General features: G+C 43.7%; 1 protein-coding gene and 1 non-coding gene across 2 annotated transcripts; both read right to left on the bottom strand.

Moving 5' to 3' along the window:
- Positions 1-5,576: 5,576 nt before the first annotated feature.
- LOC124006932 (A disintegrin and metalloproteinase with thrombospondin motifs 2-like) lies at positions 5,577-86,182 on the bottom strand. The gene is made up of 22 exons (XM_046317119.1): positions 86,026-86,182; positions 84,489-84,913; positions 72,876-73,044; positions 40,467-40,687; positions 25,033-25,116; positions 23,972-24,128; positions 23,151-23,256; positions 22,645-22,791; positions 20,335-20,467; positions 18,300-18,413; positions 18,029-18,174; positions 17,728-17,903; positions 15,525-15,658; positions 14,180-14,303; positions 13,662-13,742; positions 13,012-13,175; positions 12,036-12,192; positions 11,157-11,289; positions 10,668-10,875; positions 10,378-10,507; positions 10,208-10,282; positions 5,577-7,566 (listed from the first exon to the last, which is right to left on the bottom strand). The coding sequence occupies exons 1-22, from the start codon at positions 86,108-86,110 to the stop codon at positions 6,620-6,622; spliced, it is 4,116 nt and encodes a 1,371-aa protein (XP_046173075.1). The 5' UTR covers positions 86,111-86,182; the 3' UTR covers positions 5,577-6,619.
- trnat-ugu lies at positions 39,343-39,417 on the bottom strand. The gene has a single exon. It is a non-coding gene; the product is annotated as a tRNA-Thr (tRNA).
- Positions 86,183-121,896: the final 35,714 nt, after the last annotated feature.

Raw genomic sequence — 121,896 nt, 5'->3', positions numbered from 1 at the left:
AACAGAACATGGCCAAGATGTTCAAATGTTCATAGATGACCAGCAGGGTCAAATAATAATAATCACAGTGGATGTCGAGGGTGCAACAGGTCAGCACCTCAGGAGTAAATGTCAGTTGGCTTTCATAGCTGATCATGCAGAGTATCTCTACCATTCCTGCTGTCTCTAGAGAGTTGAAAACAGCAGGTCTGGGACAGGTAGCACATCCGGTGACAGGTCAGGGTTCCATAGCCGCAGGCAGAACAGTTGAAACTGGAGCAGCAGCACGGCCAGGTGGACTAGGGACAGCAAGGAGTCATCAGGCCAGGGAGTCCTGAGGCATGATCCTAGGGCTCAGGTGCCCCGAGAGAGTGAAAGAAAGAAAGAAAGAAAGAAAGAACGAGAGAATTAGAGAGAGAAAGAAAGAACGAGAGAATTAGAGAGAGCATACTGAAGCCCCCCGACACATAAACTACTGCAGCATAAATACTGGAGGCTGAGACAGGAGGGGTCGGGAGACACTGTGGCTCCATCCGATGATACCCCCTGACAGGGCCAAACAGGCAGGATATAACCCCACCCACTTTGCCAAAGCACAGCCCCCACACCACTAGAAGGATATCTTCAACCACCAACTTACTAAGACAAGGCCGATATAGCCCACAAACATCTCCGCCACGGCACAGCCCAAGGGGGTGCGCCAACCCAGACAGGAAGATCACGTCAGTGACTCAATCCACTCAAGTGATGCACCCCTCCTAGGGACGGCATGAAAGAGCACCAGTAAGCCAGTGACTCAACCCCTGTAATAGGGTTAGAGGCAGAGAATCAAAGTAGAGAGAGGGGAACTGGCCAGGCAGAGACAGCAATGGAGGTTCGTTGCTCCAGAGCCTTTCCATTCACCTCCACACTCCTGGGCCAGACTACACTCAATCATAGGACCTACTGAAGAGATGAGTCTTCAGTAAAGACTTAAAGGTTGAGACAGAGTCTGCGTCTCTCACATGGGTAGGCAGACCATTCCATAAAAATTGAGCTCTATAGGAGAAAGCCCTGCCTCCAGCTGTTTGCTCACAAACAACAACACAAACATCAATACAAACAACAACCAACACAAACACATGGCTGGACCCGTCTGAAACACAAAACAATCCACATAGTTACACATAATAAAATATTTTAAACAAATTCTTCACATTCTCTTCAGAAATGGAAAAGTGAATGCAAAGTTCAAAATAATTATAATGACAGGGGGTTCATGTTCATCTGTTGAGAGTAAGGCTATAATAAAGAACTTACACTTTCCATGTGTAGCCTATATTATTATTATTATATATACTACTATTATTATTATTAGATGTATTATTATTATATTCATTATTATTATTATTAGATTTATTACTATTATTATTATTATTATATGTCAAAATCAAATCATCAAATCAAATCAAATTTTATTTGTCACATACTTCCGGGGCCGACTGAGATGGCCGCCTCGCTTCGCGTTCCTAGGAAACTATGCAGTTTTTTTTTTTTTACGTGTTATTTCTAACATTAGTACCCCACGTCATCTTAGGTTTCATTACATACAGTCGAGAAGAACTACTGAATATAAGATCAGCGTCAACTCACCACCAGTACAACCAAGAATATGTTTTCCGCGACGCGGATCCTGTGTTCTGCCTTACAAACAGGACAACGGAATGGATCGCATGCAGCGACCCAAGGAAACGACTCCGAAAAAGAGGGAAATGAGGCGGTCTTCTGGTCAGACTCCGGAGACGGGCACACCGTGCACCACTCCCTAGCATTCTTCTTGCCAATGTCCAGTCTCTAGACAACAAGGTTGATGAAATCCGAGCAAGGGTAGCATTCCAGAGGGACATCAGAGACTGTAACGTTCTGTGCTTCACGGAAACATGGCACACTGGAGAGACGCTAACCGAAGCGGTGCAGCCAACGGGTTTCTCCACGCATCGCCCGACAGAAACAAACACCTTTCTGGTAAGAAGAGGGGCGGGGGCGTATGCCTTATGGCTAACGAGACATGGTGTGATGAAAGAAACATACAGGAACTCAAATCCTTCTGTTCACCTGATTTAGAATTCCTCACAATCAAATGTAGACCGCATTATCTACCAAGGGAATTCTCTTCGATTATAATCACAGCCGTATATATCCCCCCAAGCAGACACATCGATGGCTCTGAACGAACTTTATTTAACTCTTTGCAAACTGGAAACCATTTATCCGGAGGCTGCATTCATTGTAGCTGGGGATTTTAACAAAGCTAATCTGAAAACAAGACTCCCTAAATTTTATCAGCATATCGATTGCGCAACCAGGGGTGGAAAAACCTTGGATCATTGTTACTCTAACTTCCGCGACGCATATAAGGCCCTGCCCCGCCCCCCTTTCGGAAAAGCTGACCACGACTCCATTTTGCTGATCCCTGCCTACAGACAGAAACTAAAACTAGAGGCTCCCACGCTGAGGTCTGTCCAACGCTGGTCTGACCAAGCTGACTCCACACTCCAAGACTGCTTCCATCACGTGGACTGGGATATGTTTCGTATTGCGTCAGATAACAACATTGACGAATACGCTGATTCGGTGTGCGAGTTCATTAGAACGTGCTTTGAAGATGTCATTCCCATAGCAATGATTAAAACATTCCCTAACCAGAAACCGTGGATTGATGGCAGCATTCGTGTGAAACTGAAAGCGCAAACCACTGCTTTTAATCAGGGCAAGGTGTCTGGTAACATGACCGAATACAAACAGTGCAGCTATTCCCTCCGCAAGGCTATCAAACAAGCTAAGCGTCAGTACAGAGACAAAGTGGAATCTCAATTCAACGGCTCAGACACAAGAGGCATGTGGCAGGGTCTACAGTCAATCACAAACTACAAGAAGAAACCCAGCCCAGTCACGGACCAGGATGTCTTGCTCCCAGGCAGACTAAATAACTTTTTTGCCCGCTTTGAGGACAATACAGTGCCACTGACACGGCCTGCAAGGAAAACATGCGGTCTCTCCTTCACTGCAGCCGAGGTGAGTAAGACATTTAAACGTGTTAACCCTCGCAAGGCTGCAGGCCCAGACGGCATCCCCAGCCGCGCCCTCAGAGCATGCGCAGATCAGCTGGCCGGTGTGTTTACGGACATATTCAATCAATCCCTATACCAGTCTGCTGTTCCCACATGCTTCAGGAGGGCCACCTGTTCGCAAGAAAGCTAAGGTAACTGAGCTAAACGACTACCGCCCCGTAGCACTCACTTCCGTCATCATGAAGTGCTTTGAGAGACTAGTCAAGGACCATATCACCTCCACCCTACCTGACACCCTAGACCCACTCCAATTTGCTTACCGCCCAAATAGGTCCACAGACGATGCAATCTCAACCACACTGCACACTGCCCTAACCCATCTGGACAAGAGGAATACCTATGTGAGAATGCTGTTCATCGACTACAGCTCGGCATTCAACACCATAGTACCCTCCAAGCTCGTCATCAAGCTCGAGACCCTGGGTCTCGGCCCCGCCCTGTGCAACTGGGTACTGGACTTCCTGACGGGCCGCCCCCAGGTGGTGAGGGTAGGTAACAACATCTCCTCCCCTCTGATCCTCAACACTGGGGCCCCACAAGGGTGCGTTCTGAGCCCTCTCCTGTACTCCCTGTTCACCCACGACTGCGTGGCCACGCACGCCTCCAACTCAATCATCAAAGTTTGCGGACGACACAACAGTGGTAGGCTTGATTACCAACAACAACGAGACGGCCTACAGGGAGGAGGTGAGGGCCCTCGGAGTGTGGTGTCAGGAAAATAACCTCACACTCAACGTCAACAAAACTAAGGAGATGATTGTGGACTTCAGGAAACAGCAGAGGGAACACCCCCCTATCCACATCGATGGAACAGTAGTGGAGAGGGTAGCAAGTTTTAAGTTCCTCGGCATACACATCACAGACAAACTGAATTGGTCTACTCACACAGACAGCATCGTGAAGAAGGCACAGCAGCGCCTCTTCAACCTCAGGAGGCTGAAGAAATTCGGCTTGTCACCAAAAGCACTCACAAACTTCTACAGATGCACAATCGAGAGCATCCTGGCGGGCTGTATCACCGCCTGGTACGGCAACTGCTCCGCCCTCAACCGTAAGGCTCTCCAGAGGGTAGCGAGGTCTGCACAATGCATCACCGGGGGCAAACTACCTGCCCTCCAGGACACCTACACCACCCGATGTTACAGGAAGGCCACAAAGATCATCAAGGACATCAACCACCCGAGCCACTGCCTGTTCACCCTGCTATCATCTGAGAAGGCGAGGTCAGTACAGGTGCGTCAAAGCTGGGACCGAGAGACTGAAAAACAGCTTCTATCTCAAGGCCATCAGACTGTTAAACAGCCACCACTAACATTGAGTGGCCGCTGCCAACACACTGACAATGACTCAACTCCAGCCACTTTAATAATGGGAATTGATGGGAATGATGTAAATATATCACTAGCTACTTTAAACAATGCTACCTTATATAATGTTACTTACCCTACATTATTCATCTCATATGAATACGTATATACTGTACTCTATATCATCGACTGCATCCTTATGTAATACATGTATCACTAGCCACTTTAACTATGCCACTTTGTTTACATACTCATCTTATATGTATATACTGTACTTGATACCATCTACTGTATCTTGCCTATGCTGCTCTGTACCATCACTCATTCATATATCCGTATGTACATATTCTTTATCCCCTTACACTGTGTATAAGACAGTAGTTTAGGAATTGTTAGTTAGATTACTTGTTGGTTATTACTGCATTGTCGGAACTAGAAGCACAAGCATTTCGCTACACTCACATTAACATCTGCTAACCATGTGTATGTGACAAATAAAATGTGATTTGATTTGATTTGATTTGAATGAAGGAAGAGCGATACTTGAAATAACTATACAAATGCAAAACAACAAAACGGAACGTGAAACCTAATTACAGCCTATCTGGTGAAACTACACAGAGACAGGAACAATCACCCACGAAATACACAATGAAACCCAGGCTACCTAAATACGGTTCCCAATCAGAGACAACGAGAATCACCTGACTCTGATTGAGAACCGCCTCAGGCAGTCAAGCCTAAACAACACCCCTACTCAGCCGCAATCCCAAATACTACAAACCCCAATACGAAAATACAATATATAAACCCATGTCACACCCTGGCCTGACCAAATATATCACGAAAACACAAAATACAATGACCAAGGCGTGACATATTGTTATTATTATCCTATACCATATATTACCTACATCATGACATATCTACTACTAGATGAACATCAGTCATTTAGTGCCACCCTGTGGACACCATGTTGTTCATCATCATAGACAGTCTAGTTCTCGACTGCACATCATTACCACTGAGGAAGCTAGAGATGGTTTGCTGTTGCAGGCCTACCCTACATTACTGAAAATACATTTCATTTCATTCATATTGCAATCTTCATTATGTGTATTAAACTTTTTTTTAACATTCTCAACACAGTTCAAAAGTCAAAGGAGGACAACAGTATTATTTTTCAATTGCAGTTTTATTAAATGATCAGATTATCAGGTATGAAAACGTACAGCTTATGTTGTTTCCATTTACCAATGTGTTAGAATACTTCATAGTGATTGTATGGCTGCTGGTCCTATGAGCACATGCCTTATGCACCTGCGTGTGAAAAGCATAAATCATTTATTTAACAGACAGTTCAATAAATATTACAAATAAAATTGGAGTCATATTTACATTTTGCCTTGGACATCATGTGCTGTGTGTTGGTATTGAAAGGGTGGAATGTACAGATAGTGTAAGCTAGCCTTATACAGTTTGGATATGATTATGGTTTCAATAGGGTGTATACCATTACTATAATAATATTAAAAGTTACTACTACTATAAACTATTAAAAACAAATATACAAAAATGTATTCACAAACCATTTTTGAACCTGCTACTGACAACAGTGACTTCCTTCCTTATCACAAGTGCTGTTAAATAAGTCATGTATTAATTGTTTACAATCTAAAATAATAAACAATATGTATTGACATCAAAGCATAAAAAACTATTCAATTTATCTTTATTACCAAGCAGCGAGTACAAATGTGCAATTAACGCTCAAGAGAGTGGATTTACAGAAAATTAGTTAGTATTCATTTCTCAATTGTGTCAGTTTTGTACATTTTCTTTCATTTCTATCCCCTTTCCTCATTGGATAAAAAAGCAAAGCAGGCCCAATTCCCATCTTTAAGATAACCAATACATTTTTACATGACCGACAGGCTCTGAACTGGAATGAGTGGTTTCATTATAGCAGGATTATGTCACACATTGGTTGCAGGTAGTCTAGCGGTTAAGAGCGTTGTGCCAGTAACCGAAAGGTTGCTGGTTTGAATCCCCGGGCCGACTAGGTGAAAAATCTGTTGATGTGTCCTTGAGCAAGGCACTTAACCCTAATTGCTCTGGATAAGAGTGTCTGTAAAATGTCTAATGCAACATTCAACAGGAAAATCTCCGTAGCATAGCTTTGGGATGTGCTAAAGACTAAGGGAATCAAAGGTCGCCTGACTATCAAGGTCCCGGTTCTCTTTTTGCTCGTTTGAGGAGTAAGTCTTGCCTCCTTTTCTCAGCTAGGAGCTCTTGTATTCTTTTGTTCCGTGTCATTTCCCGAAATGGAGGCCGTCTTCTAGGAACGAAGTGGTTTTGAGAGACATCATTGTCTACACCAACGATCCTGTACGGCACCTCCAGCCAGTCGTTCTCTCTCTTGTCCTCTGTCCTGTGGGGGGGTATGGTGGAGAGCATGCTTATCACACTGACCCTACGCTGCGTTGGAATGGTTTTCCATCTCTTGTCTACTTTAGGTCTGGAAGTGGATGGAGCTAGGGTTGTCCAGGACTTCCTCTCAATAACATCAACCCAAGCTGTGGTGGACGTGATGGATTGGGGAACATTTGTAGTTCTGAGAGTCGATGGGCCCTGACTGGTGGGGACTGTGGTGGGTTCTGTGGTGGGGTGAATGGTGGTGCTGGGATCTGTGGTCTCCTCAGTGGTGGTGGGGAGAGATGTAGGACTCCTGGAGGTAACCAAAGGGGTGGTTGTTCTTCTGGGGCGTCTGGTGGTTAATACAGGGATGGTGGTAGGGCTATATTTTTTCGCTGTGTTGTGCTCGTTGGTTTTGGTTGTATACTCCTCATAATCGTCATAGTCGACATAAGCAAAGTCAGTGGTATAAAGCTTGGTGGAGGGTTTGGGTGTGAGGGTTGTTGTGGGGGTTGTTGAGAAGGAGCGATTGGTGGGGGTGGGAGCAGGTAGTGTGGTGTACCTCCAGGGCCCAGTGGTGAAGGTCTGGCTCGTACTGGTGAAGGTCTGGCCCGTACTGGTGAAGGTCTGGCCCGTACTGGTGAAGTTTCCCTCGCTGCAGGACTTGCAGCACATCTGTCTGTACCCACGGTTGGAGCAATACCTGTTCAGCACCTCCATACGACAGAACGCTGACCTATCCCCCTTACACTGCCCTGAAACACAAAGCAACACACATCTCAGAAACAAAACACAACCTCTTACGATAAACAAATCAACCATAAATCTATCCCAAAGACAGGGACAGCGAGAAAGTCACAGCTAAGTCTACTGTGACTGAGAGAAAGCAGAAAGGGCCAAGATGCTTTGTTTAACATGCTGAATCAGATGCAAAGATATGAACGGTAAGATAGAGTCGCTCAACATCGTACTATTCATCACTCGACATTGTAACAATGTGAGCTGAGAGTCGGGAAGTAAGATCAGGGAGTGAGTGTTTTAATAAATAAACAACATAACACAAAATAAGAAACACCAACAACGCACAGACGTAACACTGGAACAGAAACAATAACGCCTGGGGAAGGAACCAAAGGGAGTGACAGATATAGGGAAGGTAATCAGGGAGGTGATGGAGTGCAGGCGAGTCTGATGACGCGCAGGTGCGCGTTTGCGCCATAACGAGCAGCCTGGTGACCTAGAGGCCGGAGAGGGAGCACATGTGACAAACATCATACTATTCATCACTCAACATCAGACTATTCATCACTCTAGGTGTATAATCTGTCAGACATAAAGTTGAATAATCATATATTGACAGTTTTATTTGTTGGGTTTGGACTGTACTGCTGAAATGAATGAGAAACCCAAGTCCTACGATACACACTCCCTGTCATATACCTGAACACTGTCTATTCAGTGGAGACAGTTAACAGTTTGGTCAACAACTACATAACATCAGTGCGCCAAAACAGATTAACAATAACTGATATACTGTACACAATGGTGATCAAGTGAAACAATAAAGATGTCCTATTTGTGTAAAAGGAACAGCACATTTAGTGTCTCTTGATATGCTTAAAATTACTTCATCCAGTACCTCTGATAAAAATCATTTTAGCCCAATATATAGTAAGGAACACATCTGTTCAGGCCTTAGCTACAAGTTGGCTGGTAAAAGCATACAATTCATTGTGGTCCACCAAGTTTTTATTTTTTATTTTTATTTTTTTACCTTTATTTAACCAGGCAAGTCAGTTAAGAAAATATTCTTATTTTCAATGACGGCCTGGGAACAGTGGGTTAACTGCCTGTTCAGGGGCAGAATGACAGATTTGTACCTTGTCAGCTCGGGGGTTTAAACTCACAACCTTCCGGTTACTAGTCCAACGCTCTAACCACTAGGCTACGCTGCCGCCCTTTGGGAAACTAAAAGTCATAAATGCTACTGAATATAGGCAAAAATAATTGTATATATTGTAAATACTCCCAAGTCGCAGTTTAAATCTGGTTGAGACATTGTTTTCCCCACAGCTGCCAGAATTGAGCTACATTGATACAATCATGATACAATTACAATCAATGACCATCACTGCTTTGTACATGAAGGTGCTGAGAATCCATTTTGTGGTAAACATCAAGTTATCTTTTCTTCTTCAGGAAGCTTCTCCTTTTATCACTCTGATAAACAAGAAAAAATCCATTATGTCTTCATTTCTCCCAAAAGGCAAAGCTATTTCCCAGATGTTTATGACAAAATGACTGCATGAGGTATCAGAACATCTTTTTCACTAACTAACGCCTTACAATGCTACACAAACACACAAGCATATTTAGATAAATAAGGACACATTTTAGTGTCCACTGTCTACTGCACAAAATGCATTGAGAGGAAATTCACATTCCTTTGTGAAAGTGAGAATAACTCACCTTCGCATAAACATTCTGCTCTGGTTACTTATATTAATGTCCATATAATTCTTTTTTTGCTCATTAGATGTTTCACTTAAATATGTAGGTAGAATGGATACAAAAACACACATACGCTAACCGTCAGTAATAGAGAGGCATATAGCAACTCACACCTTATTTCTGTGGAACTATTTACATTGATAATTGTGTATGCATACTGTATGACAATACAACTTTATTGTCCATTTTACAGCGAACAATGGACATGTGTCTTCTGCTCCGTTCTCAATGCCCCTCAGACACCAGTTACTGAGTCAGCTTCACCTTTGTGTTAACAGCCACGGAAGAAAGGTTTCTCCCAAAACAAATCCCCTGCTTCTTGTTATCAAATCCACTGCGTATCTCCATATTCACTTCCCTTGAGTGTCCCAGGTTCAAACCCAATAACACGCAGTCAGTGAGCAACTCCGTATACGGAGGCTAGGCCATGACTATAGTCCCAGGTTCAAACCCAATAACACGCAGTCAGTGAGCAACTCCGTATACAGAGGCTAGGCCATGACTATAGTCTCAGAGGCTCACAGCCAGGACTTAATAAAGCCTTATCAGGGATAGAACTTCCATTTCTCTCTTCAGTGAGGATTTCAAGGCCAGCTCTACAGCCTACAGTACAGTCAAACCCCTGAAGGAGAGAGTGTGCGCTGTGCATGTGAGAGAAAGAGCCAGAGAGACAGAGACCACAGGAAGTCTCCCGTTGTCAGCCAGGCAGAGAAGCCACAGACAGGCAGGCATCCTCCAGTGTAGAGGAGTAGAGGAGAAGAGGAGGAGAGAGACACTATCAGGGCATTCTTCCCTGCAGAGAGAGGCAGAGAGAGAAGGGTAGAGCCCAGGTGAGCAGAGGCATGCAGCGGACTCCTCGCTCCGAGCTATAGAGGGGATGTTTACTTGAGGAGATCTTGGGAGCAGGGAGTTCTGGGTTGGCCCGCGACAGCCACTGGATCAAAGTGTTTCTTCCGTCCCCTGAGAACAAAACAAACAGTGGGATGATGTGAAAATCCATTTATATTGTTATGTACTTGAGTTCAATAAGTTAGGCTTTCTGATTGGACAGTCACCTGTGCAGGGGACTAGCTGGCAGGTTCTGAGTGTGATGGGTTTGGTCTCCACGCAGAGTCCCACTGAGTTATCAGAACTGTTGCACAGAACCTGCCGCTCCTGGGTCCCGTTGCCACACGTCACCGAACACTAAATAAAACACACACACACACGCACACACACACGCACACACACACACACACACACACACCTCTGAGTTGTTCAAGATTTCATGGAAACAGGTGTTTGCATGGAATGCTGTCAGTAATGGTGGAGAAATATTCACATTTGGCTTTCAACGTCGACCTACCTGGGACCAGGGTCCTACTTCCCACTTGGCAAAGCAGAGCTGGCGATTGCAGGGTCGCCGTCCCTCTGGCCTGTCATCATTACAGTACTTGCTGTGGATGGTACGTTGGTCACCGCCGGTGATGGGCTGCAGACAGAGGACAGAGCGGGTCTGGTAGCCAGTCTTCCCACAGGGTGAACTACACTCCTGCCAGTCCCCAGTGATCCAACTGGAGATTAGAGAAGACAGACACATCACCATACAGGAGGAGTGGGAATAGAATGACTTACTGAGAAACAACAGGAATATTAACAGTTTATATACAGAATTAGTAATACAATAGACACATAGAACACACACACACACACACACACACACACACACACACACACACACACACACACACACACACACACACACACACACACACACACACACACACACACACACACACACACACACACACACACACACACACACACACACACACACACACACACATTTACATACACTGGCTGGGAGCACTCTTTCTGGCTACAGTTCCTGCTGATAGCTCTGGGCTTGTGGATGTTCACACAGAGGGTGCGGTGGACCATCTTCCCATCTGACTTTCTCCTGCAGCCAAACCTTGTGTACTGCTTACCTAAAGAGGGAACAGAGTGTATACCACTCACATCAACAAATCAATCAATCAAATGTATTTTATAAAGCTCTTTTCTACATCGGCAGTTTAAAAAAAATGCTTTACATAAACCCAGCCTGAAAACTCTATAAGCAAGAAATGCTTTACATAAACCCAGCCTGAAACCTCTATAAGCAAGAAATGCTTTACATAAACCCAGCCTGAAACCTCTATAAGCAAGAAATGCTTTACATAAACCCAGACTGAAACCTCTATAAGCAAGAAATGCAGAGGCAGAAGTACCAACACCGTTGGTCAACAAGGTTATTTGACAGTTGAATACAGGAGGATGTTATATTGTTACCTCTACAGGAGGACGTTATATTGTTACCTCTACAGGAGGACGTTATATTGTTACCTCTACAGGAGGACGTTATATTGTTACCTCTACAGGAGGACGTTATATTGTTACCTCTACAGGAGGACGTTATATTGTTACCTCTACAGGAGGATGTTATATTGTTACCTCTACAGGAGGACGTTATATTGTTACCTCTACAGGAGGAGGTTATATTGTTACCTCTACAGGAGGACGTTATATTGTTACCTCTACAGGAGGACGTTATATTGTTACCTCTACAGGAGGACGTTATATTGTTACCTCTACAGGAGGACGTTATTGTTACCTCTACAGGAGGACGTTATATTGTTACCTCTACAGGAGGACGTTATATTGTTACCTCTACAGGAGGACGTTATATTGTTACCTCCACAGGGCCTAGAGCAGTGAGACCACTTCTTTAGAGCCCACTCAAAGTAGGCTGTGTCCTCCTGCACCAGGTTATTTTCTATGGACGACTGTTGCTCTTCGTGGAGAAAGTACTTGTAGGAGAGAGTAACCTTTGAGTCACCGTGGAAACGCATCTGTGGAATAGAAAGGATACTGTCAATTCCAAATGACTTAAATGTAATGTAAATGTAAATGTTCACAGCTGAACTCTGATACAAAGGAGAAAGATGAACTATAATACCTAGTGATTTCTGACAACAACATGCAAACAAAAGAGACAAATCATGGATGCTACAATAACCAGTCAGTCAGTGCTGAACAACACAACAGACATTCATGACTAATAGTAAGTTACAGAGCAACTTGAGACGTGGCTAACATGACAGAAACAAATGATATGGTACATTTCTGTAACTACTGTGGATTTTCTGGAAGTAACTTCACGCGATGTAAACTGAAGCTCTAAGGTTTTAGCCAACAATATGGCTGGATAGTGGATACTCGTTACACAGAGAACATTTCAGGGTGAATTATTTCCTGAAGCTTCCACTATATTTCCATTGGTGAGGTGGTTTTAACTTAGAGTGGATAAAGACTAAACCATTATACCAAAAACATTACTGTGGCACACACACACACACACACACACACACACACACACACACACACACACACACACACACACACACACACACACACACACACACACACACACACACACACACACACACACACACACACACACACACACACACACACACACACACACACCGTTAGACCAAGAGGAAATTCCCTCTTGGGTTGATGGCGACAATTATTTTGAAGTCGCAGGAATGGCTACCTCATCCCGAGACCATGAGCCTGACTCATGTCCGCTACACATGTGCACATCAATTCAGGTAATGTCAGTCATTTGTACTGGCCAGGGACCTGAGTGTATACAAATGACTCACCATGACCAGAACAGTGTATCTGAGAGGTCCTGTGGTCTGGATGGTCTCCATGTCATCATTGTTGTGGTACTCCCACTCCACCCCCTTCTCTATCACTGTACGGGACTCTGGAAACTCGTTCTCATCGTTCAGGAACAGATGACCTGTGGCCTGGTTCTTTACAGCTGACAACAAGGAGAACAGGATGACATCAGTTTGGCTGAGCTCTGCTTTTCTCAACTTGGTCATCATGGCAGGGATAAGCCAGAGATATTTGTCAGGATTATGATAATGAGCATTAGGGCCTGGATTTACTAAACCTAATCAAGAAGAAAGTTGTAGTTGGTATTCCTCAAAAATGTTTTGGGAAATGTTCTTATGTTATTTCTTAATTTTCTCCTTAACAAAAAAATTGCGAAGAAATTAGATTTTTGAGCCAGTATAAATGAGCATCCAAGCTGGATCTCTTCCCAGCAGTCCAGATGCACTATGGGTAGTCGACTAAAGTATTCTGTACTCTCAAACCCAACACAGCCAAAACTTGACTGAAGCAGCAATTAATAACAAACTTCCTTAACCAAAAGCCAAAGACTACTGATTTATAGAGGCCAACATCCTGGATATTAAGCGAGCCACTCTGATATTCACAGAAGCAACATAAATAAACCTACCAAGAATGTGAGGGGTTGCCTTGAACTCCTGAATCAACAGATGTCTGGCCCCTTGAGGGATTTCAAGTATCTTGAGGAAACCTGAAACAAACCACAAACAAAATACAATAGATGAACAACAGTCTGGTCGAGGTATAAAAGCAGCTTCATACTGAGAAAAGCATCCCTGTGGATGTTGACACAATGTTTCTGATGAACAACAGTCTGGTCGAGGTATAAAAGCAGCTTCATACTGAGAAAAGCATCCCTGTGGATGTTGACACAATGTTTCTGATGAACAACAGTCTGGTCGAGGTATAAAAGCAGCTTCATACTGAGAAAAGCATCCCTGTGGATGTTGACACAATGTTTCTGATGAACAACAGTCTGGTCGAGGTATAAAAACAGCTTCATACTGAGAAAAGCATCCCTGTGGATGTTGACACAATGTTTCCTATCTGAGATTGTACATGTGTGTGTTGGCGGTGGGGGGTCATGTTACTGGACATGAGGGTAGAAGAAGTTGAGGAGGGGCTCACCTTCTTTTTTAGCGCTCCTAGTGAAGTTCCCCTTGATGATCTTACAGCTGGAGTTGTCTCCACCACAGATGCCGCACTTGTCCTCCTGCATGTCTGAGGCAATCTGGTTGTCACAGCCCACGTGCTGTTGAGAGATACGAGTCAGTGTATGGGACCAGGGAGAGGAGTGAACCTGGATGGGTCAGTGTATGGGATCAGGGAGAGGAGTGGACCTGGATGGGTCAGTGTATGGGATCAGGGAGAGGAGTGGACCTGGATGGATCAGTGTATGGGATCAGGGAGAGGAGTGGACCTGGATGGATCAGTGTATGGGATCAGGGAGAGGAGTGGACCTGGATGGATCAGTGTATGGGAGTATGGGATCAGGGAGAGGAGTGGACCTGGATGGATCAGTGTATGGGATCAGGGAGAGGAGTGGACCTGGATGGATCATTGTATGGGATCAGGGAGAGGAGTGGACCTGGATGGGTCAGTGTATGGGATCAGGGAGAGGAGTGGACCTGGATGGGTCAGTGTATGGGATCAGGGAGAGGAGTGGACCTGGATGGATCAGTGTATGGGAGTATGGGATCAGGGAGAGGAGTGGACCTGGATGGATCATTGTATGGGAGTAGAGGATCAGGGAGAGGAGTGGACCTGGATGGGTCAGTGTATGGGAGTAGAGGATCAGGGGGAGGAGTGGACCTGGATGGGTCAGTGTATGGGATCAGGGAGAGGAGTGGACCTGGATGGGTCAGTGTATGGGAGTAGAGGATCAGGGAGAGGAGTGGACCTGGATGGATCATTGTATGGGATCAGGGAGAGGAGTGGACCTGGATGGGTCAGTGTATGGGATCAGGGAGAGGAGTGGACCTGGATAGGTCAGTGTATGGGAGTAGAGGATCAGGGAGAGGAGTGGACCTGGATGGGTCATTGTATGGGAGTATGGGATCAGGGAGAGGAGTTGACCTGGATGGATCATTGTATGGGAGTATGGGATCAGGGAGAGGAGTGGACCTGGATGGATCATTCAGGACAAAGAGAGTGTGTGCGTGACTGAATATGCATGTGGGTGCAGTGGTTTTCATCAGTATGGATAACAGTTTATCAAACCTATATGAAAAACAGTCCTAACTTCATATGATCCCTACCAGAGGAACTAGCCAGTAGCAGCAGATTGTATAAGACAACTTAATATTTACGGTAATATTTAATGAGGAGGATAATGTTCCTTTATGCACCCTACCAGAGGAACTAGCCAGTAGCAGCAGATTGTATAATGTTTACGGTAATATTTAATGAGGAGGATAATGTTCCTTCATGCATGACTTGTGGAAAAAGGCCACAAGACCGGGGCGATGCCTACCTCACAGTCTCCCCGCACACAGATACTGTAGGAGTCTTTGTAGGAGCAGCGTGTGCCATCGTGCACCATCCTGTTCATGGCCACCACATCTCCTGTCTCCTTAGACTGGCAGTAGAGCTCGCATCTCTCATCAACTACAGTACAGAGAGCAGAAGAGAGGGGAACAGGATACAGGGGTTAATGAAGGAATTATCGTCATACAGAAGTCTTCAGCTTTCTTTGACTACTGTGTTAACCTTTTGAACAGGCTTTCATTAAGGTAGTAACAATATATGTTTTCCTAGAGACATGCATGACTTCTGAGTCACTGGCATGGTAAACTGTAGAAATCTGAACAAACAGTATTTAGAATTCTAAATTATAAACTGGGTGGTTCGAACCCTGAAAGCTGATTGACTGACAGCCGTGGTATATCAGACCGTATACCACGGGTATGACAAAACATTGGCAACCAGTTTATAATAGCATTAAGGCACCTCAGAGGTTTGTGGTATATGGCCAATATACCACAGCTAAGGGCTGTATGCCGGCACTCTAGTCATGATGATACACATGTAAGACTATAACAACACAAGCATGGAAGAGGCAGTTTCAGGGAGTAAAGAGACCCTTCATTTATAAAGCTAATCAAAAAAAGCACTAACAATCTTCCACCGTGGAGGAAAGCAGGAGATTTCTCAGTAATGACCTTTCCATGTGTCCTTATTCAAACACTGGCCTGACCAATGTTCCCTCGACATGTGGAGTGGCGTGGCCTGCTTATGTGTGTGTGTGTGTGTGTGTGTGTGTGTGTGTGTGTGTGTGTGTGTGTGTGTGTGTGTGTGTGTGTGTGTGTGTGTGTGTGTGTGTGTGTGTGTGTGTGTGTGTGTGTGTGTGTGTGTGTGTGTGTGTGTGTGTGTGTGTGTGTGTGTGTGTGTGTGTGTGTGTGTGTGTGTCAGCAGTGCTGTCTGTCTATTTGTTTGAACCGGGGCCTCTCAGATTCCTCAGTAAACCAATCAGTCCTCAAAACCCAGGTTTACTCTTCTGATCCCACTCAATCATTATGATTGTCTAGAGACTTGAGCTACTGGGTAATACACTGTGAAGCCCTGTGAAGTAATGTGGATGTCAGTGCAGCCAGATGCCTATCCTCCTCCTCCTCTTCCTCCTCTTCCCTCTCCTCCTCTTCCCCCTCCTCCTCTTCCCCCTCCTTGTCCTCCTCCTCCTCTTCCCCCTCCTTGTCCTCCTTCTCACCCCCCCCTAATCTCCTCCTCCTTCTCCTCCCTTCTCTCCACCTAAAGCTAAGCTGTCTGTTTTGCTATGGGCCACGTTATGTAACTTCAGAGTTTTATAAAGTCCTGGCCTCACAATGGGAAAATGAGAGCAGTGGTCTATACTTTTTCCTCTCTCTGCTTCAACAGAACCTCCAAGCCAACTTCTGAGTAAAAAACACATCTGGCCTGAGTGGTAACAGCTGCTGTGAGGGCATTATAAACCTCCTATGCTTACTGGTCCAATCTCTGGACAGTACAGAGGGAAAGGCATGCGCAGAAAGTACTAATCAAAAAGGAGAGGTGATAGGATGGACAATTCTTATATTCAGCTTCTATTCTAAGTGTAAAAATATGGCAAATAGTTGGGTCTTGTTTTTTGCATGTCAAACCTATTGTGTGCATTTATGTGAGTGTACTTGCTTCAATGTATTTATGTGAGTGTACTTGCTTCAATGTATTTATGTGAGTGTACTTGCTTCAATGTATTTATGTGAGTGTACTTGCTTCAATGTATTTATGTGAGTGTACTTGCTTCAATGTATTTATGTGAGTATACTTGCTTCAATGTATTTATGTGAGTGTACTTGCTTCAATGTATTTATGTGAGTGTACTTGCTTCAATGTATTTATGTGAGTGTACTTGCTTCAATGTATTTATGTGAGTGTACTTGCTTCAATGTATTTATGTGAGTATACTTGCTTCAATGTATTTATGTGAGTGTACTTGCTTCAATGTATTTATGTGAGTATACTTGCTTCAATGTATTTATGTGAGTGTACTTGCTTCAATGTATTTAACGTATGGGTAAATAACTCATTGTCAAGACAGTGGTAGTTATGCTATGACACAGTCCCCATTTTTAAGAATAGGGCTAAATGAACGCTTCACTGGTCCCTCTGTCTTTTTCAAAGGCTTTTAGACTCCCAGCCAGGCATCAGTGTGGACTTACTGTCAGGATGCTCATAGGGCAGCCAGTGGTGCTTGGTGTTGTCATACTCAAAGTAGGGCTCCCACATCTTGCACTGCTCCTCCCTGAAGTCAACAAAGGGCTTGGAGCACTCCTCTAGGTTACACAGCTGGAACTCATAGCTGTTGCCATAGCAGGTGCGTCCTCCATTGGCAGGGCTGAGTTAGGGCAAAGGAGAGAGACAGCGGGAGTTCCTTTACATTTGAGACATTATAGACACTTTCCTATCGTTAACAAAGAGTTAAAGCACACCTATCAGCTTGTCGTCTTGTGCTGTACTCACATTGGGTTGTCACACTGACGGGTCCGGAAGCGCACACCACCCCCACAGGTACGGGAGCAGGAGCCAAAGTTACTCCACTGGCCCCAGGCACCATCCTGTCTCAGAATGTCTGGGGTCAACTTCATGCAGTAACCCTTGAAGCAGTGCTGAAAGAGAGGGAAAGAGAGGAAGAGAGAGAGAGAGAGAGCGAGAGACGAAGAGAGTTGTCACTGCATATGTTGACAGAAACATTGAAGCAAAGCACGAGTATGTAAAGAGGAACCTTTCGTACCTTCCCTGCTGCACACATAGTGCCGTCGATGGGCGGACCCTTCTTGGTTTTGCAGAAGAATGGGTTGTCTGGGTGACTGCACCAGAGCTGCGTGCAGGGGTCGTAGGTGCTGTACTAAAAGAAACAGATTCATGCTCTCTCTCAGATGCTGATCAAGAAAGCTTCCCTCAGCCTTAACATGTCAACCAAGAAAACATAAACTGTAGTGTATGTACACAACCGTCCAAAATTGGCGCTGGTGACATTCACTGAATACTATATCTGCCCAATGCAGCTCTAATATTGTGAATAGTTGTAAGCTTACACACGGTAGGGTCTAGTCAGAACAACAATTAATACTGTCATTAAGGATGTCTATGTTAATATTTACATGTTGTGAAGCACAAACATTACCATGGTCATTCAACAAGACATTGAACATGTCAAATCTGATGCAACAAGACATTGAACATGTCAAATCTGATGCAACAAGACATTGAACATGTCAAATCTGATGCAACAAGACATTGAACATGTCAAATCTGATGCAACAAGACATTGAACATGTCAAATCTGATGCAACAAGACATTGAACATGTCAAATCTGATGCAACAAGACATTGAACATGTCAAATCTGATGCAACAAGACATTGAACACGTGAAGTACATACAGTAGAACGAAGAAACCATTCTATGAATCTATATCAAAACATGTTGTCACTCACAGCATAATCTTGCTTAACCCAGAACTAAAATCTGCCGTGATTTGGTCAGATGCACTAGTTATGTTTAAATAGTGTGTCTTACTCCCAGCACAGTACAGTCAGACACATTCGCAGGAGTGTGTTTCACGAGTCACGACTTAACGACAGTGATTTAGACTACATTGAAATCACCCCATCTTTGCTTATTCCATCAACATCGATCAAAATAACAACCTGTGTGAGAACATACATGTAACCTGAACCTAAAGACATGGAAAACATCATGGAGGCATGTTTACGTGTGGGTGTGTGTACACACGAAGACAGGTCAGTAACATACATGTAACCTGAACCTAAAGACATGGAAAACATCATGGAGGCATGTTTACGTGTGGGTGTGTGTACACACGAAGACAGGTCAGTAACATACATGTAACCTGAACCTAAAGACATGGAAAACATCATGGAGGCATGTTTATGTGTGGGTGTGTGTACACACGAAGACAGGTCAGTAACATACGTCACCTTACAGTGCACCAGATTCATAATATACTAGCTCTGAACGACACAAACGTTCATCAATGTCACAAAGAATAAACACCCTGGCAGACACCTGGTTTGTGGACAACATTAGACAAAGAAGCTATGGACACACTTCTCTGACCTAGGCTGATGCCTTACCTGCTTTGCTGAACGGGCCACCCTTTGCAGCTAAGGAAATAGTTTGACAAGAAATTGAAGCAAAGCATCCAAAAGACACTCCCTCCAATTTACTCCAGAATGTGATCCAGAAACCCGCTGTTACAGCTGTTTTCATTTTCTTCTTTCCACATCAAACAAAAACCATCTCGCCCAAATAGGTTCAGCCTTTTTGAAACAAAACAATGAAACACATTTAAATATAACTGACATGCAGCTTTCCTCTTTAAAGAGGGACAATTAAACTTGTTCGGCATTGTTCTGTGTTTTTTCATCTAAAGAGGTCATACTGCACCAACAGATGAAGTCAGCCTGCTTTTAACTCATGAGTTCATAAAAAAATCATATTTGCTTCCCTGGATGCCTTAAAAGCTAAGATGGTATACAGTTTTATGGTCACGCCCTGACCTTGACCTAGTTAAAGGGGTCAAGGAGGAAGTCAAGGAATGAAGTCAAGGACGATGGTCATAAGAGAGATGCTGGTGTGAAGCTCAGGCTCCGTCAGATTTGAGCATCATTGGGGCCCAGATGGTGACCTTTCTAAGAGATGGCTATTCAATTAAATTGGTAGCAGCGCTAGACACGGCTGGTGTGGCGACAGCTTGTTTGGGCATACGGGTACATATGGCTGTGAGGTTGATGAAGGACTCACCGCCGTGCACATGGTGTAGCCGGCGCCAAAGTCAAAGCGACACTGCTCGTCCATAGAGTAGTGGATCCCTGGTAACTGTGGCAACGCCGGCCAGTCATGGTCGAAGGGGTCGTCACGGAGACAGTCATACGAGCTGTGGGAGGAAAACATATTCATTGGAGTTGAATTGTTTGGTTAAGATCTATCAGTTTAATTAATTATCTCAAAATGGAATATTCATTGTGTTTTACACTGTAATCTCATAAGGCAAGGGCGTCAAAAATGTTTACATTTGCAAAGTTCTCTATCAATCGTTTTTTGGAATTTTCGATGCTCCTTGACTGTTGAACAACTGAATGCCATCAACTGAAATGTGTCTTCCGCATTTAACCCCTCTGAATCAGAGAGGTGCGGGGGTCAATTGATGGTGCACATTGATTATTAGTGAGTTGAACAGTCAAGAAACTGTATGAATGTAGGTCCATTATCATTTCTACACAGTTTCCATTTGGTTTTAGTCATTTTAAACTATATGAATTACAGTGGGGAGAACAAGTATTTGATACACTGCCGATTTTGCAGGTTTTCCTACTTACAAAGCATGTAGAGGTCTGTCATTTTTATCATAGGTACACTTCAACTGTGAGAGACGGAATCTAAAACAAAAATGCAGAAAATCACATCGTATGATTTTTAAGTAATTAACTTGCATTTTATTGCACGACATAAGTATTTGATCACCTACCAACCAGTAAGAATTCCGGCTCTCACAGACCTGTTAGTTTTTCTTTAAGAAGCCCTCCTGTTCTCCACTCATTACCTGTATTAACTGCACCTGTTTGAACTCGTTACCTGTATAAAAGACACCTGTCCACACACTCAATCAAACAGACTCCAACCTCTCCACACTGGCCAAGACCAGAGAGCTGTGTAAGGACATCAGGGATAGAATTGTAGACCTGCACAAGGCTGGGATGGGCTACAGGACAATAGGCAAACAGCTTGGTGAGAAGGCAACAACTGTTGACGCAATTATTAGAAAATGGATGAAGTTCAAGATGACGGTCAATCACCCTCGGTCTGGTGCTCCATGCAAGATCTCAACTCGTGGGGCATCAATGAGGAAGGTGAGGGATCAGCCCAGAACTACACGGCAGGACCTGGTCAATGACCTGAAGAGAGCTGGGACCACAGTCTCAAAGAAAACTACACTACGCCGTCATGGATTAAAATCCTGCAGCGCACACAAGATCCCCCTGCTCAAGCCAGCGCATGTCCAGGCCCGTCTGATGTTTGCCAATGACCATCTGGATGATCCAGAGGAGGAATGGGAGAAGGTCATGTGGTCTGATGAGACAAAAATAGAGCTTTTTGGTCTAAACTCCACTCGCCGTGTTTGGAGGTAAAAGAAGGATGAGTACAACCCCAAGAACATCATCCCAACTGTGAAGCATGGAGGTGGAAACATCATTCTTTGGGGATGCTTTTCTGCAAAGGGGACAGGACGACTGCACCATATTGAGGGGAGGATGGATGGGGCTATGTATCGCGAGATCTTGGCCAACAACCTCCTTCCCTCAGTAAGAGCATTGAAGATGGGTCGTGGCTGGGTCTTCCAGCATGACAACGACCCGAAACACACAGCCAGGGCAACTAATGAGTGTCTCCGTAAGTAGCATCTCAAGGTCCTGAACCCAATCGAAAATCTTTGGAGGGAGCTGAAAGTCCGTATTGCCCAGCGACAGCCTCGAAACCTGAAGTATTTGGAGAAGGTCTGTATGGAGGAGTGGGCCAAAATCCCTGCTGCAGTGTGTGCAAACCTGGTCAAGAACTACAGGAAACGTATGATCTCTGTAATTGCAAATAAAGGTTTCTGTACCAAATATTAAGTTCTGCTTTTCTGATGTATCAAATACTTATGCCATGCAATAAAATGCAAATAAATTACTTAAAAATCATACAATGTGATTTTCTGGATTTTTTGTTTTAGATTCCGTCTCTCACAGTTGAAGTGAACCTATGATAAGAATTACAGACCTCTACATGTTTTGTAAGTTGGAAAACCTGCAAAATCGGCAGTATATCAAATACTTGTTCTCCCCACTGTATATTTTCCTCAAACCACCAAGCCATTTGTTTGGAACCCTGCCATAAGGGATGAGCCACATGGCTGCAATACACACACAGAGATCTCCCTCCCTCCATAATGAATAACCTAATCTGTACAAGACCATAAGACAACATAAAGCCATGTTATCCTGGGGTAGAGATGTGTATGTCCTGACTGTGGCACCAGAGAGAGGTCAGAGGTCAGGGTTGACCTGGACTCACTTCAGGTACTTGTTGAGCTCCTCCTGGCTGCATCGGGACCAGTGGAATCGATGGAAGGCAGCCTGCACCAGAGGGGCCATGATGCTTCCCATGGGCACCTCATCACCACATTCATTACCAGGGGGCCCATCGTGCTCCATACCCAGCCTGTCAGGGGGGCGTCACATAAACAGCAGGCACTAATTACACGTCTGGGAGTATGCATGCAGGTGTGCTGTATTCATTTTCAATAGAGTTAACCTACAAAATGTAAATGCCTCTAACTGTAGTAATACATGTGTTTGTGTATACTGTGTGTTGAATGGTGTGTGTATACTGTGTGTTGAATGGTGTGTGTATACTGTGTGTTGAATGGTGTGTGTATACTGTGTGTTGAATGGTGTGTGTATACTGTGTGTTCAATGGTGTGTGTATACTGTGTGTTGAATGGTGTTTGTGTATACTGTGTGTTGAATGGTGTTTGTATACTGTGTGTTGAATGGTGTGTGTGTATAAGTGTGTCTCACACGTGTCCAGTCTCGTGTGCCACAACGAAGGCAGAGGAGAAGCCATCCTCGTGGTTGAGAGTGCAGCTCCGCACTGGGTGGCACATACCCGTCACAGGAGCGTAACCTAAGCAACGAGAGAAAGAGAGGTAAAGAGAGAGAGAGAGAGAGAGAGAGAGAGAGAGAGAGAGAGAGAGAGAGAGAGAGGGGAGAGGAGAGGAGAGGAGAGGAGAGGAGAGGAGAGGAGAGGAGAGGAGAGGAGAGGAGAGGAGAGGAGAGGAGAGGAGAGGAGAGGAGAGAAAAAGTGTGTGAGAGAGAGAGAGAGACAACCTGTCCTCTATGCTTATTGTAATTGTTATTGTTCAATGTGTTGGTTATTTTGACCCTTGATTATTGTTGTTACTGTTGTCCCTTTGACCATATTGATTATTATTATTTAATGATGTTAATATTGTAAATCTCCAAAGTAAGCTTGGCAATATGTACATTGTTACGTCATGCAAATAAAGCTAATTTAATTTAATTGAAAGCGAGAGAGAGAGAGAGAAAGGGAGAGAAAGAGAGAGAGAGAGAGAGAGAGAGAGAGAGAGAGAGAGAGAGAGAGAGAGAGAGAGAGAGAGAGAGAGAGAGAGAGAGAGAGAGAGAGAGAGAGAGAGAGAGAGAGAGAGAGAGAGAGAGAGAGAGAGAGAGAGAGAGAGAGAGAGAGAGAGAGAGAGAGAGAGAGAGAGAGAGAGAGAGAGAAAGGAGTGTGTATACTGTATGCACACAACTGATGTGTATATTGTACGAGAGCACCTGATGTGTATATTGTATGAGAGCACATTAATAAGTATGTCCAGTACCTTGCATGCCGGAGGGGCCAAACTCCTGTCTGGTGAGGAAGATGGCATGGTCATGGTACTCTGCATCACCCCTGTCTTCCTTCTGCTGCAGGAAGGCCCAGCGACATACATTCTCCAGACTCTGAGACGGGTTCCCCAGCTCTATCAGACTCAAAGACTGGAGCCGATACAGGAAAGGACTGTCACCACATGTACTCAGTCTCTTCTTTACAAACTCTGTAAGAGGATGTTGTATATTTCCCAGAATGTCTGCAGTGCATTGAAATGACTTTTTTTCTCCAAAGTATTCGTGGCATATCCTGCTAGCCAGTAGGTGGTACTCTTGAAGTTCCAAATGCCTTAGAGGTGACACACCGATGCCATGACAGCAAATTAGGAATTCTCTCATATAAACTGGCAATCACAGGCAATCCATAATACAATCCATGTAACACCTAACACACCAAATGAGAAAAAGCCTTATTCTGTAGCTATGGTAATGGGGTTTTACTATTAAATACACTGTTTCCAAAAGTAGATACAGTACAGGTGGATTATTTTCTTTAAATCTTAAAAAAAATAATTGGGGGGGCATTTTAAACATTATACAGACAGACAGGGAGAGGGCAAAACACAAACTGATCTCCTACCGCATCAACCCCCCACCAACCCCCACCAACCCCCACCAACCCCCACCAACCCCCATCAACCCCCATCAACCCCACACCAACCCCCATCAACCCCACACCAACCCCCATCAACCCCACACCAACCCCCATCAACCCCACACCAACCCCCATCAACCCCACACCAACCCCCATCAACCCCACACCAACCCCACACCAACCCCCCATCAACCCCACACCAACCCCCATCAACCCCACACCAACCCCCACCAACCCCCCATCAACCCCCACCAACCCCCATCAACCCCACACCAACCCCCACCAAACCCCAAGCTCCAACAGAGTTCCACCCTAATACCAGAGTACAGATGTATTTCAACATGGGGATCGGTCTACCTCCTACAGGTTACATCCGCTGACCATGTTAGTGAATGACTGAGACCTACTGTGTCTTACCTTTGCAGGACACAACATGATGATTCGGACCAGAACCACGTTGATGTGGGCACCCAGGGTACCATCCTGGTAAATCTCATTCACCTGCAGAGACAGACAAACCAGACATGGGCATGTGGCCTGACAATACAGCACATGATCTTATACCACAGCATTGTTGAATACTAGTTTTTCATTGGCTAGATTTGAGCTGTGGTACCAGTATGTCCTGGTAGGAGCTGTAGTACCAGTATGTTCAGGTAGGAGCTGTGGTACCAGTATGTTCAGGTAGGAGCTGTGGTACCAGTATGTTCAGGTAGGAGCTGTGGAACCAGTATGTTCAGGTAGGAGCTGCGGTACCAGTATCTCCAGGTAAACCATTGGTGTGCACATGGTATATTGTACAGGGAGTTCTACTGTACTTCACTGATGCCTGTATGGACTTCTTGAATTTGTAGATAGCCATAAGAACAGAAAACATTTCAACTTTACTAAATTGTCTGATTCTAGAATAGGCTATGTAAAGCTAACATTACATTTAGTTTCTGTGTTACTATATAGAGAACAGGGGAGCTGGAAGGACATGAAATGATCCACATTCTTGTTTCTGTGTTACTATATAGAGAACAGGGGAGCTGGAAGGACATGAAATGATCCACATTCTTGTTTTTGTGGACGAGGCTGGGTTCAATCAAATATTACAATGTGTGCTGCCATTTCTGAGAATGGTGTGAGCACACATGTTCAACACATTGGGCCCTATAACATCCAACTTCTCCTGGCCTTTCTAAATACTTTACAGAGACCTAATATCAGAACACCAAAGAGGTTAAGTTAGACCAGATTTGACAAATTAAGTAATTGTATGGGATAATGTCAGCTTCCACCGAACCAACATTGTAAGGAATGGTTTGCTGCACGTGAAAGGATAACAATGGCGTTCCTTCCACCATACTCCCCATTCCTGAATCTGATAGAAGAGTTTTTTTAAAGCATAGAGGTGGAAAGTATATGACTATCAGGCACGAGATCAGATGTCTCTGTTAGATGCCATGAATGCTGCTTGTGGGGACATCACAGGCGATCATTACAGGGGATGGTTGCAGGGGATCATCACAGGCGATCATTGCAGGGGATGGTTGCAGGGGATCATCACAGGGGATCATCACAGGCGATCATTGCAGGGGATGGTTGCAGCGGATCATCACAGGGGATCATCACAGGCGATCATCACAGGGGATCATCACAGGCGATCATTACAGGGGATGGTTGCAGGGGATCATCACAGGCGATCATTACAGGGGATGGTTGCAGGGGATCATCACAGGGGATCATCACAGGCGATCATTACAGGGGATGGTTGCAGGGGATCATCACAGGGGATCATCACAGGCGATCATCACAGGGGATCATCACAGGCGATCATTACAGGGGATGGTTGCAGGGGATCATCACAGGGGATCATCACAGGGGATCATCACAGGCGATCATTACAGGGGATGGTTGCAGGGGATCATCACAGGCGATCATTACAGGGGATGGTTGCAGGGGATCATCACAGGCAATCATTACAGGGGATGGTTGCAGGGGATCATCACAGGGGATCATCACAGGCGATCATTACAGGGGATGGTTGCAGGGGATCATCACAGGGGATCATCACAGGCGATCTTTGCAGGGGATGGTTGCAGGGGATCATCACAGGGGATCATCACAGGCGATCATTGCAGGGGATGGTTGCAGGGGATCATCACAGGGGATCATCACAGGCGATCATTACAGGGGATGGTTGCAGGGGATCATCACAGGCGATCATCACAGGCGATCATTGCAGGGGATGGTTGCAGGGGATCATCACAGGCGATCATTGCAGGGGATGGTTGCAGGGGATCATCACAGGCGATCATTGCAGGGGATCATCACAGGCGATCATTGCAGGGGATGGTTGCAGGGGATCATCACAGGCGATCATTGCAGGGGATGGTTACAGTGGATGGTTACAGGGGATGGTTGTGCCACGCAAGAGTTTTCCTTTCGGTGGATCGCAAGGGAAAATATCAGATGCAATATTGACGAAAAGCAGATCAACAAGAGCGACAGGATGTCCACCAAGAAGATGGGGACTTGTAGTGTTACGTACTGTGAGGAGGCACAATGTATTGTTTTTTACAGAACTACCACAGTTTTTTCATTGTTGCAGTTTTTCATTTCTTTGCATGGATGTACTTTTCTGGCAAATTTTCTGTTCACTATATATGACTTTATATGTAAAAATGGACATGAAAATGTGAATTTTCTGTTTACATGTAACACATTGCTACAAAAATAAATGTACTGTACACATACAAATGTGCATCGGTATCTAAAAAGCTCAGTGTGATACACAATATCGTTCAGCTAGACAAAACTGACCTTCTGGTACAGTAAGCAGTCAGTGTCAAAGAAAAGTAGAACAAAACTGACATTTGTATAACAAACATTTCCAGCGTTGACTGGCATGGTGAATAATATAATAATAATATATGCCATTTAGCAGACGCTTTTATCCAAAGCGACTTACAGTCATGTGTGCATACATTCTACATATGGGTGGTCCCGGGGATCGAACCCACTACCCTGGCGTTACAAGCGCCATGCTCTACCAACTGAGCTACAAGATGTGAAAAAACATCTAAACATCTTGACCAGCACGGCTCACACGATGACAAAAAAAAAGTTTAATTTTGGTGGCATTGGCCAATTTACTGACACAATAACTAGGGTTTGAAGCATTAATTTAAATGTTTTGGGTGAGTTACTACATTTTGCAGACAATGCAATCAGCTGTGACAATTGCACTTACAGTTTAGAGAATGTTAACCCTTGTGTGGTCTTTTCATTCTGTATACTCCCCTTGTCCTAAGGGTAAAAATGACCTGCCTTCACTAAACCCCTAAAATAAAGAAACGTAATTGAATTTCAAACCCCAAATGTATTTTGCACGAGGAAACAACCTGTCATTCATCACAAACTTTGTTCATATCTGTGTTTTCCCTCTTCACAATGCAGACAGACTGCATTTAATCAGTGGACACCACTTGTTTTTATTACAACACACCTGTCATTCTTTACTAAAGTAGAGGTTTATTATTATTGCTAAAAGGTAATGCATAGGTGTAAACATTACTTTTTTAGCAAGAGGAGCGCTTGTATAACTTAAGAAAGTAGTAGAAATGTGCAAAAAATTGCCTTGAATGCATTTTATTGAAGGGGAAACAGTCTTGAACTTTTTTGGCAACATAATGATATATTCTTATATATTGTACCAATGAGGAATTCAACTACAAAATACTGGTCTTCTCCCGCTTTTTTAACCATTGCCCGACCCACAAGGTGTGTAAACAACAACAATAAATAAGAATAAAATAAGATAATAACAAAACAAAAACGTGATGAACATAAATCAATCAACTCTAATTAGCACATATAGGACAGTGTGCAAGTGTGTGCATGAACTTTGCAGATGTATTTATCACATGGGGGGGCCCCCCATGGGGGGGGGCTGAATTGGAATCTCCTCCTCTTTCCTGCCCCAGCTGCAGCCTCAGGTGGATCAGGACAAGATTCAGCCCCCTGAACAGCTTTCACAAGTGCTGCAGAGGCTGCCGTGCGGGAGAGCTGCTGTGTGGGGCTACAAGTGCCTTTCCCAGCTGCCCCGGGAACACACTCCTCTTGTTCCGCTTATCAGGCATCCTGATAGGGTTGATCTGGTTCCATATCACAAAGGCATTGTATGAGGACACATCAATGATGTTATGGAAGATGACCAGGGGCCAGCGGGCAGTCATCCTCCTACAGCTGTAAGTTCCAATCACCTTGTCCAGGTTGTCCACGCCTCCTTTGTTGCAGTTGTAGTCCAGGATGATTGCTGATCTCAGCCATTTTGTGCAGTGCTCAGGAGGACCACATACTTGTTGTGAGGAGTGCAGGGGAGCTCAGGCTTCTTCTTTCTAACTGTGCCAACCATGATGATCTTCCTCTTGAGGAGCTGCTGGCTAAGTTCAACCAGTAGCACACATAATCTCAATTTCTCATTGTGTGTGAGTCTGTGGTTTACGCGGTGGGTAAATTATTTTATAACTGCCAGGTCAAAGATGACCCTAAGACAGTCTTTGTACCCTGGTGGTGTACAGCTTTCATGGAAAAATGAACAAAGGCGATGTTTCACTTTTTCTAATGTTTGGGTCACTCTACGAAAAGTCATCAAATTTCAAGTTGAAAAAATATAATTTAGGGGTTTTTGTCTGCTGTTAAACATCGTGGCGGGCCATTTTTTTATGCTTAAGACAACACAAGGGTTAAGACTGTTCCAATTTTTGGGGGAGAAGCGATTGAGAAACTGTAATACAACCACACAATGTGGCCGATGCGACAGATCCGAACGTTTAGCTTAAAATGTTGATAAACTATTAGGCTATTTCTTCACATTATAAGCTCAGCAATGCGCACACGGAAGGCTATAAGCGCAAAAAACATAACCAAAAGTGACTGCAAATACAATTATGCATGTAATGCTTTTATTATAAAGGTGCATTTTTATGGTGAAAATTATTGTCACGCCCTGACCTGAGATATCTCTGTTTTGTTTATATTTTGGTTAGGCCAGGGTGTGACTAGGGTGAGTACGTTATTTTTTGTATGTCTAGAGTTTTGTAAGTATAGGTGATTTGTATGTTTATGGTGGCCTGATATGGTTCCCAATCAGAGGCAGCTGTTTATCGTTGTCTCTGATTGGGGATCATATTTAGGTAGCCATTTCCCTTTGGTATTTGTGGGATCTTGTTCTATGTTTAGTTGCCTGTCTGCACTATCCATATAGCTTCATGGTTCATTTTGTTATTTTGTTAGTTTGTTCAGTGTTCATTCGTTAAATAAATAAGAATGTACGCATACCATGCTGCACCTTGGTCTCCTTCATACGACGAGCGTGACAATTATCTTCCCCAAACTTGAAACTCACGCACTGCTAAAATATTCCAGTTAGGCTCCACACCCCTTGTAAAGCAGATTAATGTGCTTAATTTTAAGAAGTTATTTGGCCACTTCAGTTGTGATCCAAGCCTTATGACAACATATAGGTTTATGGGCTAGGCTACATGAGATGTGCGACTACGATTCGAAAAAGTCGCAAAAAAAGGTATTTCTTATGTTGTGCGTCATTCACAAGTGATCATTTAGAATTTACAAGGTATAGGATAATATTGTCACCCATCAGGCTATTATTGATTTAATCTTGTCTTTATATATATATATTAAATAATATATGTGTGACATTATTTTGATTTATAATGGACCATTATCATGCACCTGTCTTGAAACAGGGGTAGTGGGACAAAATGCATGTCAAAATACATGTCATCACATTTATGTAATCTATCTATAGCCAGGTCGGCTATACTCCTGTTGTAAAGACAATACATGTGCTTAAAAGATCTAGCCTATAGAAAGCTGATGGGATCCTCTTCTTTTTAGTAGAGGCCATCACTCGGTTTTCTCCCGTAATTACATAGCCTATAGAAATGTTGAGCAATATGAGCTTATGGGCTTTCATGAAGTGTTTTATTAGATTTTCGATTACATTTGCTTTGATGTCAGAGTGATTAGAGGGACAATATAGTGCTAAGTACCAGGCAGTTAGCAAGTTTGGTAGGCTACTAATGACCATCAGCAGTATCAGAGCTTGGAGAAGCCTAATTACCGTGACTAAACGGTCACGTGAAATTTGACTGCCGTCATGACTCGTGACCGTCAGTGTGGTGACCGTCAGCACAACAGCCCTAATTGCACCCCCCTTCCCCCCTCAGAACATCCTCATATCATCAGGAATGGACTCTACAAGGTGTCGAAAGCTTTCCACATGGATGCTGGCCCACAGTTGTGTCAAGTTGGCTGGATGTCCTTTGGGTGGTGGACCATTGATAGACACGGGAAACTGAGAGGAGAGAGAGAGAGAGAGAGAGAGAGAGAGAGAGAGAGAGAGAGAGAGAGAGAGAGAGAGAGAGAGAGAGAGAGAGAGAGAGAGAGAGAGAGAGAGGCAGAGAGGCAGAGAGCAGAGAAAGAGAGAGAGAGAGAGAGGAGAGAGAGGGAGAGAGAGAGAGAGAGAGAGAGAGAGAGAGAGAGAGAGAGAGAGAGAGAGAGAGAGAGAGAGAGAGAGGAGAGAGAGAGAGAGAGAGAGAGAAAGAGAGAGAGAGAGAGAGGCAGAGAGAGGGGAGAGAGAGAGAGAGAGAGAGAGAGAGGCAGAGAGGGGGAGAGAGAGAGAGAGAGAGAGAGCGAGAGAGAGAGGCAGAGAGGCAGAGAGGCAGAGAAAGAGAAAGCATAAGAGAGATCGGGTGAGAGAGGGAGGGAGGAGAGAGAGAAAGAAAGAGAGAGAGAGAGAGAGAGAGAGAGAGAGAGAGAGAGGCAGAGAAAGAGAAAGCATAAGAGAGATCGGGTGAGAGAGGGAGGGAGGAGAGGAAAAATAGGATAATGCAAAAACCAACTCTGATAGAAAATCTTTAGCTGTATTATTATCTATTACACATCTTATCATTTTACAATAGGCCATTACAGGGTTTCTTGACAAAGACTAAAATGACAATATTATAGAACTTACGTTGGAGTTCAGATACCTGATTCCTTTATGCAATTGAATGCAGTTGAAATGGCACCAATACACAATACTCCAAAGCGAGTCTATCAGATCCGTTAAGGACCAGTCACCAGTCAGGTGAACACTGCCTTTCTCCCTCATGCTCTCTAGCTCTCTCTCCTCTTCTTCTACATAAGAGTTGCTAAGCAACCTTCAGAAGATGTCCTTGGTCGAAACCCCCTGGGATCCTGGGGCTTGGGCAACTCACTCCTGATGGGCGGGGCCAGCTGCACCTGAGCCCTGAGCTTGTCTGTCTGTCTGTCTGTCTGTCTGTCTGTCTGTCTGTCTGTCTGTCTGTCTGTCTGTCTGTCTGTCTGTCTGTCTGTCTGTCTGTCTGTCTGTCTGTCTGTCTGTCTGTCTGTCTGTCTGTCTGTCTGTCTGTCTGTCTGTCTGTCTGTCTGTCTGTCTGTCTGTCTGTCTGTCTGTCTGTCTGTCTGTCTGTCTGTCTGTCTGTCTGAATGCCTGCAAATCAGACTTAATTTATAAAGCAAATTCCCTCACATAGGATGCATTTCCCAACAAATAAAATAATATAAGTTAAGAAAGATAAAAATATATTTTCTTTCTCTAAAATGAGACAAATAAAATATTCAAACAATAATAAAATAACAATGGACATGAGAGACTAATGCATTAAAATGTTCTACTGGATGTCATAAGGTGAATGCACCAATTTGTAAGTCGCTCTGGATAAGAGCGTCTGCTAAATGACTTAAATGTAAATGTAAAATAAATACGGTAAATAGAGAAAGACTAATGCATTAAAATAAATACGGTAAATAGAGAGAGACTAATGCATTAAAATAAATACGGTAAATAGAGAGAGACTAATGCATTAAAATAAATACGGTAAATAGAGAAAGACTAATGCATTAAAATAAATACGGTAAATAGAGAGAGACTAATGCATTAAAATAAATACGGTAAATAGAGAGAGACTAATGCATTAAAATAAATACGGTAAATAGAGAGAGACTAATGCATTAAAATAAATACGGTAAATAGAGAGAGACTAATGCATTAAAATAAATACGGTAAATAGAGAGAGACTAATGCATTAAAATGTTCTACTGGATGTCATAAGGTGAATGCATTAAAATAAATACAGTCTGGATAAGAGACTAATGCATTAAAATGACTTAAATGTAAATGCATTAAAATAAATACGGTAAATAGAGAAAGACTAATGCATTAAAATAAATACGGTAAATAGAGAGAGACTAATGCATTAAAATAAATACGGTAAATAGAGAGAGACTAATGCATTAAAATAAATACGGTAAATAGAGAGAGACTAATGCATTAAAATAAATACGGTAAATAGAGAGAGACTAATGCATTAAAATAAATACAGTAAATAGAGAGAGACTAATGCATTAAAATAAATACGGTAAATAGAGAGAGACTAATGCATTAAAATAAATACGGTAAATAGAGAGAGACTAATGCATTAAAATAAATACGGTAAATAGAGAGAGACTAATGCATTAAAATAAATACGGTAAATAGAGAGAGACTAATGCATTAAAATAAATACGGTAAATAGAGAGAGACTAATGCATTAAAATAAATACGGTAAATAGAGAGAGACTAATGCATTAAAATAAATACGGTAAATAGAGAGAGACTAATGCATTAAAATAAATACGGTAAATAGAGAGAGACTAATGCATTAAAATAAATACGGTAAATAGAGAGAGACTAATGCATTAAAATAAATACGGTAAATAGAGAGAGACTAATGCATTAAAATAAATACGGTAAATAGAGAGAGACTAATGCATTAAAATAAATACGGTAAATAGAGAGAGACTAATGCATTAAAATAAATACAGTAAATAGAGAGAGACTAATGCATTAAAATAAATACGGTAAATAGAGAGAGACTAATGCATTAAAATAAATACGGTAAATAGAGAGAGACTAATGCATTAAAATAAATACGGTAAATAGAGAGAGACTAATGCATTAAAATAAATACGGTAAATAGAGAGAGACTAATGCATTAAAATAAATACGGTAAATAGAGAGAGACTAATGCATTAAAATAAATACGGTAAATAGAGAGAGACTAATGCATTAAAATAAATACGGTAAATAGAGAGAGACTAATGCATTAAAATAAATACGGTAAATAGAGAGAGACTAATGCATTAAAATAAATACGGTAAATAGAGAGAGACTAATGCATTAAAATAAATACGGTAAATAGAGAGAGACTAATGCATTAAAATAAATACGGTAAATAGAGAGAGACTAATGCATTAAAATAAATACGGTAAATAGAGAGAGACTAATGCATTAAAATAAATACGGTAAATAGAGAGAGACTAATGCATTAAAATAAATACGGTAAATAGAGAGAGACTAATGCATTAAAATAAATACGGTAAATAGAGAGAGACTAATGCATTAAAATAAATACGGTAAATAGAATGGGATAAAATAAATCAAATAGATAGTATGACTAAGAGCACCTTACGTAAAAGCATGGTAAAGTAAAGACTCTGACTACTTTGGTGACTGAGAAAGTATTTTTTAAACCTCTCGCTTTGTGCTGGATTTGTCAATGTGTAGTTAATACATGCATAGACTATGAGTAGGATTACAGTCTTACCCCAACTAGCAAAGAAATCTCTAGTTTGAAAGAGATGTTTTTTTTGAAGCTATGCCGTGCCATTTTCCCTACTTTTCCCCCCCTTGTGGGCCAGCCCCCTAGTCAATGAGCTTCAGACCCTAGCATTTGAGTGACAGCTAGCAAGCGGCTAGGCCCAATGGCTCAGTGGACACAGCAGAGAGAGAGAGAGAGAGAGAGAGAGAGAGAGAGAGAGAGAGAGAGAGAGAGAGAGAGAGAGAGAGAGAGAGAGAGAGAGAGAGAGAGAGAGAGAGGACAAGGACGTTGTGCACATATCTGCACATATGTGACGTAGTAAGCATTTTTCGGGGACGACTTTTGGCTCCTGAGTGCTACTTTCAGAACTACTAGCTAAAACGTATACAAAAGTACCAGTGGATCTCTTTAAGATATTTAAAATCTCAACAGTTTATGAGGCCCTAAGATCTTCTGACAGGCTGTTCCAAAGGCCAGGACCATAGTGACTGAAAGCAAACTCACCAAAGGTTTTGGTTCTGAACTTCGGAACGAGTAAAAGACCAGCGCCAGAAGATCTGAGGGACCGACCAGACACGTTTGTTAAAAGAATATCAGACATGTATTCCGGTTCAAGGCCATTTAATGCCTTGAACATTGACGCAGGAGGGGTGGGTCACTTGAGTGGGTTGAGTCACTGACGTGATCTTCCTTTCCAGGTTGGCGCCCCCCCTTGGGTTGTGCCGTGGCGGAGATCTTTGTGGGCTTTCCTCGTCCTTGTCTCAGGATGGTAAATTGGTGGTTGAAGATATCCCTCTAGTGGTGTGGGGGCTGTGCTTTGGCAAAGTGGGTGGAGTTATATCCTGCCTGCTTGGCCCTGCCCGGGGGTATTATCGGACGGGGCCACAGTGTCTCCTGACCCCTCCTGTCTCAGCCTCCAGTATTTATGCTGCAGTAGTTTATGTGTCGGGGGGCTAGGGTCAGTCTGTTATATCTGGAGTATTTCTCCTGTCTTATCCAGTGTCCTGTGTGAATTTAAGTATGCTCTCTAATTCTCTCTCTCTTTTTCTCTCTTTCTCTCTGTCTCTCTTTTTTCCTCTCTTTCGGAGGATCTGAGCCCTAGGACCATGCCTCAGGACTACCTGCCCTGATGACTCCTTGCTGTCCCCAGTCCACCTGACCGTGCTGCTGCTCCAGTTTCAACTATTCTGCCTGCGGCTATGGAACCCTGACCTGTTCACCGGATGTGCTACCTGTCCCAGACCTGCTGTTTTCAACTCTCTAGAGACAGCAGAGATACTCTGAATGATCGGCTATGAAAAGCCAACTGACATTTACTCCTGAGGTGCTGACCTGTTTCACCCTCGACAACCACTATGATTATTATTATTTGACCATGCTGGTCATTTATGAACATTTGAACATCTTGGCCATGTTCTGTTATAATCTCCACCCGGCACAGCCAGAAGAGGATTGGCCACCCCTCATAGTCTGGTTCCTCTCTAGGTTTCTTCCTAGGTTCTGGCCTTTCTAGGAAGTTTTTCCTAGCCACCGCGCTTCTACACCTGCATTGCTTGCTGTTTGGGGTTTAAGGCTGGGTTTCTATACAGCACTTTGTGACATCAGCTGATGTAAGAAGGGCTTTATAAATGCATTTGATTTAATGCTTTAAAAAAATAATTAAAGCAATTTTACAACTATAGAAACTAACAGGCAACCAATGCAGGGACTTTAAAATGGGTGGAATGGGTGCTCTCCTCTGGTCTTAGCTAGCACAGCATTCAGAATTAATTGAAGTTGGCTAATTCTTTAAGTAACACTTCTATGAAGAACATGTATATAATGCTTTATAACACCCTTTATAATGATCTATAACACTGACTATAAGGCATCTACAATAACTCTGTCTGTCTGTCTTGTAATATTTCTGTTGACCTGAGTGGGGGCCACTGAATGGCAACACAATTTCTGGGTGCACCGGTTTAAGTGAGAATTGATTTAGTTGGATTCAACCTATTCCTCTGCTTCAGTGGATCATATTACAGCTAAATGACTCCTCTCAATGAGGAATGACAAAACTGTCCTACAGTGTGTTTCTGGGTCGTGCAATTGATCTTGTTTTTCCATCAAATATTTCACAGCTGATATTTCTAGAAGCTGTCACGAAGCTTTCCAATTCATGCAGAGTGAATAGTACTCAACTGAATCAAGTGAAACAGTAAAGGCCTGCTGTTACAGATACAGCTGTGAAGCTGTTTCCTGCCTTGGCTGAATCAAATAATCATATGATCAGTATTTACAAGACACCCATCGCACCCATCTCTCCATGCTCACACAAACTCTTTAGCCCTCTCTCTTATACGAATCTCCAGTCCCCCGTTTCATTCCTGCCCTCCTCTCTCTATATCTCTTCCTGGATCTGCCCCCTGCCTGTGTCCCCTACCCCATCCCAAACCTTGTGTTAATAACCTCATTTGCACTGGCCCTTGTCCTGACCCACCAGAGGACACGGGCTGGATTCTGTTAGCTCGTATTTACTAACTAGGTAGCTGGCTGATTCTGTTAGCTCGTATTCACTAACTAGGTAGCTGGCTGATTCTGTTAGCTCGTATTCACTAACTAGGTAGCTGGCTGATTCTGTTCACTCGTATTTACTAATTACGTGCTGGCTGATTCTGTTAGCTCGTATTCACTAATTACGTGCTGGCTGATTCTGTTAGCTCGTATTCACTAATTACATGCTGGTTGATTCTGTTAGCTCGTATTCACTAATTACGTGCTGGCTGATTCTGTTAGCTCATATTCACTAATTACGTGCTGGCTGATTCTGTTAGCTTGTATTCACTAATTACGTGCTGGCTGATTCTGTTAGCTCGTATTCACTAATTACGTGCTGGCTGATTCTGTTAGCTCGTATTCACTAATTACGTGCTGGCTGATTCTGTTAGCTCGTATTCACTGGCCAGGTAACTGGCTGATTCTGTTAGCCAGGTAACTGGCTGATTCTGTTAGCTTGTATTCACTGGCCAGGTAACTGGCTGATTCTGTTAGCTTGTATTCACTGGCCAGGTAACTGGCTGATAGAAGCCAGAGAGGCCAGACTGCCAGAAAATCATTATAATCAAATGAATAATGCTACAAGGTCTCACACAGAATCCACTGAACATTCATCTGAGGAGAAATGGGTGGTGGAACAGACAAATATTGAAAAGGAAAAAACGAACGAAACAGATTGAAACGTGAAAGGGAAGCACATAACACAGGTTAGAGAATGATTTTGTGGTAGAAAGGTGGAAATGGCTGAATGTGTGAACAGGGTGAAGTGTAGTGTTGTGTAGTGTTATGGATTGTGGTTTAGTGTTATGGAGTGTAGTGTTATGTATGGTAGTTTAGTGTTATTAGTATAGTAAATTGTTATCTAGTGTAATATATTGTCATGGAGTGTAGTGTTATGTAGTGTAGTGGAGTTAGTGGTACGTAGTGTAGTATAGTGTTATGTAGTGTAGTTTAGTGGTATGTAGTGTAGTTTAGTGTTATGTAGTGTAGTGGAGTTAGTGGTATGTAGTGTAGTATAGTGGTATGTAGTGTAGCATTATGTAGTCTAGTGTAGTATAGTATAGTGGTATGTAGTGTAGTATAGTATAGTGGTATGTAGTGTAGTGGAGTTAGTGGTATGTAGTGTAGTGGAGTTAGTGGTATGTAGTGTAGTTTAGTGGTATGTAGTGTAGTGGAGTTAGTGGTATGTAGTGTAGTATAGTGTTATGTAGTGTAGTGGAGTTAGTGGTATGTAGTGTAGCATTATGTAGTCTAGTGTAGTGTAGTATAGTGGTATGCAGTGTAGTGTAGTATAGTGGTATGTAGTGTAATTTAGTGGTATGTAGTGTAGTGGAGTTAGTGGTATGTAGTGTAGTTTAGTGGTATGTAGTGTAGTGTAGTTTAGTGGTATGTAGTGTAGCATTATGTAGTCTAGTGTAGTGTAGTATAGTGGTATGTAGTGTAGTATAGTGGTATGTAGTGTAGTATAGTGGTATGTAGTGTAGCATTATGTAGTCTAGTGTAGTGTAGTATAGTGGTATGTAGTGTAGTATAGTGGTATGTAGTGTAGTATAGTGGTATGTAGTGTAGTATAGTGGTATGTAGTGTAGCATTATGTAGTCTAGTGTAGTGTAGTATAGTGGTATGCAGTGTAGTGTAGTATAGTGGTATGTAGTGTAGTATAGTGGTATGTAGTGTAGTGGAGTTAGTGGTATGTAGTGTAGTGGAGTTAGTGGTATGTAGTGTAGCATTATGTAGTCTAGTGTAGTATAGTATAGTGGTATGTAGTGTAGTATAGTATAGTGGTATGTAGTGTAGTATAGTGGTATGTAGTGTAGTTTAGTGGTATGTAGTGTAGTGGAGTTAGTGGTATGTAGTGTAGCATTATGTAGTCTAGTGTAGTGTAGTATAGTGGTATGTAGTGTAGTATAGTATAGTGGTATGTAGTGTAGTATAGTGGTATGTAGTGTAGTTTAGTGGTATGTAGTGTAGTGGAGTTAGTGGTATGTAGTGTAGCATTATGTAGAGTCTAGTGTAGTGTAGTATAGTGGTATGTAGTGTAGTGTAGTGTAGTATAGTGGTATGTAGTATAGTTTAGTGGTATGTAGTGTAGTGGAGTTAGTGGTATGTAGTGTAGTTTAGTGGTATGTAGTGTAGTGTAGTATAGTGGTATGTAGTGTCGTGGAGTTAGTGGTATGTAGTGTAGTGTAGTATAGTGGTATGTAGTGTAGTGGAGTTAGTGGTATGTAGTGTAGTGTAGTATATTGGTATGTAGTGTAGTGGAGTTAGTGGTATGTAGTGTAGTTTAGTGGTATGTAGTGTAGTATAGTATAGTGGTATGTAGTGTAGCATTATGTAGTCTAGTGTAGTGTAGTATAGTGGTATGCAGTGTAGTGTAGTATAGTGGTATGTAGTGTAATTTAGTGGTATGTAGTGTAGTGGAGTTAGTGGTATGTAATAATAATAATAATATATGCCATTTAGCAGACGCTTTTATCCAAAGCGACTTACAGTCATGTGTGCATACATTCTACGTATGGGTGGTCCCTGGGGATCGAACCCACTACCCTGGCGTTACAAGCGCCATGCTCTACCAACTGAGCTACAGAACCACTGTAGTGTAGTTTAGTGGTATGTAGTGTAGTGTAGTTTAGTGGTATGTAGTGTAGCATTATGTAGTCTAGTGTAGTGTAGTATAGTGGTATGTAGTGTAGTATAGTGGTATGTAGTGTAGTATAGTGGTATGTAGTGTAGTATAGTGGTATGTAGTGTAGCATTATGTAGGCTAGTGTAGTGTAGTATAGTGGTATGTAGTGTAGTATAGTGGTATGTAGTGTAGTATAGTGGTATGTAGTGTAGTATAGTGGTATGTAGTGTAGCATTATGTAGTCTAGTGTAGTGTAGTATAGTGGTATGCAGTGTAGTGTAGTATAGTGGTATGTAGTGTAGTATAGTGGTATGTAGTGTAGTGGAGTTAGTGGTATGTAGTGTAGTGGAGTTAGTGGTATGTAGTGTAGCACTATGTAGTCTAGTGTAGTATAGTATAGTGGTATGCAGTGTAGTGTTGCGTAGTGCAGTGTAGTGTAGTATAGTGCTATATAGTGTAGTGTAGTGTTTATGTAGTGTAGTGTCGTGTTGTGTAGTGTTATGTAGTGTTGTGTTATGTAGTGTAGTTTAGTGGTATGGAGTGTAGTGTTATGGAGTGCAGTTTAGTGTTACTTAGTGTAGTGGCATGTAGTATTATGTAGTGTAATATAGTATAGTATAATGTAGTGTTGTGTAGCGTTATAAAGCATAGAGTAGTATAGTGTTATGTAGTACAGTGTAGTGTAATGTAGTGTAGCGTAGTGTTATATAGTATAGTGTAGTGTTATATAGTATATTGTTATGTAGTTTAGTGTAGTGTTTTGTAGTGTAATTTAGTATCATGTTGTGTAGTGTTATGTAGTGTAGTGTAGTGTTATGTAGTGTAGTGTAGTGTTATGTTATGTAGTGTAGTATAGGTTAGGTGTAGTATAGGTTTGTGTAGTGTACTGTTATGTAGTGTAGTTTTATGTAGTGTAGTTTTATGTAGTTTAGTGTTATGTAGTGTAGTTTTATGTAGTGTAGTTTTATGTAGTGTAGTGTTATGTAGTGTATTGTTATGTAGTATATGTTACTTACTATGTTCATGAGGGTGAGCAGGTACTTCTGGATGTTCTCTCTGCCATGGAAGTGGACCACGGAGTAGTCTACCCCCAGTAGAACCTCCATGTTGAACAGCTCAGGTTCCTCGTGGGCCTGGCGTCGGGCCCGGGCCCTCCTGGTCTGGTTCAGTTTGTGATGCTGTTGCTGCACTCCTCTGGACAGTGCCTGCAGGTCCATCAGACCACCCAGAACTGACCCTGAACAACATAACATACAAACAGATATATGGGGAAGAAGGCCTTAGAGACGATTCACGGTATCTAATGGCACTGTACCAGACTTTAATTTAAACTGGATGATATTAGCCAATATTATTATTATTTTTAAACAAAGTACTGACTCAAATAGGATTATTTTCCAAAAATGGTTTGGTGCTGTATCCTTGTAAGTAATCCAGCGTGTGAATGGTATAAAATCACTTTAGATTTGTATGTATAATTTGGAGTGCTAATTTGATATATTAGTCAATAGCCATTCTGGGAACGTACAGACATATGAATGTGTCTAATTCACGGTGCATAACCTTTTCTATGCTGTTTGGAAGTCTTGTGGTAAAACAGGTTGATCTTGACAGCTTGTTAAAAAAGTTTAATCCTCCCAACAGTTTTTTCTTTACACACACACACACACACACACACACACACACACACACACACACACACACACACACACACACACACACACACACACACACACACACACACACACACACACACACACACACACACACACACACACGCTTCTACACCGTGCTTCTACACCTGCATTGCTTGCTGTTTGGGGTTTTAGGCTGGGTTTCTGTACAGCACTTTGAGATATCAGCTGATGTACGAAGGGCTATATAAATAAATCAATTTGATTTGATTTGATTTGATACACACATCCTGTCAGAGTACATTATTCCAACGCTGGCTCACATTTGTTGTATGAGTGCGACCAAGGCGCAGCATGAGTAGAGTTCCACACATTTTTAATAAACTGAAAACTCTCCAAAACAATAAAGCACAAACGAACCATGAAGCTATACAAAATATTGCTGACAGGCAACTAAACATAGTCAGGATCCCACAAACACAAAAGAGAAATGGCTACCTAAATATGATCCCCAATCAGAGACAACGATAAACAGCTGTTTCTGATTGGGAACCATATCAGGCCAACATAGACATACAAAAACCCTAGATGACCCACCCTAGACACTATCACGCCCCAACCAACACAGAGAAAAACAGCTTACTGTGGTCAGGGCGTGACAAACGCTGTGTGAACCTTGGCTGAGCATAGCTTTTCTCCCCAGCCGGGTTTGAAAGAGACAGATTAGTTAAAGGCCCAATGCAGCAGTTTTTATCTCAATACCAAATCATTTCTGGGTAACAATTACGTACCTTACTAGCTAGGTTTACATCCAATTGGCGACAGATTTCCATGCAAATATTCTAAAATATGCATAAAGAAAATGTTTGTTTCCAGTAAACTGGCTTGTTGGGATAAAAATCAGTGAATGATGACCTAGTGAACATTTTCATGTACCGATTAAAAATCTAAGGTTCAATGTGTTTCCATCGCATTTTCAACTCTACCGAAAACTGTTGTGTTAAAAAGCAAACGTGCCTACTCTGGTCCGGGCACTTGCGTTCTAGCCAACAGTTTGCAGATACAGTGCAGGTAGGTTGTGCAGGTAGGTTAGTCTACATGATGAGATTTGTATGGATAAGTCCAGCATTGATCATCATGTCACAAGAATAAGACCCTCGATATTAATTGGAAAGGCGCATCAAGCTCATCACCGTGCACTTTCACCACTCTGTGAAGTTCATCATAACTTATTTTAATTGTAGCCTAATATATTGCATGGTTTTCATTGCATGGAAATTGCATGGTGTCTTAGTGGGAGGACCACACACCATATCATCACGTGACTCCATATTTAAAGTAGTTTCTTGCATAATTAATAATATAATATAATAATATATGCCATTTAGCAGACGCTTTTATCCAAAGCGACTTACAGTCATGTGTGCATACATTCTACGTATGGGTGGTCCCGGGAATCGAACCCACTACCCTGGCGTTACAAGCGCCATGCTCTACCAACTGAGCTACTAATTAAAGCTGCCATATGTACGTTTTTGGGTAACCGGACCAAAATCACACAGAAATGTGAGTTATAGATCTGTCACTGAAAGCAAGTCTAAAAAGCGGTAGATATGTTCTATGTCCATTATTTCTAAGCTTCCTGTTCTTAAGTTTAGCTTTTGCGTCTTTTACTTTTGGTTGTGTACACCAGCTTCAAACACTATATTTTTTGATATGGAAAATATATTTTAAAGTGGTTTAGATGGTACAGTGATTCTCTACACACGATACTTGCTTGTTTTGTTATACTGAACTATTAGAATTTTTGCAACCAGGAAATAGTGGAGCGATTCCTGCATATTGCAGCTTTAATTTTACCAATACAAAAAGATCCCATCAGGTCGAATGAACAAATGATCTGTAAGCATTTATAAACTTCCTGTTTCCATCATAGCTGTTGTGATATTCTTTTATACGGTATGACTTTACTCGCATAAAAAAATAGCTTCTTAGCAATTTCTCAAGCAAGAATTTTGCAAGGACTGTATGGGAGTGGTCTGAGCGGAAAACTGGCAGGCCAAAACTTCATCCTACCAAAACAGGCTGAAATTTCAGGCATTCTTTTTTTTTTCTTACACTAAACGGGCATTATCATAATTTTCACAATTTTACAGTACTATTCCAACCTCATAGCATGTAAATATAAATATAACAACACAATAAAATATTTTTTTGGAGGACTGCACTGGGGCTTTAAGACAATAGCAAAATCTTGGGTTTGCTCCAAAGAATACACATTCCTTCATTGGTGAAGTGAAAATCATTCTGACATCCTCCCCTGCACATCTGTCTGTAACACAGTTCTCTTTGCCTCGGATGAATTCACACTCAGGTATGTAAACCAAGGAGCCATGCCACTCAACCTCTCTCTACACATGCAATATCTCAATGTCTCAACGAGGGTGGGAGGATATGGGTTAGAGAAACACACAGAGACTGAGAGACAGATTGATAGAGACGGTCCAACAACACAGTTCAGCCACAACTATTGGCATCCTTGATTGTGAACCAGACCAACAACAACCCATTCATAATATTATGCAAACTCTTACTGTAGAGATTATTTGTAGCTGTGATAAATGACCTAAACTGCATAATGGGAATACTATGCCATACTTAGCATAAGGATCAAGCAGGGCATCTTTATAGTATGATAATTGTCTTTACAGTGGAGTACACAAATATTGACACCCTTGATAAAGATTAGCAATAATGACTGTATAAAATCAATACATCAATTATTGAGGTATATTGTGTGCTCAAAAAAATTGGGACTTTTTATACTAATACAATTATTTTAATACTAATACAATTGCTCAGAGAAAGTGATTTTGTTTAACAAGTAATACTTTTTTAATAAAAAAAGGAAGGGGTCAAAGTGTCACGCCCTGACCTGAGATATTTCTGTTTTCTTTATATTTTGGTTAGGTCAGGGTGTGACTAGGGTGGATACGCTAGTTTTTATATTGTCTAGGGGTTTGTATTGTCTAGGGATTTTGTAGGTCTAGGTATTTGTATGTTTATGGTGGTCTGATATTGTTCCCAATCAGAGGCAGCTGTTTATCGTTGTCTCTGACTGGGGATCATATTTGGGTAGCCATTTCCCTTTGGTGTTTGTGGGTTCTTGTCTATGTGTAGTTGCCTGTCAGCACTCATTTGCATAGCTTCACGTGTTGTTTTGTTATTTTGGTTAGTTTGTTCAGTGTTCATTCTTATAATAATAAAGAATGTACGCATGCCACGCTGCGCCTTGGTCCGATTCATACGACGAATGTGACAGAAGAACCCACCACAAAAGGACCAAGCAGCGTGTTCAGGAGGAGCAGATATCATGGACATGGGACGAGATTTTGGACGGTAAAGGATCCTGGACGTGGGAGGAAATATTGGCAGGAAAGGATCGCCTGCCATGGAAGCAGGGGGAGATAGCGCAGGAGGAACGGTGACGATACGAGGGGACACGGTTAGCACGGAAGCACAAGAGGCAGCCCCAAGAATGTTTTTTTTTGGGGGGGCACACGTGGTTGGCTGAGTCAGGATTGGAGATCTGAGCCAACTCCTCGTGCTTACCGTGGGGAGCGTGTGACTGGTCAGACACAGTGTTATGCAGTGATGCGCTCCAGTTCGCATTCATAGCCTGGTGCGCTCTATTCCAGCTCCTCGCATTTGCCGGGTTAGAATGGACATCCAGCCAGGACGGATGGTGCCGGCTCAGCGCTCCTGGTCTCCAGTACACCTCCTTGGACCAGGATATCCTGTGCCGGCTCTGCGTACTGTGTCTCCGGTGCGTCTGCACAGCCCAGTGCGTCCTGTGCTTGCGCCCCGCACTTGTCGGGCTCAAGTGAGCATCCAGCCAGGACGCATTGTGCCAGCTCTATGCTCCAGATCTCCAGTGCGCCTCCATAGTCCAGTGCGTCCTGTGCCTGCTTCCCGCACTCGCCCTGAGGTGCGTGTCACCAGCCCGGTACCACCAGTGCCGGCACCACACACCAGACCTCCAGTGCGCCCCCACAGTCCAGTAAGTCCTATGCCTCCTCCCCGCACTCGCCCTGAGATGCGTGTCTTCAGCCCGGTACCACCAGTGCCGGCACCACGCATCAGGTATCCATTGCGCCTCCACAGTCCAGAGCTTCCGGGGTCTCCAGCGACGGTCCCCAGTCCGGGGTCTCCAGTGACGGTCCTCAGTCCGGAGCCTCCAGCGACGATCACCAGTCCGGAGCCTCCAGTGACGGCCCTCAGTCCGGAGCCTCCAGCGACGATCACCAGTCCGGAGCCTCCAGCAACGATCCCCAGTCCGGAGCCTCCAGCGACGATCACCAGTCCGGAGACTCCAGCGACGTCCAATGAATTCATCAAACTTATGACTCTACAAACTTGTTACTTCAGATGCATTTGCGGTTCGTTTTGGATCTGTTTCAGATTATATTGTGCCCAATAGAAATGAATGGTAAATCATGTATTTAGTCATTTTGGAGTCACTTTTATTATAAATAAGAATAGAATATGTTTCTAAACACTTCTACATTAATGTGGATGCTACCATGATTACAGATAATCGTGAATAATGATAAGTGAGAAAGTTACATAGGATCATACCCCCAGATATGCTAACCTCTCACCATTACCAATAACAGGGGAGGTTAGCATGTCTTGGGGGTATGATTTTGATATTTTATTCATTAGAATCTTTAGAGGTGTTAACCCTTTAGAGAAAAAAATGATTACTTGTTAAACAAAGTCTCTTTCTTTGAGCAATTGTATTATTATAAAATAACATAATGTCCCTTTTTTTACACAATATAGCTCAGTATTTGAATTATTTATTTTATACAGTCATTATTGCTAATTTTTTATCAAGAGTGTCAACAATTTTGGACCCCAATGTACATTGCTAAGTCCAAAATGGGCTATACTGTATCACAGAAAGGTGGAAAACTTCATACCATCCTGTACTGCAACTGCCAAGCTTTAAAAAAGCTTTAAAAAAGTTATCCTTTTTAGATAAAACTATACTAAATATATTCATGTCACCAAATAATTGAATAAAACACACTGTTTTGCAATTAATGTCTACAGTAGCCTCAGCAGCACTCTGTAGCGTAGCACCATAGTGTAGCCGGAGGACAGCTAGCTTCTGTCCTCCTCTAGGTACATTGACATCAATAAGGAGAAGCAAGAGACAGAAAGAGAGACAGAGAGAAAGGGAAAGAGTAAAGATATTTGGTTGTACTTCTTTTTACTTTCACTTTCAGTTAGCTAGTGAATGCAGCTACTAGCCTACTCAAACACTTGGCTCAAACAGAGAGGGTTGCTATGTTACCTAGCTGGCTATGGCTATCCAACACTGGAACTCTTTCAAGTCAAGATAAGCTTTTGATTTGATAAATGTATTGCCACGGGAGCCCACCGGTATAACTGCTAATCTGATTTCTGACTACACTGCACTGCATGACAGTAGCGATTTAACTAACACGTTAGTTCTAGTAGCTATGTTGGCTATGACATGATAACAATGGTAGGCTGTGTGTAGAGAGGTTAGCGCTCATGTTATGAAGGTTTAGCTAGGAAAGTTTTTTTTCGCCTGGTCACATACAGCTGATGTGTTGTGCACTGAAGTCCATAAGCAAAGGAAAAATGTGAGAGGATTAGAACACACATTTACAGTGCGATCGGGAAAGTATTCAGATCCCTTGACTTTTTCCAAATGTTGCTTGATGACAGCATTATTCTAAAATGGATTACATTGTTCCCTCATCAATCTACACACAATACCCCATAATGACAAAGCAAAAATGTTTTTTTTTATAATTAGCACATTTACATAAGGATTCAGACCCTTTACTCAGTACTTTCTTGAAGCACCTTTCACTGCGATTACAGCCTTGAGTCTTTGTGGGTATGACGCTACAAACTTGGCACACCTGTATTTTGGGAGTTTCTCTCATTATTCTCTGCAGATCCTCTCAAGCTCTGTCAGGTTGGATAGGGAGCGTTGCTGCACAGCTATTTTCAGGTCTCTCCAGAGATGTTTGATCGTGTTGAAGTCTGGGCTCTGGCTGGGCCACTCGAGGACATTCAGAGACATGTTCCAAAGCCAGTCCTGCGTTGTCTTGGCTGTGTGCTTAGGGTCGTTGTCCTGTTGGAAGGTGAACCTTCGCCCCAGTCTGAGGTCCTGAGCGCTCTGGAGCAGGTTTTCATCAAAGATCTCTCTGTACTTTGCTCCATTAATCTTTGCCTCGATCCTGACTAGTCTCCCAGTCCCTTCCGCGGGAATAACATCCCCACAGCATGATGCTGCCACCACCATGCTTCACCGTAGGGATGGTGATAGGTTTCCTCCAGATGTGACGCTTGGCATTCAAGCTAAAGAGTTTAATCTTGGTTTTATCAGACCAGAGAATGTTGTTTCTCATGGTCTTAAGAGTATTTTAGCAAACACCAAGCGGGCAGTCATGTGCCTTTTACTGAGGAGTGGCTTCCGTCTGGCCACTCTACCATAAATGCCTGATTGGTGGAGTGCTGCAGAGATGGTTGTCCTTCTGGAAGGTACTCCCATCTCCCCACAGGAAGTCTAGAGCTCTGTCAGAGTGAACATCGGGTTCTTGGTCACCTTACCATGGCCCTTCTCCCCCGATTGCTCAGTTTGGCCATTGTGGTTAGCACTAGGAAGAGTCTTGGTGGTTCCAAACTTCCATTTAAGAATGATGGAGGCCACTATGTTCAATGCTGCAGAAATGTTTTGGTACCTTTCCCCAGATATGTGCCTCGACACAATCCGGTCTCTGAGCTGTACGGACAATTCCTTCAAGCTCACGGCTTGGTTTTTTCTCTGATATGCATTGTCAACTGTGGGACCTTATAGAGACAGGCGTGTGCCTTCCCAAATCATGTCCAATCAATTGAATTTACCACAGGTGGATTCCAATCAAATTGTAGAAACATCTCAAGGACAATCAATGGAAAGCAACCTCATAATGTGTACAGGGAAAATTTGAGTATCATGTAGTAGCCTAAACCTATCGAGGTAACATTGAGCTTGGGGAATGGAATATGAATGGCAGTCATCCAATATGCTGTTATAAGACCACACTCATTTAAAAAAAAGTTATCCTCCCTCATCTTAGATTTCACCAATCGCCACTTTTGCCAATATCATTTCAATGACACAAAAAGCATTAACGGTATATATCCACCACATTTAAATATAGCTTGGATGATGACTGGGGAGCTCCTGCCTTTTCTATCAGGACAAAGTCAAGCCTATTGGCCCAGTAGTGATAAAACTCAGACTAATAACAAAGCAATAGGGTTCACATAAGGCCAGTCATATTTTTGAGAAAAACCTCCTCAACATACATCTATTAGTTCATTAAGTCTCTGTCCTGCACAATAAACAATCTCCTCAGGTTCATTAAAGGAGCATATTTATGGCGGATTCATAGACAGACAGAGTGGTTCGACTAGAGGACAGAGTGCTTGGGCAGCCCTGCTGCTGCCTGGCCACTGCACAGGAACTCATATACTGCAGGCATTAAATCTCATTATTAAATGGGAGATTGGTTATATTAGCAGATTACTGTAAAACATTTTTTTATATATCTCTGGCAAAACATATGTAGAGAATCTAGATGTATGAAAGATGAAAGATAATATCATGGAAGGGTGAAGACAAAGGTCATAAATTACACGATAAAAATATTTTCATAGTTCTCTTTAAAACTGGAATCCTTAACGGTGAAACTGCCACATCCATTTGGGATATTACACCAACAAAGAAGTCACTGTAAAATACAAACATGGCAACAAAACCAAAACAATAACAGAGGTGCTGGGGCGGACAGTGATGCAGTTTCCCCTAATGTGGATTCCATCTTTAAAAGTACATTATTACTCCTCAATATATCCAGGCTGTATCACATCTGGCCGTGATTGGGAGTCCCATAGGGCGGCGCCCAATTGGCTCAGCGTCGTCCGGGTTTGGCCGGGATAAGCCGTCATCATTCTTAACTGACTTGCCTAGTTAAATAAAGGTTAAATAAAAAATGTTAAAATAAATCTTGAAGCGTTGTCTTTGTATGTACTTCTGTCCTGCTATTAAACATTGATATGAGGTAACAATGGCGCCGGAGAAAAAGGCTGACGTTTTACGTGTCCCCAACTGATTGTGATTTTTTGTTTGTTTATTTGCGTTGTTTGTAACTTATTTTTTACTTATGTTGTACATAATGTTGCCGCTACCGTCTCTTATGACCGAAAATGATTTCCGATTACAATTACGTTTACTCACCACGGACTGACATAATCCTTTTTTTCCTTTTAAGAGACTGAGGAGCCGGACGCAACTGATATACTGCTTTCTCGGGAACAGGCCCAGATCCCCGTGCCTGAAGAGAAGGCGGAGAAAAAGGGTCCAAAGAGCGGGCTGCCTTCTGAGAATTCGTAGGCGATCGAATAAACCCCCATTTCCTTCCAATCTGCTAGCAAACGTGCAATCTTTTGAGAATAAAATCTATGATCTACGTAAAATTAAACTACCAACAGGATATTAAAAACTGTAATATCTTATGCTTCATAGAGTTGTGGCTGAACGACGACACTCAACATACAGCTGGCTGGTTATATGCTGTACCGGCAGGATAGAAGAGTGGCGTCTGGTAAGACAAGGGGCGTTGGACTATGTATTTTTTGTAAATAACAGCTGTTGCACAATATCTAAGGGAGTCTCGAGCTATTGCTTGCCTGAGGTAGAGTATCTCATGATAAGCTGAAGACCACACTATCTACCTAGAGAGTTTTCATCTGTATTTTTCATAGCTGTTTGCATACCACCACAGACTGAGGCTGGCACTAAGACAGCATTGAATGAGCTGTATTCCGCCATAAGCAAACAAGAAAACGCTAACCCAGAGGTGGCGCTCCTAGTAGCTGAGGACTTTAATGAATGTAAACTTAATCCGTTTTACCAAATTTCTATCTCGATGTTAAATGTGCAACCAGAGAGGGAAAAACACAAAGCTCTCCCTTGCCCTCCATTTAGCAAATCTGACCATAATTCTATCCTCCTGATTCCTGCTTACAAGAAAAAATTAAAGCAGGAAGCACCAGTGACTAGGTCAATAAAAACGTGGGTAGATGAAGCAGATGCTAAGCTACAGGACTGTTTTGTTAGCACAGACTTGAATATGTTCTGGGATTCCTCCGATGGTATTGAGGAGTACACCACATCAGTCATTGGCTTTATCAATAAGTGCATCGATGACGTCGTCCCCACAGTGACCGTACGGACATACCCCAACCAGAAGCCATGGATTACAGGCAACATCCGCACTGAGCTAAAGGAGCGGCACTAACCCTGGCGCTTATAATAAATCCCGTTATGCCCTCTAACGAACCATCAAACAGGCAAAGCATCAATACAGGACTAAGATTGAATTGTACTACACCGGCTCTGACGCTCGTCGGATGTGGCAGGGCTTGCAAACCATTACAGACTACAAAGGGAAGCACAGCTGAGAGCTGCCCTGTGACACAAGCCTACCAGACGAGCTAAACTACTTCTACGCTCGCTTCGAGGCAAATAACACTGAAACATGCATGAGAGCACCAGTTGTTCTGGAAGACTGTGTGATCACGCTCTCCTCAGCTGATGTGAGTAAGACCTTTAAACAGGTCAACATTCAGACATTCACAAGGCCGCAGGGCCAGACGGATTACCAGGACATTTACTGTGAGCATGGGCTGACCAACTGGCAAGTGTCTTCACTGACATTTTCAACCTCTCCCTGTCCGAGTCTGTAATATCAACATGTTTCAAGCAGACCACCATAGTGCCTGTGCCCAAGAACACTAAGGTAACCTGCCTAAACTACTACCGACCCGTAGCACTCACGTCTGTAGCCATGAAGTGCTTCAAAAGGCTGGTCATGGCTCACATCAACATCATTATCCCATAAACCCTAGAGCCACTCCAATTTGCATACCGCCCCAAAAGATACACAGATGATGCAATTTCTATTGCACTCCACACTTTCTTTCCCCACCTGGACAAAGGGAACACCTATGTGAGAATGCTATTCATTAACTACAGCTTAGGGTTCAACACCATCGTGCCATCAAAGCTCATCAATAAGCTAAGGACCCTGGGACTAAACACCTCCCTCTGCAACTGGTCCTGGACTTCCTGACAGGCCACCCCCAGGTGGTAAGGGTAGTTAACAACACATCCGACATGCTGACCCTCAACACAGGGGCCTCTCAGGGGTGCGTGCTCAGTCCCCTCCTGTACTCCCTGTTCACTCATGACTGCACGGCCAGGCACGACTCCAACACCATCATTCATTTTACCGATGACACAACAGTGGTATGCATGATCACTAGCAACAACGAGACAGCCTATAGGGAGGAGGTCAGAGACCTGGCTGTGTGGTACCAGCACAACAACCTCTCTCTCAACGTGATCAAGACGAAAGGAGATGATTGTGGAGTACAGGAAAAAGAGGACCGTGCATTCCCCCATTCTCATCGACGGGGCAGCAGTGGAGCAGGTTGAGAGCTTCAAGTTGCTTGGTGTGTGTTCCTTGGTGTGCCTCTGAGACCGTGCCCTAAAAAATGCCAAAGACTCCACCCATCCTAGTCATAGACGGTTCATTCTGCTACCATACGGCAAGCGGTACCAGAGCACCAAGTCTAGGTCTAAGAGGCTTCTTAACAGCTTCTATCCCCAAGCCATAAGACTCCTGGACATTTAATCAAATGGCTACCCAGACTATTTGCATTGCCCGCCCTCTTTTACACCGCTGCTACTCTCTGTTGTTATCATCTTTGCATATTACCTCACTAACCCATTGACTAGCACATCAACTAGCACATTGACTCCGTACCGGTACCCCCCTGTATATAGACTTGCTATTGTTACTACTCTTTAATTACTTGTTACTTTTACTTCTTATTCTTATCCTTATTTTTTTACACCTCATTGTTGGTTAGGGGCTTGTAAGTAGGCATTTCACTGTAAGGTCTACAGCTGTTGTTTTCGACACATACGACTAATAAAATCTGATTTGATTTTTTTATTTGATGAATTCTGTCTTCGTGGACTCCTGGTCCAGGTCAATTCTGGGATCTTGATTGAAGCTTTGGAATAGATGGACCGGACCTGGCAACCCAAGCAGTCAATAAGAATAGATGGATCAGACCTGGCAACCCAAGCAGTCCATTAGAATAGACAGATCAGACCTTGCAACACAAGCAGCCAGGGAAGTAGAGAGGGGACAGGGGACAAAACACCCATTGCTCAGGTTACCTTCAGCTCACACCAGGGCCAGTCTTTATTTCACCCATCAAAGCCACAACTCAGCACATTCCAACACAGGCACCCTGAGCCAAAGTGGATGCTGCTCACCCATTATAGTATAACAAAGTCAACTGACACGGAATTTAAAAACAACAAAGTCATCATATTTCAAGGGTAAAGCCTTCGAAGAACAACAGTGTTCTCTGCCGTGGACTATAAATAGAGTGATAGAGAGGAGGGTTGGTCACGTGTGCTGGGATTCTATACCGATGATGCGGCGGACATCGACTCCTCATTAGTGTTGATAGATACTGTGTGTCATTGCTGATGGTGTTAATACTGGGCTTCCCAGTAGCAGTCCTCAAGATCCCCTCATATTATACACAGAGGAGAAGTGTTAGTTGAAAAAAGATGGTGACATGATCGCACTTTGTAATGATAAAAATGGTTGAAGAGAAAGCATTGAACCACAGGTGTTTTTTTTATTAGCGTGTCTTGGCTACTTCAAGAGTTTCTACTTCATGTATAAATAGCCCGGTGCCCGGTGCAGTCCTAATGCTGTTAGCTGTAACCCCCGGTGGGACTGTGGAGGTTGCACCCTTGTGGCAGGTACTTCGTCAACGGTGCCCGGTGCAGTCCTAATGCTGTTAGCTGTAACCCCCGGTGGGACTGTGGAGGTTGCACCCTTGTGGCAGGTACTTCGCCAACGGGGGCCTCTGGGAAAGTTTCAGTGACAATGCAAAAGCTAAACCATAGCAGAGAAACCACTCTCATGAGATCGGCTGGATCAGATGCTTTCAGTCTAAATGTCAACAAAAAGCACTCGGCTCTGAGACTCGGAGGCGGATGTGTGTACCAGTAGGATGCATGGGGAGCGAGTAGCTCCTATAGCTGCGGGAAGTAGTTTAGGGGTGGGTGTGCTGCGATTTTTGACTGGGGAGAGGGGGGGGGGGGTCAGGGGTTGCAGAAGAAATCACATTGCTTGCGCTGAAGATGTCGGAATCAGTCTGCTAATACAGAACTAGTAAAGGCCCAGTGCACAACTTTTGTGAGATTTATTATTAAAACTAAATGTATTTGAGTGTTTACCAGCATTTGTAACTTGAGTCTGATAATTATCTGTACAAAACTGTTCATCTGATTATACTTGTGGAGTATAAAAATACTTGATATACGGTACGTTGATATACGTTTTCTAGTTTCTTGAAATACAACTTATTTCTATGTGAAAACTTAAATGGTCTATTCATTCCTTTTCCATTTTAGTAGACTCTTATCCAAAGCAACTTACAGTAGTGATGCATACAATTACATACTGGTCACCTGTGGGAATCAAAAATCACAACCCTGGCATTACAAACGCCATGCTCTATCAACTGAGCCACATGATCACATCACATCGTCACAAACCACTTGATGTCTCAATGTACTCAATTACTGTATTGTGCATAGTTTTTTTCTTCATGCTGAAGGAAAGTCTACAGCTACAAACCTAGAGGACCAGCCTATGTACAATACACTAATGTACATTTACATTAAGTAGTTTGTAAGGATGGTAAATTAATACTGCATAAAAAGTGGTTGTTTTACATGTTTTGTGTCTTTGCCCATAACTTTGCACCTATTGATCTAAAAGTTTGAGGACAGGGTTTTGATCTAAAAGTTTGAGGACAGGGTTTTGATCTAAAAGTTTGAGGACAGGGTTTTGATCTAAAAGTCTGAGGACAGGGTTTTGATCTAAAAGTTTGAGGACAGGGTTTTGATCTAAAAGTTTGGGACAGGGTTTTGATCTAAAAGTTTGAGGACAGGGTTTTGATCTAAAAGTTTGAGGACAGGGTTTTGATCTAAAACTTTGAGGACAGGGTTTTGATCTAAAACTTTGAGGACAGGGTTTTGATCTAAGAGTTTGAGGACAGGGTTTTGATCTAAAAGTTTGAGGACAGGGTTTTGATCTTTCTGGATTCCATTAGAATGACTATTCGCAGAGAAAGGGACATGGCAACAAGTCTTTCAATTCCAGCTTATGAATCCTGCAAGATTATCACGTCTGCTCCCGCTCTTCCCTCCCCCTGGCGCTTGAGGGCGCCAGATTACCCTGCATCATGCACTCCGGCGCCAGCCGGATCGTCAGGCTCCCATGCCTAAACCGGCTCGCCAGGCTCTCACGCTCCTGACGGTTCCCTGGGCTTTCACGCCCCATCCGGCTTGCCCTGTGCCCATGTCTCGACCGGGTCGCCCAGGGAGGGGTAATGTCACGTCTGCTCCCGCTCTTCCCTCCCCCTGGCGCTTGAGGATGCCAGATTACCCTGCATCATGCACTCCTGCCATCCATCACCCACACCTGCCTTCTCTCGTCACTCGCATCAGCGTTATTGGACTCACCTGGACTCACTTATCTCCTGTTCGTTTCCTCCCCGATATTTGTCAGTTCCCCAGCTCTGTTCCCGCTGCTGCATTGATTGTTTTTTGGGGGGTTATCGTTAAGGGCTATCCAGGAAAACATAGCTAAAATGCTGTCAATGCACACCAAAACAAACAAACTCCTACAATCTGTTTTTATAAATGTAGATTTGCTCGAAAAGAATGTACAGGCTACCGTGTCAGACACGCACAAACAAGGCGTGCACATGAACAAACAAGATAACACAATTAGCTTTTTGGAAACAAAGTTGCAGCCTTTTGAAGATGAATTGGACTAGCAATAAAACCTAATGAGATGAAACAAAATGAGAACCTAATTTTTTTATTTTACTAGGTAAGAACAAATTCTTATTTTCAATGATGGCCTAGGAACAGTGGGTTAACTTCCAGATTTTTATCTTGTCAGCTCAGCTTCGACCCTGCAACCTTCCGGTTACTAGTCCAACGCTCTAACCACTAGATTATCTGCCACCCCACGAAACAACATGAGAAAACCTAATGAGATGAAACAACATGAGAAAACCTAATGAGACAAAACACGAAGAAAAACGAAATAGACAAAACAACATGAGAAAACCTAAAGAGATGAAACATGAAGAAACCCCAATGAGATGAAATAACATGAGAATATTGACGAGGAAAAGGGAGACCTTTCCAGCTACGTGGTCAAACTGATATCATTCTATAGCTGGAGGACTCCTGATATCTCCAAGAGTGATATGTATCTGTTGTTCAGTACTGTCTTGTCGATAGCTAGGCCCATTTACTTTACGTCCTGCCGGTCTTCCCAGTAGCCTACTCTGTGTGTGAACGGCTAACTGCTATTAACTTACAGAAATTAGTTGACACATCAACCAGGGGCAGGGCAATTTGTGACTTGTTTGAGTAATCAGTGGCTGTATTGAAGGGGGAGTGGCTTCACCTCTCATAGGCAATCATACATTAGTGTTTGTACTTCAGGCTACCCTGGTTTCTCAGCGGCAGCTGTAAGAGCTGGTCATGTCAGCAGCAGTCTCGTCTGCAAAACTAAGACCGTCGCCGAAACAAAGACAGTTCTGTGAAGTTATTGGAGGAAGGAAAGACAGGAAGGCTCCTCACCCCTCTCTCACTTGAGTATCTTACCTAGTTATTCAGACAATAAAAGGTTTGCTCCTTTTTAGCTTGGGCAACTATGTGTGTTTTCTATACCTGTATGCTCCTCTCCCTGTAAGCTATACAGACGCTCCCCACCTCTTGGCTGCAACCCTTCTAGTTTAGTGGACCCTGCACGCACAACCCATGTGGAATTCCGTGTCTCTGGCAGCATTTGATCTGCGGTCAAGAACGTTGAGTTCATCTCAGCCTATACTGCCTTTCAGTCCCTTGACTTTTTGGCCCTGACAGAGACATGGATCACCCCAGGGAACACTGCTACTCCAGCTGCTCTCTCTTCATCTGACTACGTTTTGTCTCACAGTCCAAGAGCATCTGACCATCTCGGAGGTTGGCACAGGTCTACTCATTTCTCCGAAGTGGAGATTTTCTCTTTTCTCCCTCTCTCACCTGTCCATCTCCTCATTTGAATTCTATGCTGTCATTGAGTGTCTACTCAAGCTTAACATTGTTGTCATCTATTGCCCACCAGGTGCCCTTGGAGAGTTCCTCAATGAGCTTGACACCTTGATAAGCTAATTTCCTGACGATGGCTCACCGCTCTTCGTACTTGGCGACTTCAACCTCCCGACGTCTGCCTTCGACTCATTTCTTTCCAACTCTCTCTTTCCTCTCCTTGCCTCTTTTGGCCTTACCGTTTTCTAATCCCCTCCAACTCACATGGCAGGCAATATGCTTGACCTTGTCTTTACTAGAGGCTGTTTGCCCACTAATCTCAATGCAAAACCCCCTCCAGGTCTCTGATCACTTCTTTTGTTCAATTTCTGTCCCCCTTTTCTCCAACCCTAACCACTTAGCTCCTACCCAGATGGTCATGCGCCACCGTAATCTTTGCTCTCTCTCCCACTACTATTTCCTCTTCTATCCTATCATCTTTCCCTTCTGCTAAATCATTTTCCCTCCTGTCTCCTGATTCTGCCTCTTTGACCCTCCCCTCATTGCTTTCCACATCTTATGACTTGCACTGTCCCCTTTCTTCCCAGCTGGTTCTCCCCTCAACCTCCTGCTCCGTGGCTGTGACTCATTGCGAGCTTACAGAAATGGGCTGTGGGCAGCCGAACGAAAATGGAAGAAAATGAAACTTCTGGAGGACCTATCATCCTTTCACACCCTCCTCTCTACCTTCTATTCCTCTGTATGCACTGCTAAAGCCCCTTTCTATCACTCAAGTGTCTGTCTCTAAACCTAGGAAACTCTTTTCCACCTTCTCCTTTCCCTCCTTAATCCTCAACCTCCTACCCCTCACTCCCTCTCTGTGGACAACTTTGTCAACCACTTTTAAAATAAGTTGACAACATCCACTACTCATTCACTCAGCCAATTGAGTCCACTGGTCTCACTCACACAGAACTAACCTACACCTTGATATCTTTCTTACCTCTCTCTCGCCAGATTAAATCCTGTGACTAGCGCGGTCTGGCCGCTCGACAACCTACCCGCTCAACCCCATCTGCTCCTCCCTTCTTAAAACCATCTCTGGAGAACTTCTACCATTCCTCACTTCCCTCATCAACTCGTACTAGCTGCGTCCCCTCTGACATCGAAATGGCCCGAGTTGCTCCCCTCCTCAAGAAACCAATACTCGACTCATCTGATGTCAAAAACTATAGACCTGTGGGCCTCCCGAGTATCGCAGCGGTCTAAGGCACTGCATCACTACAGACTCAGATCTGATCCTGGGCTGTGTCGCAGCCAGCTGCGACCTGGAGATCCATGAGGCGCCGCACAATTGGGCCAACGTCGACCGGGTTAGGGGAGGGTTTGGCCGGCCGGGATCTCCTTATCCCATCGTGCTCTAGCTTCTCCTGTGGAGGGCCGGAAAGATGCATTTATTTCCTAAACAATTGAGTGTGCTGTCCCTGATCAACTCTTTAGTAATCTCTCACAGAACAATCTTCTTGACCCTAACCAGTCAGGCTTCAGGACGGGTCACTCAACAGAGACTGCTCTTCTCTGTGTCACGGAGGCTCTCCGCACTGCCGAAGCTGACTGTCTCTCCTCTGTTCTCATCCTCCTAGATCTATCCACTGCCTTCGACCCATCAGATCCTCCTCACCACCCTCTCAGGGCTGGGCATCTCTGGCTCTGCACACTCTTGGATTGAATCATACCAGGCAGGCAGGTGACCAGGTGACGTCAAGAGGATCTGTGTCTGCACCATGTACTCTCACTACTGGTGTCCCCCAGGGCTCGGTTCTAGGCCCTCTCCTCTTCTCTCTATACACCAAGTCACTCAGCTCCGTCATATTCTCACATGGTCTCTACTATCCTTGCTATGTGGATGACACTCAACTACTACCCCCCTACTGATACCCAGGTGGCAAAACGCATCTCTGCATGCCTGGTAGATATCCCAGCTTGGATGTCGGCCCACCATCTCAAGCTCAACCTTGACGAGACAGAGCTGCTCTTTCTCCAGGGGAAGGCCTCCCCTCCATTACGGTTGACAACTCCACAGTGTCGCCCTGCGAGAGTGCAAAGAACCTTGGCGTGACCCTGGACAACACCAAATCAAAGCAAATCAAAGCAGTAACTTGCTCCTGCAGGTTCATACTCTTCAACATACATAGAGTAAGACCCTACCTCAAACAAGAAGCAGCGCAGGTCCTGTCATCTCCCGTCTGGACTACTTAACTTGCTGTTGGCTGGGCTCCCTGCTTGTGCTATTAACCCCCTGCAACTTATCCAGAACGCTGCAGCCCACCTGGTTTTCAACCTTTAAAAGTTCTCTCATGTCACCCTGCTCCTCTGCACATTCCACTGGCTTCCAGTTGAAGCTCGCATCCACTACAAGACCATGGTGCTTATTTATGGAGCAGCAGGAGGAACTGCCCCTCCCTACCTTTAGGCTATGCTCAAACCCTACACCCCAACCCGAGCACTCCATTCTGCCACCTCTGGTCTCTTGGCCCTCCCACTCCTATGGGAGGGCAGCTCCCGCTCAGCCCAGTCCAAGCTGGACATCTAAAACACTACCTCTTCAAACAGTATTTTAAATAATACCCCTCCTAATCCCCTCCCACCCCCCAAAATGTTTTATAATAATAATCCTGAACCAGCAATTGCACTTGACCCCCCTCCCCCGTCTAGCTCTGACTCTGCTGATAGCTACATTGAGGAAAATGTACTTACTAAGTCTGTGATACGTGGTTATCCCATCTAGCTATCTTAAGATGAATGCACTAACTGTAAGTCACTTTGGATAAGATAAGTCACTCTGCTAAATGACTAAAAGGTTAAATGTAGGAATTTGATGTGGATATATGACCAGAAGATCTGGAATGATGCCATCGGTGTGAAAGAATGCTAAAGACTCTTGCATGGTAATCTTCAGACTGTGGAACTATCAGATCAAAATACATGGGGGAAAGGAGAACAAAATGGACGGCCGGTCCATTCGATTCAAGGAATAAATTCCGATCAGACAGTCACTGGAGGAAAAGGGGATCAAGTCTCAGCTCCGCTTCCAGGCAGTACTGTGGGTATGGAGGGGAACGCAAAGGATGGAATTTACAAGCGCCTATGAAGCCCTAATCAAGCTACAAGAAACCTTCCCAGTTGAAGGAGGAGAGCCCCCTGCCCTGAGAAGAGGACAAAGCAGGAAAAAACTATGAGTGCAGTAGGTTACATACAGTGATGCGTAAGACACGTTTATCGTAAGTTGAGACAACTGTTCTATGGATGTGTGTGTGTGTGTGTGTGTGTGTGTGTGTGTGTGTGTGTGTGTGTGTGTGTGTGTGTGTGTGTGTGTGTGTGTGTGTGTGTGTGTGTGTGTGTGTGTGTGTGTGTGTGTGTGTGTGTGTGTGTGTGTGTGTGTGTATCAAATGACTGCCTCGCCTGGTTCACCAACTACTTCTCAGATAGAGTTCAGTGTGTCAAATCGGAGGGCCAGTTGTCCGGACCTCTGGCAGTCTCTATGGGGGTACCACAGGGTTCAATTCTCGGGCCGACCCTTTTCTCTGTATATATCAATGATGTTGCTCTTGCTGCGGGTGATTCTTTGATCCACCTCTACGCAGACGACACCATTCTGATTACATCTGGCCCTTCTTTGGACACTGTGTTAACCTGTTGAGTGTATGAACCCAAATGAAACTATTTCTCAGGCCCAGAATCTAGAATATGCATATATTGTCAGATTAGGATAGAAAACACTCTAAAGTTTCCAAAACTGTCAAAATATTGTCTGTGAGTATAACAGAACTGATTTTGCTGGCGAAAACCTGAGGAAAATTCAACAAGGAAGTGCCTAAGAGAAACAAAACTCCCTTTTGCATTGCATGCCTTCCCTCCATTTAAAGGGATATCAACCAGATTCCTTTCCCTATGGCTTCCACATGGTGTGAACAGTCTTTAGACATAGTTTCAGGCTTTTACTCTGAGAATTTAACGAGAACGATCACATCGCGTCAGTGCATAGCTGGGTGCCCGCAGAGTTTTGCATGTGCAACAGCTTGGAGCAGACATTTCTCTCTCTCTCCTATTGAAAAAGCTACGGTCTGGTTGAAATAGTATCGATTATTTATTGTAAAAACAACCTGAGGATTGATTATAAAAAATGTTTGACATGTTTCTACGAACTTTACGGATACTATTTGGAATTTTCGTCTGCCCGTCATGACCTGCACGAGCCTGTGGATTTCTGAACAAAACGCGCCAACCAAATGGAGGTTTTTGGATATAAAAATAACCTTTATCGAACAAAAGGAACATTTATTGTGTAACTGGGAGTCTCGTGAGTGCAAACATCAGAAGATCATCAAAGGTAAGCGATTCATTTTATTGCTTTTCTGACATTCGTGACCAATCTACTTTGCTGCTAGCTGTTTGTAATGTTTTGTCTGCCAGGTGGATTTACAACAAGCTAAGCTGTGTTTTGTTATATTGCACTTGTGATTTCATGAAAATTAAATATTTTTTGTAAATAAATTTGAATTTGGCGCTCTGCAATTCAGCGGCTGTTGACGAAAATGATCCCACTAACGGTATTGGTGCACGAAGAAGTTAATCAATTTTAGAATGAGGCTGTAACATAACAAAATGTGGAAATTGTTGTTTGAAGGAGACAAAGGCGCAGTGTAATTTGTGGTCATCATATTTATTTAAATGAGAACCAGCAACAAAATAACAAAGTGAAACCAAAATGAACGTACCGTTCCGTAGGCTACAAGAGCTGTACAAAAATCCCACAACATAAGTGGGAAAAAGGCTACCTAAGTATGAAGAGTGATAGACAGCTGCCTCTGATTGGGAACCACACTCGGCCAAATACAAATAAATACAAAACATAGAATGCCACCCCACATCACACCCTGACCTCAGCAAATAGAGAAATAAAACGGTTCTCTAAGGTCAGGGCGTGACACAATTGGTCTGGATACTGTACAATTAAAAAACAATATCTTAATTATATAAATACTGTGTAAAAATGCACCATGCATGTCAAATGTGTGTAAAATGTACATGTATCAAATACACTGAACAAAAATATAAACGCAATATGTATAGCTTTGGTCTCGTGTTTTATGCTGAAATAAAATATCCATAAATTTTTCCATACACACAAAAATATTATTTTTGTCAAATTTGGTGCACAAATTTGTTTACAGTTCCAGTTCTTTCATGGCCTCGTACGCACCAGACAGGTCATCATCCATTGAGCACGTTTGGAATGTTCTGGATCGACGTGCGCGACAGCGTGTTCCAGTTCCTGCCAATATCTAACAACTTTGCACAGCCATTGAAGAGGAGTGGGACCACATTCTACAGACTACAATCAACAGCCTGATCAACTCTATCCGAAGGAGATGTGTCACGCTGCATGAGGCAAATTATGGTCGCACCACATACTGACTGGTTTTCTGATCTACGCCCCTACCTTTTTTTTAAGGTATCTTTGACCAACAGATGCATAAAAAATCCATATATTAGTGTTTATATTTTTGTCCAGGGTATATAAATAAATAAACAAAGGAATCAAATCAAATCAAATCAAATTTTATTTGTCACATACACATGGTTAGCAGATGTTAATGCGAGTGTAGCGAAATGCTTGTGCTTCTAGTTCCGACAATGCAGTGATAACCAACAAGTAATCTAACTAACAATTCCAAAACTACTGTCTTATACACAGTGTAAGGGGATAAGGAACATGTACATAAGGATATATGAATGAGTGATGGTACAGAGCAGCATACAGTAGATGGTATCGAGTACAGTATATACATATGAGATGAGTGTGTAGACAAAGTAAACAAAGTGGCATAGTTAAAGTGGCTAGTGATACATGTGTTACATAAGGATGCAGTCGATGTTGTAGAGTACAGTATATACATATGCATATGAGATGAATAATGTAGGGTAAGTAACATTATATAAGGTAGCATTGTTTAAAGTGGCTAGTGATATATTTACATAATTTCCCATCAATTCCCATTATTAAAATGGCTGGAGTTGGGTCAGTGTCAATGACAGTGTGTTGGCAGCAGCCACTCAATGTTAGTGATGGCTATTTAACAGTCTGATGGCCTTGAGATAGAAGCTGTTTTTCAGTCTCTCGGTCCCAGCTTTGATGCACCTGTACTGACCTCGCCTTCTGGATGATAGCGGGGTGAACAGGGAGTGGTTCGGGTGGTTGATGTCCTTGATGATCTTTATGGCCTTCCTGTAACAACGGGTGGTGTAGGTGTCCTGGAGGGCAGGTAGTTTGCCCCCGGTGATGCGTTGTGCAGTCCTCACTACCCTCTGGAGAGCCTTACGGTTGAGGGCGGAGCAGTTGCCGTACCAGGCGGTGATACAGCCCGCCAGGATGCTCTCGATTTTGCATCTGTAGAAGTTTGTGAGTGCTTTTGGTGACAAGCCGAATTTCTTCAGCCTCCTGAGGTTGAATAGGCGCTGCTGCGCCTTCTTCACGAAGCGGTCAGTGTGAGTGGACCAATTCAGTTTGTCTGTGATGTGTATGCCGAGGAACTTAAAACTAGCTAGCCTCTCCACTACTGTTCCATCGATGTGGATAGGGGGGTGTTCCCTCTGCTGTTTCCTGAAGTCCACAATCATCTCCTTAGTTTTGTTGACGTTGAGTGTGAGGTTATTTTCCTGACACCACACTCCAAGGGCCCTCACCTCCTCCCTGTAGGCCGTCTCGTCGTTGTTGGTAATCAAGCCTACCACTGTTGTGCCGTCCGCAAACTTGATGATTGAGTTGGAGGCGTGCGTGGCCACGCAGTCGTGGGTGAACAGGGAGTACAGGAGAGGGCTCAGAACGCACCCTTGTGGGGCCCCAGTGTTGAGGATCAGCGGGGAGGAGATGTTGTTGCCTACCCTCACCACCTGGGGCGGCCCGTCAGGAAGTCCAGTACCCAGTTGCACAGGGCGGGGTCGAGACCCAGGGTCTCGAGCTTGATGACGAGCTTGGAGGCTACTATGGTGTTGAATGCCGAGCTGTAGTCGATGAACAGCATTCTCACATAGGTATTCCTCTTGTCCAGGTGGGTTAGGGCAGTGTGCAGTGTGGTTGAGATTGCATCGTCTGTGGACCTATTTGGGCGGTAAGCAAATTGGAGTGGGTCTAGGGTGTCAGGTAGGGTGGAGGTGATATGGTCCTTGACTAGTCTCTCAAAGCACTTCATGATGACGGAAGTGAGTGCTACGGGGCGGTAGTCGTTTAGCTCAGTTACCTTAGCTTTCTTGGGAACAGGAACAATGGTGGCCCTCTTGAAGCATGTGGGAACAGCAGACTGGTATAGGGATTGATTGAATATGTCCGTAAACACACCGGCCAGCTGGTCTGCGCATGCTCGGAGGGCGCGGCTGGGGATGCCGTCTGGGCCTGCAGCCTTGCGAGGGTTAACACGTTTAAATGTCTTACTCACCTCGGCTGCAGTGAAGGAGAGACTGCATGTTTCCGTTGCAGGCCGTGTCAGTGGCACTGTATTGTCCTCAAAGCGGGCAAAAAGTTATTTAGTCTGCCTGGGAGCAAGACATCCTGGTCCGTGACTGGGCTGGATTTCATCTTGTAGTCCGTGATTGACTGTAGACCCTGCCACATGCCTCTTGTGTCTGAGCCATTGAATTGAGATTCCACTTTGTCTCTGTACTGACGCTTAGCTTGTTTAATAGCCTTACGGAGGGAATAGCTGCACTGTTTGTATTCAGTCATGTTGCCAGACACCTTGCCCTGATTAAAAGCAGTGGTTCGCGCTTTCAGTTTCACGCGAATGCTGCCATCAATCCACGGTTTCTGGTTAGGGAATGTTTTTATCGTTGCTATGGGAACGACATCTTCGACGCACGTTCTAATGAACTCGCACACCGAATCAGCGTATTCGTCAATATTCCCATCTGACGCAATACGAAACATGTCCCAGTCCACGTGATGGAAGCAGTCTTGGAGTGTAGAGTCAGCTTGGTCTGACCAGCGTTGGACAGACCTCAGCGTGGGAGCCTCTTGTTTTAATTTCTGTCTGTAGGCAGGGATCAGCAAAATGGAGTCGTGGTCAGCTTTTCTGAAAGGGGGGCGGGGCAGGGCCTTATATGCGTCGCGGAAGTTAGAGTAACAATGATCCAAGGTTTTACCACCCCTGGTTGCGCAATCGATATGCTGATAAAATTTAGGGAGTCTTGTTTTCAGATTGGCTTTGTTAAAATCCCCAGCTACAATGAATGCAGCCTCCGGATAAATGTTTTCCAGTTTGCAAAGAGTTAAATAAAGTTTGTTCAGAGCCATCGATGTGTCTGCTTGGGGGGGATATATACGGCTGTGATTATAATCGAAGAGAATTCTCTTGGAAGATAATGCGGTCTACATTTGATTGTGAGGAATTCTAAATCAGGTGAACAGAAGGATTTGAGTTCCTGTATGTTTCCTTCATCACACCATGTCCCGTTAGTCATGAGGCATACGCCCCCTCCACTCTTCTTACCAGATAGATGTTTGTTTCTGTCGGCGCGATGCGTGGAGAAACCCGTTGGCTGTACCGCCCTGGATAGCGTTTTCCCAGTAAGCCATGTCTCCGTAAAGCAGAGAACGTTGCAGTCTCTGATGTCCCTCTGGAATGCCACCCTTGCTCGGATTTCATCAACCTTGTTGTCGAGAGACTGGACATTGGCAAGAAGAATACTGGGAAGTGGTGCGCGATGTGCCCTTTTTCGGAGTCTGACCAGAACACCGCCGCGTTTCCCTCTTTTTCGGAGTCGTTTCCTTGGGTCGCTGCATGCGATCCATTCCGTTGTCCTGTTTGTAAGGCAGAACACAGGATCCGCGTCGCGGAAAACATATTCTTGGTCGTACTGATGGTGAGTTGACGCTGATCTTATATTCAGTAGTTCTTCTCGACTGTATGTAATGAAACCTAAGATGACCTGGGGTACTAATGTAAGAAATAACACGTAAAAAAACAAAAAACTGCATAGTTTCCTAGGAACGCGAAGCGAGGCGGCCATCTCAGTCGGCGCCGGAAGCGTATGCAGTACACAAACCCCAACCACTAAACAAGATGTAGTCAGAACAATCTAAGACAGCACAGGACTTTGTACAGAGGGAAGCAGGGACGCCTGTCAAAAAAAAAGAATCACCATCCAACAGCCATTAGTCAAAGGACAAACGGAGTGTTGTTATTTCAGGGAATGACTTTCAAGGAAAAACATGTGTGGCGGTGAAACAGACAAACACACACACACACACACACACACACACACACACACACACACACACACACACACACACACACACACACACACACACACACACACACACACACACACACACACACACACACACACACACACACACACACACACACACACACACACACACACACACACACAAACAGACTCTAAGCTAAACTTAAGTAGAAATCATGCAAGAGTCGTTCCATGTCAAATCAAATCAAATTTCATTTGTCACAAGCGTTGAATACAACAGGTGTAGACCTTACCATGAAATGTGTACTTACAAGCCAACAATGCAGTTCAAGAAATAGATTTAAGAAAATACTTACTAAATAAACAAAACTATTTTTAAAAAAGTAACACAAGAAAATTACATAACAATAACGAGGCTATATACTGGGGGAACCGGTACCGAGTCAATGTGCGGGGTGTGAAGGTTAGTCGAGGTCATTTGTACATGTAGGTAGGGTTAAAGTGACTATGCATAGATTATAAACAACAAGTAGCAGCAGTGTAAAAACAAAGGAGGTCAATGTAAATAGTCCAGGTGGCCATTTGATTAATTGTATAGATTTGGGGTAGAAGCTGTTTTGGTAGGAGCCTTTTGGACCTAGACTTGGTGCTCCGGTACCGCTTGACGTGCGGTAGCAGAGAGAACAGTCTATGACTAGGATGGCTGGAGTCTTTGACAATTTTTAGGGCCTTCCTCTGACACCACCTGCTATAGAGGTCATGGATTGCAGGAAGCTTGGACCCAGTGATGTATTGGGCCCTACGCACTACCCTCTGTAGTGCCATACGGTCGGATGCTGAGCGGTTGCCATACCAAGCGGGGATGCAACCGGTCAGGATGCTCTTGATGGTGCAGCTGTGGAACTTTTTGAGGTTCTGGAGAGCCGCTCCACTTCAGCCCCGTCGATGTTAATGGGGGCGTGTCGGCCCTGATTTTCCTGTAGTCCACGATCATCTCCTTTGTCTTGCTCACATTGAGGGAGAGGTTGTTGTCATGGCACCACAAAGCCAGATCTCTGACCTACTCTCTATAGGCTGTCTCATCATTGTCGTGATCAGGCCTACCACTGTTGTGTCATCAGCAAACTTAATGATGGTGTTGGAGTCGTGCCTGGCCATGCAGTCATGAGTGAACAGGGAGTACAGGAAAGGACTAAGTATGTACACCTGAGTGGCCCTGGTGTTGAGGATCAGTGTGGCAGATGTGTTGTTGCCTACCCTTATCATCAGGAAGTCCAGGATCCAGTTGCAGAGGGAGGTGTTTAGTCCAAGGGTCCTTAGCTTAGTGATGAGCTTTCGGGACACTATGGTGTTGAACGCTGAGCTGTAGTCAATGAACAGCATTCTCACATAGGTGTTCCTTTTGTACAGGTGGAAAAGGGCAGTGTGGAGTGTGATTGAGTCATCTGTCGCTCTAGTGGGGCGGTTGGAGTGGGTCTAGGGGCGGTAGTCATTTAGGCAGGTTACCTTCATGTTCTTGGGCACAGGGATTTGAGTGGTCTCCTTGAAATATGTTGGTTTTACAGACTCAGACGGGGAGCATTTTCTTCTTTGCTTATGGCCGTATACAGCTCGTTGAGTGCATTAGTGCCAGCATCGGTCTTAGTGCCAGCATCGGTCTTAGTGCCAGCATCGGTTTGTGGTGGTAAATAGACGACTACAAATAACATAGATGAGAACTCTCTTGGTAGATAGTGTGGTCTACAACTTATCATGAGGTACTCTACCTTAGGCGAGCAATACCTCAAGACTTATTTAATATTAGACATCGCAAACCAGCTGTTATTTACAGACGTAGCTACTCTGTCCTGCTGATGCACAGAAAACCCATTTGGGCCTGGTCTCCGGAAAGCAGTATATCCTTTGCGTTGGACTCATTAAATAAAAAATCTTTGTTCAGTTCTAGGTGAGTAATTGCTGTTCTGATGTCCAGAAGCTATTTTCAGTAATAAGAGACGGTAGCAGCAACTTTATGTACAAAATAAGTTACAAACAATGTGAAAAAACTAACAAAATAGCACGGTTGGTTAGTAGAAAGTAATACGGCAACCATCCCCTCCGGCACCATTGTTATTTCTGCAAGCCATGACAAATTGTTTCTGAAGTTAAGAGGTAAGATTGGCATTAATGAAACATTATGTTGTTGAAATTAAATTTGATCTCAGAAAAATGTATCTAATTGATTGCACCCATATTGGCCATTTTAATTTACAGGATTCAGATAATATTCAATAAATATAGTAACCAACTGTAACGGCGTTCGCCTGTTGGAAGAGAGTCGGACCAAAATGCGGCGTGGTGGTTACTCATGTTCTTTAATGAAAAATGATATGATACATGAAATAACAAATATATACAAAACAACAAACGAAACGCGAAAACCAATACAGCCTATCTTGTGACTACAAACCCTAGAGACAGGAACAATCACCCACAAAACACACAGTGAAACCCAGGCTACCTAAATATGGTTCCCAATCAGAGACAACGAGAATCACCTGACTCTGATTGAGAACCGCCTCAGGCAGCCATAGCCTATGCTAGACACCCCTACTCAGCCACAATCCCAAAGCCTACTAAAACCCCAATACGAACACAACAAAATAAACCCATGTCACACCCTGGCCTGACCAAATAAATATATAAACACAAAATACTAAGACCAGGGTGTGACACCAACATCTGATTTGGACCAAACTTCTTCCTACCAATGAGTAAGACATGAGGAATCCTCAAAATTATACATGTATATAGTTATGTCCTTTATCTGTTCTTGTCGAGTCATGTTCTTGTCACGACTTCTACCGAAGTCGATGCCTCTCCTTGTTCAGGCGGTGCTCGGCGGTCGATGTCACCGGTCTTCTAGCCATCATTGATCCATTTTTCAATTTCCATTGGTTTTGTCTTGTCTTCCTTCACATCTGGTTTCAATCCCATTCATTACCTGTTATGTATTAAACCCTCTGTTTCCCCTCATGTCTTTGTCAGAGTTTGTTTGTTGTTCAGATTTCGTGTTGTTTGTATTGGTGCGCGACGGGTCCTCGTACCCACTTTGTTTAATATTATTCATTTGTTTTGGAGTTATGTATTGTTTAAAGTCATTAAACAACTCCATTCTACTAAGTTTGATTCTCCTGCGCCTGACTTCCCTGCCACCTATACACACGACTCTGACAGTTCTGTATTGTTTCATGTTTTGTATGGACCCCAGGAAGAATAGCTGCTGCTTTTGCAACAGCTAATGGGGATCCTAATAAAATACCAAAATACACCCTATGCAAATCCCAACCAGAGTACAGTATCAGTTCTCTATGTTTGACAAGTAGTATAAAGCTGTGGCTTGGAGTATTGCTTTACCATACCATGTAATATATTCCCTGTGAATGTGTTGATCGTTTTCCCACCCATTCAGAGAAATGTATAAATTAAATCACTTGCATTATTTACCATTTAGTAGTGTGAAAGTACCAGGTTTGACCACTAGATGCCGCGGTTCCTGCTATACCACCACACTCGTCTATTCATTTTGCTGGTCCTTTGTGTTTATTTAATAGATCACAACATAGATCACCCTGTTAATTAAATCCTTTTTTAGTTAGTTAGTTAAATCCATGATTAGTTAGTTAAATCCATGTTTAGTTAGTTTAATCCATGTTTAGTTATTTAGTTATACCCTTGTATAGTTAGTTAAATCCTTGTTTAGTGATTTAACTAACTAAACAAGGATTTAACTAAATAAACAAAGATTTAACTAACTAACTAAACATGGATTTAAGTTAGTTAGTTAAATCCATGTTTAGTTAGTTAAATCCATGTTTAGTTAGTCAAATCCTTGTTTAATTAGTCAAATCCTTGTTTAGTTAGTTAAATCCATGTTTAGTTAGTTAAATCCATGTTTAGTTAGTTAAATCCATGTTTAGTTAGTCAAATCAATGTTTAGTTAGTTAGTCAAATCCATGTTTAGTTAGTCAAATCCATTTTTAGTTAGTTAGTCAAATACTTGTTTAGTTAGTTAGTTAAATCCATGTTTAGTTAGTTAAATCCTTGTTTAGTTAGTCAAATCCTTGTTTAGTTAGTTAAATCCTTGTTTAGTTAGTTAAATCCTTGTTTAGTTAGTCAAATCCTTGTTTAATTAGTCAAATCCTTGTTTAATTAGTCAAATCCTTGTTTAGTTAGTTAAATACATGTTTAATTAGTTAACAAGGATTTAACTAACTAAACAAGAATTTAACTAAATAAACAAAGATTTAACTAACTAACTAAACATGGATTTAAGTTAGTTAGTTAAATCCATGTTTAGTTAGTTAAATCCATGTTTAGTTAGTCAAATCCTTGTTTAATTAGTCAAATACTTGTTTAGTTAGTTAAATCCATGTTTAGTTAGTTAAATCCATGTTTAGTTAGTTAAATCCATGTTTAGTTAGTCAAATCCATGTTTAGTTAGTTAGTCAAATCCATGTTTAGTTAGTTAAATATTTGTTTATTTAGTTAAATCCTTGTTTAGTTAGTTAAATCCTTGTTTAGTTAGTTAAATCCATGTTTAGTTAGTTAAATTCGTGTTTAGTTAGTTAGTCAAATCCTTGTTTAGTTAGTTAGTCAAATCCATGTTTAGTTAGTTAAATCCTTGTTTAGTTAGTCAAATCCTTGTTTAGTTAGTTAAATCCTTGTTTAGTTAGTTAAATCCTTGTTTAATTAGTCAAATCCTTGTTTAGTTAGTCAAATCCTTGTTTAGTTAGTCAAATCCATGTTTAGTTAGTCAAATCCATGTTTAGTTAGTTAGTCAAATCCTTGTTTAGTTAGTTAGTCAAATCCATGTTTAGTTAGTTAAATCCTTGTTTAGTTAGTCAAATCCTTATTTAGTTAGTCAAATCCATGTTTAGTTAGTTAAATCCTTGTTTAGTTAGTTAAATCCTTGTTTAGTTAGTCAAATCCTTATTTAGTTAGTCAAATCCATGTTTAGTTAGTTAAATCCTTGTTTAGTTAGTTAAATCCTTGTTTAGTTAGTTAAATCCTTGTTTAATTAGTTAAATCCTTGTTTAGTTAGTTAAATCCTTGTTTAATTAGTCAAATCCATGTTTAGTTAGTCAAATCCATGTTTAGTTAGTCAAATCCATTTTTAGTTAGTCAAATCCATGTTTAGTTAGTTAAATCCATGTTTAGTTAGTTAAATCCATGTTTAGTTAGTTAGTCAAATCCTTGTTTAGTTAGTTAAATCCTTGTTTAGTTAGTTAAATCCTTGTTTAGTTAGTTAAATCCTTGTTTAGTTAGTTAAATCCTTGTTTAGTTAGTTAAATCCATGTTTAGTTAGTTAGTCAAATCCATGTTTAGTTAGTTAGTCAAATCCATGTTTAGTTAGTTAGTCAAATCCATGTTAAGTTAGTTAGTCAAATCCATGTTTAGTTATTTAAATCCTTGTTTTAGTTAGTTAAATCCTTGTTTTAGTTAGTTAAATCCATGTTTAGTTAGTTAGTCAAATCCATGTTTAGTTAGTTAAATCTTTGTTTATTTAGTTAAATCCTTGTTTAGTTAGTTAAATACATGTTTAGTTAGTTAAATCCTTGTTTAGTTAGTTAAATCCTTGTTTAGTTAGTTAAGTCCTTGTTTAGTTAGTTAAATCCTTGTTTAGTTAGTTAGTCAAATCCTTGTTTATTTAGTTAAATCCTTGTTTAGTTAGTTAAATCCTTGTTTAGTTAGTTAAATCCTTGTGCATGATGTGAAAGGGAAGGCATTCCACAAAGAGGCATCAAATCTAATAGTGAACATACTTGGACAATGGGTCCTCAAGATAGTTATGTTGCATAATGTAACACTTAAAATAAAATGTGTCTTTTTCCTTTTAAATATATTAAAAACAATGGTCATGTTGTTTACTCAATGTCCCTTCGTTCTCTTTTCAAGGTCTATCCAGATTCTGCTCTGATTAGCGATGCTCTCCTCCAGTGGAGGAGTGAAGTTTACTGTAGGCTAATATCCCATCAGCACTCAGCCCTGCCACGTAGGAGTTGGCTGGCTGCAGCTCGTCTTGGCTGCGAACGACGCACCTCTGATGGATTTGTGCGACTACATCTGAGCCTCCGATCCAATCCGCACAGCTGATGCCAAAGACCATCATGCGGGTGTTTCTCCTGACTCCAGTTTCCTCATTAGAAGTTCATACAATTATGTGTCTAAATGTGTGTTTTCGTGTTCTTTAAGTATATATAAATTGTGTGAGAACATGTGTGCATTTGTCTTATGAGAATTTGTGTATAACAATCCAACTTGGCAGAATGCCCGGACTACATATGTATTTTGTATATTCTTTCAGAGTAAACTAGAACTACTCAGAAAAAATCTACACATCTGAAGTGACTGAGAAGCAAGTCTCCCAATATCCTCGGGCTGAGCTCTGCGGTTGGAACTGAAGTGACATGTGAATCCCTTTTATGACTTTATCATGTCTTTATCCACCCACTCAGATTACTGTATCTTCTGCTCGGTCAGTGGAGTTTTGGTGAACTCTCACCACCCCTGATGAGGGAATGGGTCAAATGGGAGTCAGGGGGGGGGGGGGTAAATAGTTTGATGATTAGACTATGAACTAGAGAGAAATGAACATTGCACCATAGTGTACTTTCCCACCAGTGAGAATCCTTTATTATAAGTCAAATGACTGCATACTGTAGATATCCATTTGAGAAAGAAAAAGTTGAACATTTGATTAATTTGAGTTTGGCAGCCTTTGCTTTGTCCTACAAGGGTGTCAAACTATCCTCCAGTCTGATTTGCACTGTAGAGACATGCCAGAGAGTGTATTTACGAGTGTATCACATGTCATGACAGGTTATGTATAGAATGAACTAAAGATTACATTATAGAATCAGGCAATACTTAAAATCAGAAAAAAACTGAATGTTAAATTAGATGCTTTCTCTGGATAGCTTTAATTTTGTTCATCAGGCTAGACAAGGAGAACTAGAAGGGCTTGGAGAGGGATACGTTTGTTTTCTCTCTGTACAATAAAGCAGAGTTCACTGCCAGTTCAACAGATATTTCAACAGGGCCACAAATGGAATGTCTAGAAGAAACCCACATAAGGCTTAGCAGCATTCCGCACTCTAAAGTTACAGATGATGACGACCTATGAAGGAATGTCATCATGTCTCCTGACAGTCAGAAAAGGCATGCAGGTTCTGTAGAGGTGTAACTGAAGTTCCTTTTACCTTGGGGGTAAGAGTCCGCTGTTTGATTGACATGGGGTCTCTTAATGGCAGAGGAGCGATAAACGATGTGATGTCGTCCATCTCCTCCTTCCTCCTCCCCCGCCCCACCCCCTCGGTGCTCCAGGGGTTCGATGAAGAACTCCTCCCGCCCCATGCGGATCATTCCTGCCTGAGAAAGATGAGACTTTAAATAACACTTTGAGAATAACTTAATTGAGAAGGGAAATGCATAACAATCAATATATCCACCACTTTAAAGCTTGGCCAGAAGAGAGGACGACATTGACAAAAATACAAATGACATGAGACTGCAAAGAGACATGAGACTGCAAAGAGACATGAGACTGCAAAGAGACATGAGACTGAAAGAGACATGAGACCGCAAAGAGACATGAGACTGCAAAGAGACATGAGACTGCAAAGAGACATGAGACTGCAAAGAGACATGAGACTGCAAAGAGACATGAGACCGCAAAGAGACATGAGACTGCAAAGAGACATGAGACTGCAAAGAGACATGAGACTGAAAGAGACATGAGACTGCAAAGAGACATGAGACCGCAAAGAGACATGAGACCGCGAAGAGACATGAGACTGCAAAGAGACATGAGACTGCAAAGAGACATGAGACTGCAAAGAGACATGAGACTGCAAAGAGACATGAGACTGCAAAGAGACATGAGACTGCAAAGAGACATGAGACTGCAAAGAGACATGAGACTGCAAAGAGACATGAGACTGCAAAGAGACATGAGACTGCAAAGAGACATGAGACTGCAAAGAGACATGAGACTGAGAGACATGAGACTGCAAAGAGACATGAGACTGCAAAGAGACATGAGACTGCAAAGCATGAGACTGCAAAGAGACATGAGACTGCAAAGAGACATGAGACTGCAAAGAGACATGAGACTGCAAAGAGACATGAGACTGCAAAGAGAAATGAGACTGCAAAGAGACATGAGTTGATCAATATGGGGCCAATATATATCAACCATCTGATCAACTATTTAGATCAGCCAAAACAGAGGTACTATTACTTCCATTCCAGACAGACAACATGTGGCGTGACAGCCCAAACCAGGTGGTCCCCTATCCTGTGTCTGTCGTGGAAAATGGGAAACGGGGAAGAGGAGGGATGTGAATGTAAACTTTAAAACACACTGTGACTGAAACAGACACGCCTGTTTAGGGTCAGCTCAATACTGCTTCTCTCTCTGACCCCGACCACAGAGCTAGAGAGGGGCTGCTGAGACTGCCATTTATCACGGCCTCCTGAGAAATATTACACAAGGAGCTGTGACATCCTCCCGAGGTTTAATTACCAAGGAAAGATCTGGACTCTGCATAAATCGACACCATCAGATGCACCTCGGTTAGCCAGCTCTCTGAGCCACTGTGAAGTCAAACTTTTAACCTACCTTACCACGCAGCATGGCTAAGTACACATCTTCCACTCAGAAAATCAGTTGCTCAGTCACCTCATCTCAGGAACCCTAGAACTCTAACAGCTTATTAAAGTCATGCTCGGGAATAAAGGAAAGATTCTACTCTGGGCTGCAGGAATGAAGCACATACCTCAGTCATGAAAGCAAGAATTTCCATTCTCCCTTGTGACAGGGAAGGCTATATTTTACTGCAGCAACTTTGAAAAACAAATAAACTAAGTCAAGTCATTTTATATTAAACAATGGTGCAAGACTGGGGTTTTTGCATACAAATTTTTTCCATTTGGCTACACTGTGATAGACATCCAAACCCATAATCTGAAATAAAACTCTGTTTTCAACAACAAATAACTTTCCCAGATGTCAAATCCTCTCTTGCCAATTGAAAATCGTAAACTAACATTTGAGGGATCAACTTCACTTAACAATCACAAATAAATGACTAGCTCTCGCTACCAGCTTTACTGTCAGAAAAAGTCTACAGTGCCCACACAGTTGGATCAGTGGTCCACTAATCAGGTATTATACCCACACCACTCTGTAGAACTTTAGCTGTAAAACGGCATAGAAATTGTAAACGTTGACAGGAGAATTGAAGGAAAAGTTAGCATAAACCATGCTGAATTGCAGAATCTTTTGGAAGATGTGATCCAGCTCCACTGTATCAATGAGACTTTTCCATAAGCCTGAGAGGCTCCAGCGCCTGCCTGGACTGCCAAGAGTGAAATAGGAGAGCAGAGCCTGAGAGAGAGGGCCTGAGCAGCTCCATCCCGGTTTCCAGCTCAGAGTCAGGCCTGCCTGAGGCGGAGGGGGGGTTCAGATGGAGAGAGCAGTGCTGTGCTGCCTTTGGATCGTTGGATCTGGCCAAGACGGTCAGCCTGCTGCCTCGTTAAGAGACTGGTCGCCCGGGAGACCTGCTGTTCATACCCTAACTTTTCAGTGTATGTGTGTGTGGCGTATGTGTGCGAGGGGGCAGGAAAATACATTAATCCAGAGGTAGTTGTCTGTAGGGAGGAGGAGGAGCACAAAGCCTGCATGACGTGTTTGCCTTGGTACCGTCTGTCTGTCTGTCTGTCTGTCTGTCTGTCTGTCTGTCTGTCTGTCTGTCTGTCTGTCTGTCTGTCTGTCTGTCTGTCTGTCTGTCTGTCTGTCTGTCTGTCTGTCTGTCTGTCTGTCTGTCTGTCTGTCTGTCTGTCTGTCTGTCTAGGGGTGGAATCACGTGAGCACTACCTTAGCTCTCACAATGGACAGCTCTGTGTGAAATGACAGATAACGTATGCTGCAGCTAAGTACACCTCTTTGAGGTAATGACAGCTTTGAAAGGGTTGACAATAGTAATCTTTTCAAGTTGATATGAATGAAAGAGCCATTGTAAAACCTAACCCTGGGTAACTAAAAGTTATAATAAACTCTCAATTTTCACTACTGGATTTATATTTCAGTGGAAGGGCCATGGAAAAGAGAAAATACAGTGTTTAAACTGGAAATAAAACGAATAAGTTGTTTCCTAATGACAGCGTCTTCACAATCTATGTGTTAGAAAGGAAAGTTTAAGAAGACTATATGGGGCCATATCCATAAAACTTGATTAAGAGACATATTTCCATATTTCCAAAAGCCTGACCTTATGTTCCTTGGCAATATTTTCCATTGTAAAAAGTCCGTGTTAGTTTCTCATTGAACAGGTCATTGGTTTACATGACCCTCACTCACACTGCCCAAAAGAAGGATTTCTAAACTTCCTCAAGCTTCCTCTCAACCTTTAATTGAATCAGCTCTCCACTCATGATACTATGTTAATTGTCAGCCTTTTCAACATAATCTAACACATTATCAATAGATTACATTCAATCAAATCTGAGATGAGATATTTTGTTGAACTTTGGAAGTGAATTGTGCCAGTTGTTATTGTGGCAAGTGAAATAGACACTCAGATTGTGCCACCAAATCTTTGGGATTCAAGGATTAATGAGTCCTGGAGCAAACTTGATTTTGATCCTGAGTTGGATACAGTATAAAGTCCTGAATTAACATAAACAAGTCAAAATCGTCAGTTTCAAATAAATAAAATATCATCAACCATGTTCATTTTCAAGCCTGGCAAGAATCAAAGGTGCTATGATGTACAGGCCAAAGCTACTTTTGATTTGAGTTGGATTGTTGATGTTCATTCCAGTTATCTCCTTGATTTCTCTGTTAACCACTGGCAACAGGAATGTAGGACATCAGAGAGAGTAGAAACTGAAACCCCTTTTGGGCTGCCTCCCTTCACTGTTCATTACAAGCTGTCATTCAAACTCACAGCAGCAGAACTCCTCTAACAGGTGTCAGGAATCAACACAACCACATCAATATTAATATCAACACAAGAAGATAAACGCCCAATAAAACAATAACTATATAAAGCGAAATGTGCTCTAGTCTGGTCTAACGCACACAATCTGTCTCCCTCTCTCTCAAACTCTCACACACACACACACATGCACACACACACACACACACGCACACACACACACACACACACACGTTAAAATGGTCAGGTCAGATCTCACATGTCTTGACTGCCTTATGAATTCTCTTGGTTAACATCCACGGCACACTGCTGTTTTCATTTTGGAGAATGCAACTCCTGCAGGGATTGGACGAGCCAGGTGGCTGACATCACATCTCCTACTGTAACTACAGACGGGTCCAGACGGAAACCATGGAGACCAAATCTCCTCCTCTTTATTCCCACTCATCACTTTCACATTGCATTTTGGGTAGAGTCACAAACAACCCTTTGTCCATGTGCGCTCTGAGACTCTTTTCCTTTGAAACGTCTTTCTATACGGGTCACACTCCTCCTACACACCATGAAATACATCACCAACTTTAAATGCTATGGTGTCAGTCATGGAATTCTTCCAAACAAATTCTTCCAGACTGAGTCTCGTGGCACCGAAAGAAAGCTGACACAGGACCAAACAAACAACACACATTACAAGATATTTATTGGCTTCCATGTTTGTGATGAGTGTTCTCTAAGGAGGTCAGCTGTATTCAGGTGTATAGATACCTGTTCTCTACCGCAACCGCAGAGGCCTTGTGTCTTCCAGGTCAAAGATGCTCTTTTCACTCCAGTTGGGCCTGTTCTCTCAACTATAAATCCTGACAAGCATGTCAATATGTCCCTTTGAAAGAGTAATGTAACATGCAGCCTACTAGACAAGGCCTACAGCCAGGTGGACTGGGCCTATAGCCTGCTGGACTGGGCCTACAGCCTGCTGGTCCGGGCATACAGCCAGATGGTCTGGGCCTACAGCCTGCTGGACTGGGCCTACAGCCTGCTGGTCTGGGCCTACAGCCTGCTGGTCTGGGCCTACAGCCTGCTGGACTGGGCCTACAGCCTGCTGGACTGGGCCTACAGCCTGCTGGACTGGGCCTATAGCCTGCTGGACTGGGCCTACAGCCTGCTGGACTGGGTCTACAGCCTGCTGTACTGGGTCTACAGCCTGCTGGACTGGGTCTACAGCCTGCTGGACTGAGTCTACAGCCTGCTGGACTGCGTCTATAGCCTGCTGGACTGGGTCTATAGCCTGCTGGACTGAGTCTACAGCCTGCTGGACTGGGTCTATAGCCTGCTGGACTGAGTCTACGGCCTGCTGGACTGGGTCTATAGCCTGCTGGACTGAGTCTACAGCCTGCTGGACTGGGCCTATAGCCTGCTGGACTGAGACTACAGCCTGCTGGACTGGGTCTATAGCCTGCTGGACTGGGTCTACAGCCTGCTGGACAGGGTCTATAGCCTGCTGGACTGAGTCTACGGCCTGCTGGACTGGGTCTATAGCCTGCTGGACTGAGTCTACAGCCTGCTGGACTGGGCCTATAGCCTGCTGGACTGAGTCTACAGCCTGCTGGACTGGGTCTATAGCCTGCTGGACTGGGTCTACAGCCTGCTGGACAGGGTCTATAGCCTGCTGGACTGGGTCTACAGCCTGCTGGACAGGGTCTATAGCCTGCTGGACTGGGTATATATCCTGCTGGACTGGGTCTACAGCCTGCTGAACTGGGTCTATAGCCTGCTGGACTGAGTCTACAGCCTGCTGGACTGGGCCTATAGCCTGCTGGACTGGGTCTATAGCCTGCTGGACTGAGTCTACAGCCTGCTGGACTGGGTCTATAGCCTGCTGTACTGGGTCTACAGCCTGCTGGACTGGGTCTACAGCCTGCTGGACTGAGTCTACAGCCTGCTGGACTGCGTCTATAGCCTGCTGGACTGGGTCTATAGCCTGCTGGACTGAGTCTACAGCCTGCTGGACTGGGTCTATAGCCTGCTGGACTGAGTCTACGGCCTGCTGGACTGGGTCTATAGCCTGCTGGACTGAGTCTACAGCCTGCTGGACTGGGCCTATAGCCTGCTGGACTGGGTCTACAGCCTGCTGGACTGGGCCTATAGCCTGCTGGACTGGGCCTACAGTCTGCTGGTCTGGGCCTATAGCCTGCTGGTCTGGGCATACAGCCAGATGGTCTGGGCCTACAGCCTGCTGGACTAGGCCTACAGCCTGCTGGATTGGGTCTATAGCCTGCTGGACTGGGCCTACAAATAGATGGACTGGGCCTATAGCCAGATGGACTGGGTCTACAGCCTGCTGGACTGGGCCTACAGCCAGATGGACTGGGTCTACAGCCTGCTGGACTGGGCCTACAGCCTGCTGGACTGGGCCTACAGCCAGATGGACTGGGCCTACAGCCTGCTGGATGTACTGGGCCTACAGGATGCTGGACTGGGGCTACAGCCTGCTGGACTGGGCCTACAGCCTGCTGGACTGGGCCTACAGCCAGATGGACTGGGCCTACAGCCTGCTGGATGTACTGGGCCTACAGGATGCTGGACTGGGGCTACAGCCTGCTGGACTGGGCCTACAGCCTGCTGGACTGGGCCTACAGCCTGCTGGACTGGGCCTACAGCCTGCTGGACTGGGCCTACAGCCTGCTGGATGTACTGGGCCTACAGCCTGCTGGATGTACTGGGCCTACAGCCTGCTGGACTGGGCCTACAGCCTGCTGGACTGGGCCTACAGCCTGCTGGACTGGGGCTACAGCCTGCTGGACTGGGCCTACAGCCTGCTGGACTGGGCCTACAGCTTGCTGGACTAGGCCTACAGCCTGCTGGACTGGGCCTACAGCCTGCTGGACTGGGCCTACAGCCAGATGGATGAGCGATGGAGAGAGGGAATAAAATAACACCAGAAGAATGCTATCTTGTATCCTACAATTAGGACTGAGGTTTCCATCCACACTCAAACAGAAACAAATCTAAACTCCTGGTGAGAGGAAAGAAAGTGTGCCAGTGTAGTCACAGTGGGCTCCCCACTCTGTCCTTCCAATGGAATAATCACAAGGCCACAGCTACTCCATAGAGAGCCAGGGGATTCTGGAATGGCCCTACCCGAAAAGTGTTCCTCTTTCACCTCTCTCCATGGCCCGCTCAACACCACAAAGAGAGTGACTCCTATTGGCCCAAACCAGGGAGAGGTGCGACAGATGGCTGAAACAGTTAGCCCTGGTCCAATTTGGTGCATTTGGCTCAACATTGATTTGAGAAGGCTCGGAGGTTGTGTAAGTACGGACACAGCTCCAAACACCCCAGCCACATCCGTGCCAGAGGAGCAACATGAACAAAATTCATACAACTTGATTATAGCACAAAGTTAACCCAACTAAATAAGTGACATCTACCGCTTATGTTGAGAAAAGACCCCTGGGACGACAGAAACTTGAGAAAGGTTGCATCTTTGTCACTAGGTTAAACACAGCTGACATAGGCTGCTATGTCGTGCAAAGGCCGAAGGATTTCCAACCAACACAGAAACCATCACAACGTAAAATTGCTTCATTTCCTGAACTTTTGGGAAGCGTGTGGTCTGTATGGGATTATGGTGTCTTTGGTGGCTTGATTGAAAGTTGGATAAGACTACCAGCTGTTCTTACTGTTTGTAGTACAGAAGGCTTTCTTAAACTATGGATTTGTACCCAAAGTGGGTCCTGGGCATGCAAGAGGTGGGTTGTGAGTTATGACAATACACCTATAATCACACACTATTTATTCTTAATTTGTGTCATTGGAGGACGATTTGGGTCATGGTGGAACGGTCAATTTCTCATTCGGGTCTCGAGCTGTAGACGTTTAAGAACCCTTGTAGTAGAAGATTGACTGCTCTGATATTATAACACAGAGAAAGTGATATGTAAGTTATATTTAATTATAATTCAGCAACGCAATGCATCTCTGGAACAAGGTCAAATGGGACAGATCACACAGAGAAGGGATGAGAGAAAAAATAGATAGATATCACACACACACACACACAGAGACTTTAAACTGACAGGCTGACCCCTCAGGACAAATTGCATAAGAGGATGGTTTCCATGACAACTGTCTGTAGCATAGGCCACAGCAGATTTGCTCAGGCCACCCAATCTAATTTAGCCTGGGTACCAGTCTCTTTAGCTAATCCACTCCATGTCATGTGCCAAGGAGACTGGCCTTTCTGCCATCTTCAAATATTAACGTTCTATCATTTATGAGCTCGAGGAAAAAAGAGGATTTGATCATGATTCGATCACCCTCACAACTATCTTCCAATCACAACAAAAAATGTATGCACATTTTGGAACTCTTATCTTTTTTTCTCCACAGAACACGTTGGTATTCGGTTGCTAAGCAACAGTTTTTTGTTTGTTCAGATGCTCACATCTAAATTCTCAAACTAAATACATACAGCAATTTCAACCACAAAATGTCTACGTTTTGATTTTAAGCATCAAAATACAACTTACTTTGTTATAAATTCTAATTTCGAAGCTCCACATAATGTCATGGAAAATAATCATGTTTTTTCCAACAACCAATGAGCAACTCCGCTGTAAATTCAGCACATATTGAACATTGACATTCCCGAAAGACCAGTATTTTTTGGCAATGACAAGGAGTGGCGAGTGTAATGTTAGCTAAAGAGACTGGTACTCACACTAAATCTAACCTAAGAGGCCATACCAACACATCAATTTTTTTCTGAGAATCATTTGGTGGATGTCACTTCCTCCTACAGATACAGTGGCAATGGCAACAGCTTGTGCCTCTGCTTGTAGGGCATTCCTTACTCACTTGTCTCTCAGCAGGGGTCCAGGACCAGCATCATGCCCCTGCCCTTCTCAGTGCAGCAGCCTACTCTGGACCCGTATTCATAAAGAATCTTGGAGTATGAGTACTGATCTTGGATCAGTTTTATATTTTAGATCATAATGAATACACGGAGGGACCTGATCTTAGATCAGCACTCTTTCCTTCTCTGAGACACTTTATGTACACAAGCTCCACTTTGCTGCTGGTCTGCTGCAGTCTGCTAATGGTGGTACTCATGCCTGGCCTGCAGTACCAATGACCTGTGGCCGACCAGCAATGACCCGCATTCTGAATACTGCCACACTGCCTAGTGGAGGCCAATCAGCAATGACCTGCATACTGAATACTGCCACACTGCCAGGTGGAGGCCAATCAGCAATGATCTATCTGCATACTGAATACTACCACACTGCCTAGTGGAGGCCAATCAGCAATGACCTGCATACTGAACACTGCCACACTGCCAGGTGGAGGCCAATCAGCAATGACCTGCATACTGAATACTGCAATCCTGCCTGGTGGAGGCCAATCAGCAATGACCTGCATACTAAATACTGCAATCCTGCCTGGTGGAGGCCAATCAGCAATGACCTGCATACTGAATACTGCCACACTGCCTGGGGGAGGCCAACCAGCAATGACCTGCATACTGAATACTGCCACCCTGCCTGGTGGAGGTCAATCAGCAATGATCTGCATACTGAATACTGCCACCCTGCCTGGGGGAGGCCAATCAGCAATGACCTGCATACTGAATACTGCCACCCTGCCTGGTGGAGGCCAATCAGCAATGACCTGCATACTGAATACTGCCACCCTGCCTGGTGGAAGCCAATCAGCAATGACCTGCATACTGAATACTGCCACACTGCCTGGTGGAGGCCAATCAGCAATGACCTGCATACTGAATACTGCCTGGTGGAGGCCAATCAGCAATGACCTGCATACTGAATACTGCCACCCTGCCTGGTGGAGGCCAATCAGCAATGACCTGCATACTGAATACTGCCACCCTGCCTGGTGGAGGCCAATCAGCAATGACCTGCATACTGCATACTGAATACTGCCACCCTGCCTGGTGGAGGCCAACCAGCAATGACCTGCATACTGAATACTGCCACCCTGCCTGGTGGAGGCCAATCAGCAATGACCTGCATACTGAATACTGCCACCCTGCCTGGTGGAGGCCAACCAGCAATGACCTGCATACTGAATACTGCCACCCTGCCTGGTGGAGGCCAATCAGCAATGACCTGCATACTGAATACTGCCACCCTGCCTGGTGGAGGCCAATCAGCAATGACCTGCATACTGAATACTGCCACCCTGCCTGGTGGAGGCCAACCAGCAATGACCTGCATACTGAATATACTGGTGGAGGCCAACCAGCAATGACCTGCATACTGCCACCCTGCCTGGTGGAGGCCAACCAGCAATGCCAAGCAGGGAGAAGTTTGTTTCATTATGAGATTACAGCTTTCGTTTTGTTTACAATCCTATATTTTGATGCAGACCTTATGAAAAACATCTGCCTACATGGAAAATATCCTCAGTCCTTCTGTGCAGTGATACACAACCACAACAATCTACCAGGGCAGTGGTTCCACTTTTCAATCTCTCCTGCCTCTTGGATGACCTCAGTCTAACCATCTGCATTACTCTGGCATTTCCCCCTCTGTCGATCAACTGAAGTTAGTAATTGAAGTCACTCATGGACAGACACTCGCCAATGACACTGTCCATGTTTGAAGACCAGTCTTTCCCTTGATGGTTGTTTTCTGACACTGCAATCTGGACCTGTTTATTGGACAGTTCTGATCCTAGCACTGCGGAGTGATTTGTCCAGGGGACATGGGGAAACAACATGGTGTAAATCGAGAAAATCATAGTGGTGTCTTTTTTAAACAAATTGTTTATCGCTAATTCTAAACGCAGACTTGTCTGAAACCTACCTTGAGAGAGTATTAGTGTGTGTGTCTCTAAGGAGTATATTTAATTAAACAGAGGGGATTTCGGCTAAACTATTTCATGTGATCATTAATACGGAGACGTGGTTTATTTCCTGCAGGGTGGGAGGGAGAGGGGATGAAGCAGCTGTTTGAGATATGAAGTGTTAGCCTCCAGGCACCAAAACCTCCCCTGGGCCTCCCACCTCCAACAGCACAGAGACCTGCATACTGAATACTGCCACACTGCCGAGTGGTGGCCAATCAGCAATGACCTGCATACTGAATACTGCCACCCTGCCTGGGGGAGGCCAATCAGCAATGACCTGCATACTGAATACTGCCACACTGCCGAGTGGTGGCCAATCAGCAATGACCTGCATACTGAATACTGCCACCCTGCCTGGTGGAGGCCAATCAGCAATGACCTGCATACTGAATACTGCCACACTGCCTGAATACTGCCACACTGGAGGCCAATCAGCAATGACCTGCATACTGAATACCCTGCCTGGTGGAGGCCACCCAATGCCTGGTGCCTGGTGGAGGCCAACCAGCAATGACCTGCATACTGAATACTGCCACACTGCCTGGTGGAGGCCAATCAGCAATGACCTGCATACTGAATACTGCCACCCTGCCTGGTGGAGGCCAACCAGCAATGACCTGCATACTGAATACTGCCACCCTGCCTGGTGGAGGCCAACCAGCAATGCCAAGCAGGGAGAAGTTTGTTTCATTATAAGATTACAGCTTTCGTTTTGTTTACAATCCTATATTTTGATGCAGACCTTATGAAAAACATCTGCCTACATGGAAAATATCCTCAGTCCTTCTGTGCAGTGATACACAACCACAACAATCTACCAGGGCAGTGGTTCAAACTTTTCAATCTCTCCTGCCTCTTGGATGACCTCAGTCTAACCGTCTGCATTACTCTGGCATTTCCCCCTCTGTCGATCAACTGAAGCTACCTAATACGTTCTACAGGCGTACTAGCAGGTTAATAACTATACATGAGGGATACATTTCTCAACAATGCAGCACTTACCAGGCCATCACAGTTGCTGAGAGCGACGGATGTGTCCCTGACGTTGGTGACCTCTCCTACATAAAAGCAGTCGCTCTCCAGTAGAGGCTCGTAGCGGGTCTGGTTGCCCTCCTCATGCCACTCCACTTTAGCTCCGGGGGCCACCAGCCTGGAGTTGAGGCGCAGGTGCAGGTGAAGCTCCCGGCCAAACACAGTGACGTTGTAGAAGAGTGTCTCCCTGTGCCTGGCGGTGCCATCTCCTTCCTCCAGGTCTCCATGGTTGCGGTCTGAGGTGGCTGCAGCCTCCCTCCTCCAGCGTCTGTAGACCTGCTGGTGCTGGCTGTCCAGCTGAGGTGCGGAGACAGCACCTGAGAGGAAGCGGCCTTCTGCGTCAGTGTTCACAGGCCTCACCACCCCATATTCCCTCAGGACATGCTGCAGAGACTCTGTGTGCAAAGGGAGAGACAGTCACACACTGATCAATACACACACAATCATGCATAGGAGCTCAGATGCACATAGTCACACAAGCACGCACACACACACTCAAGCAGGTACAGCGTTGGTATCTAAATAGCATGGGGTAAATAAATAAATATGCTGGGTCTCACTTGATAACCATGACATCATACCATGTGAATCTGTGAATAATATAGATCAGACATTTTACAGCCACAACTGACTTTGGTATATTCCCTACCATGTCAAATAAACCACAGGCAACAAGAAACCTGGACAATAGGCCTATCAAACAGCGTTTTAAACTTCGGTGTGCCAATTGCCAAAGTGTTCACGCCCGATCCCCGCGCGCAGATGAGCATGCGTTTTACACCGTAGGTAGGTAGGCAGACTATCATTCTTTAGGAATTTCAAATAATTCTATGTTTACAACAAGACTACACACGACTGTGTCCATCACTTTTGTTCACTTCTGTTTAGATTGGAAGCAGTGACCCACCCAGTAGGTGACGCAGGGAAGCACGCGTCAAGACAGTGTGATGCTCAAAACTGTCAATTTGAAATAATCGAGATCGTATTTAAATTAATTAAATTGAAGTGTCAAGTTTAATTGAATTCCAACCATTTATTTTACAAGTCAAAATGTAAATTATTATTTGGAGAGGTCGTTGTTGTTGTTGTTAGGCAAACTAATAGCCTAACTGCTGTAAAAACTTCAACTATAAATTAGCAAATTCACGACTTATCAATAGTGCATGATGAATCTGCAATTAGAATGTTCTTTACATGCTGAATTTGAGCGCACGTAAACTGTGTTTGGATGCAAAATAAATGTGGAAAAAGTTGGTGTCATGCAAAAGAAAGGGAAACCTTACTGAGACACTGCATTGTTTATAAACAAACTACAGAGCCCAACTCCAGGATATTTATGTTTCTGTCAAATATTATTGAACATTTCTGGGCTACGAAATAACCTCTGTGAAATTGACGTGCATCAAGAGTCGAATCGTGATCAGAACATATTCTCAACCGTGGTGCCTAGGTTAAGCTTTACACAACTGTATTAAACGTAGCCTATAATATCACAAATCCCACATACCTATGCTATTGGATATATAAAGTCCATTCGCTTGAATTAGTTGCAGAAAAATGATAAAGAATGCAAATCCAGTCGTCACATCCATTGCAGGTCCGAAGAAAAAGACCGCACAGGATAGAGGCGGACTTTGAGATTCTAGATAAACGATCTACCAGCCCCTAACCCTCCCGAACAGATCTCTCTCTCTCTCTCTCTCTCTCTCTCTCTCTCTCTCTCTCTCTCTCTCTCTCTCCTACTCTCTCTCCTACTCTCTCTCCTACTCTCTCTCTCTCTCTCTCTCTCTCTCTCTCTCTCTCTCTCTCTCTCTCTCTCTCTCTCTCTCTCTCTCTCTCGATCTTTGATAGTGTTCACAGTGACAGATGAAAAACATCCACTCTCTCAATTGCTATTAAATGTCACATTCTCACTTACAGGGAACATTGATAACGATATAGCTCAAATATTTGCCCACTTTAAATCGATTACAAACTTTACAAATGGGCATAAGACATATCGGTGTGGGAACCAGCACTTCCCATCACCCAATGACATTTCCATGGTCTGTGGAGCATAACCTAATAATAATAATACTGCTACTAATACTACTACTGCTACTACTATTACTACTACTACTGCTGCTACTATTACTACTACTGCTACTATCACTACTACAGATATTACTACTACTGCTACTACTACTGTTACTACTGCTACTACTACTATTGCAGCTACTACTATGGCTACTGCTACTACTACTATTACTACTTATACCACTGCTATAACTGCTACTACTACTAATACTGCTACTACTGCATCTACTACTAATAATAATAATACTACTGCTACTGCTTCTGCTACTATTATTACTACAGCTACTACTACTTCTACTAGCACTGTTACTGCTACTACCATTACTACTATAACTACTACGACTACTACTACTACTACTAGTACTACTAGTACTACTACTACTGCAGCTACTACGATTACTACTACTACTGTTAGTACTGATACTACTGCTACTATTACTACTACTGCTATTACTACTATTACTTATATTACTACTACTGCTACTACTGCTACTACTGCTTCTACTACAGCTACTGCTACTACTGCTGCTACTAGTACTACAAGTAGTAGTACTGTTACTGCTACTACAAGTAGTACTGTTACTGCTACAACTACTACTACTTATACTACTACTACAGCTAATGGTACGGCTACTACTGCTAGTACTACTACTGCTTCTACAATTTTGTTTATTTTATTTAACCTTTATTTAATTAGACAAGTCAAATAAGAACTTATTCTTATTTACAATGACTGGCCTTCCGCCGACAAAGCCTTAACCTGGACGGCGCTGGGCCAATTGTGCAGCACCCTATGGAACTCCCAATCACGGCCGGTTGTGATACAGCCCAGAATCGAACCAGGTTCTGTAGTGACGCCTCTAGCACTGAGATGCAGTTCCTTAGACAGCAGCACCACTCGGGAGCCCAAGTGATATGATTAATACTACTGGTACTACCACTACTATTACTTTCACTGCTGTTACCACTACTACTACTATTACTACTACTGCTACTACTACTGCTACTACTACTACTACTACTATACTACTACTACTGCTACTACTGCTACTTCTACTGCTACTACTATTAATAGTCGCTCTGGATAAGAGCGTCTGCTAAATGACTTAAATGTAAATGTAAATGTAATACTACTGCTGCTACTACTACTACTACCACCAATACTGCTACTACTACTATACTACTACTACTACCACCAATACTGCTACTACTACTACTACTGCTACTACTGCTATTACTAATACTAATACTAATACTATTACTACTACTGCTACTACTACCGCTATTACTACTACTACTATGACTACTACTACTACTATTGCTTCTTCTACTACTACTACTGCTATTACTAATACTAATACTATTACTACTACTGCTACTACTACCGCTATTACTACTACTACTATGACTACTACTACTACTATTGCTTCTTCTACTACTACTACTACTGCTATTACTAATACTGCTATTACTACTACTGCTACTTCTACTGCCACTACTACTACTAATAATAATAATAATAATAAATATGAATGCAATTTAGACAGATACTTTTATCCAATGTGACTTACATTGCATGCATGCCTACATTAAAGTACGGATGTTCAGGGGGAAATGCAACCCACTATCATGGCGTTGCAAGCGCCTTGCTCTACCATCAGAGCTACAGACTAGAGGACCACTTCCACTGCTATAGCTACTACTGCTACATCTACTACTACTATTACTAATACTGCTACTACTAATGTTACTACTACTGCTACTACTACTACTGCTGCTACTACTACTGCTGCTACTACTACTACTGCTACTACTACTACTGCTGCTACTACTACTACTACTGCTGCTACTGCTACTGCTGCTACTGCTACTACTACTACTGCTACTACTACTACTGCTGCTACTACTACTGCTACTGCTGTTACTGCTACTACTACTACTGCTGCTACTACTGTTGCTACTGCTACTACTACTAATAATACTGCTACTACATCCACTACTGCTACTACTAGTACTACTTCTACTGTTACTACTACTACTAATAATAATATTGCTACTTCTGCTGCTACTACTACTACTTCCAAAGCTACTACTACTACTGCTATTGCTACTACTTCTACTACTACTACTGCTACTACTACTTCCACTGCTATTGATACTACTTCTACTACTGCTACTACTACTACTGCTATTGATACTACTTCTACTACTGCTATTACTACTACTGCTATTGCTACTTCTACTACTGCTACTACTTCTACTACTACTACTACTTCTAATAATAATAATAATAATAATAATAATAATAGTAATAATAAATGCATTTTAGACTTTCATCCAATGTGACTTACAGTCATGCATGCTTACATTTTAGGGGGAAATGGAATTCACCATCCTGGCGTTACAAGCTTCATGCTCTACCAACTGAGCTACAGACTAGAGGACTGCTTAGCAGTGTCCCTAGGGAGGTCACTATTCTCGAGGAGTGACATGGGCTCAAGAGGCTGGCCCTAGACTGGGGGGCTCCAAGCCCATGGATCAGGGAGGAGGCTGGCCCTAGACTGGGGGCTCCAAGCCCATGGATCAGGGAGGAGGCTGGCCCTAAACTGCGGGGCTCCAAGCCCATGTAGCAGGGAGGCTGCTGGCCCTAGACTGGGGGGCTCCAAGCCCATGGATCAGGGAGGAGGCTAGCCCTAGACTGGGGGCTCCAAGCCCATGGATCAGGGAGGAGGCTGGCCCTAGACTGGAGGGCTCCAAGCCCATGTAGCAGGGAGGCTGATGGCCCTAGACTGGGGGGCTCCAAGCACATGGATCAGGGAGGAGGCATGCCCTAGACTGGGGGGCTCCAAGCCCATGTAGCAGGGAGGCTGATGGCCCTAGACTGGGGGGCTCCAAGCCCATGGAGCAGGGAGATGGCTGGTTCTAGAATGAACCACATAGATATCCAGAATCATCCAACTCCATTATGCCAGCTGTCCCCCTCCTCACATGCTCCATCTACACAGCCAAGGGGGGCTATGTCTTCCACTCCATCCTCTGACACTTACCCCTGAGACCAACCCAGGCTGTCTGCAAGTTGTATTACTTGTGATTTGGCCACCAAAGCCCTAAACTCTCCTGGCCACTGATGGATTGTTTGGGATAGAATCATGAATTATTCAATTACCCAGGTGGTTTTCCACACTTACATCAGTGATGTTCAGATGAACTGTCTTCCTACAGCCCACATTGCAGCCACTGGGGATAACACTGTTCACCCATGGCACCTTAGGGAAACACTGCAAACTAGACCTAGAAAAAAATGTAAATGCAACCATTTTAAATATTTTACTGAGTTACAGTTAATATAAGGAAATCAGTCAATTGAAATAAATTAATTGGGCCCTAATTTATGGATTTCACATGACTGGGAATACATTTTTGCATGGATTAGAAAACTGTTGTGAACACCATTTTCCTCATGCAATGCGACACATCTCCTTCATATAGATTTGATCAGGCTGATCAATGGCTGTGCGAAGTTTCTGGATATTGGTGTGAACTGGAACATGTTGTCGTACGTGTCGATCCAGAGCATCCCAAACATGCTCAATGGATGACATGTCTGGTGAGTATGCAGGCAATGAAAGAACTGGGATATTTACAACTTCCAGGAATTGTGTATAGATCCTGGCGACATCGGGCCATGCATTATCATGCTGAAACATTAGGTGATGGCGACGGATGAATGGGCCTCAGGATATCATCACGGTATCTCTGTGTATGCAAAACGCAATTGGGTTTGTTGTCCGGAGCTTGTGCCTGCCCATACCATAACCCCACCGCCACCATGGGGCACTCTGTTCACAACGTTGACATCAGCAAACCACTCGCCCACACAACGCCATTCACGCTGTCTGCCATCTTCCCGGTAGAGTTGAATCCAGGATTCATCTGTAAAAAGCACGCTTCTCCAGCGTGCCAGTGGCCATCGAAGGTGAGCATTTTGCCCACTGAAGTTGGTTACGATGCCAAAATGCAGCTAGGTCAAGACCCTAGTGAGGACAATGAGCACACAGATGAGCTTCCCTGAGACTGTTTATGACAGTTTGTACAATAATTCTTTGGTTGTGCGAACGCACATTTTCATCAGCTGTCCGGGTGGCTGGCGATCCCACAGGTGAAGAAACTGGAGGTGGAGGTCCTGGGCTGGCGTGGTTACATGTCGTCTGCGGTTGTGAGACTTGTTGGACGTACTGCCAAATTCTCTAAAACAACTTTGGAGGCAGCTTTTGGTAGATAAATTAACATTACATTCTCTGGTAACAGCTCTGGTGGACTATCCTGCAGTCAGCATGCCAATTGCATGCTCCCTCAAAACTTGATACATCTGTGGCATTGTGTTGTGTGACAAAACTGCACAGTTTAGAGTGGCCTTTTACTGTCCCCAGCACAAGGTGCACCTGTGTTGTGATCATGCTGCTTAATCAGCTTCTTGATATGCCACACCTGTCAGGTGGATGGATTATCTTGGCAAAGGAGAAATGCTCACTAACAGGGATGTAAACAAATGTGTGCACAATATTTGAGAGAAATGTTTTTTCGTGCATATGGAACATTTCTGGGATCTATTATTTCCGCTCATGAAACATGGGACTTATACTTTACATGTTGCGTTTTAATTTTTTGTTCAGTAATATTTCAAGTTGAATTGAAAATAGCTTTCAATGGTTTAGAAAATGTAACGGAATTCCTCTTCTTCAGGTGAGGAGTAGCAAGGATCAGACCAATGTGCAGCGTGGTAAGTGTCCATAATGATATATTTAATAAATCAACAGAACACTGAACAAAATAACAAAAGTACAAACAACCGAAACAGTCCCGTATGGTGAAAACACTAACACAGGATACAACCACCCACAAAACACAATAGAAAACAGGCTACCTAAATATGGCTCCCAATCAGAGACAACGACTGACACCTGCCTCTGATTGAGAACCATACTTGGCCAAACACATAGAAATATAACAACAGAACAAAACATAGAAAAACAACATAGAATTCCCACCCCAACTCACACCCTGACCAACTAAAATAAAGACATAAAAAAGGAACTAAGGTGACTAAGAACGTGACAGAAAAATTATAGTGAATTACTTTTACGTTTGAATTATGACAGTAACCAACATACAGTAGAACTGCTATTCCCACCCAAGCAGACAACACATCTCTTCTTATTACAGGTGTAGTGTCATGCAGGTGAAAGAGGACCCAAAAGCGACTTGGCGAAAACAGAGTCTTTAATCCAGTAAAGTAAATACAAACAAAAAAACACAACTTTCACTCGAAATGACGAGGACAAACTGGAGACTCGATCTTGAACAGCAGGTGAACAGCAGGTTGCCTCGGGAAGGCACTTGAACCAGACAGACTCAGACACCTGCTCACCACGCAGCATCTGAGGAAAACACGACACGACAGGGCGATACACAAACACAGCACGGTGAATTCTAGACAAGGAACCGACAGGACAGGAACGGAACACAAAGGAAGAAATAGGGACTCTAATCAGGGGAAAGGATCGGGAACAGGTGTGGGAAGACTAAATGATTGATTAGGGGAATAGGAACAGCTGGGAGCAGGAACGGAACGATAGAGAGAAGAGAGAGCGAGAGAGTGAGAGAGGGAGGGGAGAGAGAGGGATAGAAAGAGGGAAAGAACCTAATAAGACCAGCAGAGGGAAACGAATAGAATGGGAAGCACAGGGACAAGACAAGATAATAAATGACAAAACATGACAGTACCCCCCACTCACCGAGCGCCTCCTGGCGCACTCGAGGAGGAATCCTGGCGGCAACGGAGGAAATCATCAATGAGTGAACGGTCCAGCACGTCCCGAGACGGAACCCAACTCCTCTCCTCAGGACCGTAACCCTCCCAATCCACTAAGTATTGGTGACCCCGTCCCCGAGAACGCATGTCCATGATCTTATGTACCTTGTAAATAGGTGCGCTCTCGACAAGGACGGGAGGGGGGAGGGAAGACGAACGGGGTGCGAAGAAAGGGCTTAACACAGGAGACATGGAAGACAGGATGGACGCGACGAAGATGTCGCGGAAGAAGCAGTCGCACAGCGACAGGATTGACGACCTGGGAGACACGGAACGGACCAATGAACCGCGGAGTCAACTTACGAGAAGCTGTCGTAAGAGGAAGGTTGCGAGTGGAAAGCCACACTCTCTGGCCGCAACAATACCTTGGACTCTTAATCCTGCGTTTATTGGCGGCTCTCACAGTCTGTGCCCTGTAACGGCAAAGTGCAGACCTCACCCTCCTCCAGGTGCGCTCACAACGTTGGACAAACGCTTGAGCGGAGGGAACGCTGGACTCGGCAAGCTGGGATGAGAACAGAGGAGGCTGGTAACCCAGACTACTCTGAAACGGAGATAACCCGGTAGCAGACGAAGGAAGCGAATTGTGAGCGTATTCTGCCCAGGGGAGCTGTTCTGCCCAAGACGCAGGGTTTCTGAAAGAAAGGCTGCGTAGTATGCGACCAATCGTCTGATTGGCCCTCTCTGCTTGCCCGTTAGACTGGGGATGAAACCCGGAAGAGAGACTGACGGACGCACCAATCAAACGACAGAACTCCCTCCAAAACTGTGACGTGAATTGCGGGCCTCTGTCTGAAACGGCGTCTAACGGGAGGCCATGAATTCTGAATACATTCTCGATAATGATTTGTGCCGTCTCCTTAGCGGAAGGAAGTTTAGCGAGGGGAATGAAATGTGCCGCCTTAGAGAACCTATCGACAACCGTAAGAATCACAGTCTTCCCCGCAGACAAAGGCAGACCGGTAATGAAGTCTAGGGCGATGTGAGACCATGGTCGAGAAGGAATGGGGAGCGGTCTGAGACGACCGGCAGGAGGAGAGTTACCCGACTTAGTCTGCGCGCAGTCCGAACAAGCAGCCACGAAACGGCGCGTGTCACGCTCCTGAGTCGGCCACCAAAAGCGCTGGCGAATAGACGCAAGAGTGCCTCGAACACCGGGATGACCAGCTAACTTGGCAGAGTGAGCCCACTGAAGAACAGCCAGACGAGTGGAAACAGGAACGAAAAAGGAGGTTACTAGGACAAGCGCGCGGCGACGCAGTGTGCGTGAGTGCTTGCTTAACCTGTCTTTCAATTCCCCAGACTGTTAACCCGACAACACGCCCATAAGGAAGAATCCCCTCGGGATCAGTAGAAGCCACAGAAGAACTAAACAGACGGGATAAGGCATCAGGCTTGGTGTTCTTGCTACCCGGACGGTAAGAAATCACAAACTCGAAACGAGCGAAAAACAACGCCCAACGAGCTTGACGGGCATTAAGTCGTTTGGCAGAACGGATGTACTCAAGGTTCTTATGGTCTGTCCAAACGACAAAAGGAACGGTCGCCCCCTCCAACCACTGTCGCCATTCGCCTAGGGCTAAGCGGATGGCGAGCAGTTCACGGTTACCCACATCATAGTTGCGCTCAGATGGCGACAGGCGATGAGAAAAATAAGCGCAAGGATGAACCTTATCGTCAGACTGGAAGCGCTGGGATAGAATGGCTCCCACGCCTACCTCTGAAGCGTCAACCTCGACAATGAATTGTCTAGTGACGTCAGGAGTAACGAGGATAGGAGCGGACGTAAAACGTTCTTTTAGAAGACCAAAAGCTCCCTGGGCGGAACCGGACCACTTAAAACACGTCTTGACAGAAGTAAGAGCTGTGAGAGGGGCAGCAACTTGACCGAAATTACGAATGAAACGCCGATAGAAATTAGCGAAACCTAAAAGCGCTGCAACTCGACACGTGACCTTGGAACGGGCCAATCACTGACAGCTTGGACCTTAGCGGAATCCATCTGAATGCCTTCAGCGGAAATAACGGAACCGAGAAAAGTAACGGAGGAGACATGAAAAGAGCACTTCTCAGCCTTTACGTAGAGACAATTCTCTAAAAGGCGCTGTAGGACACGTCGAACGTGCTGAACATGAATCTCGAGTGACGGAGAAAAAATCAGGATATCGTCAAGATAGACAAAAACAAAGATGTTCAGCATGTCTCTCAGAACATCATTAACTAATGCCTGAAAAACAGCTGGCGCATTGGCGAGACCGAACGGCAGAACCCGGTACTCAAAATGCCCTAACGGAGTGTTAAACGCCGTTTTCCACTCGTCCCCCCTCTCTGATGCGCACGAGATGGTAAGCGTTACGAAGGTCCAACTTAGTAAAGCACCTGGCTCCCTGCAGAATCTCGAAGGCTGATGACATAAGGGGAAGCGGATAACGATTCTTAACCGTTATGTCATTCAGCCCTCGATAATCCACGCAGGGGCGCAGAGTACCGTCCTTCTTCTTAACAAAAAAGAACCCCGCCCCGGCCGGAGAGGAAGAAGGCACTATGGTACCGGCGTCAAGAGACACAGACAAATAATCCTCGAGAGCCTTACGTTCGGGAGCCGACAGAGAGTATAGTCTACCCCGAGGAGGAGTGGTCCCCGGAAGGAGATCAATACTACAATCATACGACCGGTGAGGAGGAAGGGAGTTGGCTCGGGACCGACTGAAGACCGTGCGCAGATCATGATATTCCTCCGGCACTCCTGTCAAATCGCCAGGTTCCTCCTGAGAAGTAGGGACAGAAGAAACGGGAGGGATGGCAGACATTAAACACTTCACATGACAAGAAACGTTCCAGGATAGGATAGAATTACTAGAACAATTAATAGAAGGATTATGACATACTAGCCAGGGATGACCCAAAACAACAGGTGTAAACGGTGAACGGAAAATCAAAAAAGAAATAGTCTCACTGTGGTTACCAGATACTGTGAGGGTTAAAGGTAGTGTCTCAAATCTGATACTGGGAAGATGACTACCATCTAAGGCGAACATGGGCGTAGGCTTCTCTAACTCTCTGAAAGGAATGTCATGTTTCCGAACCCATGCTTCGTCCATGAAACAACCCTCAGCCCCAGAGTCTATCAAGGCACTACATGTAGCACCCGAACCGGTCCAGCGTAGATGGACCGACAAAGTAGTACAGGATTTTGATGGAGAGACTTGAGTAGTTGCGCTCACCTGTAGCCCTCCGCTTACAGATGAGCTCTGGCTTTTACTGGACATGAATTAACAAAATGTCCAGCAACTCCGCAATAGAGGCACAGGCGGTTGGTGATCCTCCGTTCCCTCTCCTTAGTCGAGATGCGAATCCCTCCCAGCTGCATGGGCTCAGACTCTGAGCCAGAGGAGGGAGATGGGTGCGATGCGGAGCAGGGAAACACCGTTGATGCGAGCTCTCTTCCACGAGCCCGGTGACGAAGATCTACCCGTCGTTCTATGCGGATGGCGAGAGCAATCAAAGAGTCCACATCTGAAGGAACCTCCCGGGAGAGAATCTCATCCTTAACCACTGCGTGGAGTCCCTCCAGAAAACGAGCGAGCAGCGCCGGCTCGTTCCACTCACTAGAGGCAGCAAGAGTGCGAAACTCAATAGAATAATCCGTTATGGACCGTTCACCTTGGCATAAGGAAGCCAGGGCCCTAGAAGCCTCCCTACCAAAAACTGAACGGTCAAAAACCCGAATCATCTCCTCTTTAAAGTTCTGGAACTTGTTAGAGCAATCAGCCCTTGCCTCCCAGATAGCTGTGCCCCATTCTCGAGCCCGGCCAGTAAGGAGTGAAATGACGTAAGCAACCCGAGCTCTCTCTCTAGAGTATGTGTTGGGTTGGAGAGAGAACACAATCTCACACTGCGTGAGAAAGGAGCGGCACTCAGTGGGCTGCCCGGAGTAGCAAGGTGGGTTATTAACCCTAGGTTCTGGAGGCTCGGCAGGCCAGGAAGTAACAGGTGGCACGAGACGTAGACTCTGGAACTGTCCAGAGAGGTCGGAAACCTGAGCGGCCAGGTTCTCCACGGCATGGCGAGCAGCAGACAACTCCTGCTCGTGTCTGCCGAGCATGGCTCCCTGGATCTCGACGGCAGTGCAACGAGCGTCTGAAGTCGCTGGGTCCATTCCTTGGTCGGTTCCTTCTGTCATGCAGGTGAAAGAGGACCCAAAAGCGACTTGGCGAAAACAGAGTCTTTAATCCAGTAAAGTAAATACAAACAAAAAAACACAACTTTCACTCGAAATGACGAGGACAAACTGGAGACTCGATCTTGAACAGCAGGTGAACAGCAGGTTGCCTCGGGAAGGCACTTGAACCAGACAGACTCAGACACCTGCTCACCACGCAGCATCTGAGGAAAACACGACACGACAGGGCGATACACAAACACAGCACGGTGAATTCTAGACAAGGAACCGACAGGACAGGAACGGAACACAAAGGAAGAAATAGGGACTCTAATCAGGGGAAAGGATCGGGAACAGGTGTGGGAAGACTAAATGATTGATTAGGGGAATAGGAACAGCTGGGAGCAGGAACGGAACGATAGAGAGAAGAGAGAGCGAGAGAGTGAGAGAGGGAGGGGGAGAGAGAGGGATAGAAAGAGGGAAAGAACCTAATAAGACCAGCAGAGGGAAACGAATAGAATGGGAAGCACAGGGACAAGACAAGATAATAAATGACAAAACATGACATGTAGGATTTTAATTGGATCATCCTATTGCAGGAGAACTTCTCTAAAATGCAGGACATTTAAAATGTGTAGTGTATTTAAAAAGGCTTCTGAAGTTTGTAATTTCCACAAAAAAATGTTAGGCTTGACTTTCCCCTCACCAAAAAATGTATCAATGCCTACAAAAATGTCCATTAATTATAATTCACATAGTAACTCACATTTCCTGTTCCTGCAGGATTATTTTCAAATTAAGATCCTACATTTGTACATGTGAAGATTTGGCCACTGTAGCATTTAAAATATACTTTCCATGCCTTTACAATCTCTGTCATATTATGTGACAGTGCGGTATAAATTCACTGCTACTACGCGCATGGCTCACATGGCAGGCTATATTCTGTTATCTTCCACCGCAGATCATTTTCGATGGGCCCCTGAAAGGGAATTCATTGAAACGTGCGGACACCAAGTTCATAGAATGATAAGATAAATCCCTTCATGACCATTGGATTGTTGAAAATAAGAATTGAATTGTGAATTGTGTGTCAAATTCAGCAAAACTTTTACTCTCTGTTCTGAATGTACTAGGCGTCCAGTTCTGTTAGCCTTTAGCCGTACCCTTATCCTACTCCTCCTCTGTTCCTCTGGTGATGTAGAGGTTAATCCAGGCCCTGCAGTTTCTACCTCCACTCCCATCCCCCAGGCTCTCTCATTTGTTGACTTCTGCAACCGTAAAAGCCTTGGTTTCATGCATGTTAACATTAGAAGCCTCCTCCCTAAGTTTGTTTTAATCACTGCCCTAGCACACTCCACCAATCCGGATGTCCTAGCTGTGTCTGAATCCTGGTTTAGGAAGACCACCAAAAACCTTGACATTTCCATTCCTAACTATAACATTTTCCGACAAGATAGAACTGCCAAAGGGGGCGGAGTTGCAATTTACTGCAAAGATAACCTGCAGAGTTCTGTCATGCTATCCAGGTCTGTGTCCAAACAATTTGAGCTTCTACTTCTAAAAATCCACCTCTCCAGAAACAAGTCTCTCACCGTTTGCTATAGACCACCCTCTGCTCCCAGCTGTGCCCTCGACACCATATGTGATTTGATTGCCCCCATCTATCTTCTGAGCTCGTGCTGATAGGTGACCTAAACTGGGACATGCTTAACACCCCGACCGTCCTACAATCTAAGCTTGATGCCCTCAATCTCACACAATTTATCAATGAACCTACCAGATATAACCCCAAATCCATAAACACGGGCACCCTCATAGATATCATCCTAACTAACTCACCCTCCAAATACACCGCTGCTGTTTTCAACCAAGATCTCAGCGATCACTGCCTCATTGCCTGCATCCGTAATGGGTCTGCGAGCAAACGACCACCCCTCATCACTGTCAAACGCTCCCTAAAACACTTCTGCGAGCAGGCCTTTCTCATCGACCTGGCCGGGGTATCATGGAATCACATTGACCTCATCCCGACATTAGAGGATGCCTGGTTATTCTTTAAAAGTCCCTTCCTCACCATCTTAAATAGGCATGCCCCATTCAAAAAATGTAGAACCAGGAATAGATATAGCCATTGGTTCACTCCTGAGCTGTCTGCCCTTGACCAGCACAAAAACATCCTGTGGTGTTCTGCATTAGCATCGAATAGCCCCCGTGATATGCAACTTTTTAGGGAAGTTAGGAACCAATACACACAGGCAGTTAGGAAAGCTAAGCTTTTTTAAACAGAAATTTGCATCCTGCAGTACAAACAAAAAAGTTCTGGGACACTGTAAAGTCCATGGAGAATAAGAGCACCTCCTCCCAGCTACCCACTACTCTGAGGCTAGGAAACACTGTTACAACCAACAAATCCACTATAATTGAGAATTTCAATAAGCATTTCTCTACGGCTGGCCATGCTTTCCACCTGGCTACCCCTACCCCGGTCAACTGCCCGGCACCCTCCACAGCAACCCGCCCAAGCCCCCACCATTTCTCCTTCACCCATATCTAGCTGATGTTCTGAAAGAGCTGCAAAATCTGGACCCCTATAAATCAGCCGGGCTAGACAATCTGGACCATTTCTTTCTTTTTTGTTCCCTATTACTAGCCTGTTCAACCTCTCTTTCGTATCGTCTGAGATTCCCAAAGATTGGAATGCTGTCGCGGTCATCCCCCTCTTCAAAGGAGGAGACACTCTAGACCCAAACTGCTACAGACCTATATCTATCCTACCCTGCATCTCTAAGGTCTTCGAAAGCCAAGTTAACAAACAGATTACTGACCATTTTGAGTCACACCGTACCTTCTCCGCAATGCAATCTGGTTTCCGAGCTGGTCGTGGGTGCCCCTCAGCCACGCTCAATGTCCTTAACGATATCATAACCGCCATCGATAAGAGACATTACTGTGCAGCTGTATTCATCGACCTGGCCAAGGCTTTCAACTCTGTCAATCACCACATTCTTATTAGCAGACTCAACAGCCTTGGTTTCTCAAATGATTGTCTCGCCTGGTTCACCAACTACTTCTCTGATAGAGCTCAGTGTGTCATATTGGAGGGCCTGTTGTCCGGACCTCTGGCAGTCTCTATGGGGGTGCCACAGTGTTCAATTATCGGGCCGACTCTCTTCTCTGTATACATCAATGATGTCGCTCTTGCTGCTGGTGATTCTCTGATCCACTACGCAGACGACACCATTCTGTATACTTCTGGCCCTTCTTTGGACACTGTGTTAACTAACCTCCAGATGGGCTTCAATGCCATACAACTCTCCTTCCTTGGCCTCCAACTGCTCTTAAACGCAAATAAAACTAAATGCATGCTATTCAACCAATCATTGCCCGCACCTGCCCGGCCATCCAGTATCACTACTCTGGACGGCTCTGACTTAGAATATATGGATAACTACAATTACCTAGGTGTCTGGCTAGACTGTAAACTCTCCTTCCAGAATCACATTAAGCATCTTCAATCCAAAATTAAAAAATCTGGAATCGGCTTCCTATTTCGCAACAAAGCTTCCTTCACTCATGCTGCCAAACATACCCTCGTAAAACTGACCATCCTACCGATCCTTGACTTCGGCGATGTCATCTATAAAATAGCCTCCAACACTCTACTCAGAAAACTGGATGTAGTCTATCACAGTGCCATCCGTTTTAACACCAAAGCCCCATACACTACTCACCACTGCGACCTATACGCTCTCGTTGTCAGGCCCTCGCTTCATACTCGTCGCCAAACTCACTGGCTACAGGTTATCTACAAGTCTCTGCTAGGTAAAGCCCCGCTCTATCTCAGCTCGCTGGTCACCATAGCAGCACCCACTCGTAACACGCGCTCCAGCAGGTATATCTCACTGGTCACCCCCAAAGCCAATTCCTCCTTTGGTCACCTTTCCTTCCAGTTCTCTGCTGCCACTGACTGGAACTAACTGCAAAAATCACTGAAGCTGGAGATTCCCATCTCCCTCACTAGCTTTAAGAACCAGCTGTCAGAGCAGCTCACAGATCACTGCACCTGTTCATAGCCCATCTGTTCACAGCCCATCTATCTACCTCATCCCCATACTGTATTTATTTATTTAGCTCCTTTTGCACCACAGTATCTCTACTTGCACATCCATCTTTTGCACATCTACCATTCCAGTGTTTAATTGCTATATTATAATTACTTCGCCACCTTGGCCTATTTATTGCCTTAACTCCCTTATTTGACCTAATTTTACTCACTGTATATAAACTTTGTTTTCTTTTTTTCTACTGTATTTTTGATTGTATGTTTTGTTCATTCCATGTGTAACTCTGTGTTGTTGTATGTGTCGAACTGCTATGCTTTATCTTGGCCAGGTCGCAGTTGCAAATGGGAACTTGTTCTCAACTAGCTTACCTGGTTAAATAAAGGTGTTCTCAACTAGCCTACCTGGTTAAATAAAGGTGTTCTCAACTAGCCTACCTGGTTAACTAAAGGTGAAATAAAAAAAATAAAACAACTGTTCTAAAGGAAGTGAACAAGATGGATTATGTGAACCCGAATTTGTCTGGGTGGCACAACTATGTTAGCCTACTGAGCTAAAGCCTTGGCATTAGTCTTCAGATCTCAGTCACGGGTTACTCATCACACAGTGTGGTTCATCAAACCACCTCATTACACAAGGACAAGCTACAACCAACAAGATGAGAACACCACGCCAAAGGCCTCCATAGGCAGGGTAGCAGGGTAGCCTAGTGGTTAGAGTGTTGGACTAGTAACCATAGAGGTTGCAAGTTCTAATCCCCAAGTTGACAAGGTACAAATCTGTCGTTCTGCCCCTGAACAGGCAGTTAACCCACTGTTCCTAGGCTGTCATTGACAATAAGAATTTGTTCTTAACTGACTTTCCTAGTTAAATAAAGATTTAAAAACATGCTGTGGATGACCTCATGTTCCTCATCCTGCCAAATGAGGGATTGTGTCATTTTTAATTATTAATATTTGACACCGTGGCCAGTTGTCTGACCGCCTCTACAGTATGTTAGTTGAAAAGTGTGTTTGTAAAAGCAGATGGTCATGTATATTAATACTTGCTATAATACCGAACCCCAGAGGCATATTCCCATATGCAAGAATATTTTCCTTTAACCCCTGCCTCTGTAACTTGCTCACTCATCATTATTCGCAAATTAATTCAGGATTATGCATAATCATGGTAGCATCCACATTAATGTAGAAGAGTTTCGAAACATTATATACTTATTTACATTCTTATTTACAATAAAAGTGACTCCAAAATGACAAAGTACGTTATTTACCATTCATTTCTACTGGGCACAGAAATAACCTGAAAACACAACCAAAACAAACAACAAATGCATCCAACAAGTTTGTAGAGTCAAGCTTGATGTAATCATTATGTGCTAGGAATATGTGACCAAATACTCATCTTTTGGCTACTTTAATACACATACAGTGTAAGTGAATTTGTCCCAATACTTTTGGTCCCTTAAAATGGGAGGACTTTAAACTATAGTGGACTATTTACAGAAAGTGCTGTAATTTCTAAACGATTCACCCGACATGGATGAATATACCCTCATATTAATGCTGACAGTCTGCACTTTAACCTCATCGTCATTGTATCATTTCAAATCCAAAGTGCTGGAGTACAGAGCCAAAACAACAAACATTTCACTGTCCTAATAATTACACTGGATGTTTCCTAGTATTGTCATGATCAGCCTAAGCTCTTCTCTACTTTAATACCAAACCTCACAAACCAATTGTTGCCCTTGGAATGGTTTGATTTCAAAAACAAAAAAAACGGGAGCATTAATCCGTCGCTTTATTATAAAGTCAATATTCGGCCTTGATTGACCCCTGTGCACTTTACTTGATCCCAACTGGGGGATAGATGCCCAAGCTACAGTCCCATGGAGAGAGAGAGAGACCCTCTAGTGGGACTTATAACTGTTGTGTGCTCTTTATTAAGAAGGGCTGCAGTTGTATAACTGCTGGCCCACAACTGGAGCGCCGCCTAGTCTGAGTGTCCTGCCAGGCCGTGTGTTTCCCATTTACTCTCCTATTCCCTCCAATCGTCCCTTCTTCCATCCCTCTCTCCCTCGCTCCCTGCTCCCCCAGAAAAGCTCAGCACTAGCCTGGCACGGGCCCTGCACATCACATCCCTGCAGAGGCTGCGGCTGGTTCACATGCGTGGGTGGGCAGGCGGACTAACTGACAGACACATGCACTAGGATACACGTGCACTAACACTGGAGAGCACACGTCCACAGATACATGCATGCGTATTTGTGCACTGTGCTTACTATAATCTTTATATGGGGTTATATTCTGTTAGAATAGCTACATCTAAAATGAGTCCAAATTTGAGATTTGTAGTTCCAACCGCCGTGCCTTTGTTAGACGCAGAGTAGGTGAACAAATCATCTGGTTTGGGATGAGTTGGACCGCAGAAGGAAGGAAAAGCAGCCAACAAGTGCTCAGCATATGTAGGAACTCCTTCAAGACGGTTGGAAAAGCATTCTAGGTGAAGCTGGTTGAGAGAATACCAAGAGTGTGCAAAGCTGTCATCAAGGCAAAGGGTGGCTACTTTGAAGAATCTCAAATGTAAAATATATTTAGATTTGTTTAACACTTTTTTGGTTACTACAGGATTCCATATGTGTTATTTCAATACAGAGTCATGAATAACAAGGCACGAATAACAAGGCACGGTATGCTGACATAGAGAAAAGCTCTTCAAGTGAAGACAAACCACTGCAGGTCTGAGCAGTAAAGCATGGTACAAACCGCGCTGCCATTACCGCATGCTAACACTTTGACAACGTGAACTATATCAGGTTCAGACACTACTTCTCTATCAGCTCACTAAGCTGATTCGCTAACTCCCAGGAAGTGGTAGTCTGCTGCAATATGTGATTGGTTCTCACTGTAGGTCCAGAAGGCCCACAGGGCTTCCCTGGTGTCTGTTGTTAGTTAATTAGTCTTCACGCAGATGTAAAAGGCGGAAAACAACATAACAGAGCTATGCAGAGCATCCTCTCCCCCATCTCCTCCTCTACTCTCCCCTCCCCTCATCCTCCTCCCCCCCTCTCCTCCTCTACTCTCCCCTCCCCTCATCCTCTCCCCCCTCTCCTCCTCTACTCTCCCCTCCCCTCATCCTCCTCCACCCTCGCCTCCTCTCCCCCTCCCCTCCTCTCATCCTCCTCCCCCTCCTCTCCTCTCCCCTCCCCCCTCCTCCTCCTCTCCCCTCTTAGAGTATGTGAAGATGTAATGAATTGAGAAAGAGAGATTGGTCCTGTGATAGTCTGAGAGCTAAGCAGAAACAGCATGTGATCCTTGCTGGCAAAGTGTGCCAAGCGCTGTCTCCAATTCCATGATCAAAGCAGTTGAAATGTTGGACAGGAATGAAGTGGAATGGAAAGGAAGGGAATGTTGCAATGAAGAGTATCACCAGGGTTTACCAGAACAGTTTGTTTTCACAGCTAGTTTTAACACCAGAGCAGCAGACCTGTAAGGCCCAATTGGAGAAATAAACCCTGAAAAATCCCTCAATAAATACAGAGCATTCAGAAATTATTCACACCACTTGACCTATTCCACATTTTGTTCTGTGACAGCCTGAATTCAAAATGTATAAAAATGTCTCACCCATCTACACACAACACCCATAATGACAAAGTGAAAACATGTTTTTACAAATATTTGCAAATTTATTGAACATGAAATACAGAAATATCTCATTTACAAAAGTATTCACACCCCTGAGTCAATACATGTTAGAATCACCTTTGGCAGCGATTACAGCTGTGAGTCTTTCTGAATAAGTCTCTAAGAGCTTTGCACACCTGGATTGTACAATATTTGCCCATTCTTTTTTTAAAAAATTTCAAGCTCTGTCAAATTGGTTATTGATCATTGCTAGACAATCTTTTTCAAGTCTTTCCATAGATTTTCTAGCAGATTTAAGTCAAAACTGTAACTCGGACACTAAGGAACATTGACTGTCTTCTTGGTAAGCAACTCCAGTGTAGATTTGCCCCTGTGTTTTAGGTTATTGTCCTGCTGAAAGGTTAATTAATCCCCCACTGTCTGATGGAATGGAGACTGAACCCGGTTTTCCTCTAACATTTTGCCTGTGCTTAGACCCATTTTGTTTATTTTTTATGCTGAAAAACTCTCCAGTCCGTAACGATTACAAGCATACTCATAACATGTTGCAGCCACCACTATGCTTTAAAATATGTAGAGCGGTACTCGGTACTGTGTTGTATTGGATTTGCCCCAAACATAACACTTTGTATTCTGGTCAAAAGTTGAATTGCTTTCCCACATTTTTTGCAGTATTACTTTAGTGCCTTGTTGCAGACAGGATGTATGTTTTGGAATATTTTATTATTCTGTTCAGGCTTCCTTCTTTTCACTCTGTCATTTAGGTTAGTATTGTGGAGTAACTACAATGTTGTTGATCCATCCTCAGTCTTCTCTTATCACAGCTATTATACTCAGTAACTACTTTAAAGTAACCATTGGCATTATGGTGAAATCTATGAGCGGATTCCTTCCTCTCCGGAAACTGAGTTAGGAAGTGACTGGGTGTATTGTAGTGACTGGGTGTATTGATACACCATCCATCTACCAATAGGTGCCTTTCTTTGCAAGGCAATTGGAAAACCTCCCTGGTCTTTGTGGTTGAATATGTGTTTGACATTCACTGCTCGACTTACAGATATTTATTTTATTTGGATTTATTTGACCTTTATTTAAGAACAAATTCTTATTTTCAACGACGGCCTAGGAACAGTGGGTTAACTGCCTTGTTCAGGGGCAGAACGACAGATTCTTTACAGATCTTGCAACCTTTCGGTTACTAGTGCAGCGCTCTAACCACTAGGCTACCTGTCGCCCCAGATAATTGTATTTGTGGGGTAGAGAGATGAAGTAGTCATTCAAAAGTCATGTGAACACTATTACTGCACTATCACTATTACTTACTTATTATGTGATGTGTTAAGCACATTTAGGCCATAGGAAAAGGGTTGAATACGCATTGACATAAAACATTTCAGATTTGAATTTGAATTCAATTGTAAACATATCTAAAAACATCATTCCATTTTGACATTATGGGGTATTACGTGTAGGCCAGTGACACAACAAATGTAATCCTTTTTAAAGTCAGGCTGAAATGCAACAAAATGTAAAAAGTCGAGGGGTGTGAATACTTTCTGAAAGCATTGTAGATGAGTTCTTATCATTATACCATAACGATAAACACTCTGATCCAACATCCCCTCCCCACTTTAGTTCTGGCCACCGAAAGATCCACATAGACAAGACCTACCAATAATAACTAGAGATGATGTAGTTCATCATTATGCGTAAACAACACATAACAGCTTATCTAGACACAAACCACTTCCACTGGTAAATATCCATGTCCACTTTCTATGAAAACCCTTTCACCGAAATTGACTATAAGTGAAAATTTGAATTGACTAAAGTGGAAGTTGCTTCACTACAGCCTCTCTGTCACACTGCATACTCTCTACACTACAGCCTCTCTGTCACACTGCATACTCTCTACACTACAGCCTCTCTGTCACACTGCATACTCTCTACACTACAGCCTCTCTGTCACATTGCATACTCTCTACACTACAGCCTCTCTGTCACATTGCATACTCTCTACAGCCTCTGTCACACTATATACTCTACACCACAGCCTCTCCCTCCAGGTGTCCCTACCTGCCCTGCCCTGCCCTGCCCTGCCCTGCCCTGCCCTGCCCTGCCCTGCCCTGCCCTGCCCTGCCCTGCCCTGCCCTGCCCTGCCCTGCCCTGCCCTGCCCTAAGCCCACCACCTGCACAACACCAATATTCTGGAGTGTCCTAGGCTATGATGAATGATAGTTTCTCTCTGGCTGTTTTGAGCGAATTCAACACAACTGAGACAAACTTCAGCAACAACTACAGCTGCTCTGCAGTGATGGAGATGAATATCAATGGGAATCGGTGGTGACAAAAACAGAAGCAATACAGAGGCGGGGAAAACCAAATCAATCTGCTACGTAAAAAGGGACCTCTCTTTTTTAAAATGAGTTTCTGGTGACATTGAGAGAGAGTGATTATAGTATAGTGGATGCAAGGAGAAGCAGGCGGCGCTGTCCATGGCCGTTTACATGAAAACGTATCCCGACTGCGGCAACCCTCGCCAGGATCCATCTGTGACTCTGTGTGCGTGTTTGTTTGTGAGAGAGAGACTTAACTTGAAAACAATTATAAACTCCTCATTCTAACCTCCCAATGTAGGCTGTCCTGAGGACAACAGTCAAACATTCTCCAAGACCAGGGAAAACACATGCGTAGCTATAGGCCTGTAATCGACACCGTCTTAATGTTTCTGCATGGTCAATCCGACATCTGAAGTGGCCATACAGCCATGTACTGCGATGCAGCCTCCGTTAGATGTCAGGGATTTTATACTTCTTGCGTTTAGAGTTATTGTGAAGGAAGTTGTCAAGGAAGTGAGTTTTTGTTTATACAGGATGTACCGCCTCCATCTACCGTCAACCAATCATGTCATTGCGGAGCTACGGAGTCCTCCATATTGTTACAGCATTTGAGTGGTGCAGGGCGATGCAGTACGGAGCTGCTGCATTTGGCCTCTGCATGCCTCCAGAGGCTGTGCAATTGTGTCCCACCCTCCATACGAAGCCTCTGACTACATTTTCTGATCAAGCATAAATTGGCTTTTAGCTCCTCCTCTGTTACCAGATGGAGAGGAGGCCAACCAATTGATCTCATGCATCTGTATCATTTGTGATCTATAGACAATTTAACAATTTGTGATTGGTTTTATTGGAGCTTTTGAGTGGAGACTTGTTTCATCGCATGCTGCAGCTCCACATGCTTCCCATTAAGGTCAGCGGTCAGCTTGCATGGTGAGGAGCTTGCAGCTTTAGCTCAACTATGTTTGGTTCTTGAGCAGAAAAGACAGACCACATGATCCAATTTCCAGTCCAGTGGTTAGTTTCCTGCAAGCGCTCTCCTTGGCTCCTCCAAGGCAGGGCAAAGGAGACGAGGCTGTATGGGATCACAGATGATATCCCATCAAAACACCTACAGGAAAACAAACTAGCATTCCCATATCTATTCCCAGGTTTTCCAGAAATCCCGTTTGGCAGATTCCCAGAATCGGGGAAATAAGCAGGAAATCCGGAATTATGGGAAAGTTACCAGAATTTTGCTACTCTTGTTGTAATGATGGTGGGTTCTTCTTGGCTCTTATTTTTAGCTGGAGGCAGGGTAGAGCGAGGATGGAGGCAGGATACAGGGTGGATGGAGAGATGGAGAGAGATGGGTTGAGGTTTTTCATCCAGTTCACTTATTTAAAACATATGCTACTGCTGGTGGGTTTGATTCATCAGGGGTTTACTTTTAATTAGTCACATGCCCCTATTTTTCCCACTTTTACAGACACCAATAGACAAACACAAGGCATAAGTACTAGACAAAACATAAATTCAAACGTGTCTTAAAAAATACAGCAACACGAAAGTAACCAAAGAAGTTAAACTAAGCTGCCCTTGTCTGGTATCTATGGTATCTTCCCAGGCAGAGGGAGAGTTACTGGGGTGAACAGAGCTACTGTATCAGGCCGAGACAAGCGAGGACACGTCTAATACTAATGGACTCCATGGAAAATAGGACAGATGATTTACTATCAGGGCAGCCCCATGGCAGCAGAAAGCCTTTACAGAGTGATTTACAGCCTGCGTTCTTTCGCTCAAACAAAAATCAACGCTCCCTATTCATCAGACTGACATGGCCTGTCCTTGGAGTTGATTTGAAACACCTCAATCCACCGCCCTTGCAGGGTGGATACAGGGGGAAGGGGATGGTGTGCCACATCCCCAAAGGGGTCTGTCTGTCAGTCTGGAATCGTGTTGTCCTCAGGTGCTAATAACGGCCTTGACCCTAACCATACCCTCTGAAGCTCTAATAACGGCCTTGACCCTAACCATACCCTCTGATGCTCTAATAATGGCCTTGACCCTAACCATACCCTCTGATGCTCTAATAACGGCCTTGACCCTAACCATACCCTCTGATGCTCTAATAATGGCCTTGACCCTAACCATACCCTCTGAAGCTCTAATAACGGCCTTGGCCCTAACCTCTGAAGCTCTAATAACGGCCTTGATCCTAACCATACCCTCTGAAGCTCTAATAACGGCCTTGACCATAACCATACCCTCTGATGCTCTAATAACGGCCTTGGCCCTAACCATACCCTCTGATGCTCTAATAACGGCCTTGGCCCTAACCTCTGAAGCTCTAATAACGGCCTTGACCCTAACCATACCCTCTGAAGCTCTAATAACGGCCTTGACCCTAACCATACCCTCTGATGCTCTAATAACGGCCTTCGCCCTAACCTCTGATGCTCTAATAACGGCCTTGACCCTAACCATACCCTCTGAAGCTCTAATAACGGCCTTGGCCCTAACCTCTGAAGCTCTAATAACGGCCTTGACCCTAACCATACCCTCTGAAGCTCTAATAACGGCCTTGACCCTAACCATACCCTCTGATGCTCTAATAACGGCCTTGACCCTAACCATACCCTCTGAAGCTCTAATAACGGCCTTGGCCCTAACCTCTGAAGCTCTAATAACGGCCTTGACCCTAACCATACCCTCTGAAGCTCTAATAACGGCCTTGACCCTAACCATACCCTCTGAAGCTCTAATAACGGCCTTGACCCTAACCATACCCTCTGATGCTCTAATAACGGCCTTCGCCCTAACCTCTGATGCTCTAATAACGGCCTTGACCCTAACCATACCCTCTGAAGCTCTAATAACGGCCTTGGCCCTAACCTCTGAAGCTCTAATAACGGCCTTGACCCTAACCATACCCTCTGAAGCTCTAATAACGGCCTTGACCCTAACCATACCCTCTGATGCTCTAATAACGGCCTTGACCCTAACCATACCCTCTGAAGCTCTAATAACGGCCTTGACCCTAACCATACCCTCTGATGCTCTAATAACGGCCTTCGCCCTAACCTCTGATGCTCTAATAACGGCCTTGACCCTAACCATACCCTCTGAAGCTCTAATAACGGCCTTGGCCCTAACCTCTGAAGCTCTAATAACGGCCTTGGCCCTAACCTCTGAAGCTCTAATAACGGCCTTGGCCCTAACCTCTGAAGCTCTAATAACGGCCTTGGCCCTAACCTCTGAAGCTCTAATAACGGCCTTGGCCCTAACCTCTGAAGCTCTAATAACGGCCTTGGCCCTAACCTCTGAAGCTCTTATAACGGCCTTGACACTTACCCTACCCTCTGAAGCTCTAATAACGGCCTTGACACTTACCCTAACCTCTGAAGCTCTAATAACGGCCTTGGCCCTAACCTCTGAAGCTCTAATAACGGCCTTGACACTTACCCTAACCTCTGAAGCTCTAATAACGGCCTTGGCCCTAACCTCTGAAGCTCTAATAACGGCCTTGGCCCTAACCTCTGAAGCTCTAATAACGGCCTTGGCCCTAACCTCTGAAGCTCTTATAACGGCCTTGACACTTACCCTACCCTCTGAAGCTCTAATATCAGCCTTAAAGTGATAGTTCACCCAAATTCCAGAATGACATGTTGGTTTCCTTACGCATGGGTGTCAAAGGGTGTGAATACTTTCTGAAGGCACTGTATGTACTCATTCATCCCAAAACCAACTACTTTAATTATTTTTTCATTGGCAAGATTAGTAAACTTAGGCATGACATGCCAGTAACAAACGCTGACACTACAAATCCACCTCTGACACCTGAAACCCCACCACTTTAAGGAATACCTAGGATAGGATAAGTAATCCCTCTCACCCCCCCCCCTTTAAGATTTAGATGCACTATTGTAAAGTGACTGTTCCACTGGATGTCATAAGGTGAATGCACCAATTTGTAAGTCGCTCTGGATAAGAGCGTCTGCTAAATGACTTAAATGTAAATGTATATCTGACCAAATTATGAAAGACAAGCATAGTAGTTTTCAATTCGTAAAGTGAGTGTGGAAGAGGATTAAAATGTATTGTTGTCTGTCAACACTGGGGTCTGACAACTTGGATAGAAAATTACTCAAGATAATAGCGGACGGTATTGTCACTCCTACTTGCCGCATCTTCAATTGAAGCCTACTAGAAAGTGTGTGCCCTCAGGCCTGGAGGGAAGCAAAAGTAATTCCGCTATCTAAGAAGAGTCCTTACTGGCCCACTATCCAACCTATCAGCTTGTTACCAACCATTAGTAATCTTCTGGAAAAAAATGTGTTTCACCTGATACAATGCTATTTTACAGTAAACAAATTGACAACTGACTTTCAGCATGCTTATAGGGAAGGACATTCAATAAACACTGCACTTACACAAATTATTGGTTGAGAAAAATGTACGATAAAAAGATTGTGGGGGCTGTTTGACAAAATCGATCATAGTCTGCTGCTGCAAAAAAACTTATGTGTTATGGCTTTACACCCCCTGCTATATTGTGGATAAAGAGTTACCTGTCAAAAAGAACACAGAGGGTGTTATTTAATGGAATCCTCTGCAAGATAATCCAGGTAGAATCAGGAATTCCCTAGGGCAGCTCTCTAGGCCCCTTACTTTTTTCAATCTTTACTTTACTAATCTTTACTATGCCACTGGTTTTGAAAAAAGCTGAATGTTATTTTATTGTGTTTATTTATATATTTTTTTACTTGAGTTTATTTAATAAATATTTTAACTATTTTCTTAAAATTATTGGTTAATAACCTCTTGAAGTTAGAGGGCACTATTTATATTTTTGGAAAAATAACATTCCCAAAGTAAACTGCCTATTTCTCAGGACCAGATGCTAGAAAAACCAATTGTCCCGGTTGATTTATTATCGAATAGATATTTGAAAAACACCTTGAGGATTGATTATAAAAAACATTTGCCAATACGGAGGTATTTGGATATAAAAAATATCTTTATGGAACAAAAGGAACATTTTCTGTCTAACTGGGAGTCTCGTGAGTGATAACATTCGAAGCACATCAAAGGTAAACGATTAATTTGATTGCTTTTCTGATTTTCGTGACCAAGTTACCTGCCGCTCGGTGTACATAATGTTTAGTTAGTATATCGATAAACTTACACAAAGGCTTGTATTGTTTTCGCTATAAAGCATAATTTCAAAATCTGAGACGACAGGGTGATTAACAAAAGGCTAAGCTGTGTTTCGCTATATTTCACTTGTGATTTCATGAATATGAATATTTTCTAATAAGATTATTTGACCGTTGCGCTATGCTATTTAGCGTAGTTCATGACAATTATCCCGGATCCGAGATGGGTGGTTCCAAAATGTAAGGGCTTGTAAGTAGGCATTTCACGGTAAGGTTGGCCTGTTGTATTCAGCAAGTGACAAATTAAATTTGATTTGATTTGAGATAGTTTCAGAATGTGTGGAAAGGAATAAGTTAATCCTAAATAAAAAAAATTAAAAAAGCATTGTATTGGGACAAATCATTAGTTAAACCCTAAAACATTATTCATTACAAAAGAAATGATAATGAATAATGTGGAGATTAAGCAAGTTGAGGTGACTAAACTGCTTGGAGTAACCCTGTATTGTAAAATGTCATGGTCAAAACATATTGATACAACAGAAGTCTGTCCATAAAAAAAGTGATGTGCTGCCTTTTTAACAACACTATCAACAAGGCAGGTCCTACAGGCCCTAGTTTAACAACACTATCAACAAGGCAGGTCCTACAGGCCCTAGTTTAACAGCACTATCAACAAGGCAGGTCCTACAGGCCCTAGTTTAACAACACTATCAACAAGGCAGGACCTACAGGCCCTAGTTTAACAGCACTATCAACAAGGCAGGTCCTACAGGCCCTAGTTTAACAACACTATCAACAAGGCAGGTCTTACAGGCCCTAGTTTAACAACACTATCAACAAGGCAGGGCCTACAGGCCCTAGTTTAACAACACTATAAACAAGGCAGGTCCTACAGGCTCTAGTTTAACAGCACTATCAACAAGGCAGGTCCTACAGGCCCTAGTTTAACAGCACTATCAACAAGGCAGGTCCTACAGGCCCTAGTTTAACAACACTATCAACAAGGCAGGTCCTACAGGCCCTAGTTTAACAACACTATCAACAAGGCAGGTCCTACAGGCTCTAGTTTAACAACACTATCAACAAGGCAGGTCCTACAGGCCCTAGTTTAACAACACTATCAACAAGGCAGGTCCTACAGGCTCTAGTTTAACAACACTATCAACAAGGCAGGTCCTACAGGCCCTAGTTTAACAACACGATCAACAAGGCAGGTCCTACAGGCTCTAGTTTAACAACACTATCAACAAGGCAGGTCCTACAGGCCCTAGTTTAACAACACTATCAACAAGGCAGGACCTACAGGCCCTAGTTTAACAACACTATCAACAAGGCAGGTCCTACAGGCCCTAGTTTAACAACACTATCAACAAGGCAGGTCCTACAGGCCCTAGTTTAACAACACTATCAACAAGGCAGGACCTACAGGCCCTAGTTTAACAACACTATCAACAAGGCAGGTCCTACAGGCCCTAGTTTAACTACACTATCAACAAGGCAGGTCTTACAGGCCCTAGTTTAACAACACTATCAACAAGGCAGGTCCTACAGGCCCTAGTTTAACAACACTATAAACAAGGCAGGTCCTACAGGCCCTAGTTTAACAACACTATCAACAAGGCAGGTCCTACAGGCCCTAGTTTAACAACACTATCAACAAGGCAGGACCTACAGGCCCTAGTTCAACAACACTATCAACAAGGCAGGTCCTACAGGCCCTAGGTTAACAACACTATCAACAAGGCAGGTCCTACAGGCCCTAGTTTAACAACACTATCAACAAGGCAGGTCCTACAGGCCCTAGTTTAACAGCACTATCAACAAGGCAGGTCCTACAGGCCCTAGTTTAACAACACGATCAACAAGGCAGGTCCTACAGGCTCTAGTTTAACAACACTATCAACAAGGCAGGTCCTACAGGCCCTAGTTTAACAACACTATCAACAAGGCAGGACCTACAGGCCCTAGTTTAACAACACTATCAACAAGGCAGGTCCTACAGGCCCTAGTTTAACAACACTATCAACAAGGCAGGTCCTACAGGCTCTAGTTTAACAACACTATCAACAAGGCAGGTCCTACAGGCCCTAGTTTAACAACACTATCAACAAGGCAGGTCCTACAGGCTCTAGTTTAACAACACTATCAACAAGGCAGGTCCTACAGGCCCTAGTTTAACAACACGATCAACAAGGCAGGTCCTACAGGCCCTAGTTTAACAACACTATCAACAAGGCAGGTCCTACAGGCCCTAGTTTAACAACACTATCAACAAGGCAGGACCTACAGGCCCTAGTTTAACAACACTATCAACAAGGCAGGTCCTACAGGCCCTAGTTTAACAACACTATCAACAAGGCAGGTCCTACAGGCCCTAGTTTAACAACACTATCAACAAGGCAGGTCCTACAGGCCCTAGTTTAACAACACTATCAACAAGGCAGGACCTACAGGCCCTAGTTTAACAACACTATCAACAAGGCAGGTCCTACAGGCCCTAGTTTAACAACACTATCAACAAGGCAGGTCCTACAGGCCCTAGTTTAACAACACTATCAACAAGGCAGGACCTACAGGCCCTAGTTTAACAACACTATCAACAAGGCAGGACCTACAGGCCCTAGTTTTGTAACACCTGGACTACTGTTCAGTCATGTGGTCAGGTGCCACAAAGAGAAACTTAGAAAAATTACAATTGGCTCAGAATAGGGCAGCACGGCTGGCCCTTAAATGTACATGGGGAGCTAACATTAACGATATGTACAGTACCTAACATTAACGATATGTACAGTACCTAACATTAACGATATGTACAGTACCTAACATTAACGATATGTACAGTACCTAACATTAACGATATGTACAGTACCTAACATTAACGATATGCATGTCAATCTCTTATGGCTCAAATTGGAGGAGAGATTAACTTCATCACTACTTGTTTTTATAAGAAGTGTTGACAAGCTGAATGCATCGAGCTGTCTGTTTAAACTAATAGTACACAGCTCGGAGACCCATGCATACCCCACAAGACGTGCCACCAGAGGTCTCTTCACAGTCCCCAAGTCCAGAACAGACTATGAGAGGCGCACAGTACTACATAGGGCCATGACTACATGGAACTCTATTCCACAGTACTACATAGGGCCATGACTACATGGAACTCTATTCCACAGTACTACATAGAGCCATGACTACATGGAACCTTATTCCACAGTACTACATAGGGCCATGACTACATGGAACCTTATTCCACAGTACTACATAGAGCCATGACTACATGGAACCTTATTCCACAGTACTACATAGGGCCATGACTACATGGAACTCTATTCAACATCAGGTAACGGATGCAAGCAGTAGAATCAGATAAATAAAAACAAATAAAAATTCACAACAGCGGGGACTACGAAGAGACACACACAGGTACAGGCACAAGCATACTCACACAAACACTAGCACTCTACACACGTACATTGAAATAATGTTGTATGGTGGTATTATATATTTTGTATTGCCTTTGTATTGTTTGGACTCAAGGAAGAGTAGCTGCTGGATATCCCTAATAAATACACATACAAAAGTATAAGGTAGGACAGCAATCCATGCTTTGGTTTAGTTTCCCTGGCACTGTTTCTAAATGCTAACATTTTAGAATTTTTTATTTTTATTTTTAACCTTTATTTAACCAGGCAAGTCAGTTAAGAACATATTCTTATTTTCAATGACGGCCTGGGAACAGTGGGTTAACTGCTGTTCAGGGGCAGAACGACAGATTTGTACCTTGTCAGCTCGGGGGTTTGAACTCGCAACCTTCCGGTTACTAGTCCAACGCTCTAACCACTAGGCTACGCTGCCGCCCCAAATTCATGACACAAATCCCATTCAAGTCATGGGACCAACATTAGCATTTTTAGTGGATCATGTCCAAATCATCCAAAAGTATCTGAAATTGATTGTGAAGTTCACCAATAGATCATTTGAAAATAACACATGAAAAATGCTAATAACGGTCCCATGGCGAATAGGATTTGTGCCACAAATGCTAAAACGTTAGCATTTGGAAAGAGTGCCTACCACTGTCAGGGAAACTAAACCAAAGCTGATTGCTGTCATACCTTATACATTTGTATTTTGTATTTGTATTTATTAGGAATCACCATTAGATGCTGCCAAGGCAGCAGATACTCTTCCTGGGGTACAAACACATTAAAACAAACTTACATTACAATAAAAACAAAAGATAAAACAGTAAACCCATATGCAGAATTAGTTTGTGATATATTGAAAACCCTAAACATAAAAAGTGCTATATACACACAAACATCTGCCACAATTATTACACCACTTCATATCTACAATACAACATGTATAATACCTTAGAAAGTGTTATCATTTACAAAAAAATGTACTAATAAATAAAAAACAAATACCTTATTTACATAAATAATAATAAGACCCTTTGCTATGAGACTCGAAATTGAGCTCAGGTGCATCCTGTTTCCATTGATCATCCTTGAGATCTTTCTACAACGTAGTCCAACTGTGGTAAATTACATTGATTGGACATGATTTGGAGAAAAAAAACACACCTGTCTTTATAAGGTCCCACAGTTGACAGTGCATGTCAAAGCAAAAACCAAGCCATGAGGTTGAAGGAATTGTCTGTAGAGCTCTGAGAAAGGATTGTGTCGAGGCACAGATCTGGGGAAGGTAAACAAAAAATGTCTGCAAGTATTGAAGGTCCCCAAGAACACAGTGGGCTCCATCATTCGTAAATGGAAGACGTTTGTAACCAAACCAAGACTTTGCCCAGAGCTGGCTGCCTGCTCCAGAGTGCTGAGGACCTCAGACTGAGGCAAAGGTTCACTCTCCAACAAGACAATGACCCTAAGCACACAGCCAAGACAACGCAGGAGTGGCTTCGGGTCAAGTCTTTGAATGTCCTTGAGTGCCCTAGCCAGAGCCCGGACATGAACCCGATCTAACATCTCTGGAGAGACCTGAAAATAGCTGTGCAGCGACACTCCCCATCCAACCTGACAGAGCTTGAGAGGATCTGTATAAAAAAATTGAGAAACTCCCCAAATACAGGTGTGCCAAGCTTGTAGTGTCATACCATGAAGACTCAAGGCTGTAATCGCTGCCAAAGGTGTGAACAAAGTACTGAGTAAAGGGTCTGTATACTGTAAACGGGATATTTCAGTATTTGCAAACATTTCTAAAAACCTGTTTTTGCTTTGTCCTTATGTGGTATTGTGTGTAGATTGATGAGGGAAGAATCAGGCTGTAACGAAAAGAAAACCTTGGCGAAAAGTCAAGCGGTACTTTCCGAATGCCCTGTATACTGTGTTAATGGCAATACAAAACAAAGAGTAACAGACAGCAGTATACACTGTATACTGTGTTAATGGCAGTACAAAACAAAGAGTAACAGACAGCAGTATACACTGTATACTGTACTAATGGCAATACAAAACAAAGAGTAACAGACAGCAGTATACACTGTATACTGTGTTAATGGCAATACAAAACAAAGAGTAACAGACAGCATTATACACTGTATACTGTACTAATGGCAGTACAAAACAAAGAGTAACAGACAGCAGTATACACTGTATACTGTGTTAATGGCAGTACAAAACAAAGAGTAACAGACAGCAGTATACACTGTATACTGTGTTAATGGCAATACAAAACAAAGAGTAACAGACAGCAGTATACACTGTATACTGTACTAATGGCAGTACAAAACAAAGAGTAACAGACAGCAGTATACACTGTATACTGTGTTAATGGCAGTACAAAACAAAGAGTAACAGACAGCAGTATACACTGTATACTGTGTTAATGGCAATACAAAACAAAGAGTAACAGACAGCAGTATACACTGTATACTGTACTAATGGCAGTACAAAACAAAGAGTAACAGACAGCAGTATACAATACGGCACACTTAGCAAATGAGGCGTTGAGATAAGCACATGGAAGCCTCCGTCTTTATGCAACATTGCCATTGAACATTTTACACCAATGTAGGCTAATGCCCCTTTAAGAGCCAACATTGATTTTGTGATATCTGGGATCCTTGGGACATCCCTACCTAAATCCTAACCCTAACTGTAACCCTAACCTAAACCTTAACTGTGACCTTTACCTAACTCAACTTCAATGGGGTAACATCAGAGTTGGGACATCCCAAGGAACCCAGATAGCAAGGAGCTTGATTTTGTACTCTGTTGTGATTATACAACAGAGCTCTCGGACGAGAGCTAAACACCTTCTTTGCCCACTTCGAGGAAAACATCCAGCCCCCGATGCTCGAGGACTGTGCACTCTCAATCTCCATGGCCGACGTGAGTAAGTCATTTACGCTTGTCTCCAGTGGCGACCCGTCATTCAGGCCAGGAGGGGCAGAGCCATATAGTTAATAAAGCCGCATACAAACATGGTCTCTTTTTTGCTTTCTTGAGTGAAGCAGCTTCAAAATACAGGAGTTTCAGCCTAGTTCAGTGCTTTATGTGGTAACGGATCAGCCAACGGAAAAAAACAGAGTGTTGGGGTTGGTAATCTTCTCTAGTTGCGCCGTGATTGTCTCAGTGTTCTGTCACTCATGGGGACACTACATCACTGCAAAATCTACAGGGAGAGCTAGAAAGTTCAAACCCCTTGGGTGCTGCCATATACAGTATTTACATTAGAAGTGCCCATCCAAGAAGGCTCAAGATCATTGGCTACAGATAAAATGACATCAAATCACGTTATATCTTCCGGAGCTTTGATTGGACTGATCATGTCAACATACTTTCAAAATCTTAGCTAGCGAGCTAGACAAGCAGTCATCATCATGAATTATGTCGACAATCTACTGACAGATCCTGACACATCCTCAGAGCATGTGCATACCAGTTGGCTGGAGTGTTTCAATACATATTAAAACTCTACCTATCCCAGTCTGTTGTACCCACTTGCTTCAAGATGTCCACCATTGTTCCTGTACCCAAGAAAGTGAAGGTAACTGAACTAAATGACTATCACCCATAGCACCCACTTCTGTCATCATGAAGTGCTTTGAGAGGCTAGTAAAGGACCATATCACCTCCATCTTACCCGGTACCCTAGACCCACTACAATTCACATATCGCCCCAACAGATCCACTGACGACGTAATCGCAATTACACTGTACACTGCCCTTTCCCACCTAGACAAGAGAAATACCTATGTAAGAGTGTTGTTCATCGACTACAGCTTAGCATTCAACACCATAGTGCCCTCCAAGCTCACCACTAAGCTCAGGGCCCTAGGTCTGAACCCCTCCCTGTGCATCTTGGTCCTAGACTTCCTGATAGGCCGACCGCAAGTGAAGGCAGGCAACAACACCTCCCCCACCCTGATCCTAGACACTGGCTGCCACAGGGGTGTGTGCTTAGTCCTCTCCTGTACTCCCTATTCACTCATTACTGCATGGCCATACATCTTCAATGCAATCACTTTATATGTATATACTGTATTCTAGCTGTCATGACGTTGGCCTGGTGGGTAGGTTTATGACAGTCATAAATACCTCTTCCCCCCTTTTTCCTCTCTCTACCTTACTGAGGTTACATTTGCAAAACCCTTGGTTGACATAGAGACTCTGGAAACATCAGTAGGTGGGGAGAAATGAACTATATTCTGGTAATCCGAACAATTGAACATATGCGGTGGTACTTAATGAATATGATGTCAGTTCAGTTGTCATCTGAGACATTCTCATCAATGATAAGATGACAAACTCTACAGTGGAAAGTCTACACATCAGAGTTATCGGATTCACATGGAATTGTTGTTCCATTTAAATGTTTGAATATGAAATTACACAAATAATAGGGGATAAAATGTGATTTTAGCTTCTAAAATGTGAGATGTGGGTTTTCATAAGATAGGGCTGCTCACTCAGTGGCCCGCCCACGTGAAGAGACAGAGGTTGTAAACTATGAAACCCACCCCTTTTCTCCCTTCCTATATAAAGCCTTGACGACAATAGAACTATCTGTTCCGGGGATGTAGGACGATGGTCCTATGTCAGAATGGTTCAGATAACTACAGAACGAAGCCAACATCAGCGTGAACCTTGGTTGTGAATGGTATGAACTTTGAACTCTTATTCACTACAGAAGTGATACCTCCTAGCCATTGAGTTAGCAACCGCAGCTGCAAACTCAGGTTAGGAAGGATCAGACAGAGTATCCCGTCTACCACACAACGACGTGACTACGACGTATCCAATTGACCAACAGACATTCTTCAAAGGACTCGGTTGGACAACACGGCCTTCCATCTACCACCAACCTACCAAAGTGCAGCTCAGAGTAAATATTTATTGCATTTTCCTTTTCCAAATGGGCGGTAATTTAGAATGCATAAGATACTGTATTTACGATAGCCCAGCTTCTTCCCTTTGTTCCTCAGTCTTCCCTCTCTTTCACTCAAACCCAGACCCTTTTCTTTTGTGTAACAAGCTGTCATATCTGTTCCGCCCGCTAGGGACGTTTTCCTTTATGACGTAATTTGTAATCAAGTTATGATTAATTGTGTGTATGTGTAATTCTGTGTGATTAGTTAGGTATTTAGTAAATACATAGTTAAACCCAATTTTGTATTGCTGATTCAATTTGTTAGCCAGGGTTCGTGCAGATAAAATAATTTACAACTTTCAGATGAGACTGAATTAAGATGACGATTGATATTGACTGCTATTGATGTAAAATATTACTAGGTCTTTAAGAGTTTATTCGGAAGATAACAGCTCTATAAATATTATTTTGGGGTGCCCGACTCTCTAGTTAATTACATTTACATGATTAGCTCAATCAGGTAATATTAATTACAGAGAAATTATTTTACAGAATAGCATGTCATATCAATTAATCCGGCATAGCCAAAGACACGACATAGCCATGGCTCATCCTATATACGGATGTGCACACCGTTTCTATTCATATACTGTCTTTACAGACCATTATATTGTCATTCAATGATCATATATACACTACCAGTCCAAAGTTTGGACACACCTACCTATTCAAGGGTTATTCCTTTCTTTTTTATATTGTAGAATAATAGTGAAGAAATCAAACTATGAAATAACACATATGGAATCATGTAGTAACCAAAAAGTGTTTGAAAATATATTTTAGATTCTTCAAAGTAGCTACCCTTTAGGGCTTTGATGACAGCTTTGCACACTCTTGGCATTCACACAACCAGCTTCAGGAGGTAGTCACCTGGAATGTGAAAATCTACAGGTGTGCCTTGTTAAAAGTGCATTTGTGGAATTTCTTTCCATCTTAATGCATTAGAGCCAATCAGTTGTGTTGTGACCAGGTATGGGTTGTAAACAGAAGATAACCCTAGAGGTACAAGACCAAGTCCATATTATGGAAAGAACAGCCGAACTAAGCAAGGAAAAATGACAGTCCATCATTTTTAAGACATGAAGGTCAGTCAATACAGAACATTTAAAAAACTTTGAAAGTTTCCTCAAGTGCAGTCACAAAAACCATCAAGCTCTATGTTGAAAATGGCTCTCATGACGACCGCCACAGGAAAGGAAGACCCAGGGTTACCTCTGCTGCAGAGGATACATTTATTAGAGTTAACTGCACCCCAGATTGCAGCCCAGATAAATACTTCAGTGAGTTCAAGTAACAGACACATCTCAACATCAACTGTTCAGAGGAGACTGTGTGAATCAGGCCTTCATGGTCGAATTGCTACTAAAGGACACCAATAAGAAGAAGAGATTGGCTTGGGCCAAGAAACACAAGCAAAGGACATTAGACCGGTGGAAATCTGTCCTTTGGTCTGATGAGTCCAAATTTTAGATTTTTGGTTCCAACCACCACCTCTTTGTGAGACCCAGAGGAGGTGAATGGATGTTCTCTGCATGTGTGGTTCCCACCGTGAAGCATGGAGGTGGTGGTGTTATGGTCTTTTGCTGGTGATACTGTCAGTGATTTATTTAGAATTCAAGGCACATTTAACAAGCATGGCTACCACAGCATTCTGCAGCGATACACCATCCCATCTGGTTT

This window comes from Oncorhynchus gorbuscha, linkage group LG20 (genome assembly GCF_021184085.1).
Source record: "Oncorhynchus gorbuscha isolate QuinsamMale2020 ecotype Even-year linkage group LG20, OgorEven_v1.0, whole genome shotgun sequence".
Taxonomy (NCBI): Eukaryota; Metazoa; Chordata; class Actinopteri; order Salmoniformes; family Salmonidae; genus Oncorhynchus; species Oncorhynchus gorbuscha.
The sequence above is the reverse complement of the archived record's forward strand: the minus strand, read 5'-3'. Positions and strand labels throughout refer to the sequence as shown.

Excerpts from the sequence above, each read along its gene's own strand:
- LOC124006932 (XM_046317119.1), bottom strand. The coding sequence starts at position 86,110 with ATGGATGTGACGACTGGATTTGCATTCTTTATCATTTTTCTGCAACTA. Across the intron at positions 25,117-40,466 it reads TGCTCACCCTCATGAACATA|GTGAATGAGATTTACCAGGA; the intron begins GTAAGTAACATA and ends CTGTCTCTGCAG. Across the intron at positions 23,257-23,971 it reads TGGCCCCTCCGGCATGCAAG|GTTACGCTCCTGTGACGGGT; the intron begins GTACTGGACATA and ends CTCGTTGCTTAG.